Genomic DNA, 141,018 nt, shown 5'->3' on the forward strand with positions numbered 1-141,018 from the left:
AGCTGTTCCAAATACAAATGAAAGAAAGACTGATCTAGGCGACCTAGACTGTTCTGAACTGTTATATCCATGACAGAAAAGCGCAACCCATCAAATTATCATTCTTCCATTACCAATAATACATTACAGGTCCCACAACGCGAACGTCATGAAGTCTTGTTTAGTGCTATCTCACTCTAGTGGTTCGGGGGCTGGTATAAATTTGATAGCTGAATGACTTAAGATTATTTATTAAAAACAGTTCGCTTGTACTTGCTGCAGGGCTGCATATTTAACCCCCTCTCTTTATTCTAAGACGGTACTTAAGCGTACGGCTCTTCACATTCTGATGCGAGCAGCATCGCAACTGACCCTCAATCTGTTCTGCCGAGAGGGATGACTGCACTTATCCCCGCTCCTCTGGGGCCGAGGATGACTGAGGATGTGGGTTCAGCTCGCAGCCCTCTCTCTCCCTGACAGCCCTGTGTGCTAATACTGCTGTCAGTCACTGGGGAGCCAGAGAAGATTGGAATTACCCACTGCAGAGTATTTCCTGCTAAGCCCCCGCGGAGGGCCATACGCCGCTTAATTGGACGACAACTCCAAAGGGAACCGAGCTGTAGATCAGATGGTGCTTTACCTCATCATAACACATCACATGGAAACACTGATCATCCTCACACTTTGCAACCTCCCCCCTAGATTTCCATCGTGCAGATCGCATCCGCCACTTTTTACTATTTGGGGGCAAGGTCACTTGAATATGTCAAATCATGTCATTCAATTACTCTCAGATTTTTAAGAAATAATCAGTGTTCTGTCGAGATGCGGTGACTGTTTTTGCACGTTTGTCGAGTTTTTGCTCCGTTTTAATGTCAGAGTTGTGAAAATTGCAAAAAAATTCAACAGTCTAAATGTTAAATATTAGAAAAACGCGTTCTGCTTAAATATTCGCCCTATTTCTTATGAGTAGAGAATTGTCCAAATAGAAGATTTTAATGTTTTGATTTCAAAATAATTCTTGCTCAGAATTCATGAGCATTGTCTGATACCCATTTTGAACATGCCTTTAACATCCATCCATCCATTATCCAAGCCGCTTATCCCAACCAGGTCGCGGGACGCTGGAGCCTATCCCAACAGGCATTGGGCGGCAGGCAGGGAGACACCCTGGACACGCCGCCAATCCATCACAGGGCCAACACACGCACACACATTCACACCTAGGGACAATTTGGCACGGCCGATTCACCTGACCTACATGTCTTTGGACTGTAGGAGGAAACTGGAGCACCAGGAGGAAACCCACGCAGACACGGGCAGAACATGCAAACTCCACACAGAGGACGACCTCCAAGGTTGAACTACCCCGGGGCTTGAACCCAGGACCTTCTTGCTGTGAGGCGACCATGCTAACATGTTTGTATAATATTGCATCCCTCAAGTAATAACATCAAATAAGACAGCAAACCTTCGATAGCATTTGGGTAGCCTATATAAGGAAATAACAGACAACCACATCAATAGTCTAAATATTTATCGAATTTGACTTTATTAGATAAAATCTGTTAGGAGACCTAACATTTCAAAATAAATCAAAATTCAAAAAGTGGCAATCAAAAGGCTTTTGGGTTTAGCATCTCATTCAAATTGTTTGCACCTCTGTATAACTGGGCTATTTCCTACTATCATGAAATAGTCACAAGTGATAACTCATTAAAGACCATTGACACCGAAACACAAAACCCACAACAATGACATAACTGTGGTGTTCAATGGCGCTACCAAAATAATTAAAACAGGGTGGCCAAAGAGGGGCCAGTGATTTTCAGTGGGCGGCACTCAAAACATTCTGAAAATTTGCAGTTCTTCTATTTTGCTACTGTCAGTGTGCAGTTAGGAGGATGAGGACACATAATATGGTAAATTAATGCAAACAACTTTTGAAAAAGAAAAAAAAAAGGTAAATAAGCTATCTCTGCCGTCTCCCTCATTACAACACTGAAGCTAGTTCGGCTAGTTCCAGTCAGCTCTATGGCGGGAAATGAAATATCTGGAAACAAGCTCACCACCTAAGATTGTGAGATCTCCTCTAAGAATTTAATGCTGACTGAGACCAATAAGGTTATGATGATAAAGAGTTTATCATGTGACCTGACCACTAACAGCAAATCAGCTCCCCCCACCCCACCCACCACCCTCCCTCCAAACCCAATTCAGACGGCTGGGTGGCCAGGTATTTACTGGGGGGGCGGCCACCTCTTAGATCCACCCTTGACATTGTTACAAAGCCATTGCAACACTTAAGTTATGCAAAGCTACTGCAGCTGTGTCCTGAGAAATATCGAAAATTAATAATACCAAAAATTAATAATACCAAAAGTTAAGTGCTCAGTTGGCGTACCGTTTTCCTTTCTTTGGTAAAATCTGAAAATTATTCAAGTCATCAGTTCATCAGTGTTGTGTTTTAAGAAGAGGATTAGAGATGAGGTTGTGTCTATTAAGGCTCATCAGGAAGGGCAGGAACACTGGCCAGAGCTGGAATGAGCTTTTCATACACGTTAATGCCCTGAAGGAATATTTGCTCATTCAGGTACTCATTGTGATCATGCAGCAGGATTGGCGTCCGGTGCATTGGGGAAAAACCAATAGCAGGGATGCCCACCTAGGTTCAAGAAACAAACAGTGTAAAAAAAAACAACAACAACATTTTCCTAACAACTAACTAGAATCAAGTGGGGGCACAGGAAATTTCACATATTGTAGATATTGTAAGCCATTAATTTGCTTGATTTCAGTGCAATTCAACAGCATTAAAATTGATTTTAATTGCTGGCATTCATTCTATATATACTCACTTCTCTGATAAAACGGCTGTCCGTCGCTGCTGGGAATATTTCCTTCTCCAAAGTCATATTCCTACAGTGGAGATATTAAGTGCAAGGGTCGGCTTCGGAGAAAAAAGACCAAATGTGTACTTGTAAGGTAGTCGGTATGCTTGTTTGTTAGTTAGTGGGTTTAGAGAAGCTGCTGTGCACTCACATTGCTTTGCAGGTAATGCTGAAAGCGTTCCACCAGGGATCAGTATCGTCTGTAGACGTCATGCCCTGGCTCATGTGTTTCTGCAGAGGATGTCAGTTCGTTTAGACCACTTAATGTACACAAAGCATAACATCACGGCAAGCCGTTTTAACATTTATACACTCAAGCCAATTAAAATCAACGCTTAGTTCTTTATGAAGAACTTTTTTTTTCTTTTTAGAATTTTCCCCCCTTTTCTACCCAATTGAATCGAGCCAATTACCCCAGTCTTCGGAGCCCTCCTGGTCACTGCTCCACCCCGTCTGCCAATCTGGGGAGGGCTGCAGACTGCCACATGCCTCCTCTGATACACGTGGAGTCGCCAGCCACTTCTTTTCACCTGACAGTGAGGAGTTAAACCAGGGGGAAGTAGCACGTGGGAGGATCACGCTATTCCCCCCAGTTCCCCCTCCCCCCTGAACAGGCGCCCTGACCGACCAGAGGAGGCGCTAGTGCAGCGACCAGGACACATACCCACATCGGCTTTCCACCCGCAGACACGGACAATTGTGTCTGTAGGGACGCCTGACCAAGCCAGAGGTAACACGGGGATTCGAACTGGCGATCCCTGTGTTGGTAGGCAACGGAATGGACTGCTACACTACCTGGACACCCTTTATAAAAAACTTTTGAATTTGCAGCCTCTCTCTCACACACACACACACACACACACACACACACACACACACACACACACACACAAAATTGTTATTCATCAAACACATGACAGCAAGTCATTTTACATGGCATTCTAGTTGAAACAGCGAGTTTGTGGAGTGTGTTTCTTATATCTACAAAGGAACATGTGCCTTTGTTCAATATTAAAGAAATTCCATTTGACTAACTGGAACTGAGCTGCAAATATCCGACAGCGGTCAGTGGAACTTCTGACCAGTCAAATTCACAATATGTCAACCTTTTTTCCAAACTACATATTAAATCATCCATCCATCCATCCATTATCCAAACCGCTTATCCTGCTCTCAGGGTCGTGGGATGCTGGAGCCTATTCCAGCAGTCATTGGGCGGCAGGCGGGGAGACACCCCAGACAGGCCGCCAGGTATAAAACTTTTATATTAACATATAAAATTATACGGTTGTGCAAATATTATGTTCACTAGTGTCAAAGGCATTCCTTATATCGATAAAACAGCTAAAAGCAGTCTCCTAAGGTAAAATGAAATGGACCATCTAAAATTCTGATGAGTCAAAAGTTTGTAGATAACTTGATTTATCCTTGTGCTTATTCACAATTACATTTTGAAGACGTTCATGTGCGAGACTACGGGGCTCAAGTGAGTTCATGTTAACACGGCTCGCCACAGAGCATCTATCTAAATGAATTACTGTGTGTTAGTGCACTGACCTGAGCAAACTCATAAGTGATTCCTTCGCCCGCTTCTTCACACCACAGTTTGATCTGTTCTTCAAACTCCTGCCAGAGATGTTAACACGTTTTAAGCGTTAAGAGTAGGGCTGCACAATATATCGAAAATATACCTTCGTTGCGATATCAATATGCGCGATATAGTATCGCCAGACTGCTTGAACTGCAATAAACGGTATATGCACGTGCCGTGCAGTGTGTGTTGACTTTGGTACCGCCTCTGGAAAGAAAAAGGCGGTAGTGTCACTTGGCGATTCCGCCTCGGTAACAACAAAATATAATGTAAAAAATAAATTTCTAACATTAGTTACTCACTCTGCAAGACTGGTAGGACATCAGTTTTAAATTGAGACTGTTACGTAATAATTTATAATATAAACTCCTAGTGGCTGCTATATTTAAATAGGCCCAGATGTTCTGTTCAAGTGATGAAGAAACTGTGTTGCCATGCAACCAAGTTGGTGCTATTTGTTCATTGTCAATACAGTGGCTGTAGCCAGGTACATTTTATTCTATAAAGCCATATTGCTGGAATGGAAATAATGCATTTCATTTTTTTATTCAGTGTGCATAGGCTGTTCATTGTCTGGGGTCTGTGTGAAGCAGCAAACCTAAAGCAGAAAGACATTAAAAGTGTATACTTCAATATTTGTTTATTTATCGCGAGTCATATCGTCATCGCAATGCTCGACAACGTTATCGCATATCGCATGTTTTCCTAACATTGTGCAGCCCTTGTTAAGAGTGTGGCAAAGTGCCCCTATTTGTCATGAAAACTCAGTCCCAAACAGCACCTTCCCCTTCAACCCCCCTGGACAGGCAGGCGCACACGCTGATCATCACAAGAGTGCTGATCAGCCGATACGGAAAGATGAGGAAAAAGTCACTGGTTGTATGGGTGGTCATTGAGAAAATTCTGATTGCCACTCACAAATGTCTCCCCGAGCATTATCCTGGGACTTTCTCATTCCCCTTGATTTCTCTTAAACGGCTCGCTAACCCAGAAGGTATACTTAGTTTAGTAAAATGCAGCTACAGTCAAATTCCTAAAAAATAACTTATTAACCAATAGTAGTGAAATAATGTACCAGGTCTGCTTGAAACAACATGCAGAAGCATACTGACTGAATACTACTAAATATTTTAGTCAATTCACCATTTCTCTTTTAGCCATGGCTATTAAGATGATGGGGGGGGGGCATATTAAAACATTTTTAATTAAAAAGCTTAAAATAAAAAATAAAAACGTGTAATTTTTTTTTGGATCTCCCCCCCCCTTTTCTCCCCAACAGTATCCGGCCTATTACCCCAGTCTTCTGAGCCGTCCCGGTCGCTGCTCCACCCCCTCTGCCGATCCGGGGAGGGCTGCAGACTACCACATGCCTCATCCGATACATGTGGAGTCGCCAGCCGCTTCTTTCCACCTCACAGTGAGGAGTTTCGCCAGGTGGACGTAGCGCGTGGGAGGACACGCTATTCCCCCCAGTTCCCCCTCCCCCTTGAATAGGCTCCCCGACCGACCAGAGGAGGCGCTAGTGCAGCGACCAGGACACATACTCGCATCCGGCTTCCCACCCGCAGACACAGCCAATTGTGTCTGCAGGGAGACCCGACCAAGCTGGAGATAACATGGGGATTCAAACCGGCGATCCCCGTGTTGGTAGGCAACAAAATAGACCGCCACAGCACCCAGACGCCCCCATGTGTAAATTTTGACTTTAAATATCCTGTTCAAACTAATAATTCTGGCCATTCTAGTCTAACTTTTGTTCCCCGTGTGTCCACACAGTAAGGGTTATAGTGCTGAAAGCTGTTGTGAGCCAGTTTGGGTCACAAGTCTAGACTTTGGATTTGCATTTTTCTAATCTGTCCTTGTGGAGTGTCCCACTAACATGTACACACCTGAAGATTGACTGTAGGTGGTATTCTCAGGTCAAAGCTGACATCCATTTCAGCCGGGATGACATTGTAGGCAACCCCTCCTTTCACCATGGTCATATTCACTGTGGTGACATCACCCAGGGTGAAACACTTGGTGGTATTTAACCTGCATTTGACACACATTTCAACACTAATTAATACATTACGCTCCCATGAAATGAAAAAAATCTTCACACATTAGATTCCAGGCTGATACAGTAAACTACTACAGGTTTCCCTGCAAAATTCTGCATTTTGACTAGTCCATAATCAATCCCGTTCCAGTTTTTTTCAGAATTCACCAGCAATTACAGGCTAATGTGTGATGAATGACGTCTTCAGTCTCTCCATCTGGTCTTTTTACAGTATTAATAGAGCCTATATTACCTTCTTAGAGGACAACTAGTAACCTCGAATCACTGGTTGCATCACATGATCATTTAAGTCAATATCGGACGGTCAAACCCCGCTGTATTTGATTTTGTAAGCTTATTCATACATGTGGATTGAAGATTTCAGTTGTAATTTTAAGTAAATATCAAGGTGGATTTTGCTACCAAGTCCCCGCTACCAAACACAGTGCTCTGCTTTTGTCAAGGTCATTCCAGTTTCAGCAGGATTTTACCCCTGCTGATTTCGAGTTGGTGTACAGGTTAAATAAAGACTTTTACCTTGAGAAGGTAGTCTATAAATCAGGGCCATTTAATTTTTCATGTTGGAAACCAAGTGAGGAACTGCACTTTACCCTGTCTCATTTGAATATGCTAGCACTATTGCTCTTGTCTTGTAGGGACCAACCACGGCCCATTTAAAGCACAGGTCTGGACTGTCAGCACCACGTTCTACAGCTCCTGTTGTGATTTTACCATAGTTTTACCTACTGCAGGGTTTTGATTTTTCTTTTTTGGGGGGGGGGATTTTTCCCCCTTTTTCTCCCAAATTGTACTTGGCTAATTACCCTACTTTCTGAGCTGTCCCGGTTGCTGCTCCACCCGCCCCCTGCCGATCCGGGGAGGGCTGCAGACTACCGCATGCCTCCTCCGATACATGTGGAGTTGCCAGCCGCTTCTTCTCACCTGACAGTGAGGAGTTTTGCCAGGGGGACGTAGCGCGTGGGAGGATCACGCTATTCCAGTTCCCCCTCCCCCCCAAACAGGCGCCCCGACCAACCAGAGCAGGCGCTAGTGTAGCTACCAGGACACATACCCACATCAGGCTTCCCACCCCCAGACATGGCCAATTGTGTCTGTAGGAACGCCGACCAAGCCGGAGGTAACACGGGGATTCGAACCGGCGATCCCCGTGTTGGTAGGCAACGGAATAGACTGCCATGCCACCTGGATGCCCCTACTACTGCGTTGTTATTTTTTGTGAGGGCAATTTACATATGTATGTTGCTTACTTTTAATCACTGACCACAGATCAGCTATACTATGTTTACACTGTCTGAATGGACGCCTGGGGGGCTCATGTGTATCAGGACAAAACACACAAAGGTGGTGTTAAAAGTGCCTTTTCTGGGCATCCGGGAGTAGAATTTAATAATTGCCACGACATTTTTATATATATACATACTTGTGTGTATATATATATATATATATATATATATATACACACACACACTTAGCACAAAAAGTAAGGAAATTTGTGTTGGGTAGATTATTTCTTTGTTGCAACAATGCTTCTTGGCAATAAATCTTATACCGTTGGAAAGCCTGTTTATTTCCTTTTTAAATGGTGCCACATTTGTAAGGAACATGCATTTGTGGGATGAGCAGCAGAGCTGAGTATGTGGGTTGCGCCCATGAAAAATTTGCCAAATCTTCTCTGCCAATGCCAAACAGCTTATTTTGCTGTTGCTATTGACTCTTGATTTGAGCTTCTGGTACCACAGGTGCTGACAATCAGCTGCCTGATATAAGATTTATTGCCAGGAAACATTGTTACAACAAAGAAATAATCTACCAAACACAAATTTCCTTACTTTTTGTGTTAAGTTTATATATATATACATTTCATTATGTGCAGCTTAACAGATACATATGTAGATGATGCATACGGAAGATCATCCTCTCTTGACTGCATCCATTGTGGGTTTTTTTTCGCAGCCATCAGATCATTATCACTAATCCTAACAAGTAAATACAAGTATTAACCCTAAGCCAAACTGACAGCACATTAAGCAAATCCAAAGGAGTCAGTTCTCCTCCTGCCTCACCTTTGTTTCTCCTTTTCTCTGAAGCCTAGGAAAGAGTTGATGATACTGTGCTGCGAGTAGGAAATAAATGAGACAAACAGTCTAAATCACACAGATATAATCAGTGATCTCGTTTCATTGTTTTGGTGGCGGTAAATTAAAACTTACCAACTTCTCGGCAGCCGTGTTCTCCACAAACCTCGACCCATGGCCAGGACTGCCTGGGCAGTGGACTGTGATCCCTGAGTGAAATAATCTCTAGGTTTGATTTGCAGTCGAGTTTATTATCGGTATAAAGCAGAGCTGAAGTTCTCCTGGGAGAACTTCATATATGTATAGAGTACATTTCTCAGTGTCCCGTAGTGTGTGTGTGTATTTGACACTTACACCAGGGGTTCCTTTCTCCATAAAACACGGTATAGGCCTCACCCGGGTTGGCCAGCCCTATATGATGATACATGTGGAAAAACACAGTACACTTTTTTCATCAGCGGTCTTATGAAGTTATCTGTGAAGAGCCATAAAAGAGAGGCTGGAGGACAGCAGCTAGCAGCCGGCCCCCCAGCCCCATCATCAGGGCCCTAAGAACCAACACAGCACACTCCACCCTGCATCAGTAACCAAACACCAGCCTCAACCCGACAACTGACATGCGTTTCAAACCAATTGAGCAATTACGTGATCTCGAGCGCTCGACGCATGTCCGACAGAAGGTCCAAAAAGTGTGAACATCTTTCATACTTCTACTTGGCGACTTTCAAAATCGTAAAAAAAAAAAAAGGCATTCATCTACCTTCATCAAGCGCAAAGCCAATGTTTAACTTTTGGAACTCTGGGTGCTTTACAAAGGTTTCCATTCCTTTGTGACCACCAACTTCTTCATCTAGAAACGCACAAAACATGATACAAAGTTCAAAACATGAATTAATGATTAACGTATAATCATTGATATATAAAATGATAAAGGTACACAGGACAAGTTATCTAAACTACAAAAATAAACAGTTTACTTTTGTACAAATCTTTCATGTTTTTTTTTCTATGATGAAAAGGGAATATCAATAAGGGTTTTGAGGAAAAGATCAAATTCTAAAATTGTTTACCAGTGGACACGAGTTACAGAATCAACAGTCACGATTCTTACCTGGCACAAACATTAAATGCACAGTGCGCATGAGCTTCTTTCCCTCCGCTTTCAGTCTCCTGATAGCCTGGATATACCTGCGGAGACCCAAAGAGAAGAAGAGAAGCCACCAGGAGGAGGTTTCGAGATGGTGGTAAGCAAAAAAACAGAGCAGGAACCTGAGCTTTACCTGTTAGAATCCGGGACCGCCAAATGCAAACGCCGACCGCAACACGAGACAAGAAAGTCTGTACTCACTGTATGGTTACACACTTCATGTCTTGTGCTCCCCGGCCGTAAATGTTGCCTTCTGCATCTTTGACAGCGGTGAAAGCATCGTACTTCCAGTGTTCCTGGAGAGGACACCCATGTCAGCTTTGTTCTTTTCACATCATCTACAGGCGCTATCGGCATCCGGAGAGCCAGAGTAAAGAAAGTCACATTACCTGGTAAACGGGCACAACGTCTGTGTGGGAATTTAGCAGGACTGATTTCAAACCAGGGTTCGTGCCCTCCCATGTCATGATGGACACAACTCTGCGTGAGCACACCTACGGGGGATAAAGAAAACAAACACAATAAGTCTGACTGTGAGAAAAGATGCTTCTTTACAGATATTGTATTGCAAATTTGTTAATAATTTCCACACGTGAAAAACAATTTCATTCGATTATCATCACCTCAATCTTTTTCATGGGTAGCTCAAGCTCCTCTGCTATTCTGTCCAGGAACCTAAGGGCAGCATCTATAAACATAGGAGCAAAAAGCAGCATAAACTATTAAGATATGTCAGCAAAGCTGGAAACTTCCACAAACTCTGCTTCTCTCTTTTAGTTGTGATGGTGCTTACTGGATGCAGCTAAAGTCACAAAAATAGTGATTAATCAGAGCCTATCATTATATCAGCATCCATATTTATAAAAATAATAATAAATGTGTAATACAGCCAACACAAATTCAGTGACTCAATGACAAATCGTGGCTCAATAGATTCAATACAGACATGGGGAGTTGACAGTGGATTGTTTTTGCTGGCTGAAGTGGGGTTTTGATTTTCTCGCTATAGCTATTCAAAACACCTGTTGCCCTAAGCATGCTTAATGCAGGCATTATTTTGACAACAATCTTTTTAGCAGCCATGATGCTGTATGTTCATAAGTATTTACATTTAGAATATTTTCACCAAATCTATTTTTAATGGCCAGGGATTATTATTTGTTGTTATGTAACTGGGCTGAACAGGGGCTCAGTGGGTGGATTAATCAACATTTAAAAACAAAAAAATCAAATATAAAAAGGTAGATTACCATAATCAGGCTCTGGGTGGACAGTCTTGAGACGGAGGTATTCTCTGAACAGACTCACAGAGGGGTCCTCTCCAGCAGAGGTGGTCTGGCCACCTCCACCGCCTGGACCATCTTTGTCAGGCAACATGGTGAATTCCCCTCTAGGGTCAGACAAAAACACACTATTACAGCCTTGTAAATTATATCACCACACAAACAGATCTATAGTTAATGTTTTGTTTGCAGATGCAATCGTAAGAGGCTCAGAATCACTGACAACACAGACACGATCCTTCCTGGCCAGAGAAGGGTTACACAGTTTGTCAAAGCCATAGTCCATTAAGACAAGTCCATAAAGATTATATAACATTTACAATGTGAGACAGGTGAGGCAACAGGCCAATATAAAGCTTCAAGGATTGGCAACCGATTCATACGTTATCAGCTAGGTAATAACAGCCTTGCCTTCATTTATGGTGAATTCACTACACCTAGCTCCTCTAACGTTTCATCCTACCTGTCGACGGGTCTGACCAAGTGTTACTGCGCATGCGCCGGTTAGGATGAGGGTTAGTTTTGTTTGGATCGCGGTTACTATAAATTTGTGCCACGTTGGGCAATTTTCGACAAGGTAGGGCAGCTCGTCAGAACACCCAGCTGTCTATGGTTTCCCTTCACCAAGTTAATCTGTAGTTCACGTCACCTGGTTAATCTCTGCACCCAAATTGCGGGTGCCTAGTGCCACGGATGAAAACGTTCGCTGGGATAAAGGTTACAAGTACTGACGAGCGAGCACACAGTCGAGTATTTTATCTTGATTTGACCTCATGTAATTCTGCCGTAGTTAGATACGCGACTGACACAGCTCACCTTGGACGATCAGTTGCAATGTGCCAGTCGAGCCTGCGTAGCAACTGACTAAAGCTGCTGACTTCATGCGAGCCCTTTTACGTCATCGGATGCGATCGCTGCGCATCCCGGAAACACGTGCACAGTTCGGAGGGGCTTCCTAGACATCAAAATAAAGGTTCAAATTTACTTTTTTTCTCAACAACCATCAGCGCATTAGCGTTTATTTTTACTCCCGTGTGGTGCGTTTCAACTGTGAGATTGTAAAAATCGTCCTTTGTTCAAATAACATTGTGACGCGACGTGGCCAAGAAAAATGAAATATTATCATTAGCATGAAGGAAATGGGTGGGATTTCATTTCGAGATTGAGTCACTGGTACAAGAATTGATATGACAGCTAAATGATTTTCAGTGCCTCCTAAAGATGTATATGGTTTTCATGTCATGGTCACATACAACATTCATATTGGGGGTTATCATATTACTCTAGTTTTTTTGTTTGTTTTTTTTGGCTAAATCATTTTTATAACGTTCACTTTGTTGTTACAAGATGTTGAACTTTTAGACAAGAAGAAATTTGAATTGGCAGGCCTATACTTTTTGGATATAGTTCAATATTTGGACTCTTCATCATGAGGCAAATGATTAGTTGTCCAATATGAGTGTGATGGTACATGGCAGAACTTTGTCATGTTTTTATTTTAAAGCATATATTGGATTTCTCAACTGGGTTTTGTGCGGTTGTGAAAAGGTAACGGGAAATTTAAATGAAAGCACGTCATCTTGACATTGTCATTTAATGAGCGTGACAGAGGCGTGTGGACCCCCTGTCAGAATACTCAGCACTAATTGTTTTTTTTTTATGGGTAGCGGTTATTTATTTGAGTTGGGTTCACGGTTTTTCAGAGAGAATGCAAATCATCCCCTTCTTCCCTGTCAGTCTGTGCAAAACACCAAGGAGACACTGTCACTGGGCTTCTGTAAAGGTCAAATCTTCCAATTTATAGGCGCCCGTAGCCAAACAGCACATAAAAACCAGACTGAAACCGTGCTCCATGTCATCTACAAGGACATAATTACCAAGAGCTTGTCTGATGCGTCACTGTCTGGACCGGTTTGTATGGTTGGTTACAACCCATTTTACATAATCCCATATGAAGTCCAAAACATGTAGGTTATTCTGTTAGAACAGTTACATGTAACTAGCGTTATTAAACTGCGAGTTGGACTTAAACTAGAGTTGGACATCAGCTGCTTTTATTGCACTTGTGAAGGACATGGCTTAATTGTTAACTACTACTACTACTAATTTATTACTGGTTTAATTATTAAACAATCTTGATTTAAATGATAAACTGCAAAATACATTGGGGGAAACGGTGCAGTACCAAGAGAACTAAAACATTTCATCCATTTAACAGAAGCCTTCTCTTTGTTTAGTATTTCCTCTTGGTAGAGATCATTTCCCTTTTATATTATGTCATGTTGCTGTGACGGGGGTTGAAAGAGCTGCAAAATCACAGTTAATGTCGAGTTATTTCCTTTCACCCGCAGGTTCATTTTTTATTGCTCTGTATATGATGACGTTGTGGTTGTATCACACCTGAATTTGTGTCCTCACAAAGTCCCCACAAAGGTCACACTCCCTATCCGTGTCAATCCAGAGAGTCTCTGAATGGGTAGCCGAGATGATTCCCTCGTCTAAATCACTTTCACGCGTTACAAAATGTGCATTTTACGAGTTCATCTTATTTCAAAAACTACGGCGGCGTCCATAGGCCGTTTACTTGTCATGCAACTGTGATTTAGGGGAAAGGAGTGCAGCACGTAGCCTAATTTCAATTGGCCATTATTACATCTGCAATATTTCTGTATAGCGAAGGTTTTTGAAATGTTTTTACACTTTATTTGCTCATTCTAACATATTTGGCTGGCGTTAAACAGCTGCTGTTTGTACGTGTGTTGCTAACATATACTACATGCCCCTTTAGTGACAGGCATTGGCTGCACCGTGCCATTGAAACACATTAACTGTGAGCAGTTTGGCCTTTTGTGTCACATCTTTTGATCGGAAATGCAATCTTAAGTAGTTCATTAACATGGACCAGTCTCAAATGCCAGCTTGAAATCGTCTCTCAAATAAATGCCATCCATTTTTAATGACCATGGCAACTAGGAACTTGTTATCCTTTAAATTGAAGCACTTTTTTTTATTTCATACAATCGATTCAATTTGAAAAGCGTGGGGTGTTTTATTGAGTCCCTCACTAAAAAGAAAGTTGTGTTCTGGCAATTAACATCTACTATACATTGGGCATCCGGGTAGCGTGGTGGTCTATTCCGTTGCCTGCCAGGACGGGGCTCGTCGGTTCGAATCTCTATGTTACCTCCAGCTTGGTCGGGCGTCCTTACAGACACAATTGGCCGCGTCTGCGGGTGGGAAGCCGGATGTGGGTATGTGTCCTGGTTGCTACACTAGCGCCTCCTCTGGTCGGTCGGGGCGCCTGTTCAGGGGGAAGGGGGAACTGGGGAGGGGGATAGCGTGATCCTCCCACAAGCTAAGTCCCCCTGGCGAAACTCCTCACTGTCAGGTGAAAAGAAGCGGCTGGTGACTCCACATGTATCGAAAGAAGCATGTGGTAGTCTGCAGCACCTCCCCGGATCGGCAGAGGGGGTGGAGCAGCAACTGGGACAGCTCGGAAGAGTGGGTTGATTGGCCGGGTACAATTGGGGAGAAAAAAGGGGAAAAAAACAAAAACACTATATCTCAACCTGCATTTCACTTGATCAATTTCTCCGCCACCTTTTCTCCTAAGAACATTCTGGTATTGTCTACTGACCGCTTAGTAGTCAATCACAACACTGCTGTCAATAGTATCACAGATCAAAGATGCTGCCAGGCACGGCTGGAAACTATTTATTCACTTCCATGCAGACAACATGAGTTCATGAGAATGACTACATTACATTTAACTTAATATTTGTATTTTTTTTATTGCAACCTATGCACAAGTTTGTTATTCATACACGATTGTCCAGACAAACTACTGCAAATATATAACATACACTTTTCATCATAACTTAAATAAATAGCAGCCATCTTAACAGTTTCATTTAAGAACCCATTTCTACATTTAGCTGGTAGCCAAAAATTAGTTTAGCTTAAAAGTGAAACGGTTACCAAATTTCAACCAATACATAAATCCATTTCACAAATGCAAAGCAAACACAGATGCTGAAGATATCGAGACACGGGTCACCTCTGCATATTTACAGAAGTCCGTGTCACCAACGAAAATGGTAACGATGGAGCAAAGACATTCCATGTGTTAACATGCGATCAGAGACATGAAACATGTGCAAACATAAGAAGAGCCACCTAAATAGTACAAATCTGACGCCGTCTTTATGAGAGACTCTGTTCAACTAGTCATATTGCTATTGAATGGGGGGGGGGGGAGGAATAGGAAAACATGATAACATAGTTGTTTGTGCTAGAATGCACCATTACCAAATAAGCATCACTGCATTTTTCCTGTCATTTTCTTTCATCCTCAGCTTCGTATGAATGTTTCTGCTTTAGTTGACTCACCGTGTTCCTCCTCCATAAACTCAGCACAGTGGTCCTGACATCCCTGGTGACGGGAGGATGTGTGCTCCTCTCATTGTTAGTATGCATTGGCTCTTTTTTCCTTTTGCAGTCTCGCTCTCCCCCTGCATCTCACTGCAGTTTGCCGAGAAAATCAAGCAGTCCTTGGTGGAATTCTTTGGGTTTATCCATGTAGCATGGGTGGCGAGCCCCTTCCAGCTTCAACACGGAGTGATGCGGGAGTTGTATGAGGTTCTTATGGGACTGGGCACCTAAGTTAGTGTCCAGGGCACCAAACACAATCAGAGTGGGAGTCTGCAGGGCACAGAGGTAGGTGTGGAGAAAGAATATGGTGTTAATTTATATATATATATCAGTAATGACTAATATCAACAGAGAATTACATCAATATATAGCTTCTATCATGAAACTCATGGGTATGGTCTCCAGTTATTCTCGTTCATTTACAAGTCAGTGGAAACAGGCAAGTATCTAAAGAGTTGACAGAGCTAACAAAATTATAGACTGACGAATGTACAGATGTTTGCAATTTATGATAGTTATAAAAGTATATGTTTTCAGAGGTGTCACTGACAATCCAGAACTACGGGACCGGTTCGGTCCTTTATAGCATGTTCTTTGCAACGCAGCCTTGCATTTCCTTTTGCAGCTAAGGAGTGTGATGAACTACTCTTTGGTTAGTAACAATATTACTTACACTCAATTGTCCAATGAGGATTGGCTTGACTTCGCTGGGTTAACATGCCTGTGCACATTAGCTTGCGTATACATCCCTCACCTGTATACTCTGATACTGCTGTGCAGTATAACTTCGGGTTCCCACAGGAGCTATGGGAATGAAGCCATGCAGCTGAGTGCTGTGCTTCATGAGGAAGGGTATGGAGTAATGCCCGCTCATGGAAGGGCTCAGAAGCACAGCCGTCCTCACACCCAAGGCCTCCATGAATCTTCGCAGGAGCTCCACTCGATTCTCATCAGTCTTCAGGGCATCCGAGTCTGGCGAGTTTCCAAATCCTGCAAGACAGAGCGAATGTAATGAAGGAGAAAAAAAGATGACACTTAAAGGGCTGCCATTGATTTAGTCTGTGATCTTTTTGTAGTACTTTCCTCATATTTTCTAAAATAATGCATCAAATGGATGTGTGAAGGCCAAGCACTTTATAGAGAGGACTACCGATAACAGAATGTGGTCTATAACTACAACACAATGATGATTTAACACAGTAATTGTGCATTTCTATTGTAACAACTGCATCCATTTTACGTATTAAGACAATTGGCCTATAGATCACAGTCAGTGCACAGCATGGCAAATCCAAGATAAGGCCCAATTCTGATAACAGACCACATAAACCTTACTATTTGTGACCACTAGATGGTGCTGTCAGATCATAATAGGGTATTTTGCTATTTTGCCATGCCAATGAGAAAACGTTTTGTTACACAAGATGACGTGGAGCAGATAATTTGATCATAAGAAGAAGAAAAAAAGAAGCAGGTGGGGCAGGAAAACGCTGACATGGAAAAAGGGAGCTCTTGTTCCATCAAAGAAAAAAGCTGACTAAAATGAGAATGCCAAGTGTGCTTGCAGTTATTTCAGTTGTCAGAAATGAAATTTCAGGCACCAATAAAAGACAACAAAGTTGGTTTGTATCTATACCGAGGATGCTCAAGCTGTAACAAATATAGATTTGAAAGCTAAAATTAATCAAGAATGAGAGCCAGAAGGCAGCAAGAGCCCATCTGGCTCAGCTGTTCTTGTCTGAGTAGCTGGCTTTTCTTGCTATCAAAAATGTTAAATAATGAAAATTACTTAATTACTTATTCAAAGATTTTCTCTATGCATAACATCCAGTGAACTACCATTGTCATCACATTCGGTTCGGGCAGTGTGAACAGATGTACACATTTTCTGGTTTGCATTTGATGAATGACTATTATTATTATTATGACTGATGATGATTATTATTATTACTATTATGACTGATGAACTACTGTTCGTCTCTCTTTTAGAGAAAAGCCATTCACTTGTCCTTCATGGATCTTACAGAGCTGATACGGGGCTTGATTTAACTAAAACTACTGTTTTGAGTTCATCCGCTCCATATAGCTTGATATATAGATATGCTTCAGAACATACATATTATTTTTGTATTTACTGTACGTTATTCACCCTGATAAGTGACATCATCATCACACTCCAATAAGCCCTATGTTGAGTGTTGATTATGTGCTGAGATGGAAGCACTACCTGGCAGATCCATAGCCAATGCCTGATATCCATTTGTCGCCAGTAAGGCAAGGGTGCCAAGTTCTTCCCAAGTTTTGGATGTGAAGGCCTGTCCATGAAGAAGGACCACTTGTAGCCTGTCAAAAAAAACCAACTTTTTTTTCTTCAGTATTTTAAACGGTGAGTTTCATATGCTCTGATAACCAGCATAAGCCTTGCAAATGTTAGTACCAGAATTAATGTACCATATAAATTGCAATAGATCTGCACATAACACAGCTCCTGTTTAGAGGGATTAATAAATCACTTCTTAACAGAAGTGTTGTGTGCAGCTGTGAGACTTCGAGAAAGCAGCTGTTCCTCAGATTTACTACAATTAACTTGCATCTTAAATACCCATAAACATATTGGAAAGTCATGTGACATAACAAACACCGATATTCTGACGGTCACTTTGCAGTAGGTGTGTGTTCACTAGTATTCATGGATATTTAAGATGGTGAGAAGTCTGAGGAGGAGCTACTTGCTCAAAACATCACTACTGCAATTAAATCCTTCTAAACAGAAGCTTTCTTGTGTGTGGATCTTCTGTTCTACTTTATATGGTATGTTTTCGGTCCAGCACCCGTTTCTTTGAATTGTATATCATTTTTCTGTTAGTGTTTTGCAGAATTAATTTAAACCTTTGAGTGTCGAAAAACTTTCATACAACAATAATCATGCATTTGTTTTTTAATGCTTTGGAATTAGAAATTATGAGGACAACAAACTATTTGCTATCTGAAAATATTTTTTAGTACTTCCGTGCCACACAGACTCATTTCACCTGGGCAATACTTGTCGTCCAGCTCCATCAAGAGGTAAAGCTTCACGAAAGAACAGTGGAGGGTCCCCGGGCAGCTGGCCTGTGCGAACAGACACATTGATGGTTGGAGGCGGAGGAGGGGAGGCAGCCACCAAGCCCATCCTTTGAATTTCAAGAGATGGTTCCATGCTGCCCTGGCGAATGGATGGCAGCAGTAGATACAGGAGCACCGTCGCCAACAACACCAGGCCCAGAACAACCATGCGGTTACGCAAGAAAATCATTTCAGCAAGGTGTTTGTCCTGGAAAAATAGAGAGCAGGGTACATTGCCTGAGAGCACATCATATGAATCCTATCACTACAACGTGTGTAATCACTGTCTGGTATTGCTGTTTGTATCTGTCAAAGCCATTACTTTCCATCTATTATGTATTTTGTCTTAATACTTTAACTGCATTAAACCCCCATACAGTGACAATAACAAAAGGTTTGAATTGGGTGGCCAAAGAGGGGCCAGTTATATAGATGGGGGCGGGGGGGCACTCTTCTTTTTTTTTCAACGTTTGGAGTATATTCTTTAATACACTTGCAGCTTAAATAGTTGTGAAATCAGGTGGGTGAGAAGGCAGTTAAGTTAATGTAAATGACTATTTGAATAAATTAGAATAAGAATCCTATTTGAAGTCGTTTGTAGTCAAGATTGAAAATGTGTTCATGCCATCTTTGCAGTCTCCCTTATTACTGTATAGAAGTTATGGTATATGCAGTCAGCTCTATGGTGGAGTATTTAAATATCTCCATACACAACCGGGTATCATGATATTTCGTGTCATATTCACGAAATGTAATCTATGTAATTGTGCTGGGGGACACGATGTCACTGACATTTTCTTGTCCGGCACCACGAAGTTGTATCCAATGCATTCCTACGGGCCAAGTTTTTCTTGCACGAGTCACGTTATCAAGATGGTATTTGAAGTCATAGAGAATCGAAAATATTGTGTTCATGCCATCTTTGCAATACATATATTTGAAAATATGTAAGTGACCGGCATTCTCCCGGGAGGCCAGACCAGCCAGAGCCAGCATCTTGGTAACGTGACTCGCGCAAGAAAAACTTGGCCCATAGGAATGCATTGGATACAACTTCGTGGTGCCGGACAAGAAAATTTCAGTGACATTGTGTCCCCCAGCATGATTTCATAGATTAAAGTTCGTGACTACGACACGAAATCTTGTGATACCGGGCTGCCATATAAGCTCAGAGCCCATTAGTTTAAGGTCTGTTGTAACAATTGTATGCATATTTGATGACCGATAGAGTCATCATAAAGTGCTTACTGCTTATTCATCATCGGCGGTCACTTGGGGTCGAGTATGACTGCTTACTATCATGCAACCTGACCACTAAACAAAAATACCATTTCTTCTGTTTGTTTGTTTTTTTTTCTTTTTTCTGTGGTACTCAACCTCCACGATGGAGGGCTGAGAGTAAGCAGGTTTTCTTTCCAACCAGACTCCACACTGACTGATTTCACTGTGTAGTCCTCTTCCTTGGTTGGAGGTGTGTTAAACAGTGAAATCAGCTGGTTTGTGGAGTCCAGCTGGAATAAAAACCTGCATATTCTCAGCCCTCCATGGACCACGGTTGAGTGCCACTCTTTTAGAGGGAAGGGTGGCAACAGGGATGGCCAATTAATTATTGAGGGTGGCTGAGATCTGCCCTTGCAGCCGTCATCAAGTGAAAGAACACCTTGTGCAAACTTTAGGGTTTTTGGGGAACCTCATACCAAGCGGGAATATTCACCTGAAGTCGAGGGTACCAGTGGACATTAAAGGGTTTTATGTGTTACAAATCATTTTTTTTCTGAAGTAGACTGATAAGTAAATATCAGCAGGGATTACTGAACGGCACTGCCCCCCCTTTCCCAGATTTCCGCATTCAAGACCAATGGGGTGGGGTTACTTTTGTTGGTATAGGAAGCCCCACCCCCAACAGATTTTGCTCCAGACCTCATCAGCTCTCAGAGATCGCAGTGAACATCAGCATCATATATTGATGTATTCAGGTCGTAGCCCACCAATTCAAAGTGCTAGTGATTATACCACATACTACCTCAACATGGTACTGTCGTAACTACAAGACCCTGCTTACACTTTGGTTCATGTAATGCTGAAGCTGACCCATTGCAAAATGTCCACATTTTGGTCCCATGTTGGAAGGTACTGGATGGCCAGATATTATCATTATGCCTCTCTTCGAAGATGGGTAAATAAGAAACGCTTGCAGCTTAGGGCTACTTTGTGGCCTTCATCTCATTTCCCAAGGTTGAGCCCACATACAACACGGCCAGTAAACCCAGTCAGTTCTCGTGCAGGTGGCTCGTACGCTTGAAAGATAAGGGACCAAGTTTGGCTCTGCAAGGCCCATCTGATGAGTGATCCCCGGTTCGGGAACGTAACCCCGTGGCTAAAGTCATCCCTCATTTTAGACGACAAACCGTCCTTGGGATCTAACGCTACTGAACCGGTGTCACTGCAGGAATGTAAAGGTAGCACAAGTTTTAGCTAACATCCCTCAACCAATGTCAGCGAGGAAGCTAACTGTAACCTAGCTGTGCCGAACTCCCATCATCTTATTCTGGCCACAAAGTTGACAGCTGAACAATCAAGGACGGGGATACCTACCGAAAGGCAAGGTGGATCAATGTGGACCGCGTTTAGTAACAGAGGAAGGAAGGCGCCTGCCTCTTCATCACCTCTTCTGCCCCGTGGGATCAAACTCGCTACTGATTGCTGAGCGGCGTTGCTAAACGGCGAGACGGCGGCTGTCAACCGCTGTTTTGTCGGAAACCACGGTTTATCGGCAAAGGTCCAGGCAAGCTTTCCCAAACGGTATCTGGGCTGTGTTCGAACCCGCGTATAATCTGCGCTTCACATAAACTACCGTGTAAGACAACAAACTCTGACGCACATGTAGTGCGCTTCCAATCGGTGACGCGATGAGACGGGGCCTTCGCCCACCCGCTCCCTGCCCACCAGCGGGGCGCGCAAGACCACTTCACCGCCGACGGTCACTCCAAAACACGCAGCGCTCGCACCTGTGGAGGGGCCCCTTCAAATTAAGGGAGGATGTGTAAAAAAACAAAAAAAACAATCGGCAATTGTGAGTTTTAACACATCCACGACTGCGGTACGCCGTCAACGCTACGACCACCGGAAGCAGGAAGTAAACGTTGCCATGGTCACCAGTCTAGCTCCCTAGACCACTTCACCGCCGACGGTCACTCCAAAACACGCAGCGCTCGCAGCTGTGGAGGGGCCCCTTCAAATTAAGGGAGAATGTGTAAAAAAAAACAACAACAATCGGCAATTGTGAGTTTTAACACATCCACGACTGCGGTACGCCGTCAACGCTACGACCACCGGAAGCAGGAAGTAAACGTTGCCATGGTCACCAGGCTAGCTCCCGGAGAACGCCTCGCTGCGCTGCATTAGCGCTCTGGACGCCTATGCAACGATATGCGTTTGGAAGAGAAAATGCGAGCCAGCGAGTCACGTTTGTTTTCTGTAAGTCGCAGCCGTGTTGGTGCATATTGCACAACGTTCCAGTTATAGAAATACGATGGCGGAATGTGGTTGCAAGTCCAAGCCCGTTGACCAGGATAGAGGAACCCTATACCAGCATAGCTGTCAAGACGCCACAAAACTAAATACCAACCCAAACATGACCACGGAGCTGAATTGACATCACTTGAGTGAACCAGTCAAATCTGTGCATGGTGAGCTTCTTCATACAGCTGATGTTATGGAAAGGCTGCCAGTCAGAAGCTGCTTGAATCCAAGGCCAACGCGCAAACACAGTCTGGTGCGCCAACAACCTGGTGCGCCAAGCACAGGCTCATAGAGACAGACTGGATGTATAGGGACAAGGAGTGCCACTTTATTTCTTTTGGAGGCCGTGTTTAAGCGTAATTTCGTGTCATTCGTTCATCAATACGGACTTTTTGGGAACTTAAGTTGAAAAAAAAAGAGAAAATAAAAGTTTAACAAGAGTATGAGGAAATAACAGTGAAACAAATAATTGAGATGCACACTGAATATGCTATATTTCCAGGCCATGTGTAACCATAGCATCTGACATACTACATACCATAGTGAGTGTGTGTGTGTGTGTGTGTGTGTGTGCGCGTGTGAGCAGACGATGTATTTGCTTCCTGGCAGAGCCTGCAATGAGGTACCAACTGGATGTACATCTGGACCTCAACAAATTTACAGAAAAGGCAACATCAAATTCAAATCTTTATTTTAATATTCAAATTCTCACATGTGAAAACGGCGTTGTTGTTGTTTTTAGACACATTATGACAACACAAATGCAACCCATACAAAGCATTTTGGTTCCAAACAACAAAATAAGACACAAGCAAAGGAAAAATAAAACAAGGCTTCGAGTATCTTTCAAAACTTTACCGACAAGGTCTCAATATAAAAAGACAGGTTTTTACAAAAAAAGGTGTTATTTTACTTCAAGTATAAACAGTAACAAGGCTGAATGTTGTCTGATATTGTAATCAATGTAATTATAACTCGCGATTTTACAAAACTAATCCTATTTTTTGGCTTAATCTTCATTTCAGTACCGAGGCTTCTCAGGCTTTCCTCAGCAAAGCAAAGCGGTGAACATCTAGCGAGTCTAGCGGCGTGTTGTTCCCCTCGGCGCAGTTTAAGCATCGATGGCACACACTGTTTCTCTCTTCTAACGTAAATGACAGTTCAGATTTTTTTTTTCTTGATTAACTTTTTTACGCTTAGAAATTATGTTCAAACCAAATAGTGTAACCGTTTTATTTTCGCCCGGTGCGGGATTCGACACGGCGTGTACTGCACCACAAGGCGACATCACTAACCGCTCGGCTAAAGGGTCAGACCGGTTAGCTAGGGGCTAACGTGTCTTATTAGTAGTTTACAATAGGATAAGGGAAAAGAGCCTCATTCGTCAATGTTTGTTTGCCACGTTTGTTCTCACACACCCATGGGATTTTTTTAGCCCTGAAGTTTGTCTCAGAGACCACTGTAGAACCTGGGTAACCCCTGAATGCAGACACTAGCTGGCTAACACTGGTGTCCTGGGTGATTGTTCGTTGCAAGAGGTAGACGATAGATGCTGGGGGAAATGAATAACAAACAAACGTCCGGCTTTGTTTCAGCCTGTCAGACCATTTTAAGGGCTAAAAAAAATCCGTGGGTGTGTACAAACAAATTTGTACGTACTGTAGCGAATTCGGGGGGCCACGTTAACCAGTCCACTAACGGGTTTGACCCTTTAGTCGAGCGGTTAACGTTGTCCCTTGCGGCGTGGGAACCACGGGTTCGCGTCCCGGCTGTGGCGGTTCCCGGACTGCCCCCCCCCAATTCGCTACAGTATGAACGAGATCCAACGTCCTTCTTGAATAAATGTTGGGTCACTTTATCATAGAAAATGTATCTATCTTTCTTTTTTGAAAAACGGACCGAAAAGCTACTTCTTGCAAAAAGTAAAAAAATTAATTTGGAGAGTGACAAAGTGAATAGGAGGGTTAGAAATGACAACAGTGCTTTACGTATTGAATGTGTGTTGGCAAAATCTTTAACATCTTTTCAGAAAGTATGAAACTAAATGAAAATGAAAATTGTTTGAGCCGCTAGAAGGATTAGCAACATTAATTTTTTCCACAAACCTAAAAAATAAGCAAAATATGCAGCCATTTCAGGATATTTTAACTGAAGACATGTCTGTATTGTAGATTAAATATGACCACATGGAATCACATTCATCTGGGGGGGAAAACCGGATATTTGTATTAAGTTACTCCAACGTGTTCATTGTTACTGTGATATACTGAAATATAATTCATCATGAACATCTGAATAGATTTCACTACCTTCAGCAACATTACAAAAGTGTTGGAAAGTGTTTTGAATTTCACTTTAGTGACTGGTTCTTGACTCACCGACTATAATAAGTCCATCATTTATAATCTTGAAATGAAAATAGTGTTATCTGGCCTCAACATAACAGCGACATTGAGATGAATGAAGACTATCCTCACATCACAGTTCTTTTTCCCGTCATGCTGTTCCACAGAAAATAATTGGTAGGGCCACTGGAACTTGTGATTTAACTGCTTAGTACTTTGCCCTTTTAAAGTATACGGAATAAATTATAAATTCATGCCGTTCCAAATCTGGACTTCCCCCCCCTAAGAGCAATATTTTATGCAGCAAAATAATTATAAAATAACAAAGAAAATATTTGGTCATTTTAAAAATGCAAATGAGCCGAGAGCCAAGGGCAGTGTTACAATCAAAGACAAGCACAGGTTTCTTATGCAAGCTTCACAGTGGCATAGGTCGCTAGAAAGAAGCAAAGTACAGTAACATGAGGCATTAAAGGGAAATGCAAAAAGTCAGATTAAAATGAAACAGCAGACATTTTGAACACTATTATTCTAAGGGCAATGCAACTTGTTAGAAAAAAGGCTCTTTGTTCATCAAGAGCACAAAAAATCCACCTCTTCGTGTCATAAAACAGATATGCCCCAATGATTTAATGGCTAAAGTGCAGACTTTAATACAATGTTTGCGACAAACATAAATGTTCTGTCATGATATGATCTTCGTTTGTGCAAATGTTTTGTACCTAAAATCTAGAAAGAGTATATTTTACATACAGGCTTGCAACATTTTCCAGTATTCAATCCGTGTACTTAACCTGTCACCTGTCAGCCAGCTGATGAGTCTTTGGTCACCTAAAATCTTTGTGGGCGTTCACAAACAGAATAAATACTGCACTTATAAATACAATCCTACTTAGCTGTCTCCATCGCTACCAATATATTCACAAAGGAAAAGGAAATGAGTTAGCATCAGAAGTTGCTTTTTCAGCTGTTTAACACCGTACTATCGGCAGGCACGCTGACATGAGCTGCAGACAAACAATAAATACTTGAATACTTAGAAATCAGCTGTTGTATAATGGAATTTTATGCTCCTGATACATAAAACACAATGTAACTACAACAGCTTTGGAATCATTAAAATGGAAATTTGGCAGATGTTACAATTTGTTACTTGGTTGTTTAACTGAGATTCAAGCATAACTGCACTGATGGATACTTCCTGGCCTTGTTAAGGCACAAATCTAATCAGCAGCAAATAGATCCAGCTATGTTGTTTCTGAGAGCTGAGGATAACTGTGTAGCCACTCAGATTTATTCATAATTATCATACGTAAAGTCAATGTAATAAGAGTCAAACAGCCTGGTTCCATAACACATCTAGTACACACTGCCCTTTACGGTTACGAAAAAACAGACGTAGAGTACGCACAACTAACTTGTTTAAATGTACCAACAATCTGCAAATAAATGCCCTCTGATCGAACTGTAGGTCTCAACCATTTTTTCCTTTTCAACAACTAACTTCACAACCAAAATAAGTACACTTCAAATGGTTTTCATGTTTCGTAGTTATTTTGTTTTGTAAGGCTTTTTGATCATATAGAGATGACCTTAAATACAACTACTAAAGTCCAGCTGAGCATGTTTTGATATTACATATCCTTAACTAGAGGTAATGGTTCCCTCTCAGCTTAGACACCTTCAAGGGATGGGAAAGAGAAGTGAATGGCTTGGATATCTGAGTTCCCTCAATGCAGCAGGGCGAGGAGTCCTATTGGTAGAATAAGGCTGAGGGGCCAAGTTCCCAGGACAGAAGAGGCTCTATTCTGCCCTTTCTCTTTCTGAGCACAGCTCTCACCCCTGTAACCACTGTAGCACTGGCACTGGAAGTGTTTGCGGAACTCCTCCAATTCCACTTGGCCAGGTTGGCCTGTTACCTTCAATTTGCCGCTCTGGCTGGTGATGTTGTGGGTCACGGGGCTAAGGTGCAGGTACACGTCACTGTCTGATAACCGGCGCAGACAGCGGCCATGGTAGCCACACTGCATCCGACTGCACTGCTCTGCCGCCGTGGACACATTGAGCAGGTACCGACCCATCTTTCCCCGGAGATACCCATTTAGGCTGGAGCAGGTGGCCTGGAGGAAAAGAAAAATGTTAGTGCAAAAGTTTGGAACACTTGCGCGACATGGTTTCAAATGTGAAGCAAGCTGGTGTGGTATGCCGCCTACATTGCTGCTTGCATACATGGAGTCTCCCCAAAAGATGACACCTGCTGCCCCAAGTGCAACACTCTCACCGATGGTGGAGACCAGGTCCATCTGCAATACAATTTTGCACACATTTCAGTCCTGTTAGCATAGCATGAAGGAGATCTGCACATAGGAAGCATTGGTTTTCACATCAAAAACTGAATAGACAAATTTTGACAGCATTACCATTAAAATCAACATTTCTAAATGGTCTCTCAGCTGGCATGCCTCAGAATACTGCCACATAACTTATAGCATAACTTATAATGTCACTGAAGTATGGGCACACTAAATGAGACTAAGAACAGTGTTTCAGTTAAAAAGACAGAGATGTTGTGTTTTGTGTAGTATGTATATATAGTTTCATGACAGCCCGTGCATTTAAATAGCACTCATTTAAATGTCAAATGTTCTAGATTTTAGGCCCTGTGATGGCCTGGCGGCATGTCCAGGGTGTCTCCCCGCCTGCCGCCCAGTGACTGCTGGGATAGGCTCCGGCATCCCCGCGACCCTGAGAGCAGGATAAGCGGTTTGGATAATGGATGGACGTTCTAGATTTCCATTTGTGCATACTAGTTCATGCTCGTGACAAGAAAAGCCACATACTACTCAACTTCTCTGCCAGTCTATATATATTTGATCACCCATTATTGTTCAGAGATCCAATCATCTGCTTTATGGCTGACAATCTTACTAGTAAAAAACAGTGGCATTTAAAAGTAAAACAGAGGAGGAGGCTTGTCATTTTAAGTGTGTACCAACCACTAAGGCTGGCTAACAAAAGTAAGTTTCCTAACATTTGTGCATATTTAAATCTATGTGCAAGTTTGACACTAAAAAATTGGCAACGGGTGATAATGGGTGGAGGAAAAATGTTTGTTTTTTTGGTGAAACCAGAGTCAACTAATCTACCAGGCATGACGCTTATAGGATGGTTAATGTTTACTATATTTCATTTGGACAAAATCCAGGCTCCCATAACAAACAATGGCCTTGACCAAGTGTGCTTGATGAATTGTAAGTGAAAAAATAAAAAACATTTGCCAACTAACCTCACTCAGGGGCGTCAAATTATTGATGTAAGTAGGCCGGGTATAAACGAAAACCGGGCGGGCTGATCCATTGCCAGCAGATGCCAGGCGCATTCCCTCTTTTACCCGGTTGCGGACAAAGTGGCGCCCAAATGTTGTCGAGCTTAGTACAGAACCCATGTATATAGATGGGTACAGTGCAGTGCTTTCAGTCCACAACCAGGTAAGTTGGTCATTGCGGGCTACCTCCACATCAGGGCAGCGGCCTGAATAGTTCCTTAGACTACTCTTGTAGTCATGGTTGTAACAATCTGGAAAAAGGTAAAAGCCCCACAACTGGTTTGGCCTCAAATGTTTGGCAAGTTTCAGAGTCTCAAGCATGAATTTGCGAGCTGATAGCTCAAATTCCTGCTGCGCAACTTTTCCAACACGTTCTGGTGGCCAATCAGGGTTTTTTTTCTTTACCATTTCAAGGGATCTCTCCCTGTACACATTTTTGATATCCCAATTACGGATCCACAGTGGGCGCCATTCTTCCCAGTCAATGACTGCTAAGCCTTTTATGCCTGGCTCACGTATATATTTTAGCACACCTTCAGGCATCTTTTCATGATGCTGAGTGAGGCTGGCAGCCTGAGGAAGCCCCCCGTTAACTGCAGTTCCATCATGCTCATAATAAGGATAAATGCCAAGACGGTCCTTATAGAAAATTGTAAGGTTCTGTTTGACAAAGCCCTCATTTGGGGAGGCCACAATCTGAAACTGCTCCAGAGAGAAGCGTACACCATGTCGAGGACCACAATCCTCTGTTGGGGCATTCCAGGCAAGGAGAACTGGCTTCTGAGAGAACAATGGCCATCTAGTCTGCTTTAATTCTTGTGAACAAAAAACTGTCCAGGGTGTCAATATAGCCAGAAGCAACCATGACACTTGGGCAACCACAGCCAGTAGATTGTGAAAGAAGACCCCCATGGTCACCTTGTCTCACGTTCTCTGCAAAAAGAAAGAACAGTTTTCTCACTTAACAACCAAAACTAATTGTTAATAATAATACATTTTTGAAATCTGGGATTACTTGCACAATAATTTGAAAACACAACACTGATCTCAAACTTCCTGCAACTATCAAGCACTGTGGCAAATATGTTCAAAATTTCTAGCACTAATATCTTTAGGTAGGCTTGGAATTATTCTAAAAATGTACATATTATGCAGGGTAGTTATAGCCATCAAATAATGTACTTTTGACACATTGAGGGATACCATGTTCCTCTGAGGGAACTAGCACATAGCTACAGCAGTCAATATATATAACCAAAGATGGTAAGTGATTAAATAATGGCATCAGAGTCGGAGAGCGAAATTGGAAATGAAAATGAGGAAAAGAGAGGGTTTGAAAACAAGAAAAGGAAGAAAAATACATCAAATTGCTCAAGCGATTCCAGTCAGTCATCGAGAACAGAGGAGACGTATCTTGTTGGGATGATAGCTGTGACAACAGAAGGCGGGATTTTCAAGGACACACATGAGGTCAGAAAGATTGTAGGGGGAAAACTTGGAGATGTACCATCGATCAGAGTAACTAGAAGTGGGATGGTTATCATTGATTGTATCTTAAAACATCAGCTAGATAGACCCCTTAATATTGGCATATTTAGAAGTCGGAGTGACTTGCTTCCAACTCAGATCAAAAGCAAAGGTGAATGGGGTGATAACTGGCAGAAAGCGGACTGTCGAATTTTGAAGCTGCAAAGAGAATGCTGAGAAACAACGAGAATGATGTGAGACAAGAAGCTAAGGAGGACAAATCAGTCAGGAAGCATGCTGAATTTTGCTTTTTTTTTTAAGGATCAGATGTTTTTGGCCTTTTTGGCAATGGTAATTAATAACTGCTGGAGTAGAGAAGAAAATCTGAGAGAACTGACATAATTTTAGATGCAGCAAAGACATTTCTGCTGGAGAAGGTGTGCAGTAGCTGCTGAGAGAGGCTTTTAGTCCCTCTCAGAAAACTGGTAAATTATAGCATAATAGGAAACGGGTGGGAAGGACTTATTTTGTTTAGTCAATGGAAAAGAAGAAGAAGGTGACTGGGCATTGAAGAGGAGAAGGGATGAGGCTAAAGCAGCAAAAAGGGCTTTGAAGAGAGAGAGAGAGTAATCACATCAATAAGTATTAGAGAGAGGGTATTTCTTGGGCCACACTCCAAATCAGCGGGTGGCAGTAATGCACCCGAAAGCTTTTCGCCAACCGCCAACAGAGAACGAGGAAGAGGATGAAGAGGAGGAGAAGAAGAAGAAGACGAAGAATGTGTTGTTTTCCCTCAGTGGTGGGGTGAATCACGTAACTAGAAATCTCAGCCGTAAATCTGTCTAAGGCATGACTGCCCGACGAATCTTGCTTCCTGCTTTGCCCATCTTGGCCCACTTAATGGCAAACAATATTTAGTAGCTGACAGCATCTCTAGCTGAACGAATTGACGCTACTTAGCCCCTGATTTGTTAACGGTACACGCGATTGAGCTAAGGAGTTAAATAATGTAGGCTAAAACAGCTTGCTAGCTAGCTAGCTAGCTTCTGCTTCCTTCATCTGACCTGTTCCAATGCAGAGGATGACACTTCAAACATAGGCTGGATCCACACATGTGACGTTCAGGCAAATGACGTGAAATAATAGTTTTAAAATATCCAGCCATGTGAAAAATATTGCTTCCGCCTCATTTATCCCATTTCTAACATTGTTCATAAGGCAGTTTGGACCGGGAGAGATAGCGGAGGTACTGATGGATGTAATACGGTAGTACAATTGTACAGTCTATATTGACATTCTAACCGGGGGTGTCATGGATGTATAAAAACAAAACTTGCGTAATGTTTATCATTCATAGGAAGACGGCATGTTTTATTTCGCTCTAAATAATCCGTAGAATTTTTGTTTTCGCGATTTTCACAAAAGTAATTGTGTAAAATGTGTAGGTACAAATATTTGCAAGCGCCTGCGTCCCCTAAGTGAAACTCGGCGAGTGGTGAGTCCCACAAATTTTGCTGAGAAGAAACGACTCCCGGAAGTACCATCGTCCGGCTATTGGTGGTTTTTCGTCGAGAGTCGAGTGGAAACGTTAGCTGTCGTGGATTACGGTCATTGTTGTTTGTTTGTTTTTTGGTTTTTTTTTACTTTTTCCTGAGTTTCTTTGTGTTTGACTGAACACAGAATCGAGTGAGAAAGTTTATCGTAGATTAAATATAAGGTGTCAAACACCCCCCCCCCACATGCTGTCAGATTCCATCCATCCATTGTCCAAACCGCGTATCCTCATTACCCTCCGATCATTTGCACTGTTCTGCTTCCGATTTGCGCTGTCGCCTTTGCCTCTCTTCCACCGCCAGAGGAATTACACCAAATTACTGGCTTGGTGCGCTGAGGGAATGCCATTTTGAGGGAATGCCATTTTTTTATAATCGTTATTAGTTCAGCTCGCTGTTATATCCCCAGTTTTCTGTGGCAGACCAGAGGTTTGCAGGACTTAGTACACAGAGAAACCAGAAGTATTCAGTCATTTTTGTGACGACTGGGTTCATCCCCGGATTAGCACAGTGCGGTGCCCACTTGACGTGCCCCCTCGCCCCTCCCCTCCCACTTCACACATAAAAAAGTGGCATTTACTATGGGCATCACTGTTTCCCCTCCAATGTTTTTTTTTTTTTAGCAGCGGTGCTGTTGCGCGTGCCGTATTGCGAGCATGCGATGCTGGCCGTATTCACGCGCGTCAGAATAGTGTACATGTTCAGCGTTGCCCTAGGTTTGTGTGCATGCATTTGGCGGGGAGTTTGGGGGGGGGCACTCCTCCAATAAAATGTTACGTTTTTCAATAAAAAAAATATGCAATTTCATATCATTTTGGACTGTTATTATTATTGTTATTATTCTGTGATGGACTGGCGGCCTGTCCAGGGTGTCTCCCCGCCTGCCGCCCAGTGACTGCTGGGATAGGCTCCAGCATCCCCGTGACCCTGAGTAAAGATAAGCGGGTTTGGATAATGGATGGATTATTGTTATTATTATTATTGTAATCCTAGTGTTCAACACAGTCTCCGGGGTGAAGATAAACCACTCGGATTACAGTCGGGTTCCACTGCCTTCTTCACTATTTCTCCGGCCAAACGGCAGATATTCACTCTTCTATACCATTCCCTCGCCTACGCCCGCTCTCACATCCCTCACTAAAAAATGCTCCCACCAGGAACACTCCCTCGGAACTAAAGCAAAGCGGTCAAAACCCGTATAACTACTAAACATTGACTAACATAATACATGTTATATTCTCCATTATTAAAATAACTAATACCAGAATGTTATTTAACCCTGAAATCCATCCTAACCTTACAGTGCCTGGATGGACCACTAGAGGGCGATATTGCACTGCCTATTCCCCTATCGTCGCTGTTCGTCCCAGACAGGACACTGTATGTACACTACCGTTCAAAAGTTTGGGATCACCCAAACAATTTTGTGTTTTCCATGAAAAGTCACACTTATTCACCACCATATGTTGTGAAATGAATAGAAAATAGAGTCAAGACATTGACAATGTTAGAAATAATGATTTGTATTTGAAATAAGATTTTTTTTACATCAAACTTTGCTTTCGTCAAAGAATCCTCCATTTGCAGCAATTACAGCATTGCAGACCTTTGGCATTCTAGCTGTTAATTTGTTGAGGTAATCTGGAGAAATTGCACCCCACGCTTCCAGAAGCAGCTCCCACAAGTTGGATTGGTTGGATGGGCACTTCTTGCGTACCATACGGTCAAGCTGCTCCCACAACAGCTCAATGGGGTTCAGATCTGGTGACTGCGCTGGCCACTCCATTACCGATAGAATACCAGCTGCCTGCTTCTGCTCTAAATAGTTCTTGCACAATTTGGAGGTGTGTTTAGGGTCATTGTCCTGTTGTAGGATGAAATTGGCTCCAATCAAGCGCTGTCCACTGGGTATGGCATGGCGTTGCAAAATGGAGTGATAGCCTTCCTTATTCAGAATCCCTTTTACCCTGTACAAATCTCCCACCTTACCAGCACCAAAGCAACCCCAGACCATCACATTACCTCCACCATGCTTAACAGATGGCGTCAGGCATTCTTCCAGCATCTTTTCATTTGTTCTGCGTCTCACAAACGTTCTTCTTTGTGATCCAAACACCTCAAACTTGGATTCGTCCGTCCACAACACTTTTTTCCATTCTTCCTCTGTCCAATGTCTGTGTTCTTTTGCCCATCTTAATCTTTTTCTTTTATTGGTCAGTCTCAGATATGGCTTTTTCTTTGCCACTCTGCCCTGAAGCCCAGAATCCCGCAGCCGCCTCTTCACTGTAGATGTTGACACTGGTGTTTTGCGGGTACTATTTAATGAAGATGCCAGTTGGGGACCTGTGAGGCGTCTGTTTCTCAAACTAGAGACTCTAATGTACTTATCTTCTTGCTCAGTTGTGCAACGCGGCCTCCCACTTCTTTTTCTACTCTGGTTAGAGCCTGTTTGTGCTGTCCTCTGAAGGGAGTAGTACACACTGGTGTAGGAAATCTTCAATTTCTTAGCAATTTCTCGCATGGAATAGCCTTCATTTCTAAGAACAAGAATAGACTGTCGAGTTTCAGATGAAAGTTCTCTTTTTCTGGCCATTTTGAGTGTTTAATTGACCCCACAAATGTGATGCTCCAGAAACTCAATCTGCTCAAGGGAAGGTCAGTTTTGTAGCTTCTGTAACGAGCTAAACTGTTTTCAGATGTGTGAACATGATTGCACAAGGGTTTTCTAATCATCAATTAGCCTTCTGAGCCAATGAGCAAACACATTGTACCATTAGAACACTGGAGTGATAGTTGCTTGAAATGGGCCTCTATACACCTATGTAGATATTGCACCAAAAACCAGACATTTGCAGCTAGAATAGTCATTTAGCACATTAGCAATGTATAGAGTGTATTTCTTTAAAGTTAAGACTAGTTTAAAGTTATCTTCATTGAAAAGTACAGTGCTTTTCCTTCAAAAATATGGACATTTCAATGTGATCCCAAACTTTTGAACGGTAGTGTATGTATATACGTATGTTCTGTGCGGGACGCCATCTTTCCTTGGTTGTTGACTACCTCATAAGGTTATGGATCAGCAGCTGCTGTGAGCCAATAAAGTGCCACCAGGTCTCAACCACAATTCAGAAACCCCGTGTCCAGTGCTTTCTTCTCTCCGCACAATACCCCCACTACACATAAACGAAACACAACGCAGAGTCCCAAGGGTGTGTAGAGAGGCTTCAGCACCAGTGGGTCACATCTTTGGTGCCGTGACCCGGATCTGCGCACCACGAGCACCAGTCGACTAAAGGGTCCCGACCCGTTAGCAAAGCGCTAGCAAGTCTATTCACCCACGATCGTTACACTTACATTAAAATGATTACCATATCTGTGCACAAAAAGTTAGGAAAAGCTAGAGCAGATAAGAAATTAACAAAACCCGAAAAGCTTAAAGACTTAAAAAAAAAGTCCAATGGGGACCAACTTGCTACACCTATTACATCTGGGAAAAGTCATTTAGTTAGTTCTGATGCTGTCCACGTTGATTTTACATACATTCGCCTTGGGTGGTGCCCTAAACGGCTTGGGTGCTGCGCCTGTAGCCTATTCTGTACATTTACTGCCAGATTGACAATTTGCTGCTAACCTTTTCCCTCTGCTCTCATTCACTGTCACTTTTGTGCCGCTGGCTCTTTCACACTCGCCACGCACACACATTACGCACCGCCCTATTCCTTAGGACAATCATCTGGTGTCCCCCGGTGCCCCCCCCCCCAAGCACGGCAAATTGGTTGGTGCCCCCGGGCACTCACCCGATGCCATATATGCTAATCCGGCCCAGATTGGGTTACGTTAGTTGTGTATCCAGTACTGGATAATATTTTAGGACAGAAATCCTCTGATAAAATCTTAACAAACGGGAATCGGTGCATATCTATTGGGAGGTCACTGACAAATTAAAAAGTTTGAGAGTCCCGAAAATAACAACTTGAATGGCATACATTTTGATTATATTGTGGAAATTGCAGGAAAGTAGAAACGGACAACTTCTCTCATTGACTACGTGAATGGCGTGTGTCATTTATTCTTCCGTACAAAATCACCATCTAAGCAACATGGCGCTGCTCCAACCATCCTAGTACTCGCTCCGCCCTCTCAACCCGGAAACCCTTTCTTAAAGGGCCCGTGTCTACCAATTTTGATGAATTGTGCCCATATAGTACATATAGCTACATACATCTCCCCAGAATTCACCATAATAAAAAATGTCAACGTGGAGGGGGGTGGATGGCCTGGCTGCAACGGCTTCGCCAAACAGGTGCAGAGGCCGGGCTGCCTACTGGAGGGGCCTTAAGGACCCTGCGGGGGCGTGGGGTAGAGCGGGTGGTGGGGGAACCTTAGGGGCCTTGTTGGGGGGTGGGGGAAGGGTAGAAGGGCGCCCCCGCCGTGGGGGCTGGGCAAGTCCAACAGGTCGGTCCAAGTCCAGGTGAGCCGGTTTGAGGCGATCTACTGAAATGCACTCTGGCTTGTTGCCAACTTCCACGACAAAGCGCTTGTTTCCAGTCTCCAGGACACAGAATGGCCCGTCGTAGAGAGGCAGCAGGGGTCCACGGTGGGCATCGTGGCTGATGAAAACATATTCTGCCGAATGCAGACTTGCAGGGATGTGAGACGGTGGGAGGCCGTGTTGCGAAGTGGGTACCAGTGTGAAAGCTCTGGCGTTATCCAGGAGCATGGTCCGTTGATGGGCTGCAGACCAGGGAGCTATGGTGTTGGGGACGAAATCCCCTGGGACCCGCAGCAGCTGTCCGTAAACCAGTTCAGCGGATGAGGACCGGAGGTCCTGCTTAGGGGCGGTCCTGAGGCCCAGCATGACCCACGGGAGCCTGTTGTCCCAGCTGCTATCCTTGAGGTTGGCCCGAAGAGCGGCCTTCATAGAGCGATGAAACCACTCGCACAACCCATTGGCCTGCGGAAGGTACGCGGTGGTGGGGTGGAGCTTCACCCCTATGTTCTCTGCGACTGCGTTCCAGAGTTCCGACGCAAACTGTGAGCGCCGGTCTGAGGAGAGATCAAATGGGGTGCCGAACCGGGCGACCCACGTCCCGATGACCACCCGAGCTACGTCGGTGGACGTCGTCGATGACAGTGGTGAGGAGGTAAGTAAAACCGTGGGAGGGGGACAGGGGACCCACTAGGGCCACGTTTACGTGGTCGAATCTCCTTTTGGGCACCGGGAACTGTGCCAGGGGGCTCTGGTATGGCGGTGCACTTTAGAGCGCTGATACTTCACGCAGGTGTCAGCCAGTCTCTCATGTCTTTTTTGAGCCTGTGCCAGATGAACTTGGTTGCCACTAGTCTTTGAGACAGCTTTTTGTCAAGGTGGGAGAGGCCATGGACCGTGTCGAAAACACACCGCCTCCAGCCAATGGGAATGACGGGCCGGAGCTGACCCGTGGAGACGTCGCACAGGAGTGTGGTGCCAGCATCAACGAAAGCCACATCCTCTAACTGCAGCCCTGTGACAGCCATCCTGAAAGCCTGCACATCCAGGTCGGCGGCCTGGTCTGCTGCCATGCAGGCATAGTCAAGACCCAAGTGGACGAGGTTGGTTTTGCCAGCAACATGCTGTACGTCCGTGGTGAACTCCGAGATGTAGGAGTGCTGTTGTTGTTGCCGGGCGAACGCCGTGAACTGGCGGGCCTCCAGCAGGGAACGGAAACGGAAGTGTCGAATGGCGAGGTAGAGAGCGAGGAGCTCCCGATCAAAGGTGCTATACTTCCGTTCACTGGGGCGTAACTGTCGGCTGAAGAAAGCGAGCGGCTGCCAAGCGTTGTTCACCCACTGCTCGTGCACCGCCCTGACTGCATAGTCTGAAGCGTCTGTAGTAATGGCAATCGGAGCCTTGGGTGATGGGTGTGCCAGCATTGTTGCGTCAGCCAGAGCAGTCTTAGTGTCCAAAAACGCCTTGTCCCTCTCCGCCGACCAGTCCACAGTGTGTTTGGTGGCCTTGCCTTTCATGGCCTCATACAGGGGTTGCATGAGTTGAGCAGCTCAGGGGACAAGGCAGTGGTAAAAGTTCACCATGCCGAGGCACTCCTGTGGGGACCTGACTGAGCGGTCGCGGTAAGTTCACGATGGCGTTCACCTTTAAAGGGAGGGGTACCGCCCCGTCTTTAGCGGTTCGGTGTCCAAAAAGTCGATGGTTGTCAGCCATACTGGCATAAAAGGCAGGTCCCGTAGCACCAAATCCATGAGGCACTGGAACGTCTGCGCGGCGTTCTTGAGGCCGAACAGGATGCGCAGAAACTCGAACAGTCCAAATGGGGTGATCACCGCCGTTTTGAGGACATCCAGCAGGTGGACGGGCACCTGATGGTATCCACGGACGAGGACCACTTTGGAAAAGATGACTTCTCCAGCCAGGTGGGCGGAAAAATCGTGGATGTGTGGGACTGGGTAGCAATCCGGTGTCGTCGTATTGTTGAGTCGGCGGTAATCACCGCACGGGCACCACCCGCCGCCAGGCTTCGGGACGATGTGTAGGGGTGAAGCCCACGGGCTATTGGAGCGGCCCCTGGCGGCGGTGAGCTTGACGACTGGTGGGCCAGTGGTGGCGATGTGGTGCTCCACACCGTGCTTGGCGTTGGAAGACGAGAAGGTGGACTTGCGTGTGGACCAGAAACTCAGCAAGAAGCCGGAGAAAATCGTCTGCGGCGGAGAGCATGCCACACAGTCTGATGGAGTCATTTGCGCTGAGAGTACACGCATACGAGCAGAAAGTGACAGCGTCGATCAAGCGGCGGTTCTTGACATCCACCAGCAGCCCGCAGGCGCATAGGAAATCCGCGCCGAGGACGGGGACGGACACTTTCGCCTTGACAAAGTCCCAACCGAACCGGCTGGGGCTGCCGTTAGTAGCTTCCATGGGGGGGGGGGCATATCCGCAGGACAGGATGTCTACTCTCGATGTGGGCAGGACGCTCCTCTGCGCGCCCGTGTCGCACAGGAACCGCCGTCCAGAAATTGAGTCTTTGATGGAAAGCAGCCTGCCAGTTCGGCTGACGCACATGGCCACTACTGAGCGCAGGACCCGGCGTTTCCCGCCGCGCTTGGCCTTGGGTCCAAACTTTGCGTGGTGATCCTTCCGCCGTTGAGGAGCTGCTGCAGCGGCGGCGACTGTTGTGTCTCCAGGCAGTGATGAAAATGTTTGGGCAGGAAAAAACGCGGCCGCGCAGTGCTGCTGACCAGCCAGGAAAATGTTATCAGCCTCCTCGGCCAGAGCACCACAGTCAGTGATGGCGGTGTTGGCTAAAGCAGCCCATACCTGAGAAGGCAGCTGTCGCAGAAACAGTTTGGATGAAGAGGAAGTCGGGCTTGTGGACAGGATACGGGATCTCCTGTGCTCTCCCAGGAGATCCCGTATCCTGTCCATAAGTTCAGATGGCTTACTGTCACCGAGGCCTTGTGGAGAGAAAAGCCGGCTGGCCCGCTCAGCGTCAGAAGGTTCAAAAGTTTTCAACAGGTGAGCCTTGGGTGTCTCGTATTTACCCTGCTGCGGAGGATTTTTGAGGAGGCTCCCCACTCTGGCTGCTGTTGAACTGCCGAGAGCGACGCCGCATAATAGTATTTTGTGGCGTCCGCGGCGATTTCCCGCAATGACAACTGCGCTTCTGTCTGGGCGATCCAAGCCGAGGCTGACGACTCCCAGAACTCCGGGAGCTTGAGAGAAACCGCATTAGTCGTCATGTTCATAAAGATTTGTCTCTGGAAACGTCCAGCAGACAAACGTCGGGGTCACCAATGTGGAAATTGCAGGAAAGTGGAGACGGACAATTTCTCTCACTGACTACACAAACGCGTATATCATCCACTCCTCCGTACAGAATCACCATCTGAGCAACATGGCGCCGCTCCAACCATCCCAGTCCTGGCTCCACCCTCTCAAGCCGGAAACCCTTTCTTAAAGGGCCCGTGTCTACCAATTATGGTGAACTGTGCACATATTGTCCGCTACAATATTTCAATTATTTTCATTCCGTAAAATATGATGTAGTAAATAATTGATGAACCTATTAAAATCAAAATAGGGGGTTTAATAGGGGGGAGGGGTAATGGTTTGTTTTTGGGTTTCATTTACAGAACTAAGTGAGTTGTTTTGAAATTGTTTGCATAGTCTGGATTGCATGTATCTTTCTGGCAACCCAGCGAGTCCTGCATCTATTTCTCTGGATTTTCAAAGTTTTTCAAAAAGTTGTGTTTTAGACCCACTTTCCAAAGTATCCAAAGTAAACCTGCATGTGTGACTGTTTTACAGGGGCTCTGACTACCTGGCTTCTGGTGTTTGTTTTTTTGTTTTTTAATCATGGCATTCTGCTGACCATTATAACGCAAACAACCACCCATGTAAAATATAAATGAGCTTATGCTTATTTATATTTTATATGGGTGTAAGCTCAACAATTTATGCAACTTGTGCAACTTATGCTCATTTATATTTTAATTTTCGCCTACCATCATTTATATTTTCAGCAAAACATTTGTTTTCTTTTTTTATTTAATGACCTTTTTCCTATATAGCTTACATCAGTCTGACACTACTTGCCATCACTGATGCTAAAAATGTACATGATCAAGACTGTGCCAGTCTAAAAAGATGACAAAATTCTGTTCCACAAATAAAAAAAAGTGGGCAAACTGAATGTTCAGTGAGCAGGTTTGCCCTCACCTGTAATGTACTGCTCTCGCTCGCTTGAGTACTGAAATAAACAGCCAGCTAAACTCTCCTCAACATCAAGTCCTCCAAGGAACAGGCTGGTGGTGTATTTGGCAGGAATTTAATGATGAAAAGTACAACACTAGCCTGTTCCTTGGAGGACTTGACATTGAGGAGAGTTCAGCTGGCAGTTTATTTCAACACTCAAGCTAACATTGAATGAGAACAGTGCAATGAAATGATAATGCCACGTCAAGGGCTATGGCAAGAGGGCTGAAGAAGATTCTGTTGAACTTGAATCCGTTTTGATCTTATGCTGTCATACACACTGATAACAGGAATTTACTGAATTCACAGGAAGTGACATGACTGTTTACACAGGAAGTTTGGCTGAGTGGACTAAATAATAGGTTATACCTGAAACTGCTAAACTGTATTAAAGTTCCCTTTTAAGTTCCAGCACAGTATATCTTATTATTGTCCCCCTCCAGTCACGTTTCAGGACAAATAAAATGCTTTTCTTGATATAGTAAGTGCTCTAATGTGTTTTTTCCCTGCAAAATAAGTTCAATTATCCTGCTAAAATCCTAAAAATCACATCTACTCCTTCTCCCTTATTAGAAAAAAAATTTAAAAATCCTGAATCTATGACTATGCAAATTATCCCCAGCCTCAATTCAGATCTCTCCCACCTCCCACCTGCTGTGCATATACCTGCTCACCATCGACTATGCTCATCCAACACTAACTAAGTGGTAATATAGGAGTAATTCAGCCATACATGTTCGGACCGGAAACCAATCCTGAGGAAGAAGAAGAGCAAATTGGACAGGGTCACTGTGGCTTGTTAGTGCCAGCAGGGAGGAGGAGGCGAGTTGGCGTGACTGTGGAGCTTTTATCCTCCCCCCTGAGCCACCGTCTTGGGTCAGCATGGCAAGCAGAGCCTCATCACCACTGCCACACCAGGCGGAGGGAGGCACATGTACCAGGTCCAAGCCCTCTGTCCCCTTTGACGGCTCAGTCTCTTTTCTTGGCAACAGGTTTTGATTCTCTTTCGAGTTCTTTGACATTTTCATCATGAAATTCCCACCTCTCTGCTCTCACCTTGACCTTTCTCTCCATGATAGTGTCCTCCACACTGCTTATTCTGCTTCCTGGTCCCAAGCACTCTGTTTCTTATTCCCGCCACATAAATTCCTTGCCTTTAGCCTTTCTGTTGTAATTTGGCTCACTGACTCCATGTGCTATTTTACCCTTTTGTATCTCCAATGTGTACACATATAAAGGCACAAGCAATGTAAACACCAGCGTGTTTGTCTTTCGTTTCGTCCAAATCAACTGTAAAGTTGATATGGCAATAAAATATTCAATCTTGAATCTTGTTGAAACACTGTGAAATAGACTAATCATAGTTGTCATTGGTGCTATCCTGCCCCTTGTCCCCGGCTCTCACCCAGCCTATGTGCTCTTGTAGTCCTGCTGAATTCAAATGCGGGATAGGCCAACTTCCAAAGCTAACAACTTCATGGGAATTCCCAGATACTTAAAAATAAGCTTAGTTGGTACAGGAAACTGTATAATGTCTTGATGCATGCTCAATAATCCAGTTAAGAAAATCAAAGAAGGTTGACTCAGTTCATCTGGATGCAACTTTCCTTAACAGATACGTTTCACCACTCATGACTTGCCGTGACTTGCACACTGGGGGAACTAAACAGACGCTGGCCAAGAAAATAGCACAACACAGGAGGGCTAACACGTCAGGATAGGACTCCGCGGTCTACGCCCATCTACAAGCCAGTGGCCATTCTTTCAGGGGTGAGAATGTGACCATCCTTGAAATAAAATTAAAAGTTTTGACTGCAGAGGTCACTTAGATCAGCGATGAAACATAGTATCTCTCAATAAACGTTGTGACCAGATGAACTGATTTAACCTTCTTTGAAACCGTATAACACACATCCACCGTCAGGAGAACAATGTTTGGTCAGACCAAAGGAGAGGTTATAGGCTTGCAAGCTCTGCAGTAGCTCTATTCATATATATATATATATATTTATATATATGAAACTGGTCAGAAATGATTCTTTACACATGTAATAATGTATCTAATGTCATGCTACTAAACAACAGAAACCTTAATTGTTGATAAACCAAATATTGTCACTTGCATAAATGAAACAGTTCATTAGATATGCTAACTCAAAATGTCCCCATATTGACTTTCTTACCTGCAACCTCTTCTTGTCAGCGCTCGTACACTAAAAGTTGATCGGGATGTGTGGGGCATGCATGTAGATCAAACCAGTAGTTCAGTTCTTCCACCTTTGTGTTAGTTCACGTGCACCCTGTACATGTTTAGAGGCAAGTGTCCATTTGTCTTCTGGTTGTGTGCGCTGGTGAAGAGTACTTAAACATCTGGGAGGCTCCACCTCTGCCTCCCCCTGACTGTTAACCCTATCCTGCACGTTTGTGCAACAACAACAAAATGAAGCCTGTCAATACTCACCAGAGAAAGTTATCTTTCACAGTCCCTTTAATCTAAAATATATACGTGTATATATATATATATTTTTTTTTTATTTTTTATTTTTTTAATTTAACTTTGTACATAGTGCTGTGAGAGAAAAAGGGGACGTCGAAGACGTGGTAAGAAGTCGCTGGATGAAAACCCCCTCGGTACATTGTCAACACAATTGCCCAGTGAGCAACAAGGACACCCAGTTCATTCAGCTTGTATTTACTCTTAGCGTGTATCAATAGATGGTTTACATGCCACGAGATTTCAGTGAACCACTTGCTTTGTTAACACCAACACCCGTCCCATAAGGTTTAGCTTTACATCGTCAATGGAGGATTGCGGCGGCGGTACAGCGTTAAATGGATTTCCAGTTGGGTTGTTGAATATAAACTTGGCATGCGTACCTATGGTAGACGATGGTTTATTTGTTCTTCTGTTGTGTTGAGGCTCATATGGCATTACGACAACCTGTTGAGAAATGATAGAGTACACGCCAATGATTTAGTTTCTGGTAATGGTCCCCGTCAGAGCCAATACAGCTGTTGAGAAGGTAAACAGCTGTGGCTGACTTGTCAAGCTATTAGAGATATTTGATCTACTGTAACAACTAAACAACTGTTTCTCGTCCTCACATTGCTAATCAATTTATTGTCTCTATGATCGATATTCTCGCGTCTTTGCAGAACGGCTGTATTTCAGACACATCGATGGTTCTTCAAACATGGACTGCTTGTTCCAGGTCCTGCCAGAGCGTCTCTGTTGGGTTCAAGTCAGGACTTGGGCCACTCCGAAACTTTAATTTTTGTTTCTTTTCAGCCATTCACACCTGGACTTGGTTTTGTGTTTTGGATCATTGTCTTGCTGCATAACCCCAACTATGCTTCAGCTTCAGGAATCAGGGACATTCATTTGCCATTTCATCCCACGCACCTGCGCACATGAAATATAATTTCTCCGGCCCACAGCGGTGCAACACAAAGACAAAAACACATCCAAACTACAAGAACACATATATCCAAACTATAAAAACACATCCATCCAACATATACAAAAACAAAATTTCACTCTCCAAGAGGGTGAACGCCAGGATGATTGTTGGCCTGCCGGTCTGCGTGGGCTAGCGGTTAGCTCAGCCTGACCCGCTTCCACGCCCTGTCAGGCCGCCCTCGGTGTTTTCTCCAAGCAGGGCCGTGGTCCACCAGATGCAGCAGACCAGGCTCCCCCAGCCGATCCAACGCCAGCTCTCCCAGCCAGAGACCTTCGACGCACCTTCCCGCACTCCACACGACGACACTATTAATTGAAGGTAAGTTTCAAGCTTACTTCCAATTAATGGCAAGTCGTCCAGGTCCCGAGGCAGCAAAGCATCCCCTCACCACCACCACCACCACCACCACCACCACCACCATGATTTACTGCTGGTACAGTGTTCCTACTGGGACCTGCTGCATTTGCATTACACCAGACATAACAAGACCTGTGTTGTTCATACAACATTATCCTAAAAGACTTGGGGGTCATCCAGGTGCTTTTTTGCAAATGTGAGACGAGTATTGAATTTTCTCTTAGTTAGCAGTGACCTCTCGGTTTCCGCCTCGCTACTCTCCCATTAATCTCATTTTTTGCCCAGTCTCCTTCTTACGGTGGAGTCATGAACACTGACCTTGGGGCAGCATGGCTCAGGAGGTAGAGTGGGTCGTCTAGTAATCAGAAGGTCGCTGTTTTGATCCCAGGCTCCTGCAGAGAGTGTGTCGAAGTGTCCTTAAGTGAGACACTTAACCGCTCCTAATGAGCAGGTTGGTACCTTGCATGGCAGCATCCACCATCTGTGTACGGATGTATGGGTGAATATGAGACATCTACTGTAAAGAACTTTGAGTGGTCGGCAGACTAGAAAGGCGCTATATATAATTGCAGTCCATTTACCATTTTACCTTATCTGAGGCTAGCGAGGCCTGCAGGGTCTGCGGATGTTCCTCTGGGTTCTTTTGGGACTTCCTGGATGAGTGGTCGCTGTACCCTTGGAGAAATTCTCGCAGGCCGGCCTCTCCTGAGAAGATTCACCGCCGCTCCGAGTGCTCTCCATTTGGACATAACGGTGGAGACCCGGAGCCGTAGAAATGGCTTTGTAAGCCTTTCCAGACTGATGTAGTTCACCGACCTTCCACTCATCTCCTGTGTGCTGACCTTTGACTGAGGCACAGGGGTGCTTGTAGAAACGTGGTGACCCCTTCGCTCTGATGAGGTTTAGATTCAAGAGGGTTAGCTGTGATCAATCATCTGAATCTAATTGTCAATTACAGTTTGGTTAATTGAGTAACTAAGTTGCTTTTTTCACACAGGGCCAGTTGGTGTTGGATAACTTATGCGTTTACTTGTGTTCCTTTTGTCCAATGCTGCATATTTCAAAAGACCTCAAACCATTCAGTGTGATAAATATGCAGTAATAGAATAATAGAAGACCAGGAAGGGGGGCTTTTACTGTTCCACAGCACTGTATGGTCACTGTAAAAACATGTTTCAGATGAATTAGCAACTTTCAAAATGATGAAATGTTTTCATCTCTGACAACCTCGCCGTGGTCAGCACGATCATAAAGCATGTTTTGTTGGACAAACCATTTCTTCCCTTCTCCCCCCCCGCTCAACTCCAGGCGTATTATTACAGCTTAGTGAAAAGATGCCCTCACAGCAAAGCATAATTGCAGTCTCATCCCTCCCATGACTCGGCCCAAAATGGTGCTCACCTTAAAAGAAAAACCATTAAAAACGAAGCAAAATTAAGCCACTTCAGGGGAGCAATAAGGTGGAGGGGATTTTGGCCGGAGCCGTTTTTCATCCTTTAAGAGGACCGGCAACCCAGACAGCTTCACAGAAAACCCCTTTCCCATGGATGCTGTGCTTCGGGCCTTGACCCACACCTTTACTTTTCTCTTGTCGCCACAGGAACATAAGCACGTAAACACGCCGCCCCTCCGTCACAGGCTTGTCTGTCCTCTGCGGCCGGTCCCTCACAGCTGTGGTGGTGAACTCCTGTCTGGTGTCCACCCCACGGCAGGGAGCTGCCCGGGGAGACCTTCTGGACCAGTGTTTACTGTTCAGCAGGTCTTCGGTTTACAACCGTCTGTCAACAGGTGTGGGTGGGTGGGAGGCACTCCATCACTTTTTAATTACTTTGAAATGTGATTTTGGTTTTTATGATATGGGGGGGGGGGGTCCGGATTCCAAATTTAAACAAGGAAAAAAAGGAAAATCCCTCAGCTGGGAGCAACACAAACCAGGGCGGCTCCGGCCGAGACAGACCGCTTCAGCATCTCAGTTGCAGCGGGCACAAAAAAAGAGAAGGTAACTCAATTTGCAAATGTGCTTTTTCCTTCGAAGTATTTTATCAAGGCTAATTCTTCAATGTAACATCTACTTATTTCTAAAATGTGTTTGAAGTGAAAGAAAGTGCAGACTGTGGTTTTAATGCTACACCTGAATGGATGACGGGAGGACAGGGAAACATCCATCCATCAATTATCCGAACCGCTTATCCTGCTCTCATCGCGGGGATGCTGCAGCCTATCCCAGCAGCCACTGGGCGGCAGGCGGGGAGACACCCTGGACAGGCCGCCAGGCCATCACACAGGGCCTGACCTACATGTCTTTGGACTGCGGGAGGAAACCGGAGCCCCCGGAGGAAACCCACGCAGACACGGGGAGAACATGCAAACTCCACACAGAGGACGACCCGGGATGACCCACCAAGGGTGGACTACCCCGGGGCTCGAACCCAGGACCTTCTTGCTGTGAGGCGACCGCGCTAACCACTGCGCCACCACAGTGAAACAGTAATAACTGAATATCAATCTAAAACACCACCGCACAATAGCAGCATCTGTTGTCATGTCCCACATATTATTTGCTCCAACTAAAACACACCCCTGCCCAGAGCGGCAAGAGAGGCATGATGTCAGTATAATCAAGTTTTTAAATCTTTCTCAAAACATCTGGTACCTCGAATATAAGCAGGTAGTGAAAGTATATTAAGTTTAATGAAGTGTATTTGGAAACGGGCTTCAGGACTAAACCTTGACAATGCAAACCCAAACAGTCCTCAGCTAGATGTTCTGCTGATATGTTGAACGCTGTTTGGGTTTGGTCCTGTCCCCTGTCGACAGCTAAGTTCCTTTTCCTGTCTGACCCCTCCATGCTGGGGTCTCCCTTATTTAGAAAGAAAGCACCCGGGGACCAACTCCAGTTCTTCTTTCCATTGCCTTGCTCAGGGGCACAGGCAGGAAAATTAACCCTAACATGCATGTCTTTTTGATGGTGGGGGAAACCGGAGCAAACCCACGCGGACACGGGGAGGACATGCAAACTCCACACAGAAAGGACCTGGGACGGCTTGGGGTTCGAACCCAGGACCTTCTTGCTGTGAGGCAACAGTGCTAACCACTGGGCCACCGTGCCGCCCTTATCTGTATGCCATTTCACCCTGATGATGCCACCATGACCACTTCCCGCCTTATTGTTTTAAACTTTAACCTTAACCCCCCGGGCGTCCGGGTAGCGTAGTGGTCTATTCCGTTGCCTACCAACACATGGCTCTCCGGTTCAAGTCCCCGTGTTACCTCCGGCTTGGTCGGCCGTCTCTACAGACACAATGGGCCGTGTCTGCGGGAGGGAAGCCGGATGTGGGTACGAGTCCCGGTCGCTGCACTAGCACCTCATCTGGTCGGTCGGGGCGCCTGTTCAGGGGGAAGGGGGGAATGGGGGGAATAGCGTGATCCTCCCATGTGCTACATCCCCCTGGTGAAACTCCTCACTGTCAGGTTAAAAGAAGCGGCTGGTGACTCCACATGTATGGGAGGAGACATGTGGTAGTCTGCAGCCCTCCCCGGATCGGTAGAGGGGGTGCAGCAGCGACCAGGATGGCTCGGAAGAGTGGGGTAATTGGCCGGATACAATATGGGAGAAAAAGGGGGGAAGGGGGAAAAACCCTTAACTCCCATCCTGGCCGGCCCTAAATTTAACCTAATGCCAACCCCCGCCCGGACGAAATGTCCCCTCTGTGTTGGTCTGTCTCCCTTTTGCTCCAACTTCCCGTTTTGAAAAATTGTAACAGACATGTTTACAGCCCAAAAGAAAATCTCTGGGGTAACCAGAGTCTTTCCACACAGGGCAGCTCGGCCCCGAACAGCAGATTTGTGGCAGGTCCTTGTGCGCAGTGACCCCCCCCCCCCCCGACGCAGAGCACCAGCAGTTTTCCTGCTTGTGTCTCATGTTAGCATGTTAACACAAACAGCGGTTACAAAACACTATCCTCAACTTCCTCAGACCTCAAGTCTTGAGCAGATTTACAAATGAACACTTGTATGGTGGGTGGGGGGGAAAAAAGACCACGACACATTTCGCTGTCTCAAACTGTACTTAAAAATAATAAGAGTTTTAACATGTATAATAAATTAAAAGTGAAACAGTGTGTCAAAACAGCAACGAAATTCAGGATTTCTTATTTGACCCATTACTATTATATACGTGTAGCGCGGAGGTCTGGTCACACCATTGTAGCTCAAGCCAGCCTATCTGACGCAACAATTATCACATTAAACCACTTAAGATCTTATTGGCCAAAGATTGTCAACTCCATGGGGACATTTTTTTGATGAACAAATCCAGTTTCATGCATGACTGATATTGAAGCAAGCCATGAGGGTATTGTACACATACAATGTGCGTTTAAACCTTTCTATTCTGATAAACTCGGGATACACTGCGGATGATCCAGGAATACCCAATTTCCCCTCGGGGATGAATAAAATATCGATTCCCAGTCATTAGTTGTGAAGAACTAAAAAAAACAAAAACAAAAAAAAACAAAAATCATCAGCTATTACTTTTCCTCTTACTGCTCAGTATGAATGCAAATCCAGCCTTTACAACCCCAATTTAAGGACCACAAATCAATTTACTGCCCATGGTTGCAAAGGAACTTCTTTACATTCTCCTTTTATCTGTGAACGTTAAACCATACCAGAAAACGAAGCAGTAATCCAATCACGACTTTGCCCCGACTCATACCATATCCTAGGCACGCAGAACGTGCGCTGTAAACCAACTATGTATCGCCAAGTCAGACATTTTTTTTACACCTTTCTAGTGTTCTGTGTTTTTCATGGATCGTCGTTCCCCAGTAGTGACCTCACAAGCACAGTCCTGAACACAGCTCACAAGCAGAGGCTCGACAAACGGTGAATCGCTCTGTCCACATAAGCGCATCAGAAGTTTCAAGAGGAGATCATAGTGTTTTGTAGGAGGATTGTGGCTTCCACCTCTAGAGGAAACCACTGGACGGAGTTGACACGGTAGCTAGTTTCAGGATTCTCCTCGGATGTCATCAAACTTCACAGATGACAACGGGAAAATCTACATGGATGCAGGGGTGATCCAGCTTTATAATTCCCTGTATGAACAGAAAAGCACAACTTACTCAGACTGAAAAATATTAAGAGAAATGTGTTGGGGAAGAAAGGCAACGTCATTAATACCTGAGGTATTAAGTTTTTCTGAATCCTTTTCAGCTTGGCTCTTTTACGTCCATTCTTGGTCACAATTGTCTCTTCATAGAACTCGTGGGCCAAGTCGCCATCCTCATCGAAGTACAATGAGCTACAGCAGACAAAAAGAAAAAAGAAAAGAAGTGATTTGTATGATACAGACAGTAAAGGCCTCAAAACACCAACGCCAGCTGACACAAGTCATTTCATTATAAAACCCCTACACTGGTGGCGTCTAGCCTTGAGTCACACATTTACCCGACCAGCTGAAATTTCGCACTAATGTTCTATTCCCAGGCATTGAGGCTCTACAGACATGTATCTTCTATAGAGGGAAAAAAAAGGTTTTTGCTGGTTTTGCAGAGCAGTGCTAAATACAGCGCCTTTCATAATTGAAAGGCATCAGCTGGCGCTTCCTGTGCATTACAGGAGGCACTGACTTGGGTCATTTGACTCGCTGCTCTGTTTCTGCAGCAGTTCTTGCTGGCCTTAAACCAGAGATGCTAGGTATACACAGTGAATAATGCAGAGCTTTTACTGTGGACTTAAATAAATACCAGAAGTTACAAAAACTTTTTTTTAAAATCAGTGACGTTTTCTGAAACCTTTTTCTTTAAATATGTGAGGTTTTCTGAAAATTTTTCCACTAGAATTCTGTTATAATTTGACTTGCAGATATTTGACCTGCAGACACTTGATCCTGAGGCAAACAGTCAAACCACAGAACTTTAAACAATCTCAGCACAGTGTCACATTTCATTGAAAATGTGGATGAAAAAGACAACCAACAAATTAAAGCTAAAAACACCAATTCTTAATATTTTTAAGAGTTTCGCTTTTCAAGCACTTTCAATTTGTTATCCGGCATAACGGCCCCTACAAGACTTGCACCACCACTGCAATGCAACTCCAGTGGAAAAAGTTTGCTTCATGAAACCTAAAGCCAAGACTATATTTACCTTCGTCTAGTAAACACAAAAGGTGTTGAATTTCTGAAACTTCGAAGTCTTGTCAACGACTGCTCATTTCCGTCTTTGGCTGGATCCTCACCACTACCTGAGCCACTAAAAGGCCAATATCCTTTGGATTTGGAGCCACTACCTCCCATCTTCAACAGTGGCACATTATTTTCTTGGTAGCAGCACAGTCATTAGTGTTGTAGCTTTACTGCACATGAAATCACAACTCTGAAACGGGACACCTATGAAAACAAAAAGAGAGCTTTGACCAGTCATTTTATCAGGAATCAAACATAAAATCTGAAATTCGTTTGTGGATGCATTCATAGCTTAACATTTCAATACATGTCGGATGTGTTTTGACATTTAAGCAGCAGAACAGGACAATGTTATTGCAGTCACTAATGTGCAAATCATAGACTTTAAACGTGAATATTAAATAAACAACAAATTATGACCATACACTTTCCCTTTGGATTACTAAAACTATATTGTACTACCTATACATGAGGGGCTAATACCAGTCTGTCATCTGCTCTCTGCACATTGTTTAAAGCCTGTTGGGAGCTGTTCTGGGAAGATCAGTCTAGACGCTTGGAGGTAAAAATGCTAGGAAAGGATCCTGTAATGCCCTTTGCTCAAGTTAGCTGGCTAGCAACCTTGGACCATGACATTACTTCAATGTGCTGTAACGTCGTGCAGCTACATGCCTGCAAACCTTGCCCGAGGAAATACTTCCAGTAAATACTTCCATTCGATTACTTCTGAGGACACGATCATTTCATTGTCTTCAACTATCGGCGAGGCTATGCTAGCCCGGTTCAAACGGTTAGACGTTTTCGAGTACAATTAAGCTAGCTGGTTAGCCAACAGCTCGTTCTAGCTATGTTCCCAGTGCTCAAGCATGCACAGTTCGTCATATAAGCGTTCACTAGCTGACCAAACGTCAAGGCTCGTACACTTCCCCACCAGCTCACTTGGCTGCTGGCGTTACAGTTGGGTGAGAATAGAGCACATCGCCGCTGCCTTCATGCCATTTTTTTTTAAACTAGCGTTAGCCAGGTTGGTGTTTGTGTCCCACCCCTGGCTAACAAGGCTAATGCTAACTGACGTTTCTCATTGGAGAGAGCTAGATCCTTAACATTAGTGGCAGCCAGCCTGGATGAGGACGTACCCAAAGAGGCCTTCCGCCTGCTCTGTGTTCCTGCGTACCCGAATCAAATCAACAATAATCTCTGGCGCTGCCGTGTTTTGACAAATGGAGAATTAGCTGTCTCACTAAAAAGTACCTATAAGGACATCTGAGGGAGGGGGGGGGGGACACAGACCTAAGCTAACCAACCTAATGCTGTCTGGATGGGTTCTTCCTCGACCGTGACTGGCAAACGGTTTTATGTTGTCTTACTGCCCCCGCATGGACTGGAGTGAAAGTACGCGAAATTGTCATTAGTGTGCAAATGTACGTCCAATTAACATAATCGCTTAATCAACCCTATTGTAACAAAGGAAATGTACTGAAAATATTACCTGCGCTTGATTTTCTCTCTCTCTCTTCTGGTCGTTGATAGACTGTATGTAGATCTAAGGCAGTGTTTCTCAACCGGGGGTCCGCGGACCCCTAGTGGTCCGTTGTGTAATTGCAAGGGGTCCGTGAAAATAAAATATCTTTAAAAAAAAGATCCTATGACATTTATAGAAATAGGATTATTTTACTCAAATGTGACTGAGACCTTTATCTACCTAAACTATAAAGGGTACCAGGACTTTTTTCTCTAATTACATCTGTTTCACAAGTGTAATTTATTGTATTTTAATAAGAGATCTCGCTCCCGTTTGCATTGTTAAAGGTTACTGCATAAAAATGCTGTTGTTACATATATTTGAAAGTTACTGAATACATATTCTGTTTTGTTACATATATCTGAAAGTTACTGCATAAGAATTCTGTTTTGTTAACTATATCTAAGTTACAACTGAAAGCTCTTATTTTTGCCCCAAAGAGTGAATAAATGCTATAATGCAATTTAAAATGCAGTTTCTACTGTTTCTATCAAATTGCAACCCCCTCCCCCAAGATCAGGTGGAGGGGTCCTCAGGGTAGATAAAAAATACGCAGGGGGTCCAGGACCCCAAAAAGGTTGAGAACCACTGATCTAAGGGACCTTATGCCGGAATAGTTTTAGCACCCTCTCCTCTTAGTGTGCAATGCCTGTCAGTGTCTCTACTGGCGGAGTTCACACTAAAACGAACTTTCACTACTCGATATAAGATTGAAAATCCCCAAGACAACTCCTGCAACTGACCAGTGATTTATTCTTAGTTCATTAGATCTTCACAATATAAACACGGTATTCAGTGTTTTCACTATTTCCAACTCGTTTCGTAGGTTAATTAAAGTGCCACAAGTTAAGTTGGACTTAACAAAAGCTGTACAAACCTCGCAAAAAAATGTGACATAAGATCTAAATCTAAATATCACCTCATCAATGACCAGCAAGACTCAAGACCATTGACTGTGTAACTATAAATAGCCAGGTACAGCAGAACGTTTTTCCCCAGAGGTCACTTCATACATGTAAGTCCAGCAATCGCCAGATCTCCACAATTTGATCACCATCCAATTCTTTACAATAGTGACATTCTACACGCAAAAGGACGCAGGCCTACACATTTATGAACCTTTGGACAAAGTTGAACAGTACAGATGATTTTCAGATGCTAAGAAGGCCTGTGTCTGATCTCCCCCCTTCCTTCCTTTCCTTGTGTTGTTTTTCATTGACTCAGTAATCCCCGTTAAAAGCTGCTGAAGGCCGTGCCCAGATCTTTACGTAGGTGAGCCAGTCGAATCTCTCAGGATGCAGTTCACAGACAAAATTAACCAGATGTAGTGATCTTTGCCATGGCCTGCTTCATCTTGTCCCTGGCTAGAGAATAGCGCTTCACTATCTGCCGGACATGCTCCTCTTCCTCACGCTGAAGGATTCGCAGAAAGTTGCACAACTCAGGAAGGCTAAACGCATCCCACTGTAGGAAAAAAAAAAAAAATTACTGTTTTAAAAGGGCTTTACTTGTCCCTAGTGAAACACATATACACACAAACTAGAGTATGAGCTGAATTTCTGAAGCAAGGGTTTTTATTTTTAGATACTTTATTGATCCCTGTGGGGAAATTATGCTCTGCATTTAACCCATCCTAGCTGTGTAGCTAGGAGCAGTGACCAGCCGCCGTGCAGCACCCGGGGACCAACTCCAGTTCGTCTTGCCATGCCTCGGTCAAGGGCACAGGCAGGAGTATTAACCCTAACATGCATGTCTTTTTGATGGTGGGGGACACCGGAGCACCCGGAGAAACCCCACCGCAGACACGGGGAGAACATGCAAACTACACACAGAGGATGACCTGGGATGACCCCCAAGGTTGGACAACCCCAGGGTTCGAAACCAGGCCCTTCTTGCTGTGAGGTGACAGCGCTAACCACTGTGCCACCGTGCCGCAATTTAAAAATGCTAACTTACATTAACATCCCCCGTTTCATTCTCTTTCAAAACCAGGCTCAGGACTTTTTCACTGGGGCCAGCACACAGACGCAGGTGAAGGGGACACTCATCGTCAGACATTTTTCGAAGGTATGCTGGAGAAGGAGAAAGAAAACAGGAAAGTAGAATGTCACTTGGCATTCAGTCGAGACTAACAGCTCAGTTAGTCTTCAGTTTCACTCCCTCATCTAGTATTACGTTACATTTACAGTATACCTACAACATTCAACCAATCGTGTTGTCACCACATTCATACATGGCTTCACCTTGCCCGTGTCGTTCAGTGCGCTCAAACAGAGCAAACTTGGCCGGGTTGTCCACGACGGTGAACTTTTTGAGCAGCGCCTCTATGACCTCTCGTGCCCGTGTGCAGGAGCTTATGTGCAAGTGCTTGGCGGTGTCCTTGGGGAGGTAGAAAGATGTACGACGTCTCATTCTACCCTCCTGTTGGCCTCCTTCATTCGTAAAAGAAAGCTTCGCAGGTGGCGGGAGAGAGATGGGTCGGGCCAGCTGAAACTGGACCTTGATGAAACCGGTGTACGAGCCGTCCTTATTCTGCCAGGAGGACAGAGATCATAAGATTGTACTGATTGTGCGATATGACCATGGTCTACTTCGTATTCATGCTGCAAAACTTCCAACTCAAATATCAATGTTGTGCATGCAAGTCAAAAAAGTGACCAGTTTAATGTCGACTTACATTTACCATGTAGAGATTGGAGTTGATTTGAGCATTATATTCCTTAACCTTTTGTTGTATCTCACCAGCAGTCAGCTCTTGTTTGCCCCAATCAATTTGCTCATCCTGGAATAGATTGCAGATACAATGAATCACCTGATATAAATTGAGAAATGATCTTTAAAGCTGAGCCATTTGCACATTCTCATGCATGATCTATCAAGTTGGCTATTAAATCATCGTTTTCTATCTCTTTTGCAATTGAGAAAACACTGGATCAAATCCCCAAACAGTGTATCATCCCCCCCGATGGAGTCCTTGGAATTCCTATTACGCAAAAACACTAAAATTTTACAAGCGCGAAAATGGAAATAAACAGGGGAAAATAATGGATATAGGGAGGTTGTAGTACAACTACTAGCTCAGAGGTTAAGTTCAAGAATAGGAAATACATGACAATCTCGTTAGTATAACCAAAGTCTAAAAAAGTGAATACATGCATGATTCAACACCGCCACACAAACAGAAAGTGAAAACGGCTCGCCGGCCATGCAGGATTAGCCGTGCCGTGCCGTGGCCTCACCGGGGGCCCGTCGGCGTTGTGTGGAAACAACGTCCATGCTGTAAAAGGATGTTGCAGACAGGCGCTGGAGTCATCCTGAGCGAAGAGTCTGCCCCGGGTCTTCTCAGAGGTCGGGGCGGGGGGGCCAGTACCAGCTATCTTCTACTGTTTCTTATCGCTAACACAACACCGACCCTGAATCATCCCCGGAGCCAGAAGAAAGTAACGGCTTCCCTCCGTGGTAAACCTGGAAGGAAGCCGTCCTCTGCTCCTTCTCTTCGCTCCTCTCCCCGGCGATAACTCATTCAAACAAAACAAAACGGCTCTCCCCATTGAGATATACCCGTTGTCCCTCCCTGGCAGTAAAGTCTCACTTGGAAGTGTCTGAAGGGACAACCCACTCTGATCAGTTTAAATGTTTATTTACGCGGCACTGACGAGCCCAATATTTCAATGGCAACGCTTCACGTTGATGCCGTAGTTGGGGAGTACAGCGGTTCACCCAATATATATCTTATTGGTGAGCGTGTTGAGTTAATTATCTAATAAGCTTTGCTGGCTCGTGGACTGTGACTGCCCAAGATTTATTTCAGGTTGTGAAACGACAACAGCTGTCTTATTGTGAAGTTGTTGGGCTACTTCCCCTCTTCCCCATAGCTCTTCTCCTGATGAATGACTTGCAGTACAGATGCTTGACAGGCGGGGAGGCAGTAAAATCAGCTTCCTTGTGGACATATGGCACACTGACACTCACTGCACGCTGAATCTGACCCCATCTGCCCTCTGAGGAGGGGGTGTGTGTGTTTGTTTGTGTTTGTGTGTTCTTGTGCTAATATTCTTGTGGGGGTTTTAGCCATCACAGTGTGGACAATTTTGCAAAGTGAGGACATTTTGGCCAGTCCTCACTTCTTTAAGGTCTACTTTAGGGTTAGGGCCTCGGTTCAGGGTTTAGGGTTGAGGTTAGGATTAGGATTAGGTTAAAGTTAGAGTAAAGGGCTAGGGAGTGAATGTAGTCAGTGAGGGGTCCTAACAAACATTGAATTACAGAAGAAGTAAAGTGTGTGTGTGTGTGTGTGTGTGTGTGTGTGTGTGTGTGTGTGTGTGTGTGTGTGTGTGTGTGTGTGTGTGTGTGTGTGTGTGTGTGTGTGTGTCTCAGGTTTTATACTGAAAAACCTAAAACCACCTACTTTGTGGGGACATTTTATGAGTCCCCACGAGGGAAAGGGTCTATTTTAGGGTTAGGACTTGGGTTTAGGGTTAAGGTTAGATTAAGGTTACGCATGTGGTTTTGATGGTTAAGGGCTAGGGAATGAATGTAGTCAATGAGGGGTCCCCACAAGTATAGGGTGACATGGTATGTGTGTGTGTGTGTGTGTGTGTGTGTGTGTGTGTGTGTGTGTGTGTGTGTGTGTGCTTCAGGAAGAAACAGAGGGCCCCTGGTGCTCCCAGTTAAGACTAAAAAGGGTCAGTGGGTCAACAGTGAGGTTGTGTACTGATAGCAGTCAGAGTCTCACAGACCAAACAAATGGATATGACCAATCAGTCCCATTTTCATTAAAATAATATGGGTGGCAGATGTGAGGCCCCGTGTTTAGCTCCATCCATTCTTCCCTCAATGCTGAACAAGGTTCCCAGTGCCTGCAGATGAAAAGCAGCCCCATAGCATTATGCTGCCGCCGCCACACTTCACCACTTCACTGTAGGGCTGCAGCTTCACTTAACAAACTTCATCTACTGGTGGCGAAGAATAGAGACTTTCCTTCATCTTGCATTTTGTGCTTCATGGAAATTTGGCTGTTTGGAACAATACCGGCGCCCTGGTGGCTCACCTGGTAGCATGCGTACCGCATAAAACTGAGTCCTTACCACAGCACCCTGGGTTCAAATCTGGCTCGGGGCCCTTTAGGGGCGGCACGGTGGCACAGTGGTTAGCGTGGTCGCCTCACAGCAAGAAGGTCCTGGGCTCGAACCCCGGGGTTGTCCAACCTTGGGGGGTCATCCCAGGTCGTCCTCTGTGTGGAATTTGCATGTTCTCCCCGTGTCTTCGTGGGTTTCCTCTGGGTGCTTCGGTTTCCTCCCACAGTCCAAAGACACGTAGGTCAGGTGAATCGGCCGTACTAAATTGTCCCTAGGTGTGAATGCGTGTGTGTGTGTGTGTGTGTGTGTGTGTGTGTGTGTGTGTGTGTGTGTGTGTGTGTGTGTGTGTGTGTGTGTGTGTGTGTGATGGACTGGCGGTCTGTCCAGGGTGTCTCCCTGCCTGCTGCCCAATGACTGCTGGGATAGACTCCAGCATCCCCTGACTCCAATTGGGATAAGCAGCTTGGATAATGGATGGAGATGTGAGGCCCTCAACATTACATAGATGGCGTTGTTAATTCATGTTTGCAGCGGCCTCACCCAGTACCGTCCATGCAGTGTCTGTCCAGGTCTGCGTCTAAGTTTGCCTACGTTTGATGGCTGGGAGAGCTGGTGCTGGCTTGGCTGGGAGAGCTTGGTCTGCTGCATTCTGTAGGCCCAGGGACCACAGCCCTGCCTGGAGCTGTGCCCGAAGAGGAAACACCAAGGGTGGTCTGACAGGACGCAGAAGCAGTGCAGGCTAAGCTAACTTCTAGCCCATGCAGACCGGCAGTTCCGATAACACCGAGGGCGGTCTGGCGGCGGCCTTGCCTAGCCTTATGTGTTTTTAGTGTCGTTGTGTGGAGTGCGGGGAGGTGTGTCGAAGGCGTGTGGCTGGGAGAGGTAGCGGTTAGATCGGCTGAGGGAACTTGGTCTGCTGTGTCCTGTGGGCCCAGGGACCATGGCCCTGCTCGGATCTGCACCTGAAGAGGAAACACCGAGGGCGGTCTGACAGGACACAGAAGTGGGGCAGGATAAGCTAACTGCCAGCTCATGCAGACTGGCAGTTCCGACAGTCATCCTGGCTGGTGTCCTCCTCCTGGACAGTGATTTATTTATTTTTTTTGTTTTGATTTATGTGTTACTTTGGATGTATGTGTTCTTGTAGTTCTTGTAGGTTTTGGATATGTGTTTTTGTCTTTGCGTTGCACAGCTGTGGGCTGGGGGAAACGATGTCTCATTTCATTTAATGTGCATGAAATGAAACGACAAATAAAGTGTTTCTGATTCCTATTAGCAGAACTAGGCTTTATAGATCTGCAGCCATTCCTTTACACTTTCCATCATCTGTTTTTCAAAGAATTGATTTTGAGGGTTTTTTAAGGGCGTAGCGTTCACTTTTTGCTAATAACATTTTGATTGAGTCTGTTCAATATTCTCTACCCTCAAATGTTAAAAACGCAGTCCTGGGAAGAAGACCGGCCTGTCTCTCCCCCCCCCCCCCCGTATAATCTGCTGGATTTATTCCTTGGTTGTCAGCATCCTTCTGTTGCTTACCACGTTCGTATCTGTCTCTATGGTGTCGACGGGGGAATCCACCGGGTCTGCAGACAGACCGCTGTCTTTGTTGCAGTCCAGCTGGATGAAGGGCCGGCAGCGGTAGTGACAGGTATATCTGCAGTCTGAGAGGAAGAGATGCCTTCTATTACCAGTAATTACGATAATTAATTATCGCTATCATTATTATTACTGAGAGAACTGGGGAGCGAGAGAGGGAGAGAGAGACATGTAACACCACATTTTGCATTGTTGGTCATGTTTCAATAGTGTGGAGCATCGACTTCCTGTTGTGTAGAGCCTCCTGCTATTGATTTTGGATCGCAAATAGTCCTCGTGCTGAAACCATTACCAATACACTGTGAATGTTATGTAAGCAAGATGCAAAAAAATGTAATTCTATGTCAGGGCGAGATGGGACTTTTTGATTGATTGATTGATTGATTGATTTTTTAAATATACTTTATTAATCCCCGTGGGGGAATTCCAGTCTGCAATTAACCCATCCTAGTTGTGTAGTAGGAGCAGTGGGCAGCCGCCGTGCAGCACCCGGGGACCAACTCCAGTTCTTCTTGCCATGCCTTGCTCAGGGGCCCAGACAGGAGTATGTGCATGTCTTTTTGATGGTGGGGGAAACCGGAGCACCCGGAGAAATCCCACCACAGACACGGGGAGAACATGCAAACTCCACACAGAAAGGACCTGGGATGACCCCCAAAGGTTGGACAACCCCAGGGTTCAAACCCAGGACCTTCTTGCTGTGAGGCGACAGTAAATTTTGTTTGCAAGTCTACATGAACACGAAGGACTTGAGGTTGGTGAAGACTGTTTATGGTTGTATCACCTGCCCCCATCGCTGCTGCAGATGCTTCATTTAACTGATCCACATTTAACTGGTCCACGTTTCTGACTCTTCCACTTTTATTCTCATTTTGTCTCCTTTTGGTCATTTATATCTTTCACATTCTACTCGTCTGCGATGCAAAGGAGCCGCCTCCCTCGATGTGCTCCAAGTTTAAATAAAGATCTGGGTTGAAAGACACCGCAGCCATGGCTGCAGTCAAACCAGGAGAACAAAAAATATTCCCATGCCCTCGCAGTCCCAATGCTGTTAACACGGGAGGCTTCCCAGAGCTTCCTACTGAGCCGATAGTTTCACTCTGTGATAAAGTTTCTGCCCGAGTGGAAAAAACATCAGCAGCTCCGTATCCTACGGCCGCTGTAACTTCCTCAGCCCACGCTTTATCTGTTACACAGGCGGTTATTGTCAAGGTAAAAACCCAACTTCACTTTTAACCTGGTGTTAAGTTCAGACATTTGCAGGAATTTAAAAAAGCTATATCGTGAAATCTTGACTGAAGTAAACAGTATTTCAATTTGATTATGTCTGTTTTCATGTTCTGCTAAAGGAGCATGCAGCGTCTGCACATCCACTTAGCTCTGTGTCATGCAATGATGCACAGTCATCACCTTTCTTTTTTGTTGGGTCAATCGCTGCACCAATAAACGTATGTATACAATTACAAGTAGCAGTATAGTCCATGTTTAAGCTATATATAACCCATTACACACACAACAAACACACCGACCCCCACCCATACCCTCACAAGTTAAACTAAACATATCCAAACCCCTTGAACAAAAACCGTTTTGGAGGTACTTACTGGCACAGTGTAAACTCTGCTTATAAAGACCCCAGATGAAGTCTCCACACAGGTCACACCACGTGAGGTTGGTGTGGCTGGAAGGCTGGAAGTCGTGACCCTCGCCAGCCTCTCCCGTGTGACCCAGGGGTCCCTCGACGCTGACGCTGTCTCCGACCAGGCGGACAACATGGTACTGGCGGGGTTGCTCTGAGGGGTGGGGTTGGGGGCCCGTGTGGGCCTTTGGGGTCGCCAGCTCAATACGATCACTTAGGCTGAGGTCCTTCAGTTCGATGAGCTCACACTTAGACATCTTGTTTCTGGCCAGAGGAGCTGGAATGCCGAGTGAGCGCTCGCTGTCGAGGCTTAGCTTGTCTAGGTGGGTTTACGTGTGGCGCTGAGAGGAAAATTTAGTAACGTTGATCTGCACACATCCACATGATTAATGAGGACCCTGCAAATGTTCAGTGATGACGATGATGATGATGATGATGCACTACATCAACAAAGTTCAGCTCCAGCTTGAGTCCATCTCCGGGTTGATGCGTTGTAGGAAATGGCCATTGGTGAGAAGAAGCCAGGAGCCCTAAAGCGAGGCAGCATGGTCATTGTTTCCAAATCACAAGACACTCATACCAGCTGTGCGCTACAGTAAAGGAGAAGGCTCTGTAAAACGTGAAACGAAGTCTATAGGCAGCAGGAAACTGTGTCCGCTACCGATACCTTTACAAATGGGAAAATATGTGGGAGATTAAATTTTGCCCTCTGATGGTAGGATGCATACGATTATATCAGAATGTGGGGCAAGATGACTGGGCTAATCCTGCCCGAGCCGGGAGAGCCCATGTTGCTGTTCTACGAGCAACAATGATTTTGGAAAAAAATACAGCATTTTTTTAAGATCAAATATGGGTCCAACTGCCTTCCCTCCGTATAAATTCAAGCAGCAATTTCAACAAAATGTAGATGAAGGCGTTCAGTGCCACACATACATATCAATAGATGATGACGAGATGTGTTTTACTGTAATACAAGGCTAAGGAGAGCGCTGGCTGTAGGCCTAATTTCACACTATTACCTGCCACCAAATAACTTCAGTAAAAATGAAGACTCTCCAGTACTTCGAAGAACCACATAAAGTACGAGAACAACCATCCCCCAAATATGGTTCTTCAGGTAGTGATGGTTCTTTGCAGAACCACTTAAGAACCAGTATGTTTCTCTGTGTAGGTCTAAACAACGTGAGAGTGTGTGTGTTTTGGGTGGGGGTGGGGGGTGCAAATGGGTCAAATTTAAAATACAGCGTTTAGTCTCCTACCGAGTTACCAAACCAGTGGAGGACGACTTGAGGAACGAAGCGTTCCCATGTGCTGCTGCAACTTGGTCAGACGAGTCCCCCCGTGGCGCTGCATTGTGACTTGAATATGAACAAACCGCGCGCTCCGCGTGCCAAGTGGGTCACCGTGCGGCGCAGCTCTCACACAGGGCTACTGTGGACCAACCGGGTCCCCCAAATTATATTGTTCGCCCGATTCCGGGGCCGTTCATCGCGATAATAATGTCGCATCAGTGTTTTCACCTCGTTACCTTGGGGTTGTACGGTATAAATGATTTTTTTTTCTATTTATTTTTGTTTTGCAGCGGGACGGTCACATGTAATCCCGCGGCCCACGGCCGCAGCAGCGCTGACCCGACACCCGTCCCCGTCCCCATGACACAGACATGTTAGAAAGTGACTCACCTCCCCTCCGCGCCGCGCCGCCGCTGCCTGACAGATGGAAATCGGCGAACGATGCCGGCCAGTCCGTTGATTTATTACACCGACGCGTCGGTTTCCCTGCGCGCGCTCCCTAAATTCGCGCAGGCACGCGGCGGCTGTAGGATTACTGTAATCCGGCGGATGTCCCGTGTGCTTTCTCCTCGCGCCGCGCAGCATCGCGGGGAGTAGGCTGGATTGAAATGATGGGTCGGGTTTACTCGGACTAGGGTGGGTTATAATCGACTCGTATGTGGCGCTGGACATGTGATTAGCTAATTGCAGGTGAGCAGAAGTATGCACCCTGTGCATTGCCTTTGTGCGCTGCCTGTTGACACCCATGTCCTACTGAACCTAGCTTTTTTTTAATATTTACTTGCGTTGTTGAAAAAAAGAAAAAAGAAATTTCTTTAAAATCTGTTTTTTTTTCGAAAGCTCTATGAAGTGGTCTGGAACAAATAGCATAGCTTTGATCGCCCTACAAAATGAGTTTGGTATTATGACGCTCTTTTCAAAGTTTAACAGCGAAATGTGATGGCGGTGACACGTGATGGTAATGACAATTCTCACTTTTTGGAGAAAAAGTTGGCTAAATCTTAGACTTGCTAACCTAACTTGTTAGCTAGCATAAAATGTACAATGAATAAACGTGAATAAAGTAAATTTTCTTATTTCCGAACTAAAATACTCAATTAGTGACTTGTTTGATAATGACGCCTAATAAACATACTCTCAGATCAGGCCATATAAATCTTCAAATCACTTACATTTGTGGACATGAAAAAGTCACGCTTCTGCCGTGACTGCTCATGCGCCTCTGGCACTTCTCGTTTCCATGGCAACCACATTGTTGTCGTTAGAAAAAACGTCATTGCTCTCTAAAATGTTCGGCGTGATGGTGATGACAGATGTATGAGGGACAGCCATATTTAGCTATAAAAGATGTGCAAATTGCACATATATAAATCATATGAATTTGAAATATGTCTTTTTGAATTATTATGAGAAAATGCAAAGTAAATATTGAATGAATTTAACCATTTTATTACGTTATTATAGAGGGGAAGTTAAAAAGTCTGGGTTGGGGACAAGCCCAAAACAGTGAAATTCTGGCACATTTGAGTTTTCAACATACTGAAAAAGTATAAAAATTTCACCGCCACACAAATCTTTTTTTCTTTTTCTTCATAGCTAACTCAACCTAACTCTAACAAATACAATAATTGTTTTTTCAAAAAATAAATATTTTTTTTAAATCTACCCTGGGGACAGAGAAACTCCCTTAACTGAAGAATCGCCCACTATACGTCGCTTTGGATAAAGGCGTCTGCTAATGAAATTGCAACATTGTTACATTGTAACAAAGTGACTTCACACGTAAAATGAAAGCGTGCGACCCACGAGGCAGACGTAGACCTGAAACAGGTGAACCGCAGCTCCGTCACGAGTTACTTTGTCCACTCATCACCTCCGGCAAGCTCGGCAAAAATGATGGCGGGAAATGTATGTCGACGCAATATCACCCAAAACGGAGAAGGGTTTCTGAAATATGAACATTTTGTCAACCCATAATTTTTAATCATCTGCTGCCCTGTACCCCACCTTGTTAATTACGGCCATTTTGTTTAAGAGGGTGTCCGCTTTATCCCATTTTTCATTTTAACAAATACACTCTTAAATATTTAACAAAGAGCCATTTGGAAATCACTCCACAAGGAAAAAAACCCCAGGCTAAAATATGGTTTGCTGTTGAGGGCCACTTGTTGGGTCATTTGTTTTCCTCTCAAATCATATTTATGACATTTTTCTTCGGAAATAGCCAGTGACTATAGGTCTACTTCTACAAGTCTACCGCTTCTACTCCTGCTACTACAACAAATATTTCATCCACTACTACTAATTCATGACACATAATATTCTGCGAGAAATGGATAGAGAGAGAGAGAGAGAGAGAGAGAGAGAGAGAGAGAGAAATAGGGAGAGCTCGCTGTTCTTTACTTAACAAGAAAACAAACTTTAACAATGAACAATGGCGTCTTCAGACATAGTCACTCCTTTACATTAACATGCACAAAAAAGTTTCCCACGCCCATCATTGAACCAGATTGATTCAGAGAGAGAGAGAGAGAGAGAGAGAGAGAGAGAGAGAGAGAGAGAGAGAGAGAGAGAGAGAGAGAGAGAGAGAGAGAGAGCAGAACATTTTGTATTGAGCTGATGCATATTGTGGTTTCCCTGTGTAGTCTGCCTGTGGGCCTAATGAGACACAACAGGCCCGCCAGAGTCGCAGGCTGATTTGAGAGGAATTGGAGCACAATAACCAGCAAACAGTTGAACGCCGAGTGACCATTAAGCTGTTGGAAGGGTTTGGAAGGAGAGGTATTAGACCGAGACATCACAGTCACGGGCCATAACAACACCTCACACACAACTATATCAAACTGACTGCACGTGCACCGTAAATTTATTTAACTCTAGGTCACAGATATTTAACAAAATGTGGATGTAGGTCACATTTTGTTGATTTTCTGATCCAAGCTTCGATGACCTGGAAAACCAACTCTTCCAAAATACCTGTAGTTGCAATAATGTTTATGTGGCTCATCAACTCTAAGTTTGATTACATGGTGCAAAAGTTGAATTTAGCAAGAATGAAGAGCTTAATGGTATTTCATTAAAATTTCTCGTCTATCCAATTCCGCACATCTTCCTTATTCTTCGTTTTTGTAAACCTTATGCTCGCGACTGGCAACTTCTTGCATCGTTGTAGTTTGTCCCAGGATTAACTTCCGCTCTGCAGTTTAGGAGGTTTTAAGGTGTGAGGCTTGTGGTCACTGATCAGTGGGAGCCAATTAAACAATAGGCCTATTTTCCAAAACCTGGAAAAACAGGATCAATGACCGCACAATTTGTAGGGTACTCGATGCCTACAGTTACACACGGCCCTGGAGAACTACTTTTCCCAGAATGCATTTGGGGGGAAACCAGGAAGCGACCACGTCAGACAGTCGCTTGACTTGCCGATGACCCTCATCAGTCGTTAAATACGCTTCGCAGAGTTTCGTTCGTCTTCTCGGACCCCCTCGTTGCTCATGTGGCGTTTTGTATGACGATCTCTCACACCCGGGCTTTCCGAAACCGGAGACCAGTTCAGCATGCGAGAGGTGAAGCAGCTTTGACCCAGATCCACGGTGTGATAGCTGGATTCGTCGGTACCCCGAGTCCCACCTGAGGCTAGACAGGGACAGGTGACCTGCCCCCGTAGCGGTTTTCGGGTCCGCCGTCGTGCCTGAAGTGTCAGTTATGTCTCATGATAACGGAGGCGAAGCCGAGCCGTGGCTCTACAGCTCCGCCCGGGCGTCTTGCGCGGTGCTGACCCACGTCGTGTGCGCCGTCTTCACGGGTCTAACCGCGGTTCTGTCTCGGCCAGGGACAAGTGAGTTCTGACGCAGCACTGTCGGTATGGCGCCGAGTCCAAGACATCTCGGAGCGTGAGCGTTTCCCCGGTTCACGGTGTCGACTCAGGACAAGATAGAAAAGATCCAGTAGGACGCTTCGTTTATTTCATCAGCAGCTTTTGTTTTTAGCAAGTCATCCAGCTGAGCTGGCTGGGGGGGGGGGGGGGGGGTGATGTAACTTTTTAAGTTTTATACTCTGCCTTAATGAATGCAAAATGATTCGGACTTGATTTTAGTTGCATATATATGAAACAAAGCAGCAAAAACAACAAAAAGTAACCGTGCAGGTGTGCAGGTGAGATTTGGAAAAACAAACAAATAAATAAATAAACACAAGTAAGCATTAAGAGCAAATACAAAAAGCCAGGTTATTCACAAAAGTAAGCAAGCAAGCAAGCAATATATATATATATATATATATATACACATATAAAAAGCAAACATAAAATAAGCAACATAAATCAAGCAAAAACGTAATATAGTGTGTGTGTGCGCGCGCGCGCGTTCTGTCAATTGATAATAGGAAGAGAGAGAGAGAGAGGGATCAATTATAGTCAGATATGACCAGTTCGGATAGTTTGGTTCATCAGACATAAGTGATACCACACACCCAAATGCCGCCATTTTTCAATTCCACCTTTTTCTTAGTGACGTCACCGGTGCTTAACTCTGATAAACTGGAGCTCTGAAATTACACCCAGTTTGTAATGACGATTTTTGCTGTTCCCCCCCCCCCTTCAAGTCGGATCTGGTTTCTCGTTCGTTCCCGAGTTGTCTTGAACGCAGCGTTTTCCCTCCTACACATTACTCTGCCTTGCCTCACTTGTTGCTAATGTTACCGTTTGTTTCCATTATAGGTTTGTTTTCATGGCACCCCTTCCTCATGACACTGGCTGTAAGTTGATGAACAGGCTAGCATCAAGTAAACGACCACCATCGACACCGACAAGTAGTTAATTCAAGTCTCCTGCATTCTTTTCCAGTTCTCCCTCTTTATGACCGAGGCCATTCTCCTCTTCTCCCGCCACGGCTCCCCAGTCAAAAAGTATCCCCACAAGACCAAAGGACGCATTCACGGGATCCTGCAGTGCCTCTGCGTCTCCTGCGCCACCTTGGGCCTGGCAGCCATCGTCTACAACAAACACCTTCACGGTAAAGCCCACTTCACCTCGTGGCACGGGCTGGTGGGCGTGCTGACGGTGTGTGTTGTGGTGGTGCAGTCTCTGGCTGCACTGCCGTTGCTCTATCACTCCCTAGTGAAGGGCTGGTCCCTGGCCAAGCTGAAACGCTACCACGCCACCTCTGGACTCATCACGTACCTGTTAGGTAGTGTGAGCCTTTACCTGGGTCTCTGCTCTGGATGGTTCACCGCATCTGTAGGGGACACCATCTGGTATCTGGCAGCACTTTGCCCTGTTTTCACTGCCCTGGTTGTAATGAGCCAAGTGACCAATGCCTACATGGCTAAGAAACACTTGCAATCCTGACGAAAGCCGCATTCGTCACATGTCTGGTGCCATGACTAGAATTCAAGTATTGGACCAACAGCGTCTTCTTTTCTAATGGTTACCACAGAACTTTTTTGGGTTCTTACAAGCTTTAATAGTGTTCATTTTGCAAGTTACACGTTACTGCTTTTGCACAACAATGTTCCTTGACTTTAACTTTTAACCATTTGATAATGAAGCAATGAATCTGTTTTTTTACCTTCTTTTGTACACACACAAGTAATTTATGTATGCCAGGTCACTTATGTTACTGCTGCTGGTTTGAACACTGCAGTCAATAAAATGCTAATTTGAGGTGTATTTGTACAAATAAAACATGTGCAGACAGCAATAAAAGAGTGTTTTATTAGTTAAAATAACATTGATAACACAGTTATAGTCTGCTCCACTCTGGCTGCATATACGAAATGACAGTTCTCTTGCTGGATCAGCCACTAAGATCAAAAGTGAACAAAAGTTTAAAAAAATGTACTTACAAAAAAATTTGACAGAATATATTTTCCATCATAAATAAATAAATTTGGTAAACACTTACATCAAAAATAAGGAAACAACTGACAAGAGAACCTAACCCCCAAAAAAGTTATAAAAAAATTGAAATATCCTCATCAAAAAAAAAAAAAGCACATCGGAATAACTGAGATACAGGCTAGAAGAGTTTCCCGTTGAGTCAGAAGACTGAAAATGAGGACACGGGGTCAACGTGTGATGTACCTTTATAGATTCCACAAGTTAAGCAGATATGATCCTCTGTCAAAGTGCCAGTTCTGTCTCCCTTCAAAATGGGCAAACCAGACCAAATGTTCCCAAGACATGCTTGCATGAACTGGAGGACACTGACCCGAGTCAAGTGAAAGAGAAAAATTTCGCTGAAGGACAGACACAAGAGGCCAGCAGCAGATGAGGCGAAGTGTTGGGGAACTCTAGAGCAACAAAACGGACCACACAGGGATGAAAATATGCAAGATGAACTCCATAGGGAATGATGTGATGTATTATCCAGTGTTCTCAAAGTTAATAACCTTTGCATCCAGGCTATATATGTATAACAAATGGGAGGGACTGCACCCAAACCCGTTTACCTTGAGGTGTCACCACAAGACAGAAACAGAAAGCTACAGGCCAGAGAACAGCAAAGACAAAACCCCTAAGCACCACCGACCCACACTGACATTACTGAATTAAGCTACTTAAACTGCACAGCTTTTCAAAGAGAGTCCTGTGAAGCGCCATTTGATGACAGCACTGTTGAATTGGTAAGGCCATGTATAATCTAAAAACTTGGCTGTTGGTGGTAATGTCATTTTAACGCCATGACTGTGAGTTGGTGACAAGCGGCTACAAACACTTAAACTGTCTTCACCCAGGTAAGCTGCACAAATGCAGTGCTTTCTGAATTTCTGGTATTACTTATCAGCAAAATTAATCAAGTATGGCTTTAACGTCTTAAGCAAATGAACAATAAAACGTAGCATGACGGTGTACTCAGCAGTGACGTCTGATTTTTGTTTTTTTTGCACAACTCCAGCAGAAATGACAAAAGGAAATTATGCAAATAAACTAGTGACAATAAATCTTGATTTGCACTCATTTACCTTTTGCCCTTGGTGCTTATGGTCATACTGCTAGTATTCTTGTGTTTTGAGTTGGACACCAACCGTCTCAATGCTCAGCAGTTATTCAAACAGATCAACAATCTGCTTGAGTAACTACTGAGCATTGCCAGCACATCTGTTCACAATCATCGTGAACGGATATGCTGACATAATTAAGACCCATTTGTGTCATTTAAGGCTAAAAAATGAAAGAACACAGTCCAAATTCATGTCCCGGTCCGTGTTGTCAAAGACGAGCATGAAAGTACATTCACTTTAGTTTTAATGACTTTTTTAGGAGGCGGGAAAAAAAAGGGGGGGGACTTTCATCATAAATGCCAGGGAATATTTATTCCTCATCAGTGTAATCTGATTATTCAACCTTAACCCAAGCCCTCGAACCCATTTCTGCACACTGCACAGTATTGACTTGCAATATAAACAATAATAATGACCACTATTTACAAAATATTTTCAATAATCGTACTATAACTGAACCAGGTCAGACATAACTTCTTTTCCACCAGGGGATGCTACAGTTTCTATAAAATCGCTAATGACTACAAAAAAAATAAATCTGAAAGCTTCAGAATACAATTGGTTAACGTGAGCCTTGAAAGGTTTTTTTTTCTAAATATATCATTGTCGAGCAATGACGTGTGAAGGATGATGTGAAGTGTGGTTTTGTAATCTCTCTGGGTGGCTTTTGATTGCTATATTCAACTGTCTTGCTTTTGTGTTTTTTTTGGAAGCCGGTTTACCGGATGAAGGAGTTGAGCCAATGGACTCCTTAACTCAACCAAAACCAAGGATGCAGCAGTTTTGCTGAAACGCTGTTGGCAACGGCAAGGGTGCCCCATGAATTGCGTCGTTTCATCACAACTAATTTCACAGTAACATATCAATGAGAAAATCCCCGTCAGGCATTTTTAACCTAATTGTTCTCAGCTCAGAGAAAAGGTAGAAACAATTGCATGGCAAAGCCCTAGTCTAAAATAGGACAGAAAAAGGGAGGCTGTGCTTTGGAAAGCCCAATGAAACATCCAGCTGGTCCCATAAAGCAAAAAGGTCTGTTCCCACAGTCACCATTGTTCAGGCTAACTTTATCTGGGATATCCAAAGTTAGTCCACTAGACCTACTAAACGTACAATTCATTTCCTCGTGACTAAAAACCTGTCAGAGCATCAGGAATGGGAGATTTGCTTTCTGTGATGTTAAGTGGAATGATATAAACAGTTTAAAACAGACTAGTTTGGCAGAAAAAAGCCAGAACAGGTAGAACCGATGGCTACTTCTCACACCGTATGTCATATAATTGCATCCTGCCAAGCATTTCTTATCACGTCAGAGGGATTTCATAAATTTTCTTGTCACTCTTTAGGATTACGTTTCAATTACTTCAGTTTGATGTAACTTATCTTACTGCAGTAGTCGCAACAGGCTCGCTCATTTCGAATATGACCAGTTAATTAAATCAACAAATCAATGGATTTAACATTTCAGAGTTGCTGGACAAATAGATCTCATACTAAGCTTGAGAATACAGGACAGTTAGAGAGGTATGCCTGAAATATAGCTTTGGAAGGACTGTTTATCTTTCTAATAGGAAAAGCCTGTGTAATTCATAACAATACTACGACTTCCCCAAAATTTTCATATCCTTAGGATCCCTGTGGCAGGTTTAAGAAATTTGTTTAACTGACAACTTCCTAGCTTTTGCCCAGAACTAGTTACGTAAACATGTATTCATTCCCATCCCATCATGGTGAGGGTTCCCTTCCCTCCTTCAGGTGAACCATGTTTAAAAAAGAAATGGTGTCAGAAGCCAATTCCTTCTTTTATAGTCTATTGCCCCGTCACCTCTATGACGTCATCGTCTGAGCTACTGCCACCGTTCTCTGTGGTCAGATGTATGTCGGGTTGTCTCAGAGCTGCCCCCAAAAGACTGGTGGTGGGATTGTTGAAATGGGAAAGAAAGCTCGATGCTGTAGCGTTGGGGCTGGGTGCAGGGTATCCCCCTGCTCCAGAGAGGAGATGGTTAGAGTACATTCTGGGCTCAGAGAGCAAAGATTGACCATAGTTCAGAGAGAAGCCTGGGGACAGCAGACCAGCCATGTTGGGGTTCATCAAATAGGGAGGCAGAGAGCTTGATGCCAGGGAGGAGGAAGAGGTGGACGCTGAGGGGGTAGATGAAGTAGGAACAATGGTGTCAGCTGAAGGGAAAATGGAGGAAAGAGAGGAAGATGTTGAAGAGGAGGGGAGGTGTCCATTCCCTGTGGCTGACGGGTTCAGAAGGTCTGTCCCTGCAGAGAACATGGTCTGTAGGTCACCCAGTGTCTGCTCTGGTGTCTGAAGGAACGAAGATCCACCACTGCCACCCATCAGTAGCGGGTGACTCATGTGTCCCAAGTTTCCCAGCAGGGAGGAGGAGTTCAGACCCACAGGGGCAAAACCAAGTCCGCTGCCCAGGGACAAGTCTGGGAAATGTGCTGCAGTGGATGTGCGTTTGCATGTTTGCTTGTTGCGATGGCTTTCAGCACTAATCCTGCGTTTTCTGCCACGCATCTCTATGGAGGAGCCCAGAAGGTCATTACCGAGGTGTCTGCTGAGGTCGCCGGTCTGATTGTGCTGCGAGATGTTCCCATCCCCTGCTGGTATAGCAGACATTTCTGATGGAGATGGCAATTCATTTGCCGCACACGCAGGCACATTGTCTGTGGCGGCGGCGTAGCGGCTTAGCTCTTGGAGAATCTCAGGGCTGTCAGGGTTTGAGGGACATGGCTCACCATCGGGGCGGCGTTGCTGCTCTGCAGTCAATGAACAGCCATTACTGACTGGGTGGATTTCGGAGCCCTGGGAGTCTAGAGGAGGGAGGCAATGCTGAAATGAATCTTTCTGAACATGCAGATTACCTCGATGTCTTCATGATCTACTCTTCAAATGTCAGTCTCAAAACAGAGCGAGTGCAGCTAAAGCTAGAATTGTTATGCAACATTAAAAGGTATGGTAAGGGCGTGTAACTTTTGTGCAAAACTGAAACCCCAAATACAAAGGTTCTTAATGTATAAGCTGATTTTAGAAGTTGCTCATTTGTAACAACCTTTTAACAATGCATACTTAAACCTGCAATTTGCCTATTGGGAATTGGAGACATTATTCTCTTAAAATGATTGGTACAAATATTAGGAAATGTCTAAAGAAAAGCCAGTGGTTACATGTAAAATCTATATGCATGTTAAAATTACCATTTCATGTAGCACACAGTAAAAAATATCATTGAATGCTAATTTTAAAAAAGTTTAAAAAAAAAAGTTTTCCATAGCTGTAGGATTCCTCTGGCAGGAATTTTGTTTAGCTATTACTTTATTAGTGTCCGATTCCCTCATTTCCTAATAATTATTCATGTAAACATGCAGTTAATAAAAAAAAATTAACAGCATTACATGTGAAATTTAATGCTGTTAATGCAGAATTTTCATTCACAGATGTGTCATTGACCAAATTGAAGATTCAATGTCAACTAGCTGCAAATAAAAAGGTGTTACAGTAGGAATTATGCAAGCCTGCTGTACCTCTTGAAGTAGCAGAACCCCCAACTGTTGATCTACTAATCTTTCCAGATCGGATAGCAAAAATTCTTCCATCATTTGTTCTGATGTAGGTACCTGTGTGAGAAAAAAACGTCAATCATGGAAGCGGGTAGTTGAAATGCACTGTTTGTGGACTGAGTCCACACTAACTAGCTGCTGGTACCTTTAGACCCTTTGATGACATGGATGCTCTCTCCTGCGCCAATGCGGGCCTGTACATCTGTTGTGCTGTTTGCTCCCGGGATTACGATGTCTGTGGATTCAAACAACAACTTTTAGCTTGTAATTGGGAAAGCATAAATTGGAACTTAAGGCGGTCTCAAATACAAAGAACAAACTTGTGATCTCTATTTTTTTTCAAACAGATGGAAAGCTAAGGAAGCTTAAATAATTTAAGACACCATCTTAGCTTGTGTGTTCATGGAATGAACATAAAGCGTTATAAGCAGGAAATGCACACTAATGAGTACCAGTTGTGGTGACAATCCTCTGTACATAAACCCCAGCCTTCTGTAGGAAGTTGACAGGAAAGCTACCACCAGAACTAGAGCCAGCCATACCCATGTTCACCTGCCGAGGCATCATGGGAATTGGGGTGGACTGAATGGGCCTGACACTTGCCACAGGTTTGTCATCTGGCCGTGCCATGGGACGCCTGAAATATTTGGGTTTAGGAGGAACAAGAGAATCAACACTGGAATCTACTTGAATGTAAATAAAACTGCAATACCTTATAGTCATTAAAAAACAAACAAACAAAAAAAACAACAAATTTTGAGTTGTATGTAAATTATTTATCAATTTGACACTCACCAATTACGCTGGCTAAATGCTGGTATGTTGGTAAGCGTCTGGTCACTAGTTGGATAATAGTGGGCGTAAGATGGGCGTGAGTAGGGTACAGAGGCACGCTTCTCATCTTCATAGCTCTTCTTGGCTGCTCTCTTCTCTGCTTTGGTCAGCTTTGACTCCTTCCTGTCCACCAGCAGAGACTCGTGGTGGAAAGGCCTCTGTTGAGGCAGTGATGAAAAGTGGGCCAAGTGGGTAACTAGATAATGATTCAATAGCCATTTTTCTACTGAGTTGAGGCCAAGAGTGGTTTGGAAAGGCCAGAATAAACTCAAAATATTCATAGGCTGCATGAATTTTAGCACAAGAAATGATATTATTTTGGCTGAGTATTGCAATTGTGTAATGAATGCCAGGATAAACAGAACTCTGAATTGCTATTTTCACCTTTCAAACAAGCATAATTCACTGATGCAAGTGCACTGTGGGTAATCTCTAACTGTTTATGAGGCGGTAAAAGACTGTTTGCAACTTTAATTATAAAGTTGCAATAAATCCATTCTCCTTTTTCAAAGTTTTTTCCTCACAGATTGGCTAAGAGGACAATTTTTATCCACAGCAATGGCGTGGAGGACCAGTTGTGAACACATACTCATAAGTTAATGCTTGAAATTTGAGAAAATAGGGCCTCAACAAATTAAATTTTGAACCCAAACCACCCAGTGTCCTTCTGGTTCAAGGCTGATCCACACATCAATAGGCATGCGTCCTTTACCTTGGTGATGAGGTGAGGGTAGCGCTGACAGGCCTGTCTGATGACAGTCTCCATTTCCTCTCGGAACTCCAGAGAGACTTTGGTCTCGTTGGGCTCCTCTTCGACAAAGTGCAGCAGTGACTCCACTTCCTTGCGAGTGAAGTTCAGCACGGGGTTCAGGTCATCTACCACACGGTCTTCATAAAAAAACAACAACACAAGATTGAACGGTGAAGGCACACCAGCAAATTGCCAGTTACACATTAATGATATCTAAATCTGATCTTCCTTGACTGACAATGGTTAAAACTCTTCATTAACTTTCATGGCGTGTTTATGTAATGTCTTAACGTTTGTCATAAAGCGGAGAAACGTTTTAAATTTAGTAAGCAAAACTCTCAAAAGTTCTACCTGTAAGTGGAATTTCGAACTGGTAAGCTCTTTGAGGCGAATCATTAAAATGGGCTTTTGCAAAAACTGTATGATAATGCAGAACTATTATACTTTTAGAGGAAACATCAGTGGCATACTTTTGGTACACAGTTTCATGAGTGCACAGACACACACACATTATACCTGCAAGCACAAAAACAAACACACCACACAATTGCTTACCAGACATGCCCTGTTTAGAGACCTGTCTGTCATAAATCTTCTTCTCCAGGGTGAAGTCACAGACAAGGCGGTAAATGTGGCAGGGTTTTCTCTGACCATAGCGGTACACTCTACATACCGCCTGAGCGTCATGACATGGGTTCCAGGAGGCATCAAATACCACAACTCGGTTGGCACCGATCAGATTCACCCCTAAGCAGCCCGCTCTGAGGGAAACATGACAGAATAATGACGTTCCTGTTTGTGTGTGGGGGGTGACTGGAAGATGCGAGGTAAGTAGAGATGAGGGGCTGAGATGGTTACCTGGTAGACAGCAGGAAGACCAATGCTGCGTGGTTCTCTGGGTCATTAAACTGATTGATAAGTCGCTCTCTCTCCGAGGCAGATGTGCTCCCATCCAATCCTGTAGAGTCAAGTCAAGTCAATCTTATTTGTATAGCCCAATATCACAAATTACAAATTTGCCTCAAGGGTCTTTACAGCCACACAACATCCTGTCCTTAGACCCTCGCATCAGATAAGGAACAACTCCCCAAAAAAAAAACCCTTTAACAGGGAGAAAAAATAGGAAGAAACCTCAGGGGGAGTAACAGAAGAAGGATCTCTCTCCCAAGACTAAGTGGTTGAAAATAAATAAATAATAATAATTGTATTTATATAGCACTTTTCCAAAACAATTTTACAAAGTGCTTCACAAAAAAACAAACAAACAAGGCAAAAATGTACAATCCTTTATGATCCAGAATAAGCATCGCCTTTCCCAGATCGCCAATGCTCCTTGCCATTTTTGCTCTCAAGAATCTTATATGAGATTTCCAGCAGATTTTATGGTCAAGTATCACACCCAGAAATTTATTTTCATACACTCTTTCAGTGTTAATACTATTGATCATTACTTCTATTTGTGTGTCTATTTTATTATGACTTCCAGGTAACATTAACTTAGTTTTGTTCAGATTTAATGATGATTTGTTTCTGTCAAACCACATTTTTAACTTTTTCATTTCAGCTGTGATCAACTCCAAAAGCTACTCTGAATTTTCCCCGCAACAAAACATGGCTATGTCATCTGCAAATAAATTGAATTTCAATAGACTTGATACCTTAAATATGTCATTGACATACAGAATTAACAATTTAGGGCCTTATATGATAATAAATAAATAAATAAATAGTAATAATAATAATAATAATAATAATAACAATAATATGGCCTAATAAAAATGTAATTTCTTCCCAATTAACCAAATTAACTTGCAGCAAAGTGGTGTGGGGTGCATGAATAGTTAATTTTCACTACTTGGACCTCTTAGACAAGGTAGAGCCTGCAGACTTGTGATTAGACTATTCTGTCCTCTGTGTCCATCCCTGTAGTATCCATGAATGAGACACCAAAACCCTACAGCTCCTCAGTGGTATTCAACCATGTGCCATGGAGGACCATGTGGATGCAGGTTCTCTTTTCAACCCAATGCTCCACCAGCTGATTTCACTTGTTAATCCCCCCTCTGGTATAAAGTGTGCTTACCATGGGCATATTTGAGTGGCACTGTTCTAATATGTGGGACTTTGCAACCTCGGAGGGATTTACAAAAAGAAAATTTCAAAATCGTCTTTGCACCCAGGCCCCTATCTTCACCCCACTTGTTAGAGGAGCAGTATGAGTTTGCAGAGGCAGATGGGAAATCTAAAGTAAAATCACAGTTGAGGATAACAAAGGAAAATGGACAATCACACTTTTGGGGGTTTTCACAGTAAAGGGCCCATATTTTGTGAAGTGGTTGCTTTAGGAACACAAGGCCGGATTACTCACTGTAGTAGTTGAGGTTACGGACCCAGTTCAGGTTGTTGTTGCACAAGGACTCTACTACACCTGTTGGCACGGGCCTCTTGGATAAGAAGTCCTCAATGACTGTTAGGGTAGACAAACTTTGGCTAATGGGTGCCGGCACACACACACCCACACACACACACACACACACACACACACACCCAAAAAAAAAAAAAAAAGATAACTGACATGTAATACAAAGTATGCCATCCATAATAACGGAATATGACAACAAAATAGGCTGACCCATCTTTTTAAGAGTGATATGTTTAAGAAAAAAAATCCAAATATAATTAATGGACATTTTCTTTAGACAAAAAAATAAATAAATATATATATATATATACGTATATATATATATATACACTCACCGGCCACTTTATTAGGCACACCTGTCCAACTGCTCGTTAACGCAAATTTCTAATCAGCCAATCACATGGCAGCAACTCAATGCATTTAGGCATGTAGACATGGTCAAGACGATCTGCTGCAGTTCAAACCGAGCATCAGAATGGGGAAGAAAGGTGATTTAAGTGACTTTGAACGTGGCATGGTTGTTGGTGCCAGACGGGCTGGTCTGAGTATTTCAGAAACTGCTGACCTACTGGGATTTTCACGCACAACCATCTCTAGGGTTTACAGAGAATGGTCCGAAAAAGAGAAAATATCCAATGAGCGGCAGTTCTGTGGGCGAAAATGCCTTGTTGATGCCAGAGGTCAGAGGACAATGGCCAGACTGGTTTGAGCTGATAGAAAGGCAACAGTAACTCAAATAACCACTCATTACAACCGAGGTATGCAGAAGAGCATCTCTGAACGCACAACACATGGAACCTTGAGGCAGATGGGCTACAGCAGCAGAAGACCACACCGGGTGCCACTCCTGTCAGCTAAGAACAGGAAACTGAGGCTACAATTCGCACAGGCTCACCAAAATTGGACAATAAAAGATTGGAAAAACGTTGCCTGGTCTGATGAGTCTCGATTTCTGCTGTGACATTCGGATAGTAGGGTCAGAATTTGGCGTCAACAACATGAAAGCATGGATCCATCCTGCCTTGTATCAATGGTTCAGGCTGGTGGTGGTGGTGTAATGGTGTGGGGGATATTTTCTTGGCACACTTTGGGCCCCTTAGTACCAATTGAGCATCGTGTCAACGCCACAGCCTACCTGAGTATTGTTGCTGACCATGTCCATCCCTTTATGACCACAGTGTTCCCATCTTCTGATGGCTACTTCCAGCAGGATAACGCGCCATGTCATAAAGCTCGAATCATCTCAGACTGGTTTCTTGAACATGACAATGAGTTCACTGTACTCAAATGGCCTCCACAGTCACCAGATCTCAATCCAATAGAGCACCTTTGGGATGTGGTGGACCGGGAGATTTGCATCATGGATGTGCAGCCGACAAATCTGCAGCAACTGCGTGATGCTATCATGTCAATATGGACCAAACTCTCTGAGGAATGTTTCCAGTACCTTGTTGAATCTATGCCACGAAGGATTAAGGCAGTTCTGAAGGCAAAAGGGGGTCCAACCCGGGACTAGCAAGGCGTACCTAATAAAGTGGCCAGTGAGTGTATATAAAAACAGTCATAATCCCGAACACATTATATGTATATTTATAAATACACTGTCAGGCTACACTACTTTTTCATTTTAAGTGTAGAATGACTGGTGTGTTGAATTATTAAATGGACACATCATTAATTCAAGACAATTATCTATTCTTGACCTATCTACACTGACCTAGCTTTGTAAGAGAGAGAATGGCCCTTAAGAAACAGACATCAGAAATTAAAAAAAAAAGTTAAATAAAACAATAATGGGCACGTCACATAAACATGACGTGCAAATAATAAAAGTTCTGAAAGCTGTTATTGGTTAATTTGCATTTAATACCCTTAATGATAAACAATAGTCCAACCTGAAGATCAGAAGCTTGTCTCCTCTCCTCACACTCTCATCGATCAAATGGAAGAGCAGAACCATCTTTGCAGAGTTCTCAAGAACGCCTGTCTGGTAGTTGGACATTATCTCCTTTGCCTGAGACAGATAAATATAAAGAAAAGAATTAAATGGCAGTGTTTCCCTCCAAGACTCTCTCAGGTCCAGTGGTAGTTACCCAGAAATCCAGCATATAGTGGGATAGAGAGACAATTTATATTTTGGGTTCCAGATATATATAAATATATACATATATATATAGGAGCCATTGGCTCCTAAACCCAAAATATCTAGAAGCCAAATCAAATTTTCAGGAGCCGAAACATAGCGATGTCATATGCTACATTGTTAAAAGGGCTTCCTTACGTCCTCTGTGCTGTCTGCCTTTGTTTACGCTGCCGTCCATAGTCTACACAATGTATTTTTTACTTACACAATATGTGCAATGTTCAATATACTGCAATCACATTACCATAAATACTTCAATGTTCAGTCTTCTTTTATTTATTTATTCACTTTTTAATTCAACTGAATCAGGTTGGGATGACTCAAATGTCACTTGAGAACTTGTCGAGTTGGTCTCAACACTGTTGGCATCTGATGTAGAGGAGGCTGGGTTAGGACGGGCAGGCAGTGAGGAAAAAGCCTGAGATTTTTCATTTATGCATTTCGCTAACTACGCAGTTAGCTCCATCCAGGGTTACGTAACTGGCTAACGTACATCCTGGCTAATGTAACTAACTACGCAGTTAGCTACAGCCAGGGTTCGAATTACACAGTGGCTTTCAGGGGAGCCCTATTTTCTGTCACATGCACGCACACACATGGACGTGACATGGGTGTGTATGGTCAATTGCAGGGTTACTGCGACAAAAAAATTCTACTGTTACTACATACAGTTAATACTGTCAATAACATTTGACTTCATACAGAGAAAATCTAGCCATGCAGGTAACACAAAGAGAGAGCGAAAACAACTCACGGCTGCAATGTTTTTATACCCCTCGAGCAACAACAACAGACAAAAATCCACAGTGAATCAGCTGATGGGTTGCACTATGCTTCTAAAGATATCAGACCTAGGTTACATCACATGACAACATCGGAACATGCCCACAGCCTCAACTGTTGGTCTTCAGTCAAGTCAAAATTTATTACACAAAACGTAGGCTAGCAAGATAACAGCCACACTCTAGACACAACACACAAACACACATGTTTTACTGGATAGTAAAACATCCTGGAAGCAACATCACTGTGATGGTACACCATCATACAGTACCAATCACTTTGGTTTAACACCTTGCAAAAATAAAATTGAAACACCACAGGCCTAAATAAAATGACAGTCAATACCACACAAGATACAGCATCATCATCATCAGCGGTCACTCGGGGTCGAGTATGACTGTCCTCCTACTAGGTCCTTTTGGGTATCCTTGCAGGGGGACGCCTGTGCATGACAGCTTTTTACTAGGAGTGGCTGATGTGCCTGCAGCCACCACACGGTCCTTGGTAGAAGGTGGCCAGAGTCCAATGACATGGAGAACCAAGACAATTGGGGACCACCCTCTGTTGCAGCCTTCATCCGCCTTCACTGGCATTGTCTTCCACCAGTTCCACCGTTGAGGTGTTTGTTGGATCGCGCTTTGTGTTGATCCACCCCCTTGACTATCTGCCTTGGGTGACCCTACCAGGAGCCAAGCTCCAGAAGGCATAGCTTTTGGGATCATTAGTACATGCAAGCTTCTCCACCACAGCAAGGTGGAGATCCAGGAGAGGCCTATATTGTAGGCTAGCCTAACCTACATCATCCAAGTCAATCCAATAACAAGCATGAAACTGTCCAGACCCACGGCACATTCGCCAAGGGTGAAGTTGATTGGATGAACGGTTGTCAAAGGACAGACAGACAGAGACTCCTTCCATTTTAGTTAGATTATTATTATTCCGAGGAAATTTGGACCGTCCCTCTCAGGCTGTCTATGAGTGAGTGAGTGACCACAATTTGCGACACATAGCCCACGGCGGCAGTGGCACGGTGCCATGGTCAAAACAGACTAGTTGTGTCACAGTTAGGGAACAGAATCACCTGACAATCATAACAAAAAACGTCAACAGTAAATAGGACTAGGGCCAAGCCCTCACAAATGCATTGCTCAAGCAAGTAATTCCCTGATTCTTACCTTAAATCAGAAGTGACCACAGGGGCCTGGGGTCTTGTTTTGACATTCTGACTATTCATCCATTCCGTTCAAAAATACCGAATAAAACCACTGTTTTCTAACAATTTACCATTCACATACTGCATTAGCTAAATTGTTAGCTAGCCAACTCAGTGAAGAGAAGAACTTCAAGTGATGACGTGAACGGATGTGAAGTTTTTTCTTTTTTTTCGAGTGTGCCGCCACATGGATGGCCACAGCAAGAATAGACACAGCATTATGTTTATTATAGTGGAGACAAATGTTCAGAAACTGGAATGTAATGAGCGATAATAATAATAATAATAATAATCATTACAGGTGACACGGTGGTGCAGTGGTTAGCGCGGTCGCCTCACAGCAAGAAGGTCCTGGGTTTGAGCCCCAGGGTGGTCCAACCTTGGAGGTCGTCTTCTGTGTGGAGTTTGCATGTTTTACCCGTGTCTGCGTGGATTTCCTCTGGATGCTCCAGTTTCCTCCCACAGTCCAAAGACACGTAGGTCAGGTGAATCGGCCATACTAAATTGTCCCTAGGTGGGAATGTGTGTGTGTCGGCCCTGTGATGGACACCGTGTGTACACGGTGTCTCCCTGCCTGCTACCCACTGACTGCTGGGATAGGCTCCAGCATCCTGCGACCCTGGTTGGGATAAGCGGCTTGGATAATGGATAATGGATGGATAATCATTACTAGGGGTGGGACACTGTTGGCACCTCACGATTTGATTCGATTCCGATTCAGAGGGCTACAATGCGATTATAAACTATTATTGATGTATCTTCATGCATCAAAATTTTTGATTTCTATAAATGATTTATTTTTTCTCACTGTGTGACTACTTACTACTTTTAAAACGGCATATTTGTAATTATCCATCATTAAAATAAACAGATGAATTTACTTTCATTATCTTTTATTAATACAGTAAAAAACAGAAGAGATATGTCAACTGAAAGGTCGCATTTCCTAGCATTGCAAAGAACCAACAAGAAACAAAAGTGTGCCTGTAGCAGCATCCTTATTGTAAATTAATACAGGCTTCAGCAAGACTTCAGCAATCACTTGATAACATAAAAAGCTGCCCTCATTCACAAATAAATAATAAAGATGTCAACCGACATCCTTGTGTTATGGGCAATGAGCACAGAATCCCTCAGACAAAAAAAACCAAAACAAAACATTTTGCTGTACATTAAAATCAAAAACAGCTTTCCTACAAAAACAATATAGAATTCTGTACCAGCCCTCATACAAAACTAATGCTTTATGTGGAATATGTGGTAAAACAATAAATAATGGAGAAAATACAAATAATAGGCCACAATGAAATCATGGAAATGCATGGAAGTGCAACATAGCAAATGTGCTTAGCTGGTGAATGCTGGAATGTGTAAGTTTTTGTGTAATAACAGGAGTTGGTCTCCATGCTCCGGTGTAAATGTGCTCCGCTGAACAGTAACTACATCCCCTGCAGTAGAGAAGACTCTCACTGCAGAGACACTGGTGCCTGGAATACACAAGTATCTCTTTGCCAACTTGGAAATCAGAGGAAACATCACCTCATTCTTACTCCACCAACTGAGAGGGTCCTCAGAGAGAGGGAGAGGGGTGAAGCACAATAATAACTTGGTCACTTCCTCCTCAGCTCTGGCAGAGGCTGACATGAGCTGCTGAACTCTAGCATCTGCCCCAGCAGATTCACTAGCAGAGAAGATGAAGGCTTTCGTTTGGGAGCAGAGGGGCTTTGGTGTTGCTCCTCAGTCGTCTTGGGACGAGGGGTGTCCTCCTCACTCACTGTGTTGGTGCTCTGGGTTTTCCTCCTCTTCTTGCTCTCATCTCTTGCTGTAGATAAACACAATAAGAACAGGTAAACAGAACAACCTTGCATTTTTAAATCACAATGTCAATATCTCCAACCCAAACCACATTTGAACAAGATCATTAACCAAACACAAATTTACTTTTTCTATTCGATATAAAAAAAATTAAGCCCAAAGTGACATTTTACGTTTTACATTGATTTTTACATATAATAAAATGGCAGAATTACCTCTAGTGATGCAGCCTCAGCCATCATTCTTCCATAATTCTCCACTTTCGCCTCCTCAGAAAGGAAAGGCAGTCCCTTAAAATGTGGGTCAAGAGCAGAGGCTGTGTGAAGTGTTTCTCTCCTGCTCACTGGTGGACCTCTTGCTGAGGTCCCCGTTGATGGCCTGCTTTATCTCCCGGACCACTGATGACTCTCCAATACTGTCCTTTGTGTCCTGGATGAATTGAGCATGCAATCGGGCAATCAAACACTGTGGGGGTGCTCTCCTCTGATATGAGAGTAGTCGCATCATTCATTGGCTTTAGGGACTTAATAACGTCCTCTGCATTTGAGACATCTGCTTCACCGAGAGTGCAGAGGTCAGCCTCTCCTCTCCTCATCTGAGGAGAGAGTAAGGTGGCGCAGATCGTAGGTTGTTGCTCCAGAAACCTGTCAACCATCTCATAAGCACTGTTCCACCTGCAGCTGACGTCTGTTTTCAGCCTGTGACACGGCAGACCAAGTGGCTCCTGCTTCTCCTCAAGCTGGTGTTTTGCAGTGATGCTGTGGTGGAAAAACGTGGTAATAGTAGCCTTGATACAGTGGGCAACTTGAGCACTTGCTGAGATGCCAGATTTAGTGTGCGAAAACATCTCACATGTAGGAATTTACCCAGTTGAGCAGCAAAGGGCATGTTGGGGACGTTATCAGTCACTAAAACTACATCTTTGGGAGTGAACTGCCATTCTTCTGCTATATTCTGTAACAGCTCAGCCACATTTGCACTCGTGTGGCTCTCACACATTGCTCTTGTTTGGAGTACATGCGATACGAGCTGCCAGTCATCAGTAATAAAGTGCGCAGTTACGGTGACATAAGATTCTGTAGCAATGGATATCCACGCATGTTATTGCTATCGTACCCGCTTTCCTCAATGATTCCATGACTTTGGTTTTGGTTTCGTTGTAGAGGGTGGGTATCGCTGTGTTGGTGAAAAAACCGTCGAGATGGGATGTTGTATCTCGGCTCCAAAGTGTGCAGCATAGCGCCAAAGCCCTGGTTCTCAATGACTGAGTAGAGGCGCAAATCGTTGGCAATGAAAGTTGCGATCGACTTTGTGATTCACTTTGTCCTTTCCAAGTTTGGTGGAAGCTTTGCTATCACTTTTTCAATTGTTCTCTGGATGGCAGCAACTACAACCGGCTGTTTTTCCTCCAACTCCAGGTGGAAAAATGAAATATGGTTTATCATGTTTACTGTGTTTCCAAAATATTTTATTTTAGTTAGACACAACTTGCATACAGTGGGGCTCTTGTCCATGTCCATTTTCCCTTCAACTTCATAGAAGCCAAAATGCTTCCATATGCTGGTTTTTAACCCAGAGGGTGCCGGTCGGACTGTATCCAACTTTGGTTGCTCGCGCTCAGCCATCCTCACCAAAACTGACGAAGTAGCCTAGCTTAAAACGTAAACACGATGCACATGTTTTACGTTCGTTACATTTCACCATCCAGTTGGTTAAACGGCAGCCATAAGAAGCGTACAGCCGTCAAGAATTGACCTTCAAATTTCCGATTATTGCGTTTTCTGCATTGAGACAATCTTTTATGAGAGAATATCGATGATTCTAAGAATCGATTTTTCCCCTCACCCCTAATCATTATTTATTTATTTATATAGCGGTTTTCTAGACACCCAAAGCACTTCACGTTGACAGGGGTAACTCACTTCAAACACCACCAATGTATAGCACCAGCACCCACCTGGGTGATGCGCGGCAGCCATTTTGCGCCAGAACGCTCACCACACATCAGCTTGAGGTGAAGAGGGAGGAATCTCATCTCATCTCATTTCATCATCAGCCACTTCCCCAGGGTCGGGTCGCGGTGGCAGCAAGCTAAGTAGGACACTCCAGATGTCCCTCTCCCCAGCAACGCCCTCCAGCTCCTCCTGGGGGATCCCAAGGCATTCCCACGCCAGATTGAACATGTAGTCCCTTCAGTGAGTTCTGGGTCTACCCCGGGGTGTCCTCCCACTTGGATGTGCCCAGAAAACCTCCAAAGGAAGGTGCCAAGGAGGCATCCTAATCAGATGCCCGAACCACCTCAACTGGCTCCTTTCGATTTGAAAGAGCAGCGGCTCTACTCCGAGCTCCCTCCAGATGTCCGAGTTCCTAACCCTAGCTATAAGGCTGAGCCCAGACACCCTACGAAGGAAACTCAATTCAGCTGCTTGTATCCATGATCTCATTCTTTCGGTCACTACCCAAAGCTGATGACCGTAGGTGAGGGTTGGAACGAAAACTGACTGGTAAATTGAGAGCTTTGCCTTCCAGCTCAGCTCCCTCTTCACCACAACGGTCCAACACAACGTCCGCATTACTGCTGATGCTGCACCAATCCGCCTGTCAATCTCCCGCTCCATCCTACCCTCACTCACAAACAAAACCCCGAGATACCCTCCCTCTCCAAGGGAGGAATCATTGAGCCAATTACATGAGGTGATGATTAGGTGGCCAGATGGAGAATTTTGCCAGGACACCAGGGAACCCCCTACTCTTTGCGATAAGTGCCATGGGATCTTTAATGACCACAGTGAGTCAGGACCTCAGTTTAACATCTCATCCGAAGGATGGTATCTCCTAGAGCACTGTGTCCCCATCACTGCACTGGGAGTTGATGGTTTTGTTTTTTTTATTAGGACCAGTGGGAAGACTGCCCCGCACTGGCCCACCAACACCACTTTCAGCAACAACTCAAGTTTTCCTGGGAGGTCTCCCATCCAAGTATTAGCCAAGCCCATGCCTGCTTAGCTTTCATCATTTGGCAGAGCCAGGGCACATGTCGGTATGGCTGCCGGAATAAATAGAATACAACATACAACATTCGGAGGAGACATGTGTAGTCTGCAGCCCTCCCCGGATCGGCAGAGGGGTGGCGCAGCGACCGGGACGGCTCGGAAGAGTGGGGTAATTGGATGGGTACAACTGGGGAGAAAAAGGGGGGAAAATCCACAAAAAAAAAAGAAAAAGAAAAAAAAACTATCTTCAACCACTCTTCTGTTCATTTGTACAGCTGACGCTTCAACCACCGCAGGCCATGAGTGCAGAGAAGTTTATGTATTGGAAACCGTACAGGAGTTCACACGATAGGGAAGGTAGACGCAGGCACAAGAGGAGACAAGAGTTCAGCACACACACAAAAATGTATGGCCATTTTTTTTTTTTGCTTATGGGTAATGGTGGCCACTGATGACTGTCAGGGGGAAAAAAATGGTCACAAAATTAAAGAGATAGTCGCATTGGCGACCATTTTAGTCACCATCTGGAGCCCCAGAAAGTCTTACTTACTGGTTATTTGAGCCATTAAACAATGTGATTCAAAGCAGAGGGCTTAATCAGCTGCTAAAACCTACTCTATTAAATTAAGGTCTTGGGGCTGAATATTCAATCAGCTTTACCAATGTCAGCCCTGCTTTCTAAGGGATATATTTGACATTTTTGGTAGCATGCCTTTAAATCTCCCAAACTGGCCATGTTATACCCTAATGGAGCAGAATGTCACTATATTATTCCAGGGCTAGGTAACAATCTCAATCACATGAAGGCTGAGGCAAAAATGTCAGTCGATTCTGTGTTGGGTAATAGCGAATGTGAAAGTAGTTGTGATGACAAAGGAAGGCGAATATTAGAATTTTTCATCAATTTTAAATTGATTGTAAATAGGCCTAAATCAATAACTAAGTGAAGGGTCAATTCATTTTAATAATATTCCACTTTACAATTCTGTGGGCTTAATGTGAATTCCCTAGCACCATGCTTGTGCATTGATGGGGAAAAACACTGCTTGTTCTCACTTGAAAACATTCTTATTGAAAGGTAATCACTATATATATATAAAACTTTGTTAAAAGAAACACTCAATGGTAGGGAAAGTGCTCAACAAATAAGGAGCAAAATAATCCTTGCCTCACTGGATTTCATATATATTCAAGATTCTTGATTTGTTACGTCTCATTATAAAAGTATAAGAGAGTAAAATTCTTGAGTTTCGACTACTCAACACTGCAGCAACAATAGTAACTGAACAACACCAAAACAGAACAAAAAACAGCAACAATAATAGTGTGTGATGTATGTAAGGTGCTGTGTGTGGGTGTAAGGCCCTGCCCCAATAAACGTGTACACGTATGTGTATGTGTGTGTGTGTGTGTGTGTGTGTTTGTCTGCATATTCATGCATGTCTGTGTATGCCAAGCTACCTCTGTGTGTGTGTGTGTGTGTGTGTGTGTGTGTGTAAACTGACGATCTGCTTATATATACACTGCTCAAAAAAATAAAGGGAACACATAAGCAATGCAATGTAGCTCCAAGTCAATCACACTTTTGAGATATCAACCTGTCCAGTTAGGAAGCAACACTGATTTGTGAATCAATTTCACCTGTTGGTAAATTGTCTAATTTCCACCAGGTGGAAATTAGACAATTTGCAAGACAACCCCTATAAAAGGAATGGATTTGCAGGTGGTGGCCGCAGACCATTTGCCTGTTCTCATCTTTTCTGGCCGATCTTTGGTTAGTTTTTCATTTTGCTAGTGCCCTCACCACTAGAGGTGGCATGAGGCGGTATCTGCAACCTACAGAAGTTGCTCAGGTAGTGCAGCTCATCCAGGATGGCACATCAATGCGTGCTGTGGCAAGAAGATTTGATGTGTCTCCCAGCACAGTGTCCAGAGCATGGAGGAGGTACCAGGAGACAGGCCAGTACACCAGGAGACGTGGAGGGGGCCGCAGGAGGACAACAACCCCGCAGCAGGACCGCTATCTGGTCCTTTGTGCAAGGAGGAACAGGAGGAGCACTGCCGGAGCCCTACAAAACGACCTTCAACAGGCCACTAATGTGCAGGTTTCTGCTCAAACAGTGAGAAACAGAATGCATGAGGATGGTATGAGGGCCCGACGTCCACAATTGGGGCCTGTGCTCACAGCCCAACACCGTGCAGCCCGATTGACCTTTGCCAGAGAACATCTTGGTTGGCAGATTCGCCATTGGCGCCCTGTGCTCTTCACAGATGAGAGCAGGTTCACACTGAACACATGCGACAGACGTGAGAGAGTCTGGAGACGCTGTGGACAACGTTCTGCTGCCTGCAACATCCTCCAGCATGAGCGGTTTGGCGGTGGGTCAGTGATGGTCTGGGGAGGCATATCCTTGGAGGGCCGCACAGACCTCTACGTGCTAGCCAGAGGTACCATGACTGCCATTAGGTACCGGGATGAGATCCTCAGACCCATTGTCAGACCATATGCTGGTGCAGTGGGCCCTGGGTTCCTGCTCATGCATGACAATGCTCGTCCTCATGTGGCCAGAGTGTGTCAGCAGTTCCTGTATGTCGAGGGCATTGATGCTATGGACTGGCCTGCACGTTCCCCAGACCTGAATCCAATCGAGCACCTCTGGGACATCATGTCTCGTACCATCCGCCAACGCGATGTCACACCACAGACTGTCCAGGAGTTGACCGATGCCCTGATCCAGGTCTGGGAGGAGATTCCTCAGGAGACCATCCGTCGTCTCATCAGGAGCATGCCCAGATGTTGTAGGGAGTGCATACAGGCACGTGGAGGCCACACACACTACTGAGCCTCATTTTGAATCGTCTTGAAGAATTTCCACAGAAGTTGGATCAGCCTATGTTCTCATTTTCCACTTTGATTTTGAGTATGATTCTGAATCCAGACCTTAATGGGCTAATGATTTTGATTTCCATTGATCATTCTTAGGTTATTTTGCTCTAAACACATTCCTCTGTCTAATAAATGAAGATTTTCAGCTGGAATATTTCATTCATCGAGGTCTATATTGTGTTTTTTAGGTGTTCCCTTTATTTTTTTGAGCAGTGTATATACACTCACCGGCCACTTTATTAGGCACACCTGTCCAACTGCTCGTTAACGCAAATTTCTAATCAGCCAATCACATGGCAGCAACTCAATGCATTTAGGCATGTAGACATGGTCAAGACGATCTGCTGCAGTTCAAACCGAGCATCAGAATGGGGAAGAAAGGTGATTTAAGTGACTTTGAACGTGGCATGGTTGTTGGTGCCAGACGGGCTGGTCTGAGTATTTCAGAAACTGCTGATCTACTGGGATTTTCACGCACAACCATCTCTAGGGTTTATAGAGAATGGTCCGAAAAAGAGAAAATATCCAGTGAGCGGCAGTTCTGTGGGCGAAAATGCCTTGTTGATGCCAGAGGTCAGAGGAGAATGGCCAGACTGGTTCGAGCTGATAGAAAGGCAACAGTAACTCAAATAACCACTCATTACAACCGAGGTATGCAGAAGAGCATCTCTGAACGCACAACACGTCGAACCTTGAGGCAGATGGGCTACAGCAGCAGAAGACCACACCGGGTGCCACTCCTGTCAGCTAAGAACAGGAAACTGAGGCTACAATTCGCACAGGCTCACCAAAATTGGACAATAGAAGATTGATCCCGCCTTGTATCAACGGTTCAGGCTGGTGGTGGTGGTGTAATGGTGTGGGGGATATTTTCTTGGCACAATTTGGGCCCCTCAGTACCAATTGAGCATCGTGTCAACGCCACAGCCTACCTGAGTATTGTTGCTGACCATGTCCATCCCTTTATGACCACAGTGTTCCCATCTTCTGATGGCTACTTCCAGCAGGATAACGTGCCATGTCATAAAGCTCGAATCATCTCAGACTGGTTTCTTAAACATGACAATGAGTTCAATGTACTCAAATGGCCTCCACAGTCACCAGATCTCAATCCAGTAGAGCACCTTTGGGATGTGGTGGACCGGGAGATTCGCATCATGGATGTGCAGCCGACAAATCTGCAGCAACTGCGTGATGCTATCATGTCAATATGGACCAAACTCTCTGAGGAATGTTTCCAGTACCTTGTTGAATCTATGCCACGAAGGATTAAGGCAGTTCTGAAGGCAAAAGGGGGTCCAACCCGGTACTAGCAAGGTGTACCTAATAAAGTGGCCAGTGAGTGTGTGTGTGTATATATATATATATATATATATATATATATATATAGATATATAGATAGATAGATATAGATAGATAGATATAGATATATAGATACGTATGTATAGATATGTATGTATGTATGTATGTATGTAGGAAAAAACTCTTAATAAAAAACTTTTTTCCCATGTCTATATTGATATTCCGCTCCTCATTTGTTGAGCACTTTTATCAAGACCATTGACGGTTTCCAGAAAAAAAACAAAACGTTATACATACATACATATATTTATATGTATGTATGTACAGTTTGAGTTATGTATGTGTTATGTATAACTCAGAGTTTGGGTTATGTATATATATATGTATGTATGACCTGTAAAATATGGTTAACGCACACTATATAGACCCTTTTACAGCCTACGTCATCAAAAGTATGCATGCGCATTTAGGCAATGGAAGTGAAATGCTACCCCCAAGTCTCCCATTCATCCACGGATTCGGAAGAGGACATTACAAAGTTTATTCAGAAGTATAACCAGCATCAAAATGTCCGGTTGTTGTGCGTTTGGCTGTATGAATCGCTACTCTACCAACAGCGGACTGAAGTTTTACCGAATTCCGACGGGATCACAGCCATTTCAGAGCAACCGGAGGCGCCTGTGGTTGCAAGCCATCAAACGTGTTGATGAAAACTGGACTGAGGACACGATCCAAAATGCTGGCGTTTGCAGTGGCCATTTTATATCAGGTAAGTTATCTATCTACTCTTTGGTTTCACTGGAATGCCTGGTTTAGATGGAGACTAATATCTAAAATAACCGATATGCAGCGTTAGCTGGTATTATTTGGCTAATGTGGTGTGTCTGGCTATTTACAGGCGAGGCGTCACTGGACTCACAGAATCCTGATTTTGTGCCCTCTGTGTTTAAGTACACAAAACAAAGTCAGAACCCCGAGGCAAAGCTGGAAAGGTAAGAATAATTAGGCCTAACACTTCCTAATTGTTTTAGAATTACTTTTTCCCTCTTTCATTTCATGCTATTCAGTGCACTTTGGAGCTTGCAGCTGCTGGCTTTGAGAAAATGGGGCTGTATTACAAATATTTCCGTGTTAAGTTTAAAGTGAAGATAGGGATGTCTAAGATAGGATTTTTCTCCAGTTGGTATTAAGCAAATCATAACCTAATATCTAATCATAACCAAACAGATAAGATAGGATCTGCAAGTTAGTTAATTTCCTGTAATATGGCCTCTGATCCGTATTTCTGTTCATTAATTTAAGCTTTTTTATGTTAAGGTACCATAGGAAAAGGAGACGAGATGAAAGGGTTTACACTCCACCAAATCAGCCTGCTCCTTCTGAAACTCCAGGACAAGTCAGCAGCATGGATCACTGTCCTGGTAAGGATATATTTTTGTTGTGCAAACAACCCATTTGTTGTGAGCTTGTGCCGGCATATCCTAACTGTTCGCTTTTCTGTTAAAGCTGAAGAGGACATCCCAGTCCCAAGGGCGGAATATGATGAGCTGAACCTGAGGTACACTCAGCTTCAGAATGACTATGTCAACCTGCAGCAGGAGTGTGAAAAACTACGGGCTGAAAATAAGAAGCTTAAAGAGGAGCTGCAAAACTCTACGTTTTCCTATGCCACTATTAAGTTCAACACGGGACAACTGATTTTTTTCACAGGACTTACCTCCATTATCTTTGACTGGCTGTGTGCAAAAATAACAGACAGCGTAGAAAGAATTAGCCAAAACCTCTCTCTACAGGATCATCTATTGGTTGTGCTAATGAAATTAAGGCTGGGCCTAACTAATACTGATTTAGCCTATAGATTTAAGGTATCAAAAACCACCTTATCAAATATTTGTCGGAGCTGGATACCTGCTATGGCCATAGTCCTCAAGCCACTCATTAAATGGCCAAGTAAGGGAGCTATACTAAAGAACATGCCTAAAATCTTCAAGCGAAACTTTAAAAGATGCCGGTGCATAATAGATTGCATGGAGGTTTTCATTGCTAGACCCAGTAATCTGACTGCCAGGGCCCAGACATGGTCAAATTATAAACACACCAACACCATTAAATATTTGATTGGCATCACTCCAGCTGGAGCAATTTCATTTCTGTCCCCTGGTTGGGGTGGGCGGGTTTCTGACGAGCAGATAACAAAGGAATCAGGGTTTTTGGAACTTTTGGAACATAACGATGAGATCCTGGCAGATAGGGGATTTCTAATCCAAGATGAACTTGCAGCTCATGGTGCCACCCTTCGTACACCTCATTTCACAAAAGGAAAAAAGCAACTCTCTGCACAGGAGGTGGACTCATGGAGACAACTGTCTCGTGTAAGAATACATGTGGAACGAGTAATTGGACGATGGAAGAACTTTAAGATTGTGCAGACAGTAATTCCAGTGTCACATGTTAACATTCTCGATGATGTTGTGATAGTGTGTGGCGCTCTCACAAACCTCTGCAAAAGTGTTGTTCCCAAAAAATTAAAAAAAATGAGTAAATTCCATCATTCATATGTTGCCATTTCACAAACAGCACTGCACTGTGAATTGTCAGAACATGTAACATTGTTTTTGTTTTCCTCTCAAAATAATTTAGAACTGCAACTATTAATTGAGAGCTGTTATTAAATATACATTTTGACAACACCTTGATCTAAGAAAAATTGTGCGAATTCTCTGCTTTTAGCCTCTTAAATGTGAATATTTCTCTGGTTTTTCCCTCCTCTGTGACAGTAAACTGAATCTTTGTGTTGTGCACAAAACAACATTTCAGGATGTGATCGTGGCCTTTGAAAAACACTGATGAACATTTAATCATCTTTTTCAGACATTTTGGCGACTAAACAACTACCGTAATCAATTAATCCAGAAGCTAATCAACAGAAAAAAGAAAACAATTGGCTGTGAGGACGTAGTTCTCGGGTTTGTTTATGATGACCCATGCCTCATACATAGCCGTCTTGTGTCCTTGTCTTTGACTTGGCAAGACCTCGGATTTCAGGACACAAAACTCAGAGTCTATGTCATGGTATTTTGCATTTTATACGTGACCACAGACAACATAGTTGTAACCATCCAGTGACTTGTATGCCCGCAACTTCTCTCTTGTGTATATGTTCGGTTTCTCCACCAAATATGTATATATATCTGGCCACTGGATATTAGACCACTTAGTAACGTCTTCCACCCACTCAGTAATACCACATGGATCTGGAGGTCGGTTGCCGTTCACCAAAGTTAATTTATTCAGGTAACTTTAACGATCTTTTGTCGTTAATCCCCTTGCATAGTTTGACAAAATAGCTAACTCCGCCATACTTCCGTTGCCTAAATGGGCGCGCATCCACACCTACGTCATCACTGTTTACAAACTGTAAAAGAGTCTATATGTATACTTTTTTCTACTGTATATCCTGTATCTTGTTTCTGTTGTTACTACATTTACCAGGACGCTTTGTAGTGTAAAGATTCCCGCTGTTACGGCGGTATTTTGTAATGAGCCCATCATTTAATGTGTTTTTTATTTGAATTTTGTAAAGAGCCAATCATAATTTGTTAATCCACTCTTGCCGCGAAATCGCGGAGAAATCTAAGAAGTCTGAGTTTGCCCTCTGAAGAGAGAGGTTACTTCCTGTGCTGCTCTGTGTCACAGCTGGTTTTGTGGAGACCAAGAATAACGTATATTCGTGTACATAGGCCCGCAAGTGTAAAACAGCATTGGTCAATCAGATCATCCTTACTTCTCGTGCGTTTTCTTGTTCTGTGATATTGAGTTTAGCAGTGATTATTTGAGTGCTAAACTCAATATCACAGACCAGCTATGTTATATGGTTTGGAGACAGTGGCACTGACTAAAAGACAGGAGGCGGAGCTGGAGGTGGCAGAGTTGAAGATGCTAAGATTTTCACTGGGAGTAACGAAGAAAGACAGGATTAGGAACGATTATATTAGAGAGACCGCTCAGGTTGGACGGTTTGGAGACAAAGCAAGAGAGGCAAGATTGAGATGGCTTGGACATGTGTGGAGGAGAGATGCTGAGTATATTGGGAGAAGGATGCTGAATATGGAGCTGCCAGGGAAGAGGAGAAGAGGAAGGCCAAAGAGGAGGTTTATGGATGTGGTGAGGGAAGACATGCAGGTGGCTGGTGTGACAGAGAAAGACGCAGAAGACAGGAAGAAATGGAAACGGATGATCCGCTGTGGTGACCCCAAACGGGAGCAGCCGAAAGTAGTAGTAGTAGTAGTAGTAGTGATTATTTGAGTAACGCTAGTTAGCTAGCTACTAGTGTTAGCTGACACTACATGTTAGCCACTGCTGGACCCTGACAACTTTGCTAGCCGCTGTGAGCTAGCTCTGTTTCCCGTCAGAGGGATCTTCTAATTTCGTGAGGAGGAGCGGACTGTGACGGGCTTGATCGCCTGCTTGGTGGCAGTATTTCAGTGGACTTGCTTCGGCTGCTAGCCAGTAGGCAACTGGAGGGTAACGGTTCCCAGTCTCGTCGAAGCACTTGCGAGTAAACCTACACTTGCACTGACAGACGCACACACGGTTTGCACACTGAACTCCAGCGATTGAGGTGGACGCGCATTGTGGCCAGGGGCTGAGAGTGCTCGACTCAGGGAGCTGACATCGGTCCGAGGAGCGGGCGGTTGAAGTTGCCTCGGTGCATCGACGGACCCCAACGGCAAGTGCTTGGTTTATATTAACTACAGTACTTTGTGGTTTTGCTGACGTGATTGTTGAAACTGTTTATATACACTGTAAATCAATCTTGATTAATCTTTTTTAGCAGCTTTATACATTTTATTTGTTTAATCACACTGGTTAATGGTTGTAGGCTGCAGCCAGATAAGGGTTAAGCTTTAGTTTTGGGGGATGACTGAAGTCAAGTACAATAAGGGAGTTGATTTGTTTTTTTTCTGTTTTATTTTTGGTTTATTTTATATCACTTTAAGATAGAGAGAGCCACTTTACCACCTGGGGGTGAACATTGGCATAGCTCTCAAGTCTCACACATTGGGCGTGAGACTCACGCATTGAGGCCCCATCTCACGGTCTCATGAATAGGCTCCAAAATCTCACGCATTCCATCCAGAACTCGTTAGCTGCACACATAGCGAGGGAAAAAGCTCTATAAATAGCTTAACGAAATAGCCTATACTTTAGTTTATTACTTGGTTTGATTTGATTTGTTCATGTCAGAAATACATGAACAAGGTAAAATCTAATTGGTCGAGTATTACTACATCTAATTGGTTGAGTGTTACTTTAGCCAATCAGACACGTTCCTCGATCTTGCTCAACGGCGGGTTTACAGCTTGTGCCGCTTGATGTTTGCGGCAGTTAACAAAAATGCCGAAACCAAAGTTAAGCGGTGTGCACACATATAAACCAGATTCAACAGTGAATAGATAAAGTCATCTCCTCAATATGGATGCATTCATCGAGACAAACTGAACGTCTACAAATTTTTCTGTGACATTTGCAAAAGATCTCTAAGCTGTGCTCACCAAGGACAGACAGATGTTGAACGTCACATCAATGGCAAGGAGCACAGAGAGAAGAAACAAGCCATGGTGGGCATGGCTTCGTTGCAAACCTTCTTTTTACCAAACGCTTCACCATTGCAAGAGAAGATTGGAACACAAGTTACCAATTGCCACAGCAAACCACATCAGGCCTTTAGTCATAGCTGCCTTTCCAGACAGTGAAATCTCTAAAGGTTATGCCTCCGTTGCGACAAAGACATCCTGTATAATTAATGATGCACAAGCAGGATAAGGGTTCGGATAATGGATGGATGGATAACACCACATTTCCTTGCACCTACTATTGCATCAATGAAAGAAGGTCCATATTCAATGGACATGGATGGGAGCAACGACTCTGGTCTCAAACAAATGAACCCCGTGACTGTACGGCTCTTTGACATAAAGTGTCACACTTGAGTTTTGCACGAGTTTTTGAACATGTGCTCTACAAATGCGGGAGATGCTGAGACACTTTACTCCAAAGTCAACAATGTAATGACAGAACATGGCATCCCCTGAAGTAATTGCATTTCTTTTGTAATGGACAACGCATCCGTCAACATGGGGGGCTGCAATTCAGTGAAAACCAGGCTTCTGCGGGAAAATCCAGACATCTATGTAGTAGGATGACCTTGTCATATCATTCATAATGCAGCTAAGAAAGGGGGTAGTGGGCTTGAGGGAGTGCAGGAATAAGGAGATGGAGATCGAGTCAAGTCAATTCCGTTTACTCGCCACACAAAACGACACCAATACAGCACAATCTCTTTCGGCAACCAGCTAACCGCTAGGCTGCTGCAAACATGGCTCCACCCCGGAAACTCTAAGCAGCGCCTACGTCAGCACTCTGAATGTCTGCCTTAAAGGAGCCGCAGCCCCTGGTGAATCTACCCTCAACTGTGTATCACCACAGGCTTACTAAGTGCATAGTGTTTGCTGTTGACGATTTACTTATTGATCTGTTCTATTACTTTGACAAGTCAAGTAAGAGGAAGAACAAGTTAGCTATCTATTGCAAATTTTGTGATGTTGGATACAGAGCCGTTCTCAAACACGTCTCAACTCGCTGGCTGAGTTTGCAAACTGCGATTGAAAGGGTCCTAAAGCAGTTTCCTGCCCTGAAAAGTTACTTTGCCTCTACGAATAGCCCAGTGCAAAACCCACGATTCAAAAGACTATGTAACAACTTCCAAAATCATGTCTGAAGTGTATCTACTCTTTTACCAGGCTGTATTGCTGTCATTCACTGAATTGAACTTATTTTTTCAACGTGAGGACCCCTGCATTCATGTCATGCACAGTCAGATGGAAGATGTGCTCAAAAAATTGATGCAGAAATTTATTGATCCTGTAGAATTACAGAAACATAGCAATGCAATGCACATAAACTGCAGTAAGGTCAAGCCAAACAAGCAGATATTCATTGGCTTTATAACTCAGTGCAAGCTGTGAAATCTGATTGAAAATGGTGACATCGGTAACACAGATGTCAGTAAGTTCTACAGTGCTGTGATCTCTTTCTACGTGGCAACTGTATCTCAAGAAAAACTTTCCACTAAGCGATGAGCTGTTGTCATACAGTCAATTCATTGACTTTGATCACCGGGCCTTACATGGTTTTGAGAGTGTGCAGTTCATCGCACACAAATCCAAGATGCATCTACAGTGGGATGACAGAGCCATTGACAAGCTGTGGGAGGAATTTATGGACTATCAAAGTTTGCAAAAAGAAGAAATTCCACAGCATGTGTGGAACGACGCAGCGATCAAGCTGGAAACTAAAGATGGTAGCACCATCACAGTGTACCATCGGATGGATGTGGTATGGGCTTTTCTATCTCAAGTAAAAGTGCCAGGATCTGCTATTAATCGATTTGGTCGCCTATCGCAACTAGCTCACTTGTTGCTTGTGATTCCTCACAGCAATGCGGATGAGGAGACTTTTCAGTCTAGTCCATAAAAACAAAACTGACTTCAGAGCCAGCCTTGAAATGGACAGAACACTCAGCTCAGTGATTATGGTCAAAGTCACAACAAGAACCCCTGTTTTAAATTTGCACCCGATCAAGAATTTTTGAAAAGGCTAAGAAGGTGACCTGGGAATATAACCCAAAAAGCTCGACCACAGCAACAGCATCCACTTCAGCGTCCACGCAGCCCTCCTTATTACATATCATGTAAACAACTCAGCTTTGTTACTCTGCTGCTATAGCTTATTTACTTGGCCATTGTATGTTGTGCAGCACGAAGGACACCTTGCGGTCATATGTTGGTACTGTGCGTTGTGGTTGTACAGTGGGCGTGCTCCGTCTATGATGCAGTTTTCTCTGAATGTATGGACTGTTTTATTGTCTAAATGTTTCTGTAGAATATGTTAATATAAAAATACATAATAATAATAATTGTATTCTTCGTTTTTTGTTAAGAAAACAAATAAATAATTAAATAAATAAATGTATTCTTCGCTTTTGACCGCCCTGTCTGTCCGTCCATCTGTCCGTCAACAAATCTCACACATTGGACTACTGTAAACTTGAGAGCTATGCATTGGTTTCACCCTCTGCTCTAAAATATATCTCATTGTTTGATTTATTTTATTTCATTTTATTTTATTAACTATAACTATTAGTAATTGATAAATAATGTATTCTATTTAATTATATCTTGGGTGCATTGGCTGCTCATTTTAACGGTTAAGAGCGCTGGTTCAATGTGCTTAGTAATATAGAACACCACTGGTGCATTACACCTTTTATTACAGGCATCACAGGCTTGATCAGCAATTGTGCACACACCTATAGGGTAATAGGTATCAATTACCAGTGTTAGAATATTTCTAACTTAAATTCTGGGGAAATACATAGTATACTAACTTAACTGTGGGTGTAGTATTTCTGCAGTGAAGGTACCGCGCTACTTAATGTGTTACATTTCCATTCAAGTTTTCTTGTTATACTTTTCAGTCACATGTAATAGTTATCTATTGTAATAATAACACTAGCCTAGTGACATTTACGGGTAGACAGGAATTATCGCCATCTCACCATCAACCGCTGAGAACCTAGGATCCTGTTTTGTTTACTATGAGTGTGACTCCTGTGTGTATTATAACACCAGGTAACAAGGGGTTACATTTATATATATGTATAGCATTTTTTCTTTTCCGGAAACCGTCAATAGTGTTGATAAAAGTGCTCAACAAATGAGGAGTGGAATATCAATATAGATATAGGAAAAAAAACAAACTTTTAATACATAGCAGTGTATGCTATGTACTGCTACGTATTAAAAGTTTTTTTCCTACACATATGTAATCCAGACACATTCAAACTGACAAAGAGGAAAACTTAAAAATTTCTAATTAGTGTGCAAGAGATGGCTTCTCATGACATACCCATTCATAGGTGATGACTTGATTGGCTCTATCCTGAATGGGGTTAAGCCCAGGCAAAGGGGTGTTGACCTTGCTGTTGGTGGAGTCAGCTACTTTGGCTTTGAGGCCACTACCAGGGGCAGGGCAGCGCGGATTGGATGCAGATGTGATGTCATCAAGGTCCAGGTCCTGCTCGCTGGCCTGGTTCTCCTTCTGTAGTGTTTCATACAAGACGTCAGGGTGGTTCCAAATCTAGACAGATCAGAAAATGAGACAAAAACCTTGTTTAAAGAATATGAAATGACATCTTAAACAGTATCACCAAAACCTGTCTTCTTGAAAGTTTGGGCATTGCAGGCGGACCAATCTGAGTGAAGAGCAAAAAACGATGAACCCTGAGAAGGTGTAAAGCAAGCAGTGTCACCTTGCAGCAAACACAGAAGGCCTTGAGGGGGTTGAGGCCAAGCCAGCCACTGTTTCCAGCCTCTCGGAAGCGGTTCATGAACTCGGTGTAGAGTGCCCTCTGGATAGGGGACAGCCGCACCAAGATCACATGCTCCTCCTTCAATGGAAGTTGATCTCGCAGCACATCATGACCACGTCTGAAACCCAGCAAAAAAGCCATTGATAATCAAGACTAGTGTAGAACATTCAACAAAGGAGAGGCAACTGCAATTTTCCTGACGTCTTGCCCATTTCCAAATCCAGCGTGTTGAAGGCATGCTCACCTCTGGACAAAGCCCTCCAACAGGCTGTGCAGCACATGGCTGCGGTAGCGCATGAGGCGGACATCTTGAGGCGTGCTGTCCACGCACTGCCCATTCAAAATTGGACGTTCAAACATGTTGCTGAACTCTTGTCGAGTTCCCAGGAAGTCAGGCCTAACAAAGTCCACCATGCACCAGTACTCAATAAGGTTGTTCTGGAGTGGGTACCCTGTCAGAACAACCCGTCTCCGTGACCGAATGCTCTTTAGGGCCTGTGATGTGTTGGCATGACAGTTTTTAATACGGTGACCCTCATCACAGATCACCACATCTGGGCCTGGCCGTGCAATGGCCTTTTCAATACCTTTACAGAAGAGACAAGAAATAGAAGCAAAAAATTAAAAAATTATTGTACCAAGATACACACACACCCACTCAGATACTCATTCTTCTTTTACCCAAACTGGGGTTCATATTCAACCAGGGTTAACCCCAACCCCTGTATATTGTATATGTAAATTCTATGCATCTTTATTATTCTATATATATTTTCTGTGCAACTGTTCTCATGTAAAGCACATTGGACTTGCCCTATATGAGACAGAATTGTCAACTCGTTACACTCCATTTCCATCTTCAGTCTGACATTGCCTCCACGCTAACCGATTTCCGTGAGGGAGGGGGATTAAATTTTCCCTAACCAATCATTAGAGACCAACGTACCCGCCTTGCTGGGTTTTAAGAGTGGAATGGAACAAAGTAAAAACAAACAATGATGTGGGGCGATATTGAGAAGACATGCCGTCTATGTAAAATAAATTTGTTAATCAAGGGGGTTCTATTAAATTCAAGAATATTATTCAGGAGCCCAAATGCGAAAGAGAGGCCATTATGTGAATGTTTCCGAGCTGTTGGGATCATTTTCCCATATTGAAAATAGCTTGACAACCGTGTTAGTCCCACCCATGGTGCTGATTAGCTAATCGTTAGTCCCCCCCACAGCGCTCATTAGATAATCGCTTTTTCAACTGAGAAACCGCTGTTTTAATGTCATGCCAGACCACCAGAATCAGTCAACTCAGTGGAGTGGGCGAATTCAAAGGTCTGGACCCAGGCAAACATCGCACTACATTTTTAGGTATAAGATGTCCTAAATGAATTAAGTTTGACTGAAAAAATGCCTTAAGTCTTGTTCACAATTCAGTTTTCTTTTTATGGAAAAAGCAGTGCCCCATTCGCATTTTGTGCTTATACTGAAAAGTGTAGCAACAAATAAATTAATCCCTACCAAACTATTCACGGCACACTAACATAAAGAGTGCCATTTTAATATGGACTACTTCAGACATTATGTCCCTGGTCTTTGCTGACCTTTCATAAGCTCTTGTTGTCTATCCTCCTCATCCAAGTCAATGATGATTGGCCCTGCAGGCTTTTTGGACTTCCTCTTCTTACTCATGACAAAGCTCTTCTTCAAGGACAGCAGGCGGTACATCTCGTAACCCATGAGCAGCACCCCACCATCTCTGGACCACTCTTCAACAACCTTAGCCCTGGCCACCGTTGTTCTAAAGGTTGAAGATACAGTGTGAATGACAAATCATGTTTGACACTGAATGAGCAACCTTACAAATGGTTATTGAGACACACAATATGGTACGTTACATACTTGTGCTCATCATTAAGAATATGAACTTTAAATGTCCGGCCTGCGACAAATGCAGGGTCAGTGTCAGAGGAAAGAGTTTCTTGGGGTGGAAGCCAGAGGTTAAACTCAGTCAGCCAGTTCTGAAGTGTGTTCACCTAGCAATGAAGGGAGTTAATTGTTAAATTTAGTCAAATTTACATCAGATAAACATGCAGCTATGTGGAAAAATACACAAATCACTTGCTGTAAAATACACAAAATACTCACAGGGACAATGGCCAGCACAGTGTGTGCCCCAGTGTACTTCAGCAGAATATCAATAAAAGAAATGACCTGAAGGGTCTTGCCCAATCCCATGCTGTGTGCCAGTATACAACCAAAACCACTACTGGTCTTATACCTCTCCAGAGACTCAATTAGGTTATCATACAGAAACCGGATTCCCCCAATCTTGAAAAAGAAAGAAAGGAAGGAAATTGAAAGTTAAACAATTGCAGGTCTATTCTAAAGAGAGAAAAAAGAAAACTTGGAATTGATGGCACTCCAAAAACAACACAAAAATCTCACAAAATAGGGTGGGACCTGTTTTCAATAAAACCACATTTTAGAGAAAAACAGCACAAGCATGTGTACATGAGAGAGACACAGAGAGAGAGAGAGCGAGAGAGAGCATGAGAGAGAAACATATTGTGACCTATACCTGGTGAGGTTTGACAGCCCTGGCCAGTTGCGGGGCAAGGTAAAGATCTTCCTCCTCTGCAGGATGATTGATGTTGACCAGCACTCTACCTTGGGCATCGCGCTGGTTCAGTGCATCATTTATGTGTGCGCCACTGCTCTCCTCTGTCCCAGCAGTACCTTCAGCATCCTCGTCGGCTGACTCGCTGCTAATTTGCAGAGCATCCTCATCCCCGGAACTGAGCTCAATTACATCTGTGTAAACGTTGGAGAAATGATAACTGTGAGAGAGCATGCTCAAAAACTATATAGGGTAAGAAATAAATAATAAAAAAAAATGACATTACAAAAGGAAAGTTTATCCTCAAAAAATATCACTTATATCTGGGATGTCTCCTGCTAGTGGATTTTGCATTTTTAAACAAAGTAAAGCATAAAGTGATTCAGAAGAGCATCTCTCTCTCTCTCGAGCTTACCATCTCTGATAGCTCGCACAGGCAGGTTAGCCTCCTCTTTTTCATCATCTTCACCACTGCTATCCAGGCAGATGACATCCTGCTTGCCTAGGAGAACAGGTACCACTTGAGATAGCTCCCCAAACCTTGACAGAGGTTCCGCTGTTAGATGATGTTGTGGGAAAGGATGGGTAAAGATAACCCAGGGTAAAGCAAAACAGGGTATGGACAGAAAGAAAGTTATTTTCAAGAGTGGGACTCGATCTGAGAAAAATCTGATAGTGTGGGATGCCGTCTTTACGTGAATATCAAACAAAGAAATAAATTTTGCCATTTGCAGCTTTGCTGCCAGATAGAAGCTCACCTAAGTGAGACTCTGTTACAGGTAGGGCTGGTGTAGGGAAGTCCTTCCTCTGCTGCTCCAGACGTTTCCGCCTCTCCAGTTCTTCCTGTTGGGCAGCCTTGGTCCCAGCCTCTAACTGATGCTCTTTCAACAGTTTTCTGTAAATAGAGAGGAAGAGGAGGGAGTCAGGCTGTGTCAAATATAAAAATAAATACAAGTTTGGGTACATATATTAGACAGTTAAGATCAAATGGATGAGTGTACCTGATATTCTTTCTCATGTGTGCAGGTTTAGATGGCTTTGAGGGTTTAGAGCCTTTTGAGGACTTGGAGGACTTGAGCGATTTAGAGGCTCTCTGTTTCTTAGTCTTGCCGACAGGGCTCAAGCTCTCAGGGCTGGCTGGAGGCTGAGAACGAGAAGCAGGTCTGGAGGGAGCCCTCGAGGAAGGGCGGGACGCAGGCTGAGATGGAGAATCAGGGGAAGGCTCTCCGGAGGTAGCTGAAAGGGAGTCACCGCCATCGTGAGTTGTCTCTGCATTGTCCTGGGCACTCCCAGATTGGCCTGTTAAAGACAGACGGCACAAACTGAAGTAATGACATGTATATCAAAATCTACTTATATATCTAACAACTATCGTTAGGTGAGCAACAAGAATGGCAGAGCTCTGTTGTGCTGAGTGAAACTGCTAGGGCAACAGAACACAGCATTCTGATGTCCTTTGGCAATTGAGATTTGGATGAAACAACAAGAGTATAACATTCAAAAAGCTTATGTTTACTGCTAATAAGGCAAGTTAACCCACTATTTCACGAGATACAACTAACTTGTCTGTAATGTTTGCCTACCTGTAGATATAATAAGACTGTCTTAGTGAAATGCACATTATTATGACAAACGTTTTTCATAACTTACCAACTGTATCATCGTCTTCATCATCGTCAACATCTTCCTCCAGCTCATCTCCCTCATTTTCCAAATCCTCCTCTTCACTGTTAAGGCTATGCTCTAGGTCACTTTCTGAACTCGCCTCTTCAGACATGGCGTCCAATGCGGCTCCAGGAGTATTACCTACACATCCTCATCAGGCGCCCTGAAACACGAGCAGTCACATCTTTACATTACTGTATTGAATACACAAGTCTGTAATTCTTCCTGCCAATCAATTTTACAAATTTGCCACGCCAAATATTAATAGAGGTAGTGCTTTCAAAACGAAGTAACCTAGTTTGGTTTGAGATGAGGCAATGTGAGAAGGGATTCAGGTAGAGTGAAGAGGGGTAAATAGAGTGCGTGTGGAAGTGTCCTTGAGCAAGACGCTGAACCCCCCCAACTGCTCGTGATGAGCAGATTGGCTCTTTGCGCGGCTGCCTCAGCCACCAGTGTATAAACGTGTGTAAATTGGTGGTGAATGTGAGGCATACATTGTAAAAAAATAAAATAAAATAAAAAAAAAGGCTTTGAGTGGTTGGTAGGCTAGAAAAGCGCTAGTTCAAATGCAGTCCATTGTTAATAACGCAAAACCCATTTTCAAGGATCGTTGAAATAAAACGCAGGTTGATTTGACACAAGTGGAAAACAAATCCTCTCGATCAAGCTCGGAACCCCACGTTACAAGTGTGCTCGTATATTTTTTTTTACCAGGCGAGATTCGGGAATGATGTTTTCCTTTTTAAATGTGTGCCACAAACTTTTGCGCTGAGCGTCGGAGCTGCGTGACGTTAACGATGGTAGGCATCACTGTCAGCCGAGGATGCAGCTGGGTTTCAGCTAAGAGACAATAAACTAACAGAGCAGCTAGCTCGCTCAACTGTCGTTGCTGATATTGGCGACATCCTTTTGCCGTTTTAAGTCAGCGCTACGCCACCTAATCCGAGCGGCGCGTTCAACAAGCAACGCTGCCCTTTGCCGAGAAAGAGCATCCACAAGCTGGTTACACAACAATGAACGTAATTTCAGAAGCCACACACATTGCGTCCATTGTCCACCTCTGGCAGCGAAAAGGAGGCTGTACCGTTGGCAAGCTAGAATGCTAACGTTCGCACGCCAACGGTCTTATTGGCTAAAACAGGAGAGCGATCGTGTTTAACGTTAGCAAAGTTGCACCTAGGCTAATCGTTAAAGCTAGCCATGGTGCGTTAGCAATATACTAAGTTTATCAGGCTGTGGTTGCGCTGCAGGCTTACCTCGTGTGCTGTTACGTATCCCTTCTAAATTTTATATATATATTAAAAAAAAATGTGTGCCTAAACTGATGACCAATCAATTAATGCAGGGGGCAACTGTAAATGGACTGGCAAATGTAGCTAATTTCCCAGTTTTTTCCAGTGTGACCATAAAGACCGTCCCCCGCACGGATGAGGAATGGGCGCTAGAGTCGGAGGTTCCGGGATTGTAGAGTGGCAGAAATATTAACACACTACAATTACAACGTTCCTCTGGGTCACACTAGGAGTGTTCTCTCATCTTTCTCGCGTTGCCTTTTCTTGTTCCCAGATGATAAGAAAATAAGAATAAAAAATAATGCTTGCTGCATTTTAGTTAGTGATCATCCATATACATATGACATTTTCCTTGACAGTCCAAGTGTAGAAAACGCACTTGCCACTAAAAGCGTAAAAAGTGAAAAAAATCTAATCTTTATTTTTTAGTGCTTTAAACGGCATTGAAGTAATTGTTATATTTAAAGTATGTCAAGGGATATTGTTCAAAAATATTAATTATCGTTTTCCGTTTTAAACAATTATATTTTCTATATAGGCTCTACTATAGCCTTGGTAATTGTGCTTGTCAGTATGTGTACCGTCTCTTTAAGAGTCTTTTGCTCACTTGTGACGTCTATGTAGTGAGCGGGTTTTGCTACGTAATGAGCGCGCATGCGCAAGTGTGGAGACTTGAAGATATGTGTAGGAAAAGGTCAACGTTATGCCTTGGTCACCGGGCCATTCATTACTAATATAAGTACTATAAAGTACAAGACATGATGTCAGAAGTCGTCGTCCTCGCCTCTGAGATAAATACAATCACCCGACGCAAGTGACCGGAATGTTCCGTGCAGTTTGACTACGTGAGAAAAGAACTTTTGAATTGGCCGAGTGAGCTAGCAGAGCTAACGCTAACGTGGAGCTGCGTTGATACAACGTTTGAGAGCAGCATTCGGAAGGTAAAACAGAATGGATTCTCTATTTTCAGTAAGTCCGTCTGAAGCATTTGACTTGGGAGACTTTGGTAGTTGGCCTAATTGGATCCGACGTTTTGAAAGATTCCGCATAGCAGCAGGACTAAATGCAGAGTCAAGAGTATCAAGTGAACTCGCTAGTTCTGTCACGTATCGGGAAGGAACCCAAAAGCAGACGGGACAACCAGGTAAGTGAAGAATCCAGTCTTTATTGAAGTGACCGATCTCGGGGGTAGAGCAGGAGGTGGCTCTGTGGCAGGTAGGCAGGCAGGCAGAAGTCCATGAATGGCGACGTTCCAGCGAAGACTGGTCCATAGTGGAGGCGTTTTAAGGGTGAGGGCGATTGCCGGGGTGAAGGGGGGGGGGTCAGCTGGTGTAGCAGGTGTCAGCTGGCGTAGCAGGTGTCAAGGGCGATCGCTTTGATGTCAAGGGCGGGGGCTGTGACAGTACCCCCCCTCCGAGGGGCGCCACCGGGCGACCTACCAGGCCCGTCAGGGTGCGTCCTGTGGAAGTCCCGGATGAGGTTTGCGTCCAGGTCAAGGCGACGAGGGACCCAACACCTCTCCTCCGGGCCATATCCCTCCCAGTCCACGAGATACTGCAGGCCGCGACCGCGGCGACGAGAGTCCAGGAGACGACGAACGGTGTAAGCCGGATGATCGTTGATCATACGAGGAGGTGGGGGCGAGGGGGCCGGAGGAACTAGAGGGCTGGTAGAGACAGGTTTGAGGCAGGACACATGGAAGGAAGGGTGAACCCGGAGACTGCGGGGCAGCTTCAGACGGACCACAGAGGGGTTAATGACTTTGACAATGGGAAAGGGACCAATATACCTGGGGGACAGTTTTTTAGCGTCCGATCTCAAGGGTAGATCCTTGGTAGAGAGCCATACCTGGTCACCGGGGGAGTAGTCCGGAGCAGGGGTGCGATGACGATCCGCCAAGCACTGGTAACGACCAGAGGCCCTGAGCAGTGCAGCACGGGCTCGCCGCCAGGTCCGACAGCACCGACGGACATGGGCCTGGACAGACGGAACCAGAATGTCTACCTCTTGAGAAGGAAAAAGGGGGGGCTGATAGCCATAAAGGCATTGAAAAGGGGACAACCCAGTAGCAGACGATGGCAAGGTGTTATGGGCATATTCTACCCAGGGAAGTTGTGAGGACCAAGAGGATGGGTTGGCAGACACCAGACAGCGGAGAACCATCTCCAATGCCTGGTTGGCCCTCTCAGCCTGGCCGTTGGTCTGAGGATGGAACCCCGATGACAGGCTGACGGTGGCACCGATGGCAGAGCAGAAAGCCTTCCAGACAGCAGAAGTGAACTGGGGGCCACAGTCAGACACTATATCACGGGGAAGACCATGGACCCGGAAAACCTCCCTGACCAGCAGATCCGCAGTCTCTCGGGCCGAAGGCAGTTTAGACAGGGGCAAAAAGGGAGCAAATTTACTGAAGCGATCAACGACAGTCGGTACAACGGTGTTACCGTCGGAGGCGGGCAGACCAGAGACAAAATCCAAGGACAGATGCGACCAGGGACGGTGTGGAACAGGCAGGGGGCGCAGCAGACCGGCACTGGCCCGAGTGGAGGGCTTATTCTGGGCACAAACTGGACAGGCAGAAACAAAAGACCCAGTATCCTCCGTCATGGAAGGCCACCAGAACCGTCTGCGGAGGAAGGCTAGGGTATGGGTTACTCCAGGACGGCAGGTAAGTTTGGAAGAGTGAGCCCACTGCAACACGCTAGATCTAACAGCGTCTGGAACAAACAAGTGCCCGGGGGACCGTTACCTGGGTCAGGCTGAGTCTGTTGTGCTGCCATGACCTCCCTTTCAATGTTCCAGGTGACAGCCGCAGCCGCAACCACACAGGTAGAGGGAACGATGGTGTCAGGTTAGAGCTTGGGCTCAGACTCCTCCCCATGCACACGAGACAGAGCATTGGGCTTGGCATTCCTGGAGCCAGGTCTGTACGTCAAAGAAAAATTAAAACGACCAAAAAAGAGCGCCCACCTGGCTTGGCGCGCGGTGAGTCGCTTTGCTGACTGGATGTATTCCAGGTTCTTATGGTCAGTCCACACTATGAAAGGAAGCTCAGACCCCTCCAGAAAATGTCGCCATTCCTCCAGTGCCAATTTCACCGTTTCTTAGCCGAAGTTGATGGCGCTGGGGGTGGTGGAGCTGGAGGGGCGGATCCCGGGCTAGCGGAGGCACTAAGTTGGGTCTGGATCCCGGAGATCCTTGAGCTGAGCCCACGGAGGGTGTCAGCCATCCCCTGTAGCACCTGGCTGTGCTGGCCGAGGACCAATTCCTGGTTGGCTAGAGCCTGGCAGACCGTGGCCAGGTCTGTGGTGGAATGGTCTGCTGGGTCCGTAAAGGCTGGAACGTACTGTCACGTATCGGGAAGGAACCCAAAAGCAGACGGGACAACCAGGTAAGGGAAGAATCCAGTCTTTATTGAAGTGACCGATCTCGGGGGTAGAGCAGGAGGTGGCTCTGTGGCAGGTAGGCAGGCAGGCAGAAGTCCATGAATGGCGACGTTCCAGCGAAGACTGGTCCATAGTGAAGGCCTTTTAAGGTTGAGGGCGATTGCCGGGGTGAAGGGGGGGGGGTCGGCAGGTGTCAGCTGGCGTAGCAGGTGTCAAGGGTGATCGCTTTGATGTCAAGGGCGAGAGGCTGTGACAAGTTCACACTATGGGAGACATGGCGGATGATGTTCTGAACACGTTAGCACTGACGGATGAGGACAAGAAAAAGTACGACAAAGTAAAGCAAGCGTTCGATAGACATTTCATATGCAAGCATAATGTGATCTAAGAAAGAGCTAAATTCAACAGACGTAGCCAGGAGCCTGGTGAGATGGTTGAAGCGTTTATTACTGCTGTGCATAAACTGGCTGGGCATTGTCAGTACGGAATTCTCCAAGACGAGATGATCAGAGACCGCCTTGTCGTAGGTATCAGAGACCATGGACTTTCAGAGAAGTTACAGATAGATTCTGAGTTGACTCTCGTGAAAGCTATCACAAAAATCCGCCAAAGTGAGGAAATTAAAAAGCAACAGCCTGCATTGAGACAGAGTAGCACAGATGGCACAGATGCAAACATGGATGAAGTTAGATTCAAGTTCAAACAGAAATACTCTCTACATGGAAAAAGTGGTTTTAAACCAAAGGAAAGAGTGCAAAATAATGCAAATACTAAATGTGGCAGATGTGGGAAGACACTGTGCCACTGTTTATAAAACGAAGATGAGAGTGGAAGAAATGAAGGAAAATTACTTGGATGAAAGTGTAGAGACATTGTTCCTGGGCACAGTGAATTGTACAAAATCCAACACATTCTGGCAAAAATCGGTTGCAGTGAATGGTCAGCAGATGACGTTCAAGTTGGACACGGGTGCTGCAGTGACAGCTATCCCGGCACATTTGTATTCACAAAAGCGACATGGAAAGCTGCTACTGACAACCAAAAGACTGTGTGGACCAAGTAACTCTCCCATAGAAGTGAAGGGACATTTTACTGCGGATATTAGTCACAATGGAATTGTAGCGAAGCAGCAAGTGTATGTTGTGCCAGGGTTAGTGACTCCTTTGCTTGGCTTACCAGTGATACAAGACCTCTGCCTGCTCAGCCCTGTGCAAGCTATCACAGCAGCTGAGGTAAGCTACAAAGAACAATATCCCAGAGTTTTCACAGGCTTAGGTAAGCTAGAGGGAGAATACAAAATTAAATTAAAAGAAAATGTCACTCCCTTTGCCCTCGCTGTGCCACGCCGTGTACCATTGCCCTTAAGAGGAAAAGTTCAAGAAGAGTTAAAAAGGATGGAGGAAATGGGCGTTATTTCTCCCATAGAGGAAGCTACAGAGTGGTGCTCAGGAATGGTCGTAGTACCAACACCTAATGGAAAAATTAGAATATGTGTCGACCTAACCCGCCCGAACGAAAATGTGTGCAGGGAGCGACATATTCTTCCAGCTGTTGATGAGACGCTAGCTAAGGTAGCTGGAGCTAGGATTTTTTTCCAAACTGGATGCCACTGCCAGTTTTTGGCAGGTGCTTTTGCACAAAGATTCAGCCCCATTCACCACCTTCATCACACCATTTGGCCATTATTGTTTTAATCGGCTTCCCTTTGGAATATCATCCGCACCAGAACACTTTCAGAAGCGTTTAACGCAGATGCTTGATGGCCTAGAAGGAACTTTGTGTCATGTGGATGACATCCTGGTGTTCAGTGCCACGCTCAAAGAGCATGATGACAGGGTGCATCAAGTGTTGCAAAGACTGCAGCAGCGGGGCCTAACTCTGAATGACAAATGTCAGTTCGCAGTGAAGCAGGTCAAATTTCTCAGACACGTTGTCAGTTCAGAGGGCATACAAGCAGATCCTGAGAAGATTAGGGCAATTAGAGGGATGCCACCACCCAAAGATGTGGCTGACGTAAAACGCTTCATGGGGATGATCAACTATGTGGGGAAATTCTCTCCTAACATCGCAGAGCTCACTGGACCAATCAGAGAACTCATGAAAGCAGAAAACATGTGGATGTGGGGCGCAGCGCAAGAGTGTGCCTTTGAAAAGGTGAAAAACGAGCTCAGCTCATCTACTGTCCTTGCCCAGTACAATCCAGAGAAACTGACCAGGGTGTCAGCAGACACATCGTCTTATGGATTAGGAGGGGTCTTATCTCAGCTTCAAGAACCTGGAGAGTGGAGGCCATTGGCTTTCATATCTCGCAGCATGACTGAAACAGAGCGCAGATATGCCCAAATTGAAAAGGAGGCCCTTGCTGTCACCTGGGCTTGCGAAAGATTTCAGACCTACCTCCTGGGCCTACACTTTGTGATGCGAACCGACCACAAACCGTTAATCAGTCTTCTCAGCTCAAGGCCGCTGGATGGCGTCCCTCCTCGTATAATGTGCTTCAGATTGAGACTTCTGCGTTTTTCCTACTCAATCGTACATGTACCAGGGAAAAATCTTATTGCAGCTGACGCTCTATCAAGAGCTCCACTCCAGCATACTGCAACAGAGGAAGACCTTGCGCTTCAGAACGACGTCACAGCTCAAATAAATGAGGTCATTCAGCAACTCCCGGCCTCACCTGAGAAGTTGCTACAAATAAGAAGAGCACAAGAAGAAGATCCAGTGTGTAAGCAGCTGTCCTCCCTGATCCACACAGGATGGGAAAGAAGCAGTTCTGCGCCACAGTTAAAGCCTTTCTGGCAATACAGAAACGACCTGTTGATTGTGGATGGCCTGTTGATGAAAGGAAAGAGAATACTGATTCCAGCAAGCATGCAACAGGACATCTTGGACAAAATTCCCCAGGGTCACCAGGGAATGATGAAATGCATGGCCAGGGCCCAAGAAGCAGTGTGGTGGCCTGGGCTGACAAAACAGATCAGAGAGAATGTACATCAGTGTGAAATTTGTGCTAAAGAGAGTCAAAATGCCACAGAACCTCTGATGACCACACCCTTGCCATCACGCCCATGGGAACGGCTAGCAGCTGACTTATTTGAGTGGAAGAAGGGTCAGTATTTAATAGTCATTGATTACTATCCAAGATACATTGAGGTTGCCAATTTAACAAGCACTTCAGCAACAGCTGTGATTGTGAAAATAAAAGTCATCTTTAGCCACCACGGGGTGCCGGATACACTCGTCACAGACAACGGACCGCAGTTTGCTGCTGCAGAGTTCGCAGATTTTGCTAAAGATTACAACTTTCAACATGTTACCAGTAGCCCCCATTACCCGCAAAGCAATGGGGAAGGTGAATGTGCAGTAAAGACTGTGAAATCCTTGTTGCAGAAGAGTGAGGACCCTCACAAAGCGCTTATGGCATACAGAGCAACTCCTCTTGCCCATGGAGTATCACCGGCACAGCTCCTGATGGAGCGCAACATCCAAACACCCCTTCTGGTGTGTCCACGCACTCTCAAACCAGCATGGCCAGACTTGAGAGCTTTTGAGTTGAAAGACCGGCGCTTAAAAGACAACAGGTTGAAGGATACAACAGACGACACAGAGCACGGGAGACACCACCACTCCAACCAGGTAAGAGAGTTTGGATACGGAATGTTCCACACACTGAAGTCATCTCTGGATCAGCAGGGACACCACGTTCATATGTGATCCAAACCTCAACAGGCAGTCTCTGAAGAAACCGTTCTCATTTGAGAGTAGTGCCTTCACCGTCTTGAAGCCAGCCGGACTCTGGACTACACATCAGACTTGGCAGGGCAGTCAAGCCTGTTAAAAGACTGAATTTGTAGTTTAGTGTTGTGAGTATACACGGAGCAGAATAACTTCCATACCACAACAGAGAGGATCAGGTTGTCTACCCCAGCGTTTCTCAAACCTCTCCTGGAGGACCACTTGCCCTGCATGTTTTAGATCTCTCCCTGCTCCAAACACAGCTGATTTAAATGATCCGTTTTGTTATTAGGCAGCTTCGGGAGCTCATAACGAGTTGATTATTTGAATCAGCTGTGTTGGAGCAGGGAGAGATCTAAAACATGCAGGACAAGTGGTCCTCAAGGAGAGGTTTGAGAAACGCTGGTCTACCCTACCTCTCAGTTAGGTTATGTATTTGTCTTGATATGTTCATAGGTTAAAAAAAAGGAAAATGAGATGTGAAATGTGTGTCTAGATAGGAGATGTGAAATGTGAAGTTCATTTAACCAGTTTACATATGCTCACGTTTACAGAGATGTTTTAAGGTGCCAGCTGTTCCCCTGCCTTGTTGGTAAAATCAGCATTAGGCTTTATTAACAGATGATTTAATTTTTCTGTAAAGATCCTGAAAGTATCAGTTTAAAAGGGGGAGATGTAGTGAGCAGGTTTTGATATGTAATGAGCGCGCATGCGCGAGTGTTGAGACTTGAAGATATGCCTAGTAAAAGGTCAACGTTATGCCTTGGTCTCCGGTCCATTCATTACTAATATAAGTACTATAAAGTACAAGACAGTCACCATCACCACATCGACAGCACAGGAAGTGCACTAGTCAACAGAAAACTTGATAAAAGCCTCGAGACGTTTTGTTTACGATATCGCTATTCTCTACATACATTTCATGCTTTTGGATGCATTGTCGTAACTAAGCACCCTCTTCATCGTGGTGATTGGAGGAGGAGTTGTCTATTTGCCAGCTTATGTAGGGGGCATAGAGTTGGCAGAATAGTAAAACGACAGCTTCCTAACGGGCTGAGGTACAGCAAAGCAGGTCAGTGTCATCACAACAGAACAGCGAGAGAGGCTTACAACAGAACACCAGCTTGATGCTACGTTTAGACCAAAGGCGGCGAGAATTTTTTGGGCGGTGCGAATGCATGCAAAGTCAATGGGAGGAGGCGAATGGGCGGAATAATTCGCGGTGAAATTACGGGCGGTGCGAATTGGGCGAATCGAGCGACGAACGCGCCTTCGCGGGAGTTCAAAAATGTCCAACTCGGGCGAAGATTTCGCCAGGCGATAGCCAATCACCTTCAAGTAGGGTTAGAACCCGCCTTCAAGTTGGGAAACCGGGCGCCGTCCAAACACAACTCCTGAACGAGCCGGTGAAATTCGCCAAGGTGGGCACGTCTCCGGTTTATGCTATGAACCCAAACCGATCGCTGACGCCGGTTTCGGCGGCGCAAGTTGATATAAAGCAGAGCCACCGCAACTGATCTCTGTCGCTCATCCATGATGCTCACAAGTAAACACAAACTGCTCGTGTGTGGTATTTGTTGTGTGCGTTCTAGCAAACTTGCTAGCAGCGTTGGTGTAACTAGACTGCTTGTTGTGACGTCAACACAGCGAATTCGCGTTCTGTTCGAACACACCTGGCGGAGCTGGCGGCCAAACTCTGGCGAACAAAGCGGCGCCAACTCTCTCGCCGCCTTTGGTCTGAACGTAGCATAACACTCAGGCTTCCCGCGACACTATGGAAGAACAGAAGTCACAATCCCCAAACAGCTGTATTACCTGGTCTGGCGGGTCAGCAACATCTACACGCTCTCGCGCCTCCTCTGCTAGCTCAGCGGCTGCCATAGCCTTTGCAGAGGCTGAAGAGGCCAAAGCTAAAGTAAAATATGCAGCAAAGGAAATGCAGATTAAAATGCAAAAAGCACACTTGGATGCAGAGAAAGTATGCGCAGATGCACTTGATATCCTAAATGCTGAAAAAAACAGCAGCAGCTGCAAAGGCTGAAGCATTGGCAGCAGCTGCAAAGGCTGAAGCATTGGCAGCAGCCCTCGTGTGCAACAAAGAATCGGACTTTGAGTTGAAAAGTGATGTAGGATTCAATGCTCATGATTCTGCTCAGCGAACCAATGACTATGTTCAAGAGCAGACCACACTACGGACTGACACTCAGGCAGACCCAGTCATGACATCAGAAGAGCCAAGGCCACCACCAGTGCCATCCCAAATGCATGGCCTAGACACAGACAGTTGCTTTCCCTATAGCAGGCCATCTACAAGGGCCACCATGATGTTGAAACACAGTTCCTAGTGGACACTGAAGAAGCATGAGGAATGCTGTTATTTATCGCTGTTCGGGGTCTACCACCAAAGAAAGCCAGGCCAGATCAGGGTGGTCTATGTGTGCATCTCTTTAAGAGTCTTTTGTTCACCGATGACGTCACAAGCACCCCCTCGACAGTGCAGGAAGTGCACTAGTCAACAGAAAACTTGGTAAAAGCCTCGAGACGTATTGTTCGCGATATCGCTATTCTCTACATACTGTAACGTGCATGGATAAGTAGACACGTTGGTCCTTGGTTAACGGGTCGGACCCTTTAGTCGACTGGTTAACGTTGTTGCTTGCGGAGTGGGAGACACGGGTTCGCATCCCGGCTGTGGCGACGGTCTCCCGGACTGCCCCCCGAATTCGCTACATTGGTGTCAGAAGTGGGATGGTGAGATCGTAAGGCCATCGGAAGCGTATGCGCCCAGAGACGTGAAGGAGCTGATATGCTTAAGCGTGGGGACGCGCTTCCCGAAGGAGGGGGGTAGTGTAACGTGCATGGATAAGTAGACACGTTAGTCCGTGGCTAACGGGTCGGTCCCTTTAGTCGAGCGGTTAGCGATGTCTCCCGCGGTGCGGGCGATGGGGGATCGCGTCCCGGCTGCGGCAGTTCCTGTGGTTGCCCCCCGAATTTGCTATAGCATTGTAGCGAATTCGGGGGGCAGCTTGGGAACTGCCGCAGCCGTGACGCGGACCCGGGTTTCCCGCACCACAGGCGACTACGTTCACCAGCTCCCTTACGTCTCTGTGCGCACGCGCTTCCGATGGCCTCACGGTCTCACCATCCCACTTCTGACACCAATGTAGCAAACTCGGGGGGCAGCCCGGAAACCGCCGCAGCCGGCACGCGATCCCGGGTCTCCCGCACCGTTAAGGTAACGTAGTCGCCCGTGGTGCTAGCCCTTGCGGGTTCGCGTCCCGGCTGCGGCGGTTCCCGGACTGCCCCCTGAATTCGCTACAATACATTTCATGCTTTTGGATGCACTGTCGTTTTACCCCTACTTCCAGTGAACCATTAAACGGAATGGAACAAAGCACCCTCTTCAGCGTGGTGATTGGAGGAGGAGTTGTCCATCTGCCAGTTTATGCAGGGCGTATAGGGGTGGCAGAATAGTAATGGTTCAGCAGCAGGTGTACGGACAATTGAACCGGCACTTTTCAACACAATCATACGAGACAAAACTGTCACTTTATTCTCATAATTGAAGTAAATAATCATAGGTTTATGTAAAATGTACAATGATATGCTATTCATTCGATTATAAATTTAGCATTCGTTTTGTATCATTTAATAAATCGTACTTATTGCAACGTGCATGGATAAGTAGACACGTTGGCCGCTGGTTGGCGAGTCTGAGCCTTTAGTCGAGCGGTTAGCGATGTCTCCTGCGGTGGGGGCGATACGGGTTCGCTTACCGGCCGCGGCAGTTCCTGAGGTTGCGTTGTCCCCCGAACTCGCTACATTATGATAAACGATTTATAAGGAGATGTTGGTTTAACTAGTGGATACCTCGGGAGAGGAATAGGCCACGGTAGTAAACAAACCCCTACAGAAAATTAACCTCTACAGCGCTGTTCTTTTGTGTGTGTGTGTGTGTGTGTGTGTGTGTTTGTGTGTGTGTGTTTGTTTTTGTTGCCCTTTTGTATCCGTTTAAGAGGGAGAGTACTGCTGGCGTCGTGTGTGGCCGCCGCTCCCCCCCTCTTGTAGCCCCCCCTTCCCATCCGCCCCTGTGTGTTATCTGTTATGTTTATCTGTTGTCTTGTTTCACCGCCGTTTATTGTAAAGCGACTTTGAGTGTTAGAAAGGCGCCATATAAGTTTTATTTATTATTATTATTATGTTGCTATTTTGGAGCGACATTCCGTCTTCGGCCGGGTACTGATGACGTAGAATGTTGGCGTCGACGCTGTCTTTGTGTTTATTTTCAGCTAACAGCAGCTCCCCAGAAACCCCAGGCTGGGATACAATGTTACTCGCGGCGTCCGCGGTCCATGCGTGCCATGTGAATATGGACTCGAAGGTGTTGTAAATCCCGACGAGCGTTGCACAAATTCGAAGATGAACAAAGGCTGGTTGGAGCTCGAGAGTGACCCTGGTGAGAAAGCTTGGCCGTGAAGTCGCAAGCTACGCGGCTACATAACGTTAGCTTCCATGTTACGACACGACCGTTACGACGTTGGTTGACTGAGAAAGTCGCTTCATTCCGTGTACGTGTTGTTGTTGACAACAACAACGCTAGCTAGCTAGCGCGTTAATCCAGCGGCACGTACGCGTTGAAGGGTAGTTCGCAGCGAATAAACGTCAAATGTAAACCCCGCTGTAAAGCTTTATCCGTAGCGTGCTAGCGGACAACACCGCAAACCACAAAAAACAAGCGTCCCAGTGCAATTTCGGCAGGGTTTCCTTGTGGATATATGGAAGAGGTTTCGCGAAAACGAGCCCCGGGAATTACCATTCACATCAAGAGCAAGCTAAACGTAGAGCTGTTTAGAACAATACTAGCCAGCACGCGAAGCTAAGTGCCCGAGCAGGAGGACTCGAGCTCAGGAGGGTATTTCCAAGTGAGGCATTTCAAGTGTGGAGTGTGACATTTGAAAAGTAGCTGTCGTATTTTTTGACGAGTCTTTGATGGGCAGCTTTCACAAGTCTTTTCTTGCGATGCATTTTTATAATTCGACTCTTGAAACGTACACGAATAAATGCACTAGATATGACATGCACACTTGGCTGTGATATGATGACTGTTCAGTGCTGCAAGATGCCTGTATGTTTGCACACAAATGTATTTGCTAATTGTTGACTTGCTTGTTTGTGGCTTTGGATGAAAGTCTCCACTAAATGAGATAAACAACGTTACAACCGTCCACGTGCTGTGTCAGTCATTTTTTTCTTCTTCCTTCCTTTGGCCTTTGCAGGACTGTTTACCCTGTTGGTGGAAGATTTTGGTGAGTAGCTTAAATTGACCCTTGAAAGCTCGCCAGTTAGAGCATCTTCACAAAAGCAAAAGGCTTTGATTTACTAGACCCTGGAACTATGTCTATGTGAAAACTTGCATGGGACAAAAATAAAGCCAAACGAGTAAAAATAAACATTTTGCTCTCCTTTAGGTGTCAAAGGTGTTCAAGTTGAGGAAATATATGACCTCCAAAGTAAATGTCAAAGGTATGTTGCATATTTGGTTTTAATGTTTTAACTAGAGACTTGATTGTAATGTTATGTCTGCAGTTAAAATTTCGCATAAAATATCAACCATTAATTAAAGAGAACATTTGAGAGGCCTTCTGGGCAATCCTCAAATAAATCATTAAATTGGAGTTAGGCTTGTTTTTTTGTTTTGTTTTTTTGGAGACATTTCAAGTACAAGCTACATAGCCATTAACAGCTAACAAATCTGCAAAAATCAGATTTTATGGAGCTTCTTAGTTAAACATTATTTTGAGAGAAAGTCACTCATTCACTCATCCACTCACTCCTGGGATAAATAAAGATTTGGCCGATCTAATGGGCTTTTTGTTCTAAACACTTTTTGTTGTTTCATTTTTATTTGTTTTTTCACCTTTCTGCTTTGACAAAGTAGACTGGTTTCCATTTCTTCTTTGATCATGTCCCTCCGTTATCCTTATGATAATAAGGATAATGTGATATTAAAAGTGAAATTGATGAGCCGTGCTCTTCAGCACCAGTTCAATTTGTTTCACCTTTCAAAAGAATTGGCGCACTCATGAAAAAAGGCTGTAAGAGAGATCAGCCCCCTATACTGCGTCGACAGCATTCATAGTGGAAGTTCCATAGAAATAAAATGTACAAAAATACAGGAAAATGCTTTTTTTATACTTGAAGGTGCAGATGACATTGATGTCAGAGTATTATTTACCATCTCATGTTCAGCCATAATTGGCAAAAATAAAAATGTTCTTTTTTTTATCACTTGACACCTAAAAACTAATGCTCATACAGGACTCAAAGAAGGTTGATTCAGTTCATCTGGATACGTTTATAAATGTTGTATCCAGATGAACTGAGTCAACCTTCTTTGATTTTCTTACCTGGATTATTGAGCATGCATAAAGACATCATACAGGACTATTTTTGAATATCAAAACAGAGTCCAATCCCAAAATATTGTAAGGGAAGATACAGACTTCCCCAGATCTCTCAATATGCATGTGATGGTTAGCTTTGGCCTGAGCGGAAGGTCAGCACAGCTGACGTACTGGTATAAAGATATTAGCTACAGTTGAATTTTTTTTTCCAAATTCTACCAAAGATTAGCAACAATAATCCAGAATTGTTTCTCAAATTTGGACTTTTTTTTTCTTCTTCCTCTTAGCCCTGTTTATGGCTTTATCTTCCTGTTCAAGTGGATTGAGGAACGCAGGTCCAGGAGGAAAGTTTCCACTTTGGTGGATGAGACCTCTGTCATTGATGAGGAAATTGTGAATGACATGTTCTTTGCACATCAGGTAGGAATCTATCTGGTCAGAAACAATGGTAATTATTGTATTTATTGCTATGATGCCACCACATTTTCTGCTAAGGGTGTCCAATAATTTCAGACAAGTCAGTTTCGACAACGGTGTTAAATGCACTGTATCAGTGTTTGTAATATTGGTCTGATATAAATGATCTTATAACACATAGAACACATAGAATGAAACAAAATACCAAAATATTTGATAAAATTATCTAAATTAGGATTTTCTTTTTAGAACTGTAGAACATATACAGAGGAAGAGGTTGGCAAAGAAGAAGTGGGACAGGCAGAGAGATGAAGAAAGTAGACAGGAGTACAAGGAGATGCAGCGTAAAGTGATGAGAGAGGTGGCAAAGGAAAAAGAAAAGGCATATGGTGAGTTGTATGAGAGGTTAGACACTAAGGAAGGAGAAAAGGACTTGTACGGATTGGCTAGCTAGACAGAGGGACCAAGCTGGGAAGGATGTACAGCAGGTAAGGGCGATCAAAGATAGAGATGGTAATGTGCTGACAAGTGAGGAGAGTGTGTTGAGAAGGTGGAAGGAGTACTTCGAGGGGCTGATGAATGAAGAAAATGAGAGAGAGAGACGGTTGGATGATATGGGGATAGTGAATCAGGAAGTGCGGTGGACTAGCAAGGAGGACGTGAGGGCTGCTATGGAGACGATTAAGAGTGGAAAGGCAGTTGCTCCAGATGACATACCTGTGGAGGCATGGAGGTATTTAGGAGAGATGGCAGTGGGATTTTTAACTAGATTGTTTAACACAATCTTGGAAAGTAAGAGGATGCCTGAGGAGTGGAGAAGCCTACTGGTACTGATTTTCAAGAATAAGGGTGATGTGCAGAACTGTAGCAACTACAGAGGTATAAAGTTGATCAGCCACAGCATGAGATATGGGAAAGAGTAATAGAAGCTAGGTTAAGAGAAGAGGTGATGATCAGCGAGCAGCAGTATGGTTTCATGCCATGAAAGAGCACCACAGATGCGATGTTTGCTTTGAGAATGTTGATTGAGAAGTATAGAGAAGGTCAGAAAGAGCTACATTGTGTCTTTGTAGATTTAGAGAAAGCATATGACAGGGTGCCGAGAGAGGAGGTGTGGTATTGTATGAGGAAGTCGGGAGTTGCGGAGAAGTATGTAGGAGTGGTGCAGGATATGTGTGAGGGAAGCGTGACAGTGGTGAGGTGTGTGGTTGGAAAGACAGATGGGTTCAAGGTGAAGGTGGGATTATATCAAGGATCGGCTCTGAGCCCTTTCTTGTTTGCAATGGTGATGGACAGGTTGACGGACGAGATCAGGCAGGAGTCTCCGTGGACTATGATGTTTGCGGATGACGTTGTGATCTGTAGCGAGAGTAGGGAGCAGGTTGAGGAGAGCCTGGAGAGGTGGAGGTATGCACTGGAGAGAAGAGGAATGAAAGTCAGGAGCAAAACGGAATACACATGCGTGAATGAGAGGGAGGACAGTGGAATGGTGAGGATGCAAGGAGTAGAGGTGATGAAGGCGTATGAGTTTAAATACTTGGGGTCAACTGTACAAGGTAACGGGGAGTGTAGGAGAGAGGTGAAGAAGAGAGTGCAGGCAGGGTGGAGTGGATGGAGAAGAGTGTCAGGAGTGATTTGTGACAGAAGAGTGCCAGCAAGAGTTAAAGTGAAGGTTAGCAGTCATGGACATTCGTTTCAACTTGGATATGCATTTCTTTTTACACTCTTAAGTAATTTAAGTTTCAGCCAGTTACTTTCTGTATGATGGCGGTGCAATTTCACGTTTGCAGCGGCCTCACCCAGTACCAGTGTGGGAAGATGGCGGCGTGAACTTAAGTTTGCGGTGACCTCACCCAGTACCGTTCATGCAGTGTCTTTGTCCACATCTGCATCTAAGTTTGTGTCTTTGTTTGATGGCTGGGAGAGCTGGCACTGGATCAGCTAGGAGAGCTTGGTCTGCTGCGTCCTGTGGGCCCAGGGACCATGGCCCTGTGCGGAGCTGCGCCCGAAGAGGAAACTGGCAGTTCCGATAACACCAAGGGCGGTCTGGTGGGAGCTTCGCCTAGTGTTGACTGTGTTTTTAGTGTCATCGTGTGTTGAATCAGCTTGGGGAGCCTGGTCTGGCTGCCTCTGGTGGGCCCAGGAACCACGGCCCTGCCGGAGCTGCGCCCAAGGAGAAAACACCGAGGGCGGTCTGACAGTACACGGAAGCAGGCTAGGCTAAGCTAACTGCTAACCCATGCAGACCGGCAGTTCCGACAGTCATCCTGCATTTGTTCTCTTGGACAGTGATTTTTTTTTGTTGTTTTTTTTTGGTTGTTTGATTCTTGTACATTTTGGATGTGTTTTTGTCTTTGTGTTACATTGCTGTGGGCTGGGGGAAACGGTGTTTCGTTTCATTTCATGTGCGCAGGTGCATGAAATGAAACAAAGTGTTCCTGATTCCTTTAACGCTGTCAAGCCAATAAGAATTCCAATATATCTCTCAGTCACAAAAAATCCTAAATTTAAAGGTAAATTAGTCACCCTTGAAGTTATGAGAGAGAGCATCTGTCAACTTTCTGATTTGTGTAGGTGATGTTTTGAAAGGCTTTTATTAAAAATATTTTGCTTTTATGATCATTTTTAATTTCGTAAACCTGTGCTTGAACCAAAATGCTTCATCTGACATCAGACTTGCTTGTTGATATTGCCCTTTCTGTGTTCAGCTGATACCAAATTCTTGTGCGACCCATGCATTGCTGAGTGTGCTTCTGAACTGCAGTGGTGTTGAGCTTGGCACCACTCTAAGTCGCATGAAGGCTTTCACAAAAGGCTTTAGTCCAGAGGTAAGAATTTTTTCTTTTATTTTCTCTCACCTCCCATCACATCTCACACCCATTAATACATGGCAACTGACATGTACCTGATAACTTGTTAACATTTTCCCACCGTTCAACTACAGTACTCATAAAGGTAGCTCTGACCATTTCCAGAAACCGAGATGAGAACGACAAAGCAGTGACAATATATTTGTATTCGACAATGAATTGAATTGTATTGTGGGTAAACGTAAGAGAAACATAATCAGATATACTTCTATAAATGTTTAGCAAATTAATTGCATAGGGAAATTCGTTGGTCAGTACGGTGCAGAAACAATTGACAACTACAGTCAAACTGGCAGTTTGGAACAACTTGATATACAGTGCAAAGGATGGTGAGAAATTCGTGACAAATGGAAGATGAGAGAGAAGGAAATGGACAGACTGCATTACTGTTAGTGTCATTCCAAATAATTGCTTATTAATCCTATTATGGTAGCCAAAAATAATCTAAAACCAGGATTTATTGAATAACAATTTTTGCATGTAGCGTTTTCTAAACCCAAATGAATAAACACTTACTGTCTTATCAAGCAAACCATTCAAAGATAGCGTGGCCTTAGGTTATTTTCTGCTGTATTTTCATGGTTAACTTTGTGTTTATTTCTTTGTCTTTCAGAGTAAAGGCTATGCTATAGGAAACGCCCCAGAGCTGGCTAAAGCACATAATAGCCATGCGAGGTAGGTTACACTGAGTGGCTCATATCCCAATGTTTGATGGGGTCTCTGGTTCGAAGAGGACAAAAACCCTCAAACATGTAATTGTTCTGCCTTGCAATGGAAGACCTCAGGGCTTTGTATAGTCATCACTTTCTCATGCACTTTCTCATCCTTGTTTCTATGGAGACCGGAGCCCAGGCATCTGCCGGAGAAACAGAATGGGATTAGTGCAGTGCGGACCATGGAAGCGTTCCACTTTGTTAGCTATGTGCCCATTAAAGACCGTCTCTTTGAGCTTGATGGACTGAAGGCTTACCCCATTGACCATGGTAAGACTCCATACAGAAGGAGAGCCCAATAGCACGGTTCTCACTTTGTCAAAATTGACTTGTGACAGTACCGGGGCTACAATGCAAAGCATGTCTTTCAGGGATCTGCAGAAGTCAAGCGTATCTGTTAGTTAAGTTGAAAATTATCTCTGTTAGGGCCTTGGGGAGAGGACGAGGAGTGGACTGACAAGGCTCGGCGAGTTATCATGGAGAGGATTGGACTGGCTACTGCTGGGTGAGCTCCTCAAGTGGTGTTGGTTCAGTGTTTACACACACTCTGCAATGCGAATTCACACACTCGGCAATGTAATTCACACATGGATCACCATCTTTTTTTCTTTTTTTTTTTTTTCAAGTGAACCATACCATGATATCCGCTTCAACCTAATGGCAGTGGTGCCTGACCGCAGGATGAAGTATGAGTCCAAACTGGAAATCCTAAAGAGGAATCGACAGACTGTGCTGGAGGGACTACAACAGGTCAGGAACCGTCACCAATATCACAACTGGCTGATCCTATTTCCAGAGCTCCTTTGTGGCAGAACAATAAGTCAGGCTACTAGTGGATGTGGTAAAGCAATGCTTCAAATTAGGCATTCTTGACTCACTAACTTAACACAAAGAAAGAGTTTAGTTAAATGATAAAATTGGGTATTAGTGGTCACATCAGGAATGCTGGTCATGTTCATTTGACAGCCTTGTTAAAGAAAATGACTATCCTTACATAAGGATGCAGAGAAATTGTTTAAATGTGCCAAGTTAACAAACATCATGGGCCCTATCTTACACCCGGCACAAAGCACAGTGCAAGTGTCATTGCTAGTTTCCGACTGACACGGTTGTCATTTTCCCGCTCAGCGCCCAACGTTGTTTAAATAGCAAATGTACTTGCACCCATGTGTACGCCCGTGGGCATGTCGGTGTGAAAATGTGTGGTCAGGTGCATTGCTGGCGATCGTTATCTTGAGGCAGCGGAAGGCAACTGCACCACTGACCAGCAAAAATCTGCGCTAAAGTCAACGGCGCAGTATTTTCCTGCTATTTAAAGGGAACATTCAGATAGTAAGATATGTCTACAGGGGCAGGTGCACAACTCATGTACACACTCTACTTGTTACACACATAGGGATGCGCAGCAGCCCACAAACATGCAAAAGATTACAACTAAAAACATTACAATGTCAAAGATTATTATTATGTACATCACAGTGTTTAAAAACTAAATGTCAAAATTTTATAATATTATCAGAATTAGCCAATTGCAGTAATGGGGTATGAAATTGTCCTATTATTTGACCAGTCGTGGCAATACACATAGGTATTTAAACAGACCCACCAGGTCGAAGGTGTCTGTCAAGACCCATCAAATGAGCCTATTGAAAATGGATCAGAGACGGATCAACTTCCCTCAGTGTCAACCAAAGACCAAGCAAGTTGAACAGGGACCTTTGGTGGATTCTCGCGGATCATATAGCTCTGCTTGCGCGCTTTTCACTTCGTGCACAAGCAGATCCGTTTCCTCAGCAGAAAACCGTTTACTTAAAAAAAAAAGAAAGAAAAGAAAAGATTATCACGTAGCCAAAGGATTCAGTTGTTTGAGGTTTCTAAACCTCAAGTGCTGTTGACTCTGCATGTGACAATTCGTGTGCTTTGGCACAGCAGAACAAATAGAGTGGAAATAAGAAAAGACAGCAGCTCATCAAATTTCGAGCCATGTGTCACGCGGGCACGGCCAAAAAAGTTTGTGTTGAGGGAATTGTTTGGAGAGTGTCTCTTTAGGAATTGTGTAGAAAGCAGTTGTTGAAAATAATAATCCTTCGATGAACAACTAACTTTTGAAAATGTGTCAGTAGTCTTTTACAAATTTGCATGTAGAAATTGCAGTATGGCCAGCACGGTGGCGCAGTGGTTAGCGCAGTCGCCTCACAGCAAGAAGGTCCTGGGTTCGAGCCCTGGGGTAGTCCGACCTTGGTGGGTCGTCCTCTGTGTGGAGTTTGCATGTTCTCCCCGTGTCTGCATGGGTTTCCTCCGGGGACTCCGGTTTCCTCCCACAGTCCAAAGACATGTAGGTCAGGTGAATCGGCTGTACTAAATTGTCCCTAGGTATGAATGTGTGTGTGTGTGGGTGGGCCCTGTGATGGCTTGGCAGCCTGTCCAGGGTGTTTCCCCGCCTACCGCCCAATGACTGCTGGAATAGACTGCAGCATCCTCGCAACCCTGAGAGCAGGATAAGCGGATCAGATGATGGATGGATAGAAATTGCAGTATGACCAATCCTGTCTCAGATTTGTTACAGCGTGTCTTATTTATGATTTTATCTGATAAATGTCTCAGTGGAACGTTTTCAATTATACCTTGTCCTAAACAAAACGGAATTACTGCTACACAGCAATAAAAGGCAGTTCCTCAACCATATAAGGACACAAAAGTCACAAAGTTAATGGCCTGAGATTTCTTCCCCTCTCGTCATACTGATGGAAATAACAGAGGAGCCACAGTGTGTAAGAAACCAGCACAGAAGTGGACACACCTAAAGTCTGATGATAGACTGCTTCAGTGTGTGTATCTAAAGGCATGGAGAATCTGTGTAGCTTCATGCTGTTTGAATCAAGCCCATAGAGGATGTATCTGTATATATCTGTATATATTTTTTTCACCAGCTGATCAGGCTCACTCAGCCTGATCTTGTCCAGGACAAGAAACAGCAGGAATCCTCCTCTCCTGATGATACAGCTGCTGTTATTAAGAAAGAGGCTGATGTGGAGGCTGTTACATCCCAAGGATCTGAGCAAAGTTCTTCAGGTATTAAGTTGTCTATATTCCCCAAGTCTCAAACACAAACATAATCCTGCAAAACAAGTTAGCTGCATGGTGGCGCAGTGGTTAGCGCCGTTGCCTCACAGCAAGAAGGTCCTGGGTTCGAACCCCAGGGTTGTCCAACCTTGGGGGTCATCCAACCTTGGGGGTCAGCCCAAGTCGTCCTGTGTGGAGTTTGCATGTTCTCCCCGTGTCTGCTGTGGGTTTTCTCCGGGTGCGCCGGTTTCCCCCACCATCAAAAGACATGCAAGTTAGGATCTGTGCCCCTGACCAAGGCATGGCAAGAAGAACTGGAGTTGGTCCCCGGGTGCTGCACGGTAGCTGCCCACTGCTCCTAGCTACACAGCTAGGATGGGTTAATTGCAGAGAGGAACTTCCCCCACGGGGATCAATAAAGTATCTCACAAGTCTCATCATAAATGCATCAATATGTTCTTTCTCATTCTAGACCGAGTGGATAACTCAGGAGTTCAACCTCAGTCTGCCCCCAACCCCTTAGGAAACTCCAAAGTCATGGGCAAACCACCAGTACCCACTGGAGGAGGTCTTCAGTCAGTCACCAGTCCCAATCCCATTGTTCAGCGCCTGCCTGCCTTCCTGGATAACCACAACTACGCCAAGTCTCCAATGCAGGTAGGGAGGACTCCTTTTATAGCTACTCATGGTCTAATGCTCTGTGCTTTTATGTCGTTGCTCAGTGCGGGTTTTCTATTACTGACAGGAAGAGGAGGACCTTGCTGCTGGCGTGGGTCGCTCGAGGATTTCGGGTCCCCCCCAGCCCTCTTACTCTGATGATGAGGATGACTATGAGGATGATGAAGAGGAAGTGACTGCCACAGCAGGCACATCCAGCAGGTTAGCCCTGCAGTATTGACATGGCCATCAATATTCTCATATGCTTACTACTGGGTTGGCCAAACCACAGAGAACCAAACTGAACGTATGATTGTTATTGTCATGGATGGAACTGTCAGGTAATGATTGATGTTGTTTTGCTGTGGCTTGTTCAGGTTCAGACGGAAAGCAAGTCTGCGTTCACGATCGGGACGGGTAGCAAGCGGAATGGAGAGTCAGATCGCCCTCAGTGTCCTGGCTGAAAAACTAAAGAAGGAAGTCCAAAGGAAGGATGCCCTCAACGCACCTCTGTCTGTGCGCACAGAAGGCCGCACTGGGGGCATTTGTATCACAACTGCATCGCAGCCCTCCCCAACACCAAGCAACGAGAGTACTGATACAGCCTCCGAGATTGGCAGCGCCTTCAACTCCCCACTGCGCTCACCGGCGCGCTCCCAGGCTGCCACCCGCCCATCCAGTCCAGTTGCATCTCACCTGTCTCGTGTGCTTTTCGGAGAGGACGAGATGTTGAGACTAGACTCCAGGCACAATCGTGCTGTACGAGAACTCGGTCCCTCTGTCAGCATAGCCCTGCTACATCTTCAGGAGGATGGAGTCATCTATGCTCTCCCAGCATCTAGTGAGTTCAGCAGAGATCATTACTTTTTACTCATGATATTTGCAGTTGGGTTGTTAAAAGGTCTCCACGGAAAGGAAACACAGTTTAGGGCTTAATGTGGGAAAAGTACTTGATAGCACATCTGCCAGTCTTTGTTTATTTCTGCTTAAGCTGAAGTAGGTTAACATGAGATGCTCCACCCGCTCAATAACGGGCCAGTGTTGCTTTATTTGTTTGTCTAGTGGACTTTGCTGCTGATGGGATTAAGCGGCCTTGCACCCCAGAAAAGATGAAAGACAAAGAACAAGGGAGCAGCCTAGCAGGAGAAAAGGAGGGGATGAAGCAGGGAAACGAGGCACTATCTGTGGAGGTGAAGGCGGGGGATGGCAAAGATGGAGCCGACGTCAAACCTTGCAAGGAAAAAATTAACTCCAAGGAAATTGGAGGCCATAAACCCCCTGGGGAAAAGTATTCTCCAAAAGTATGTCTAGTTGTTACCTAGTTTTATCCTTTGCACCCTGCTATCTAAATTCTTTTTGAACTTATTGACATTGTGAAGCAGCAGCAGCAGAGTTGGGTTTCTAAAAACATTTCATATAAACTTATACAGTAGAGCTGGTAATTCTTTTTTTTTTTCTCTTGCAGGAGTTGCTCGCTTTGCTGAAGTGTGTTGAAGCCGACATTGCCAATTATGAAGTCTTTCTAAAAGAAGAGGTGGAAAAGAGGAAGAAATACAAAGTAGGTTTTGTTCTCCTTCTCATGCAATTCCTCTGATTCTCGGTGTGTGTTTGCATTTGTTTATTAAAATGTTCCCCTCCATTCGATCAGATTGACGATCAGAGGAGGACCCATAATTACGACGAGTTTATCTGCACCTTCATATCGATGTTGGCTCAAGAAGGTAAGTCTCAACCCTGCGACCCAACCTCATGCTCTCTTTATCTTTCTGTATCCATTTAGATTTCTATTCTCCGTTCATCACAGCCACTTAACATTTTGCCTGCATTCTCAGTGGACAGATTTCAAATGGCAGAACATAGTGTTTGAGTGGTATGCTTGTTTCATCTCTTATTCTCCACCCACACTGCACTTATTTTTATATAGAATGCCTGTGCTGTGCAGGAAAACATTTATCAGGACTGGACTTTTTTTTTTTTTTTTGAGCAAACCAATGAAGGTGTATAAAATACTGTTCAGTTTTTTTTTGTTTTTTGTTTTTGTTTTTTTGCTCATTCTATATCAACATTATCTTGACCCCCCCCCCTCCCCTCCATTCTCACTGTGTTTCATCTTCAGGCATGTTGGCTAGCCTTGTGGAGCAGAATATTTCGGTGCGTCGTCGACAGGGAGTGAGTATTGGCCGCCTGCACAAACAGAGGAAACCTGATCGCAGGAAACGCTCCCGGCCATACAAAGCCAAGCGCCAGTGATTATGTATACATTTTTACAGTTACTCCCGTAGGTCACTAAGCACCAAGCAATCACTGCGAGGGAAAAAGAACTGCATTGCATCCAAAATTTTTGTATGAAGTCACTCTGAAAAGATCTCAATTTTTAGTCTTAACTTGAGTCGGTGTCCTTTTTCCATAAAAAAATGACCATACACTCGGTCATTTCTTTTATCATGTATATACACTACCGTTCAAAAGTTTGGGATCACCCAAACAATTTTGTGTTTTCCATGAAAAGTCACACTTATTCACCACCATATGTTGTGAAATGAATAGAAAATAGAGTCAAGACATTGACAAGGTTAGAAATAATGATTTGTATTTGAAATAAGATTTTTTTTACATCAAACTTTGCTTTCGTCAAAGAATCCTCCATTTGCAGCAATTACAGCATTGCAGACCTTTGGCATTCTAGCTGTTAATTTGTTGAGGTAATCTGGAGAAATTGCACCCCACGCTTCCAGAAGCAGCTCCCACAAGTTGGATTGGTTGGATGGGCACTTCTTTGAGCAGATTGAGTTTCTGGAGCATCACATTTGTGGGGTCAATTAAACGCTCAAAATGGCCAGAAAAAGAGAACTTTCATCTGAAACTCGACAGTCTATTCTTGTTCTTAGAAATGAAGGCTATTCCATGCGAGAAATTGCTAAGAAATTGAAGATTTCCTACACCGGTGTGTACTACTCCCTTCAGAGGACAGCACAAACAGGCTCTAACCAGAGTAGAAAAAGAAGTGGGAGGCCGCGTTGCACAACTGAGCAAGAAGATAAGTACATTAGAGTCTCTAGTTTGAGAAACAGACGCCTCACAGGTCCCCAACTGGCATCTTCATTAAATAGTACCTGTTAGAGCCTGTTTGTGCTGTCCTCTGAAGGGAGTAGTACACACCGGTGTAGGAAATCTTCAATTTCTTAGCAATTTCTCGCATGGAATAGCCTTCATTTCTAAGAACAAGAATAGACTGTCGAGTTTCAGATGAAAGTTCTCTTTTTCTGGCCATTTTGAGCGTTTAATTGACCCCACAAATGTGATGCTCCAGAAACTCAATCTGCTCAAAGAAGTGCCCATCCAACCAATCCAACTTGTGGGAGCTGCTTCTGGAAGCGTGGGGTGCAATTTCTCCAGATTACCTCAACAAATTAACAGCTAGAATGCCAAAGGTCTGCAATGCTGTAATTGCTGCAAATGGAGGATTCTTTGACGAAAGCAAAGTTTGATGTAAAAAAAATCTTATTTCAAATACAAATCATTATTTCTAACCTTGTCAATGTCTTGACTCTATTTTCTATTCATTTCACAACATATGGTGGTGAATAAGTGTGACTTTTCATGGAAAACACAAAATTGTTTGGGTGATCCCAAACTTTTGAACGGTAGTGTATGCATTGCCATTTTAGTCTATTTAAATTTGCTTCTACCTGTGCCACTTCTGTGTACACTTCTAATGAGGAATATTTCACCTAAAATGTCAATGCTGTTTTGCCTTTATCATGTACAATTATTGATATCATGTGGTCATTAGATATTCCATTGTCCTATTTGCAGCATCAATTTCAGAAAAGAAAAAAAAATTAGATGCATGATGGCTATTAACAAAGTATACAGAGGAAGAGGTTGGCAAAGAAGCAGTGGGATACAAAGTAACGGGGAGTGCAGGAGAGAGGTGAAGAAGAGAGTACAGGGAGGGTGGAGAAGAGTGTCAGGAGTGATTTGCGACAGAAGGGTACCAGCAAGAGTTAAAGGGCAGGTTTACAAGATGGTTGAGAGACCAGCTATGTTATATGGTTTGGAGACAGTGGCACTGATGAAAAGACAGGAGGCAGAGCTGGAGGTGGCAGAGTTAAAGATGCTAAGATTTTCACTGGGAGTGATGAAGAAGAACAGGATTAGGAACAAGTATATTAGAGGGGCAGCTCAGGTAGGACGGTTTGAAGACAAAGCAAGAGAGGCAAGATTGAGATGGCTTGGACGTGTGGAGGAGAAATGCTGGGTGTATTGGGAGAAGGATGCTGAATATGGAGCTGCCAGGGAAGAGGAAAAGAGGACGGCCAAAGATGAGGTTTATGGATGTGGTGACAGAGAAAGATGCAGAGGACAGGAAGAGATGGAAACGTATGATCCGCTTTGGCGACCCCTAACGGGAACAGCCGAAAGTAGTGGTAGATGATGGTTGTTAAAAAATGTATAAACCTGAAAATATTTCCCCAAGCTACATCACACACTGCTGCTTTGGATCTACTGTCATCGACATCTTTTAAGTAACACAGGTCAAGCCGTCTTCAGCTAAAATTCTTGAAAGAATAATTTCAAATTTAAGAAGCTGATGTGTGCAACGGTTTCAAACGGGTCTCGGCACCACTGTAGTGGATGTGGATAGGGCGTAGAAGGAGGCAACTCTCAAGGACTGTTTTTTTCAGCATTTATTGGCTCTGCAGAAGATAATGATAATCAGAATCGGAGTACTTTATTCATCCCCGAGGGGAAATTGGGTAACGCATAATGATAACACATTTTTGGTATCTCTTCTGCACCTCTGCTCCTCATCAATGCAACACGGCACTGTGAGGAGAAGGCGGAAGCATAGGAGGTACAGAAGGACGGACGCGAAGTAACACCGTTTCCGCAGGGAATATTAATAACTGAAAATTAAAATAATTACTCGATAAGATAAAATTCACAAATACTTAACTGAATCATGAAATGATAAATGACTTAAAAAATAGTAATTGGAAATAATGAAGGTAATTTTAAACTCCGTTACATGTGCAGGAACGTTGTGTCAGATTGTTTTTTGGTGAAATGTCCCTCCACCTATGAACTCTCGAGAAGAGGCTGTGGAAGGGCTGTTTGCTGTAACTGTATGTATGGCTTTGGCTGTAAATGCCTGTTGAGGTCTTGTAAAATGCACACCAAGCCGTTACGCTTTTGTTATTTTTGTACCTGAAATTGATCTCTGAAACGAATGGAGATTATTTGGGTGTGTGCACTTGTGTTTTGTACATATGTATCTGTCTGTCAACTTGGCATCACTCCTGTACAGTGAAGTCAGTTGGTTTTGTCCTCGCAAATTCACACTTTAATAAACAATAAACGTCTCTGGATTTCGACTGATTTGTGTGTTGCTAGTGTGTAAGTTATATTTGGGGAGGACATTTTCTGGTAACTGTACTTTATGACCCAGTCTTGTTTCAGTGTTGATCCTGACCTGGGAGAGTTTGCTCTCACAGCAGTGTAATTAAATAAACTAAAGTTTGATTAGATTTGTGTTGGAAAGAAGTTCTTTACGACGGGTTTATGCAGTAACGTGCATTGCACACTAGGGGGAGCACTGACTGACAGAAAAATGCCAATAGACAATAATAGACTCACTTTCTATTCTTGGTTCTGAAACCAAATATACTTTGGATTCAGTATTTTGACTCCAACTGAACTGTGTTGTGATATAGTTTCACATTATGGTGTACAATTATATACGTTTACGTGCATTAATTACCCTGAACGACTAAATCCTGATGAAAATTCCCTTTTGAAATATAGTATCAGTTGTGGGGATTTTGCACACCAATCCCATTGTTCCTCTCTGATGTTTTTTTTGGAATTTTTGATTTGAGGTACACCGGTACTTTAACAGAGTCGTCCTTTCTTATAAATTCTGTACTATTAGAAAACAATATTCATCCATAGTTTGTTTTTGTGTGCAAAGTGCCCCACAAAGACTTGGATCTTCAGCTCACAATTTTCACTCAAGTAACTGGAAAGCCCTCGATGTTTATGCAGACACATCTTTTTTTTCTTAAGTTGCAGATTTTACAAATGGGCACTAAACCAGCACGTGACCTTCGGCCTCTCGACACCTTTTTTTGTTTTTGTGCTTTTTTTTTTTAGCAATTGTATCGTTATCAGAGCAGTTTTGATCTTCATTTTACAAGACGGGCTACTTAGTTGTTTTAAGGCATACTTTTTCTTTTTTGGAGACATTCTTCATGTTTTAGACTTTTTTTAAAGCTTGCAAAGTGAAGGATGGGAGGGATCCCAAGCAGCATCACGTGTCATGTAAGATAAGAATCCTTAAATTAAAAAAAAACCCCAAAAAACACACACACAATAGAAATGCCTTCAAAATCCACATTTAACATGTATACAGGCCAGGTCCACACGACCGCTGGTGGAACACGACCCTGGCCCCGCTGATCCAGGACGGACCGGGGCCGCTGTCCCCGCCCCTTGCGTCAGCGCGCCTGCTCCGTGCGGGATGCTGACTCGTCGGTGATGATGGCGGAAGGGGGACGACGCTGAGTTTCATCTGAGTTTCTATCACGGCCGCGGAAACGTCTACGCACCGTTTCTCTCCGTCGAGCGAAATCCCGAGACGATGGGGAACGAGGCCAGCCTAGAGGGAGAGGGGCAGGCGGCTCCGCCCGGCTCCGCCGCTCCTTCGGCGGGAGCTCCGGCTTCCATTTCAGCACCACCGGACTCTGGACAGCTCATCAAGCCCAGCAATGGTGCGCCAGCCGGAGGAACGGGAGCGGGAGCCGGGCCGGGGATTAACAGGTAGGCAGCCGCGATCGACCGAGGGAATTTCGGTCTGCAAAACTAGGCAGAGAAAAGCCCCCGGGATCCGCCGGTCCGGGCGGCGGGGCTGCATATATCTGACACACCGAGCGTGTCGAATCGTTCGATGGCGATGGCGTGGAGATAGACTTGAATGGGTGCTCAATTATTTATTTAAATATCCCTGTCAACACGATTCGCCGTGAGAGCGATTTGCTTTTCCTCCCCGGGGCGTGTGGTCTTGTAGGCTCGCCGTGTGTCAGCGCGTGAGCCAACTTTGGCGTTGGACTCAGATCGATCACGATGCTGGAGGGAGAAAACGCCTTAATAGGGGGCATGCAAATGGAGACCTGTAGTTCAAATCCGCGTTGTTTCTGCGCCCGCTCGGAGGCGGCTTGTCCTTAGAAATATCCAAGTACCACGCACGATCAAGAACACATCTTTTGCTTTGTGTGGTCGGGATGTCAAGTGAAAGGGAGGGGGGGGGATGCTCGGCAATCAGAATCTCACAAATATCGATAATACTTCCAACAGCCCAAAAAAAATAATCGAAACAAGGAAGGATTGACACAAGAGTGGCTGTGTTGTTTGTGTTAGCTACGTTGTCCAGCATGGTTTGACCACTCACAGGGCAAGCCGAGGTAAATGCCAGGTGCTACAGAGAGCACCAGCGTCCCCCCGATGATGCTGCACACTTACATCTGGATGGCAGTGTTCTCATACCGCGATGACGGAGCTCCCATTTACAGTACACCAGCTCCATGATCGGCATGACAATGATGTAAACCATATGCCATTAGAGCCTTGAGTCACCAGATCCTGACCCGAATGAATAGCAAAGGGGGGAATATCTGCCCCGATCCTTCCCACTCCCATGACCAGACATATAAAAGATATTTTTCCCCCCAGGCATACGTGTTTCTTTTATTTTGGCAGTTACTTGTAACAGTCTTTTATTCTTTTGAGCATTCATCTTCATACATTTGTCGCATGAGTGTGAGATGGATTGTTAGACCACCTTGACATGTCAAAAAGCGAAAGCCTTAACAGGGCAAACGAAAGACCTCCGACATCACAGTGACCACAAATGTCACTGTTTGCCACACCCTTGTAGTCTTACATTCAAACAAATGCTCAAATACTGATTCTGCCAACACACTTGCGTGCGCACACACACACGCACGCACGCACATACAAATGCACAGCTAGTGTAATAGTAGCTAACCCATGTGTGTAAGGAAAGTCTGTCACTGTCACACTATCGACACATTTAATATCCCACGCCAGTGCTTAAGTCTGCCTATGAATGTAAATATCCCTGTTTGGAAATGCAACTCATTTTGTGCCTGCATTCTGTATTGGCTGGGGCTGTGGTTTACAGTTTCTGTATGTCTTTTTTTTCACATCTTGATACTTTCCTGATTTGATGCCTTGAGGCATTGCATAAGTAATGGCTACTGTTGAGAGTGAGTGTGTTGTGATACTGAAAGAAAGAAATAAGGGGGGAGGGCTGCTGAATTCAGGTAGCTGATGGAAAATGGTTCTCTAATATCTCCATGTTCAGTCCTGCCTTTTCCCTTAAACAGCATGACTCAACTCCGTATCTGGCAGTGGTTGTGGTGAATGCATGTCTGATTGGAGCTTTTGAAAAGAAGACATTGATTGGATTCAAAATGAGTTGCTTTATTTAGAGGATCCGTCTACAAATGACGTGCGTAGGCTATGGGCCTAGCCTGTTTTATTTCAAACCAAGCTGGGGTTTTGTCCGTCAAGACAGAAATCTGTGAATCCGTAACAGAATTTACATAAGGATAGTGGAGAAGGCCTACTATGCTGAGTACTCTATAAAAACCATAAGAGGAACACCACTTGGCTCGTTTTCAGTGCCACGCCCTTTATATTTGTCAGTAACGTTGATGTGCAAAATGTCGGAAGGTGTATGACACATGCAGCTGACGTTTTTTGACAGGAGATTCAGCCTTTTTTATCTTTTTCCATTGTGCTGATCATTTCTGCCATTAATTCTCATAATGGGCACCATGGTTTTGTGGCAGTAACATTGATCTGAACTAATGAAGATCGACAGCGTTGCGTTAGCCAACAGTACATTTTCATAAAACCGTGTATTTTTTGGTTTGCAATAACCCATGACACTAAAAAAAAGAAGCTAAAAAAACAAATTTAAAGTATTTTGTTATTCATAAGTGTTCCAGCCGGAGGCTAGCTGTACATACATCTATTAGCTCACATCACCACCAGTGCAAACAAAGCTAACCTCCAGTTACAGCCCTTAAGAAAATAACGGACGCCATTACGAGAACGAGCTTCGGATGGCCTGACACAGAAGCAGACTTGTCCCATCAGGGACAGACATTGTAGTGCTATTTACTCAATTCCAAACCTAAAGGACAATGCTTGAAGCTAACCAAAGCTTCTCCACGTTGTTTCCTTCGCGCCTTTTAATTTGCTAAGCCCTCTTCACCGATAACACTTCGTTGTTGTTGTTGTTTTTCCTTTTTACTAGACTTTAATGGTGAAACGCTGGACGTTTGAATTGCTCCTTGTTAGTCAGTTTCTTCCGCCATGAAATACCACTGAGTATCCGCGGCTCTAGGCGGCGATCAGATCGACAAGCCGAGGCAGAACACCTCTGTATGTGCGCAGCGCCGCCGTCTGGAACAGGCGGGAATGGGAGCGGAACCGGAACCCCACTCGACTCCAGCGTGTCTTCCTTTGACAGGACTTTTGTTTTCCTTTTTTCTTGGCAGCTAGCAACAGCTGCTACATTAGGTAGCCCGCTTGCAGGCAGGCGCATCGACACGGCTGGCCACCAACCTTACCTTTCTATGTTTATTCATGGCACCATAGCAGCCCCCACTCCTAAACCACGGCTAATAACACGCTGGAAACGTTCGCTTTCCCATTTGTACGAGTAACCGCTAAACAGCGCCAAAATGATATGACGTAACATTTCGGCATTTCCGGTTTCCTTTTCGAAGGGCGGGGCTAAAAATCAAAGCTGATCTCTCGAGTTTAGGGATGCTCTGCGTTAATTCTTAGATTTCGGGTTTCTGACCAGAGGTCTGAAAACCGGATCGGTCGAGGCCCGCATTAACAACGGCCAGCTTTGGTGCTGTGCCCCCACAGGGTCCTGATGGAAACTGTAAAATCTGCTGCGGCGACCCCTGAAAACCAGGGGGAAAAGCCGAAAGAAGAAGAAGATTTCAGGTTTCTGACAATGTTTGGCCAGGATGAGTATAAGTATTGGGGAATCTGTATTTTGGTGTTAAGTAAATTAGTCAGGCCAAAGAAACTTTCTTTTTTTGCCTCCTGTTTCCACACAGAAGGATGGTAGTTCTTTGTGAGGGAGATAAATGGATTAAAATTTTGTATTAATTTTTTAGGTTATCCCCAAACTAATGGGTTTATGCCTATGCTGTTCAGTAAATCCTTGTGAAAATAATGTAATTATTCAGACTAGCCCATTGTTTGGGCTAATGCCGTTATCCAATTCAAAGTTCAGTTCCCAGGGAAAGTGTCAGTGAAAAAGCGATACAGCTGCATCCCTGCTAAGGTGTGACATTTTATTTTAGACTGCCAACTCCTCAGCCAGACACGGTGGGATATAAGAGAAGGCAGCCGTATCTGTTGCTGTGATGTTAACCGAATTATCTTGCAACTCTTCAAGGAAGAAAAAAAATGCTTCAAAGTAAACTACTCTAGTTAGCATGCACACACGATTGGAAATGTACTAGATTATGTTTGAACTGGCAAAACTGCTGCACCGGCACAGAGAACCTCTGAAACTCACAGATCAGTGGCTTTTTAAATACACTGCTCAAAAAAATAAAGGGAACACCTAAAAACACAATATAGACCTTGATGAATGAAATATTTCAGCTGAAAATCTTTATTTATTAGACAGAGGAATGTGTTTAGAGCAAAATAACCTAAGAATGATCAATGGAAATCAAAATCATTAGCCCATTAAGGTCTGGATTCAGAATCATACTCAAAATCAAAGAGGAAAATGAGAACATAGGCTGATCCAACTTCTGTGGAAATTCTTCAAGACGATTCAAAATGAGGCTCAGTAGTGTGTGTGGCCTCCACGTGCCTGTATGCACTCCCTACAACGTCTGGGCATGCTCCTGATGAGACGACGGATGGTCTCCTGAGGAATCTCCCCCCAGACCTGGATCCGGGCATCGGTCAACTCCTGGACAGTCTGTGGTGCGACATCGCGTTGGCGGATGGTACGAGACATGATGTCCCAGAGGTGCTCGATTGGATTCAGGTCTGGGGAACGTGCAGGCCAGTCCACAGCATCAATGCCCTCGACATACAGGAACTGCTGACACACTCTGGCCACATGAGGACGAGCATTGTCATGCATGAGCAGGAACCCAGGGCCCACTGCACCAGCATATGGTCTGACAATGGGTCTGAGGATCTCATCCCGGTACCTAATGGCAGTCATGGTACCTCTGGCTAGCACGTAGAGGTCTGTGCGGCCCTCCAAGGATATGCCTCCCCAGACCATCACTGACCCACCGCCAAACCGCTCATGCTGGAGGATGTTGCAGGCAGCAGAACGTTGTCCACAGCGTCTCCAGACTCTCTCACGTCTGTCACATGTGTTCAGTGTGAACCTGCTATCATCTGTGAAGAGCACAGGGCGCCAATGGCGAATCTGCCAACCAAGATGTTCTCTGGCAAAGGTCAATCGGGCTGCACGGTGTTGGGCTGTGAGCACAGGCCCCAATTGTGGACGTCGGGCCCTCATACCATCCTCATGCATTCTGTTTCTCACTGTTTGAGCAGAAACCTGCACATTTGTGGCCTGTTGAAGGTCGTTTTGTAGGGCTCCGGCAGTGCTCCTCCTGTTCCTCCTTGCACAAAGGACCAGATAGCGGTCCTGCTGCGGGGTTGTTGTCCTCCTGCGGCCCCCTCCACGTCTCCTGGTGTACTGGCCTGTCTCCTGGTACCTCCTCCATGCTCTGGACACTGTGCTGGGAGACACATCAAATCTTCTTGCCACAGCACGCATTGATGTGCCATCCTGGATGAGCTGCACTACCTGAGCAACTTCTGTAGGTTGCAGATACCGCCTCATGCCACCTCTAGTGGTGAGGGCACTAGCAAAATGAAAAACTAACCAAAGATCGGCCAGAAAAGATGAGGACAGGCAAATGGTCTGTGGCCACCACCTGCAAATCCATTCCTTTTATAGGGGTTGTCTTGCAAATTTTCTAATTTCCACCTGGTGGAAATTAGACAATTTACCAACAGGTGAAATTGATTCACAAATCAGTGTTGCTTCCTAACTGGACAGGTTGATATCTCAAAAGTGTGATTGACTTGGAGCTACATTGCATTGCTTATGTGTTCCCTTTATTTTTTTGAGCAGTGTATGAAGTATTCAAGAGGCTTGCATCTGCAGAAGGGGAAGTATACGGTAGTTTTATGAACTCTATAGAATATGAAAAGGTACAGTATGTCTGTAATTCCACATAAGATGTGCCCCTATGTAGAATATCAGGCCTACAGTGTGCTTGATGCAGTGCTGCAAGGTTCATTATATAGCCCATCTTCATGACAGCTGCTGAGTTACTATATGTGAGTGTGCCTGCTAGGTATTCCACGAGGGACTGTGAGGTATTCTGGTGAGGTGGCGTGAAGGATCTTACCGTTTCTCTGCTTCCTTAGGAGGATGCATTGAGACCATCAGACCAAACAGGACAGGAAGCTTTCAAATGTATCACAATCTACTCAGCAGTAGAGCAAACGACTTGTAGCACTTTCAACAAAGTATGTCTTACTGCAAACCCCCGCCCCCCCCCAAAAAAACAAGTTTAAAACGTAAAGATTTCTTAACAGTCTGTCATTTGTTGCATGTAGAAGCCTTTATCTCTGAAGAGATTATTTGTGAAAGTGATTTCGGTGTGCACTCTGTCTGAGCTTTGCTCAGCTTTGATTATGACAGAATAGCTTTGCCACCCCTGTCATAAGTCTACTTGAAACTACATATTACCTCGTGATTACACCTTAAAGAATAGTAGATTCAGACCTGGGTAGCCAGGTCAATTTATTTGTTGTCAGTAAGCTATCAGTTGCCTAAAGGATCAAGTTTAGCATTGAAAAGAGCAAAGTTAGAGGCTGAAACAATAAATACAGGGGAGCTAAATTCACTCAAGAATATGATGCGTACGAGTGCACACTATACTCTCAGTAATAATAAAACCTCATTTCATTAACTAGCAATATGCAGTTAATGGAGATGGTGCATTGTGCTCTGCCTAAATGTTGCACCCTTGCTGGCCATGCACAGATAAACACATGCAGACTGGTGATTTCTCAGGCTTTACTGCTTAGCTTGGGAACAGAAACAGAAAGTACAAGCAGCCTGACTTCAGTACATCTTCCTTTAGGGTTGCACTCTTTTCCCTCCCTACATTTATTCATATCCCCAGGGTTGTTCCTCGGATAAAAATCTGGGGGGGTGGGGGGGGGGTGAGAAACGACCTGAGGGACTAATACTGATGCTTCAAAGCAAACCAAAAACGACATGCCCTGAAATACTTTTGTTTCTCCGTAGTATGTCCAAGGTGCTGAGAGGTAGAACCGAGTCAGCGTGTTACAGGTCAGGACCCACGTTTCACTTTTAACAGTCTATTCTTTACATCTTCTATTGGCTGAAATGAAACATTATACGCCAGCAGTTAAACAGCAGTTGTCGTGAAAGTGCTCTCATCATTAGGCCGCGTAAAAAAAACCCCCAACAACTAGGTTTTAACTCAGATGGATTTTTGCTTTGCTATTGTTGCCTCTGATTTAAAGCATCTTTGAGTGTATTTAGAAAAGCGCTATATGAGTCTGATGTATTATAATTTTTATTAAAATCATCCTATAATCTGCTTTGCATATAACCCTGAAAGAGATGTGAACATAGTGTTGTTTCAGCTCAGTATGTGTGTGGATATCATTGATATGGGGGGGGGGGGTAATCAATATCCATCCATCCATCCATTATCTGAACCACTTATCCTGCTCTCAGGGTCACAGGGATGCTGGAGCCTATCCCAGCAGTCATTGGGCGGCAGGCGGGGAGACACCCTGAACAGGCCGCCAGGCCATCACAGGGCCCACGTCCACACACACACACACACTTGCTTGCTGGTTGTCCATCGTGCCCGATGATGACCATCTTCTTCTATTTGTGGGTCCTTTGAGGACTCAGATAGCAGAAGATACCTGCGCAGAGATGGTTTTTAAAGTGGCATGGGGGGTGCGCTTCTCCCAACGCCACATGACTTGATTGTAGAGGAGATGGTTCCGATGGCAAGGGGGATCCCTAGACGACCGGCACCTCCACACAACTGCAAGGGGCTGCCAGAAATCCAGTTTTTCGGAAACCGCCTCGAAGCGTGCCGCCACAGCTTGCTTTTCTGTTGGGGTAAGCTCCCTTAGCCTTATGTCTTCTAGACTCACCCACAAGGCAGCGGGGCAGTGGTTGATAGGTGCCAGGGCCTGCACACCATATCTCTGGGGCCCACTGCTGCTCCGAGATCCCCTGCCAAGTTAGCCTGGGGCCGCAAGACCCCAGTTACCATGTGTGGCCACGGGGAGGCCTGGCAGGAGTCTTGGTGAAGGAGAGGCTATGTACTGGCAAGGGAAGGCTTACACGCTAGGATGCTTCCCTATTCGCCACAAAGGCTAGCCAGCGGCAGCAAGCTAAGGGCAGGAAGGACACAAGTGGGTTGGAAGAACACATGCACCTTCCCTCCAACTACACACTGCTGCACTAGACGCATCACAACACCCTGTGTGTATGTACACACACACACACAACACACACACACACACACACACACACACGCACACGCACACGCACACACACACACACACACGTTCATACCTAGGGACAATTTAGTACGGCCGATTCACCTGACCTACATGTCTTTGGACTGTGGGAGGAAACTGGAGCACCCGGAGGAAATCCATGCTGACACGGGGAGAACATGCAAACTCCACACAGAGGACAACCCGGGATGCCCCACCAAGGTTGGACTACCCCGGGGCTCGAACCCAGGACCTTCTTGCTGTGAGGCGACCGCACTAACCACTGCACCACTATGCCGCCGTGCTGGCGGGGTTAATCAATATGGTTTGAATAATGGGTGAAACAATGCATGGTGCAATACTACACACAGCAAGTGTGTTTTGTGAATTTCCCATCTAGCATGGCGGTTGGAGGAGTGCACGTTTTCCTGAAGGAGTGACTTGAGGGAATGAAGAGGAGCGGCAGGTTGGAGCAGGAGCTCGACTTGTCGGCAGCAGACCCGCTGTAGCTAAGATGCTCTATTTTAATAATTTCCCTCGTTTCTGTCCCACCCTCCCCTTCCCCTGCCATCACTGAAGGCGGGGCAGCCTAGACTGTCTTTAAAGATGATGGGTACAGCTAAACAAGGTCTTCTAGGAGGTTGTGATAGTGGAAATCTTCAGTTCCTGTTTAACTGCTGCCACTAATCCCTTGGTTGTCATGCGTGTGTGGACCAGACAGTTAAAGTTCATGAAGCTGGGCATCCGGGTGGCATGGTGGTCTATTCTGTGGCCTACCAACACGGTGATCGCTGGTTTGAATCCCCCTGTTACTTCTGGCTTGTTCGGGTGTCCCTACAGACACAATTGGCCGTGTCTGCGGGTGGGAAGCCAGAAGTGGGTATGTGTCCTGGTCACTGCACTAGCACCTCCTCTGGTTGGTCGGTCGGTCAGGGTGCCTGTTTGGGGGGGAGGGGGAACTGGGAGGAATAGCGTGATCCTCCCATGCGCTACATCCTCCTGGTGAAACTCCTCACTGTCAGGTGAAAACAAGCAGCTGGCGACTTCACATGGATCAGAGGAGGCATGTGGTAGTCTGCAGCCCTCCCCAGATCAGCAGAGGGGGTGGAGCAGCGACCGGGACGGCTCAGAAGAGTGGGGTAATTGGTCAAGTACAATCCGGGAGAAAAAAAAAATCATCAAGCTGCCGATGTGTGATGATCGTCTGCTTCATACTGCCCATATCATCGAGGCTACAACAACAGCTGCACAGAGAGAACACACAAAAAGTAGGGCCTAAAAAAAAAAAAGAAAAAAAGATGGAGGAGACCTTCAACATCTGCTTTTATCTAGTCCAGCATTATAGGTGGCTTCATACCACAGCCTTAAAAAGCCCAACTACCATAGCCTCTTCACAACTTGGAGACCTGGTGCCTCTCTCAGAATTACTTTTGCAAACTTATCTGTGATTACTTGTGATGATACCGTGTAATTTAGATGTGAAGCCGGAAAGGAGCCCACATACTCGCTCGCATTGATAAGCTTGTCGATCTCTACAGGGACGGGTTCAGTGGGGCACGAAGAGACCTGGAAATGAAAATGAAGTTATGAAAACATTTTACATTTTCAAGCACAATCTAAGTATGAAATTTGCCCCTCATGAGCCCATCATCTGAACACATAAAATGAGGCCATGTTTCCACCAGGGAGCTCCTTCAAAGAAGCATTTCCATAAGCAGTGCTGGAGGTGAG

The 141,018-nt window shown here is 44.5% G+C and overlaps 9 protein-coding genes across 15 annotated transcripts in view; 3 read left to right on the forward strand and 6 right to left on the reverse strand.

Moving 5' to 3' along the window:
• Positions 1-1,516: 1,516 nt before the first annotated feature.
• LOC130107190 (aminoacylase-1A-like) lies at positions 1,517-11,917 on the reverse strand. Of its 3 annotated transcripts, none has more exons than XM_056273650.1 (15): positions 11,845-11,917; positions 10,996-11,135; positions 10,369-10,433; positions 10,135-10,239; positions 9,947-10,041; positions 9,710-9,786; positions 9,359-9,448; positions 8,953-9,009; positions 8,734-8,807; positions 8,587-8,636; positions 6,351-6,495; positions 4,428-4,496; positions 3,022-3,101; positions 2,838-2,898; positions 1,517-2,644 (listed from the first exon to the last, which is right to left on the reverse strand). In XM_056273650.1, exons 2-15 carry the CDS (start codon positions 11,120-11,122, stop codon positions 2,480-2,482), a joined length of 1,260 nt encoding a protein of 419 aa, XP_056129625.1. In that variant the 5' UTR covers positions 11,123-11,135; positions 11,845-11,917; the 3' UTR covers positions 1,517-2,479. The 3 variants fall into 3 exon arrangements, with proteins under 3 accessions (XP_056129625.1, XP_056129624.1, XP_056129626.1); XM_056273649.1 differs by lacking the exon at positions 11,845-11,917 and adding an exon at positions 11,492-11,800; XM_056273651.1 differs by lacking the exon at positions 11,845-11,917 and having other exon boundaries at positions 9,879-10,041; positions 10,996-11,068.
• Positions 11,918-14,799: 2,882 nt separating this feature from the next.
• On the reverse strand, positions 14,800-21,790 carry abhd14a (abhydrolase domain containing 14A). The gene is made up of 5 exons (XM_056274410.1): positions 21,160-21,790; positions 18,492-18,772; positions 17,687-17,802; positions 16,214-16,449; positions 14,800-15,729 (listed from the first exon to the last, which is right to left on the reverse strand). The coding sequence occupies exons 2-5, from the start codon at positions 18,752-18,754 to the stop codon at positions 15,547-15,549; spliced, it is 798 nt and encodes a 265-aa protein (XP_056130385.1). The 5' UTR covers positions 18,755-18,772; positions 21,160-21,790; the 3' UTR covers positions 14,800-15,546.
• Positions 21,791-22,799: 1,009 nt separating this feature from the next.
• On the reverse strand, positions 22,800-28,668 carry hyal2b (hyaluronidase 2b). The gene is made up of 3 exons (XM_056274291.1): positions 27,718-28,668; positions 26,645-26,734; positions 22,800-26,551 (listed from the first exon to the last, which is right to left on the reverse strand). The coding sequence occupies exons 1-3, from the start codon at positions 28,666-28,668 to the stop codon at positions 26,162-26,164; spliced, it is 1,431 nt and encodes a 476-aa protein (XP_056130266.1). The 3' UTR covers positions 22,800-26,161.
• Positions 28,669-47,399: 18,731 nt separating this feature from the next.
• Positions 47,400-50,797, reverse strand: tusc2b (tumor suppressor 2, mitochondrial calcium regulator b). Of its 2 annotated transcripts, none has more exons than XM_056274645.1 (4): positions 50,673-50,797; positions 49,499-49,740; positions 48,531-48,651; positions 47,400-48,445 (listed from the first exon to the last, which is right to left on the reverse strand). In XM_056274645.1, the coding sequence occupies exons 2-4, from the start codon at positions 49,645-49,647 to the stop codon at positions 48,380-48,382; spliced, it is 336 nt and encodes a 111-aa protein (XP_056130620.1). In that variant the 5' UTR covers positions 49,648-49,740; positions 50,673-50,797; the 3' UTR covers positions 47,400-48,379. The 2 variants fall into 2 exon arrangements, with proteins under 2 accessions (XP_056130620.1, XP_056130621.1); XM_056274646.1 differs by lacking the exon at positions 50,673-50,797 and adding an exon at positions 49,999-50,133.
• A 1,575-nt stretch (positions 50,798-52,372) lies between these two features.
• rassf1 (Ras association domain family member 1) lies at positions 52,373-60,697 on the reverse strand. The gene is made up of 7 exons (XM_056275076.1): positions 60,687-60,697; positions 59,334-59,632; positions 57,670-57,794; positions 53,736-53,840; positions 53,302-53,590; positions 53,015-53,130; positions 52,373-52,522 (listed from the first exon to the last, which is right to left on the reverse strand). Exons 2-7 carry the CDS (start codon positions 59,623-59,625, stop codon positions 52,373-52,375), a joined length of 1,077 nt encoding a protein of 358 aa, XP_056131051.1. The 5' UTR covers positions 59,626-59,632; positions 60,687-60,697.
• Positions 60,698-64,093: 3,396 nt separating this feature from the next.
• On the forward strand, positions 64,094-67,349 carry LOC130107945 (transmembrane reductase CYB561D2). Of its 2 annotated transcripts, none has more exons than XM_056274762.1 (3): positions 64,094-64,501; positions 65,381-65,418; positions 65,507-67,349. In XM_056274762.1, the coding sequence occupies exons 1-3, from the start codon at positions 64,369-64,371 to the stop codon at positions 66,008-66,010; spliced, it is 675 nt and encodes a 224-aa protein (XP_056130737.1). In that variant the 5' UTR covers positions 64,094-64,368; the 3' UTR covers positions 66,011-67,349. The 2 variants fall into 2 exon arrangements, with proteins under 2 accessions (XP_056130737.1, XP_056130738.1); XM_056274763.1 differs by having other exon boundaries at positions 64,135-64,229.
• Positions 67,350-69,203: 1,854 nt separating this feature from the next.
• rad54l2 (RAD54 like 2) lies at positions 69,204-102,242 on the reverse strand. The gene is made up of 21 exons (XM_056274132.1): positions 102,072-102,242; positions 101,423-101,720; positions 101,180-101,316; positions 100,837-100,923; positions 100,383-100,615; positions 99,950-100,132; positions 99,704-99,837; positions 99,406-99,602; positions 98,056-98,398; positions 97,752-97,929; positions 97,349-97,579; positions 77,138-77,256; positions 75,189-75,310; positions 73,679-73,778; positions 73,376-73,581; positions 72,782-72,957; positions 72,031-72,227; positions 71,688-71,872; positions 71,381-71,470; positions 71,200-71,292; positions 69,204-70,488 (listed from the first exon to the last, which is right to left on the reverse strand). Exons 1-21 carry the CDS (start codon positions 102,196-102,198, stop codon positions 69,473-69,475), a joined length of 4,452 nt encoding a protein of 1,483 aa, XP_056130107.1. The 5' UTR covers positions 102,199-102,242; the 3' UTR covers positions 69,204-69,472.
• Positions 102,243-114,759: 12,517 nt separating this feature from the next.
• On the forward strand, positions 114,760-127,081 carry bap1 (BRCA1 associated protein-1 (ubiquitin carboxy-terminal hydrolase)). 3 transcript variants are annotated; one of them, XM_056273689.1, is made up of 17 exons: positions 114,760-114,955; positions 115,776-115,805; positions 115,968-116,022; positions 117,191-117,323; positions 120,029-120,148; positions 120,804-120,865; positions 121,031-121,173; positions 121,330-121,408; positions 121,530-121,653; positions 123,834-123,975; positions 124,439-124,623; positions 124,712-124,845; positions 125,001-125,464; positions 125,686-125,924; positions 126,089-126,181; positions 126,272-126,344; positions 126,740-127,081. In XM_056273689.1, the coding sequence occupies exons 1-17, from the start codon at positions 114,919-114,921 to the stop codon at positions 126,871-126,873; spliced, it is 2,247 nt and encodes a 748-aa protein (XP_056129664.1). In that variant the 5' UTR covers positions 114,760-114,918; the 3' UTR covers positions 126,874-127,081. The 3 variants fall into 3 exon arrangements, with proteins under 3 accessions (XP_056129664.1, XP_056129667.1, XP_056129665.1); XM_056273690.1 differs by lacking the exons at positions 114,760-114,955; positions 115,776-115,805; positions 115,968-116,022 and adding an exon at positions 117,570-117,709 and having other exon boundaries at positions 117,203-117,323; XM_056273692.1 differs by lacking the exons at positions 114,760-114,955; positions 115,776-115,805; positions 120,029-120,148; positions 120,804-120,865 and having other exon boundaries at positions 115,976-116,022.
• A 4,185-nt stretch (positions 127,082-131,266) lies between these two features.
• The window catches only part of bsnb (bassoon (presynaptic cytomatrix protein) b), an 88,432-nt gene continuing 78,680 nt past the window's right edge, over positions 131,267-141,018 (forward strand). Inside the window, exon 1 of the mRNA XM_056274013.1 lies at positions 131,267-131,445. Coding sequence (XP_056129988.1) covers positions 131,267-131,445 — 179 coding nt within the window. The remainder of the gene's footprint in view (positions 131,446-141,018) is intronic.

This window comes from Lampris incognitus, chromosome 2 (assembly GCF_029633865.1).
Source record: "Lampris incognitus isolate fLamInc1 chromosome 2, fLamInc1.hap2, whole genome shotgun sequence".
NCBI lineage: Eukaryota > Metazoa > Chordata > Actinopteri > Lampriformes > Lampridae > Lampris > Lampris incognitus.

What these genes read in the sequence shown, in the direction of transcription:
- LOC130107190 (XM_056273650.1), bottom strand. Translation starts at nt 11,122, where the DNA reads ATGTTGCCTGACAAAGATGGTCCAGGCGGTGGAGGTGGCCAGACCACC. An exon ending in TACCCATGAAAAAGATTGAG is followed by an intron (nt 10,240 to 10,368) that starts GTGATGATAATC and finishes TATCCCCCGTAG; the next exon opens with GTGTGCTCACGCAGAGTTGT. An exon ending in ACACGGCTGCCGAGAAGTTG is followed by an intron (nt 8,637 to 8,733) that starts GTAAGTTTTAAT and finishes TCCTACTCGCAG; the next exon opens with CACAGTATCATCAACTCTTT.
- abhd14a (XM_056274410.1), bottom strand. Translation starts at nt 18,754, where the DNA reads ATGATTTTCTTGCGTAACCGCATGGTTGTTCTGGGCCTGGTGTTGTTG. An exon ending in ATTGGCTATGGATCTGCCAG is followed by an intron (nt 16,450 to 17,686) that starts GTAGTGCTTCCA and finishes TCTGTCTTGCAG; the next exon opens with GATTTGGAAACTCGCCAGAC. An exon ending in AGCAGTATCAGAGTATACAG is followed by an intron (nt 15,730 to 16,213) that starts GTGAGGGATGTA and finishes TGTGCCCTGCAG; the next exon opens with ACTCCCACTCTGATTGTGTT.
- hyal2b (XM_056274291.1), bottom strand. Translation starts at nt 28,668, where the DNA reads ATGGGGGTCTTCTTTCACAATCTACTGGCTGTGGTTGCCCAAGTGTCA. An exon ending in ATTTGACGCCCCTGAGTGAG is followed by an intron (nt 26,735 to 27,717) that starts GTTAGTTGGCAA and finishes ATTGTATTGCAG; the next exon opens with ATGGACCTGGTCTCCACCAT. An exon ending in CCATGTATGCAAGCAGCAAT is followed by an intron (nt 26,552 to 26,644) that starts GTAGGCGGCATA and finishes CTTTTCCTCCAG; the next exon opens with GCCACCTGCTCCAGCCTAAA.
- tusc2b (XM_056274645.1), bottom strand. Translation starts at nt 49,647, where the DNA reads ATGGGAGGTAGTGGCTCCAAATCCAAAGGATATTGGCCTTTTAGTGGC. An exon ending in TTTGTGTTTACTAGACGAAG is followed by an intron (nt 48,652 to 49,498) that starts GTAAATATAGTC and finishes TGTCTGCTGTAG; the next exon opens with CTCATTGTACTTCGATGAGG. An exon ending in AGAAAAACTTAATACCTCAG is followed by an intron (nt 48,446 to 48,530) that starts GTATTAATGACG and finishes CTGTTCATACAG; the next exon opens with GGAATTATAAAGCTGGATCA.
- rassf1 (XM_056275076.1), bottom strand. Translation starts at nt 59,625, where the DNA reads ATGTCTAAGTGTGAGCTCATCGAACTGAAGGACCTCAGCCTAAGTGAT. An exon ending in TAGAGACAGATACGAACGTG is followed by an intron (nt 53,841 to 57,669) that starts GTAAGCAACAGA and finishes AATCTATTCCAG; the next exon opens with GATGAGCAAATTGATTGGGG. An exon ending in CACTGAACGACACGGGCAAG is followed by an intron (nt 53,131 to 53,301) that starts GTGAAGCCATGT and finishes CTCCTTCTCCAG; the next exon opens with CATACCTTCGAAAAATGTCT.
- LOC130107945 (XM_056274762.1), top strand. Translation starts at nt 64,369, where the DNA reads ATGTCTCATGATAACGGAGGCGAAGCCGAGCCGTGGCTCTACAGCTCC. An exon ending in TCTGTCTCGGCCAGGGACAA is followed by an intron (nt 64,502 to 65,380) that starts GTGAGTTCTGAC and finishes TTTCCATTATAG; the next exon opens with GTTTGTTTTCATGGCACCCC. An exon ending in CCTTCCTCATGACACTGGCT is followed by an intron (nt 65,419 to 65,506) that starts GTAAGTTGATGA and finishes ATTCTTTTCCAG; the next exon opens with TTCTCCCTCTTTATGACCGA.
- rad54l2 (XM_056274132.1), bottom strand. Translation starts at nt 102,198, where the DNA reads ATGTCTGAAGAGGCGAGTTCAGAAAGTGACCTAGAGCATAGCCTTAAC. An exon ending in TGTGCGAGCTATCAGAGATG is followed by an intron (nt 100,616 to 100,836) that starts GTAAGCTCGAGA and finishes ACGTTTACACAG; the next exon opens with ATGTAATTGAGCTCAGTTCC. An exon ending in CCGTAACCTCAACTACTACA is followed by an intron (nt 73,779 to 75,188) that starts GTGAGTAATCCG and finishes TTGACTCTACAG; the next exon opens with GATTGGATGGGAGCACATCT.
- bap1 (XM_056273689.1), top strand. Translation starts at nt 114,919, where the DNA reads ATGAACAAAGGCTGGTTGGAGCTCGAGAGTGACCCTG. An exon ending in ACATGTTCTTTGCACATCAG is followed by an intron (nt 117,324 to 120,028) that starts GTAGGAATCTAT and finishes TTCTGTGTTCAG; the next exon opens with CTGATACCAAATTCTTGTGC. An exon ending in ACGCCAAGTCTCCAATGCAG is followed by an intron (nt 124,624 to 124,711) that starts GTAGGGAGGACT and finishes TATTACTGACAG; the next exon opens with GAAGAGGAGGACCTTGCTGC.